At 46.7% G+C, this 144,179-nt stretch overlaps 2 protein-coding genes across 2 annotated transcripts; both read left to right on the forward strand.

Moving 5' to 3' along the window:
- The first annotated feature begins 8,163 nt into the window (after positions 1–8,163).
- On the forward strand, positions 8,164–70,108 carry LOC142312196 (uncharacterized). The gene is made up of 7 exons (XM_075351097.1): positions 8,164–8,308; positions 8,438–8,617; positions 8,700–8,823; positions 8,907–9,004; positions 9,202–9,292; positions 10,516–11,640; positions 69,141–70,108. Exons 1-7 carry the CDS (start codon positions 8,231–8,233, stop codon positions 69,764–69,766), a joined length of 2,322 nt encoding a protein of 773 aa, XP_075207212.1. The 5' UTR covers positions 8,164–8,230; the 3' UTR covers positions 69,767–70,108.
- A 10,609-nt stretch (positions 70,109–80,717) lies between these two features.
- On the forward strand, positions 80,718–132,807 carry LOC142312929 (uncharacterized). Its single transcript, XM_075351917.1, has 13 exons — positions 80,718–80,874; positions 95,522–95,661; positions 96,923–97,102; positions 97,185–97,308; positions 97,392–97,489; positions 97,687–97,777; positions 102,196–103,227; positions 104,079–104,236; positions 123,701–123,919; positions 124,002–124,125; positions 124,209–124,306; positions 124,504–124,594; positions 130,751–132,807. Exons 2-13 carry the CDS (start codon positions 95,584–95,586, stop codon positions 131,920–131,922), a joined length of 3,465 nt encoding a protein of 1,154 aa, XP_075208032.1. The 5' UTR covers positions 80,718–80,874; positions 95,522–95,583; the 3' UTR covers positions 131,923–132,807.
- The last annotated feature ends 11,372 nt before the right edge of the window (positions 132,808–144,179 follow it).

Here is a 144,179-nt window from a genome sequence, read left to right on the forward strand (position 1 = left end):
TCCGGCGGCGGGCAAACTTTAGTGCTGAACTTAGTAATGGTGTTACCACTTCCTTCTTCCCCCTGATGAAGCGGCATGTGACCCCGTAGACTGTGAAACGTGCATTGGGGTACACCACTCTAGACACTGGGCCTCACTCCTACTTAGGTAAATACTTTGATCTGTTTCTTGATATTTTGCACTTTTGCCTCTACTGGGCTGCATGCAGTAATTACTTGTTCACATATAATCTGTATACCTCTTCCTGCATGCAGCTCAGCTTAACCGTTTTTGTGTTTTGCCCAGAGTCCTTTCGTGTGGGGTTTCTCATTGTCCTGCAAATATCATTATTTCACTTTTCTTTTGTACTTATACATTTGTACATGCAGACTGCAGGATGATTTGGGACCTTTTATTTTAATGCCATATCCCTCCTCTTGTTCTTACTTTTCATGTACGATTGCACTTTATTGCAATTTTCAATAAACAATCCTTGATTCAGCATTAACTCTTTGTCCTCTGGTTTCTTCATCGTTATCTGAGTTGCTGGTAATCTGGTTGAGGGGTATCTCTCCATCCCGGTTACAAAATTATTTAATTTGGATGGAAAATAGGTATTTAACTGATGACACGAAGGGCATCAAGCACCTCATTAGTATCTTTGAATAGATCTTTGGAAAAAACAGTGATGGATTTGGACGCTTCATCCTCCTATTGTTCAATAAATAGTATAAGGCCAATAACTATTGCCTTCGACTCCCTCACACGGGAGCATTTTGCTGTACGGTCTCTTTGATAGACCATCAAACTCCACTGTCAAGACTTAGCTCGCCAAGAACAAAAGGATCGTCAGTACGAAATCAGACATCCTGGATCATTCTCTGATCCAACGTCATCTGTTTCGGAGGTCACTCAACCCCCTCCCCCACTCTTAAATTATTATTTTGTTTCTTTCAGAGAGCCAAAACCTTCATTATTTTTGCTGGCTACAATGGTAATAGATGACACAGTGTGATAGTATAGTGAGATGCAATGCTCTGCGTAACCACCTGCATGTGACAGTCGTTATTGACCACAGCAAATGAGGAGTTAAAAATCAAGCTTCCTTTCTCGCCTTTTCATTGGGGACACAGACAGTGGGTTATATGGTGTCTCCAGGGGAGGCTTGACACTAGATTTGCAAAAGTGTTAGCTCCTCCTCCCCCCACAGCATATACCCCAGCTAGGCAGGAAACTAGCTCAGTTCTTTTTAGTGTCAGCAGGGAGGCTGACATGTCTGGACTGAGCTCCACCAGAGGTGCCTCAGCCCAGCTTATTTTTACTTTTTATTTTGTTTTTCTTTTCTTATTCATTCTATTTTTGATAGGGGCAATACCAGGGTGCCTTGCCACTCTCGTTCCCCCCGTGTACGGGCAGAGGAAACCTGGCGTGCAAAAGCCGTCAGTCTTCCCTCGCGCCCAAGTGGTCGGGTCTGTGTAACCCTCCAGGCTCCCTGGAAGTACCTCACAGAGGTAGCTCCAGAGGGCTAGGCAGAACCGAGTACCTGCTAGCCTTGAGCCGAAGATGCGTCCCCGAGATCCCCGCATCCCAGGACCGACGCATCTTCAGACGGAGCAAGAGCAGGTAGGGAGACGACGAGTCAGTCCCCTGCATCCAATTAGTAAGCGAATATGTCTGGCTCACAGTTACGTTAATTAGGTGCCCAGAAAAAGTAGGACTCAATCAAAATAGTAATAATTCTGGCACACTGAAATAATTCATGACATGTGGAACATTTTTTTGAATGCTGAATCCATTTTTTATTAGTGCAAAAGGTGAGGATAATTCATCCAATGTTTCAACCGTATCACTTCGGTCGTTATCAAGGATCAAATTATCTATATCAACAATGCGAAGATATACGCTCAATAGTAAATGGACATCACCATTTGGTGTAATGAGATCAAAAATTGCGATCCTCATGCACTTGTCAGTTGATAATGAGAAAGGTGGCTGAGGCCCTTACTACAGGGCTGGAAGCAACATATATTTATGGTTGTTTCTGGATTGCTGGGCAGTAAACCACAGGTAAAGAAGGAACTAATGGGAGTAATGTAATTCCCTCACTGAGTGATTCTCAGTTACCTCCAAGTAACCAATGCTTTTTGCAGCGCTTTTAGAAAATAGCCGTCAGGCACTATTAACATGGGGAAAGAGAGCACATGTCTCTTTAAGACTCTGGAGAATATGAATAAGAACTCAATGCAGAAACTGCCAGGTAGAGTATGTAGGGAAGAATCTTGTGCTGCTGGTATAGGGTACGGGCCCCTGCTATTAGGCACACTATCCAGGGGCCCGTACCCTATACCAGCAGCACAAGATTCTTCCCTACATACTCTACCTGGCAGTTTCTGCATTGAGTTCTTATTCATATTCTCCAGAGTCTTAAAGAGACATGTGCTCTCTTTCCCCATGTTAATAGTGCCTGACGGCTATTTTCTAAAAGCACTGCAAAAAGCATTGGTTACTTGGAGGTAACTGAGAATCACTCAGTGAGGGAATTACATTACTCCCATTAGTTCCTTCTTTACCTGTGGTTTACTGCCCAGCAATCCAGAAACAACCATAAATATATGTTGCTTCCAGCCCTGTAGTAAGGGCCTCAGCCCCTCAGCCACCTTTCTCATTATCAACTGACAAGTGCATGAGGATCGCAATTTTTGATCTCATTACACCAAATGGCGATGTCCATTTACTATTGAGCGTATATCTTCGCATTGTTGATATAGATAATTTGATCCTTGATAACGACCGAAGTGATACGGTTGAAACGTTGGATGAATTATCCTCACCTTTTGCACTAATAAAAAATTGATTCAGCATTCAAAAAAATGTTCCACATGTCATGAATTATTTCAGTGTGCCAGAATTATTACTATTTTGATTGAGTCCCCTGCATCCAGACCGCCGCATGAGAAGGCGCCGGTGGGGCGATGCAGGCCGTGATCCCGGGGAAGCATTGTTAATTTAGCTCCCGGCGTCGGCCTGCATTCTAGCAACGCCCCCTCCACTGCTCCAGAAGCCGCTCCCTCTAGTGGGCCGTCTCTCCCCTCCATGCTGCCAGAGAACACTGGACACCATTACACGTGGGGAGCAGACTCTGGTGAGATCGCCTCCTTGGCTCTGCAACTCTGCATCACTATATACCGCTCTGTTCAGTGGTATATCGCTGTCTTTCTAGCGGTGTATGCCTGCTGGCTGGCGGTGTATATCAGCTTTTAGCGGTATATACTGACTGTGCCTGCAGGTATATACTGACTGTTTGGCAGTGTATGCCACTTTGCTATTGGTATATACCAGCTCTGTATAGCAGTCCCTTTCTAATACTGCTAGTAGCTCCTCACCCACAGTAGTGTAATACTGCTAAAGGCTCACAGTATAATTATACGTTTGTTGCTGACATGCGTAAAAACCGCAAGGGTGATAAAGCTTCCCAGGCATCCTCTATGGACCTGTACTATGCTTGCACCACCTGTGGAAGCTAGTTTCCCAATGGTCGAAGCTATCCACTTTGCCGAGGCTGCGATGCCCCTACTACAATGTCACAACAGGCGTTGCCGGACCAGGGGGTCGTGCAATTTGTGGGTTCGGCCCCGGCCGCCATTCAGGCAGCACCCCCGTCTGATGAGGCTATCCCTGCATGGGCTCTTCTGATGTCTAAAAGGTTAGATGACCTGGCCACTCAGATATCTCAGCCTTCCACAGACTCCCACAGCCTTCCCCCGGCTCAGCTCCCTCAGAGGAGCCCGCCTGCGTCTGGTGTATCATCCCCAGTACATAAAAAGGCTGTCTCCAAAAGGCGCCATTGCGACCGCTCCGCCTCTTCTTACTCACACGATGGTCAGTCTGACTCAGGCTCCGTGACCTTTAGTAGTCACGATTCCCGAGACTCTGACTCTGATTCGGATGTCCCTTCTGAGTCTAGGCATATGGAAGACACTCTGATAGCGGCTGTCAATCTTCAGCCCTCGGACCCGACTTCTCAGTCGGCAATCAAGCGAGCCAAGAAGCCTCCTAAGTCCTTTGCCCAGGATCCAATTTTTCATCAAATCGTATCTAAATGGTGGGATCACCCTGATAGGAGGTTTAATAAAAATTACTCCTCTTCATTCGCTTATCCCTTTCCCCCGGAAATGGTTAAGCCCTGGTCGGTACCCCCCATTGTGGATCCGCCAGTATCCAGGCTGGCTAAACACACGGTTATGTCTGACTCAGACACCGCGTCTCTCAAGGACTCGTCCGACCGCGCAGTTGATGCTGCGGTCAAATCTATTTTCCATGCTTCAGGCTCCTCTCTGCGCCCCGTTTGCCTTGACATGGGTGGCGACAGTTATGAGTGTGTGGAGTAGGAACTTGCGCAAGTTGCTTTGCTCTTGCAATATTCCTTCAGAGGCTCTTGAGATCCTTGATTTGTTCTCTCTAGCCTCTAATTATCTTCTTCACGGCTCTCTAGATGCAGCCAGCTGGTCAGCCCTAACGGCAGCCAATGCTGTCTTCGCCCGCAGGGTTCTGTGGCTAAAGATCTGGAATGCGGACAGTGCCTCCAAGAAGTCCCTGTCCACACTTCCCTTCCAGGGTCTTCGTCTTTTTGGTGAATCCCTGGACAAGCTCATATCTGAGGCGACGGGTGGTAAAAGCACCATTCTACCACAAAAGCGGCCTGTAGCCAGAAATTTCAAAAAATCTTCCTGGCGCAGGCAGTCCTTTCGGCCTGCTTCCCACCAAGCAGCCGAAATCCAAAGGACCTCGCTCGGTACAGGCCCCCTCAGCATGACGCCAGGTATCCCGCAGATCCGACTCCTGTGGGAGGGCGGCTTCTGCTTTTCTGGGATATCTGGCTAGTACATACTCACGATGCCTGGGTTCGAGAAATCGTCACCTCGGGTTACAAGATCGATTTCCATTCCCTGCCGGCCACCAGGTTTCTGCGTTCTCGTCTCCCAAAGTCCAAGACGCAAAACCAGGCCTTAATTCAGGCCATAGCTTCTTTACAAAAAGCAAACTTTATCTTTCCAGTGCCCCTGGAACAGCGCGGCAAAGGTTTCTATTCAAACCTTTTTGTCGTCCCCAAAAAAGATGGCTCTGTCCGCCCTATCTTGGACCTCAAACGGCTGAACAAATTCGTACGGATTTGAACTTTCCGAATGGAATCATTGAGAGCAGTACTAGCCACCATGGAACCTGGAGAATTCCTAGCTTCCATAGACGTTCAAGATGCTTATTTACACATTCCCATATGTGTCTCTCATCAACGGTTCCTTCGCTTTGCCGTAGGACAACATCATTTCCAATTCAGGGCCCTTCCCTTTGGACTGGCTACTGCGCCTCGGGTCTTCACAAAGGTCATGGCGGCCGTCATGTCCATTTTACACCCCATAGGCATCCTGGTCGTTCCCTATTTGGACGACCTTTTTGTCAAAGGGCAGCTCTCCTCACGTTTGCTCAGAAAGCGTGCAGATTTGCCTGGACACCCTGTCAAGGCTAGGGTGGCTTGTCAACTTCAACAAGTCATCAGCGCATCACCTTCCTAGGTATGCTGATAGACACGGCTCAGTCCCGGGTTTTCCTTCCAGAGGACAAGAGGGCTTCCCTGATTCGGGCTGCCCAATCCCTCCTATCTCGCCGTCACACATCCCTTCGGAACGGAATGAGAGTGTTAGGCAAAATGGTGGCGGTCATAGAAGCCGTGTCCTTTGCCCAATTCCATCTGCGCCCTCTACAACTGGATCTTCTATCCTCCTGGGACAAGAATCCAGCTTCCCTGGACCGGTCAGTCCGCCTGTCTCGGTCTGCGCTCAGCTCCCTCGTCTGATGGACTCAAGTCTCATTCCTGTCTCAAGGGAAGTCCTTCCGCCCGGTCCACTGGCAGGTTGTCACGACGGATGCCAGCCTGATAGGCTGGGGGGCGGTGTTTCTCCACCACACTGTTCAGGGACGCTGGTCTCCTTCCGAGCGTTCTCTGCAGACAATGCCACGGCCGTGGCTTACATCAACTGTCAGGGAGGAACTCGCAGCAAGGCAGCGATGAAGGAGGTATCCAAGATTCTTCGTTGGGCAGAGAAGCACATCCCCATCATCTCAGCTGTCCATATCCCAGGGGTAGACAACTGGGCCGCAGACTTTCTCAGCAGGCAAGGTCTACGGCAGGAGAATGGTCCCTCCACGACGAAGTGTTCCATCAGATCACTCTTCGTTGGGGGCTCCCGGATGTGGACCTCATGGCGTCTCGAATGAATGCCAAGAAACGTCCCTTCATATCGCGGTCGAGAGACCCGCTAGCGCTAGGCTCCGATGCTCTAGTTTTTCCATGGTCGCAGTTCCGCCTTCCCTACATCTTCCCTCCGTTTCCTCTCATTCCGAGAGAAATCAACAAAATCAAAGCGGAGGGAATCCCGGTGATCCTCGTGGCTCCGGACTGGCCCAGGAGAGCCTGGTACCCAGAGCTCCTCCAACTTCTCAGCGACACCCCCTGGCGTCTTCCCGACCGCCCGGATCTTCTGTCGCAAGGTCCAATATTCCACCAGAATACAGCACAGCTGCATTTGACGGCGTGGCGCTTGAATCCCTGATTCTAGCCAGATCGGGTTTTTCTTCCAGGGTAGTTCATACCATGCTTAATGCTCGGAAGCCTTCCTCCGCCAGCATTTACCACAGGACCTGGAAGACCTATCTTTCCTGGTGTGACCGTCATGGTCGGTCACCCCTGAACTTTTCAATCCCTAATGTTCTTGCCTTTCTGCAAGACGGTCTGGACTCGGGTCTTGCTCTCAGTACCCTTAAAGGACAAGTTTCTGCCTTGTCGATTTTTTTTCCAGAAGCAGCTGGCTTCTCGCCCTCAGGTCCGTACCTTTCTTCAAGGGGTAGCGCATTTGGTCCCTCCTTATCGCCACCCCTTAGATCCCTGGGATCTGAATCTGGTTCTAGGAGTTCTTCAACTTCCTCCCTTCGAACCTCTGAGAGGAGAAATCTCTCTTCAACGACTATCTTGGAAAGTTGCCTTTTTAGTCGCTATCACCTCTATCAGGCGAGTGTCCGAACTGGCAGCTCTGTCCTGTCGCTCACCTTACCTGATATTCCATCATGATAAGGTGGTTCTTCGGCCTTCCCCTGCCTTCCTTCCGAAGGTCGTATCCTCTTTCCACCTGAACGAGGACATTGTGTTGCCGTCATTCTGCCCGGCCCCGGTCCACTCCTTTTGAGAAAGCCCTTCACAATCTCGATCTTGTCAGGGCTCTGCGGATCTACATCTCCAGAACAGTGCCGTTGCGCAAGTCCGATGCCCTTTTCATCCTCCCAGTAGGACACAAGAAGGGCAACCCGGCATCTAAATCCACGATTTCTCGATGGATCAGGACTGCCATCTGTGAGGCATACAAAGCACGAGGTGCCGTTCCCCCTCAATCTGTGCGGGCCCACTCTACACGAGCAGTGGGTGCCTCCTGGGCTATCCGCCATCAGGCCTCGGCGGCCCAACTTTGCAAGGCCGCTACCTGGTCCAGTGTGCACACGTTTACAAAATTCTACAGAGTGCATACGCATGCCTCCGCGGATGCTGCTCTTGGAAGACAAGTCCTTCAGGCAGCAGTGGCCCATTTATAAGTGGCCACTGCTCGGTTTCTTGACAGTGTTGATATATGTTCACTGCAGTTGCAGTCGTTAGTCAGCTCTTAGTCTGACGTTATACACTGTTAATAGTTCAGTTCCCACCCAGGGACTGCTTTTGGACGTCCCACTGTCTGTGTCCCCCAATGAAAAGGCGAGAAAGGAAAGGACATTTTTGTGTACTCACCATAAAATGTCTTCCTTGGAGCCTTTCATTGGGGGACACAGCTCCCGCCCTTGTGGTTTTAGTTACCATTCTCCTACTACTTTTATACCAAACTGAGCTAGTTTCCTGCCTAGCTGGGGTATATGCTGTGGGAGGAGGAGCTAACACTTTTGAAAATCTAGTGTCAAGCCTCCCCTGGAGACACCATATAACCCACTGTCTGTGTCCCCCAATGAAAGGCTCCAAGGAAGACATTTTACGTTGAGTACACAAAAATGTCCTTTTTAAGTCCATCAATAGGAAGTAATTATTCATCAAGGAATGCTAACCGACTGAGCATGGGTTTACATCGGCTCATGTTCTTCTTATTCAGGTTCCTACACTATTGGATCCTCTCGGTGGAGATCTTCTATATAAGGGATTTTCCTGATAGCCCCGTGAAGGATGGATAAGGACAAGGAAAAGATGGTGGAGAGGATATTACACCTCACCCTAGAGATCCTCTTCCGCCTTACTGGAGAGGTGAGAGATTCTGATGACGTCACATTACATCATTCTTATCTATGGGAATAACAGATGGACAGAACTGGAGAGGTGAGGACTCTGGAAATGTCTGTAGTGAAATTTATTAATGTGTCTTTCCATAACTAGGATTATACAGTAGTGAAAAAGACCTCTAGTGACCACTGTCAGGCCCCTGTGTCTGAGGGATGGGGAAGACCCTTGAACCCAATCATGGGGCCTCCACCTCACCCCCTGATACATGAGGACATCAATGACCAGAAGATCCTAGAACTCGCCTACAAGATGATTGAGCTGCTGACTGGAGAGGTGACACTGTTGGGAATGCTGCGACATTATACAGTAACGCTATGAAGGGATCGGGGGATGACGGTATCATTGTATGTGTCAGGTTCCTATGAGGTGTCAGGATGTCGCCGTCTATTTCTCCATGGAGGAGTGGGAGTATTTAGAAGGACACAAAGATCTGTACAAGGACATCATGATGGAGGTTCCCCAGCCCCTCACATCATCAGGTAATAGACAGGAATACATACACATGGCCTATAATTATCTGTATATAAAGAATGAATTTAGTCCCTGTATGTGTCTCCTCCAGTTATATCCAGTGAGAAGACAACACTAGAGAGATGTCCCCGTCCTCTTCTTCCACAGGACTGTAAACAAGAAGATCCCAATGTTCCTCAGGATCATCAGGTAGATGGAGAGAAGGTGCCATGAAATCTTCCTATGATGTGTAGGCGGTTGTGAAGGTCTTGTGTTAAGTCTTGTTTTATCCTCCAATATTATATATTTTATACTTGTGTAATGAGAGCGGTGGAGATGGCAGGATTAGAGCTGATCATAGATGGGACTTCTCCATCTGTCTGTGACTTTCGCAATATTTGTTCCAGGGTGAAGAATTGACCCATATTAATACTACAGAGACATATGTGAGGGGTGATGAGCGGAGTAAAGAAGACATTCCCATATATGACTCCCCAGGTGAGTAGTGACCACTAAATGCATAGAGGTCACAGATTTATCCCGGCTGTGGCTGCTTTATCGTTGGTGTAGTGCAGACATATCACAATAAAGTGGTCACCATTCTGCTGTTAATCCATTGCATGCACCTCCCAACCACCCGCCAAACTGCCCCCTTTACTTTGGGCGCTGTCTTGCTCTTGGAGGTTTATTTGTTTATGACAGAATTCATATCCCAAAGGACCCACCCTAGACCCTGAAATGGGGCTCATATCTGTATAATGCAAATCCAAATGACAATGTACCAAGAATGTGCTGTCAACTTAAGGGTGCTTTACACGCTGCGACATCGCTAACGATATATCGTTGGGGTCACGTCGTTAGTGACGCACATCCGGCGCCGTTAGCGACATCGCAGCGTGTGACACCAAGGAGCGACGATCAACGATCGCAAAAGCGTCAAAAATTGTTGATCGTTGACACGTCGCTCCTTTTCATAATATCGTTGGTGGTGCATGCCACTGTTTGTTCGTTGTTCCTGCGGCATCACATATCGCTATGTGTGACACCGCAGGAACGACGAACATCTCCTTACTTGCGTCCACCGGCAATGAGGAAGGAAGGAGGTGGGCGGCATGTTCCGGCCGCTTGTCTCCGCCCCTCCTCTGCTATTAGGCGGCCGCTTAGTGACGCCGCAGTGACGTCGCTATGACGCCGAACACACCTCCCCCTTGAAGGAGGGATTGTTCGGCAGTCACAGCAACGTTGCTGAAAAGGTATGTTCATGTGACGCTGCCGTAGCGATAATCTTTGCTACGGCAGCGATCACCAAATGTTGCACGAATGACGGGGGCGGGTGCTATCGCGCACGACATCGCTAGCTATCGCTAGCGATATCATAGCGTGTAAAGCACCCTTTAGAATATCACTTGAAGAAAAATATTATCCAAATGGAGAAATCCCTAAGGGAAAACGGAGAATAATGGTGTTTTTCTTGGTATCTTTTTGGGTTATGTAACATTTTTTGGTGGCTTTTTATTCCACAAAAAGAACAAAGAGGGTCGCACATCATGCTCTAATGGTTCTTCTCTGTGGTCTACTTTTAGATTGTGAACTGTTTTTGTGTTGGGGTATAATTGAATTTCGCTACATAACTTGCAAATTCCATGGATATTTTATACAGAAACAGTAGAAAAATATTACTTTTAAGGATATTTAAAAATAATCTGTTTTATTCTTGGCAGATGACGGCATCAGGAGATCAGAGGGACAACTGACATCTTCAATTTTTAAATCAGATGAGCTTGATAGCACACAAGTTATAACTGAAATGAATGTCATTATTCCAGATATATCCTTTCACAGCAAATATCTATCATCAGATCCATTTAACCAGGTCCTATATCTTGATTCATCACAGACTATTATGGAAAAGAAAAGTCCCAAAATGGGTGGCATTAAAAATGAAAGCTCTCTTATAGCCAAGAAACCATTTTGTTGTTCAGAATATGGAAAAAGTGATCCCCTCGAAACGTCTTTTTTTACACATCAAAAAATTCCTACAAAGGAGAAAAGATTTTCTTGTTCAGAATGTGGGAAATATTTTAATCAGAAATGCGTCCTTATTAGACATCAGAGAATTCACACTGGGGAGAAGCCATATTTATGTTCAGATTGTGGGAAATGTTTTACAGATAAATCAACTTTCATAAGACACCAGAGGACTCACACAGGGGAGAAGCCATTTTCATGTTCAGAATGTGGGAAATCTTTTATAAAGAAATCAAATCTTGTTACACACAATAGATTTCACACAGGAGAGAAGCCTTATTCATGTTCAGAATGTGGGAAATGTTTTGCAGAAAAATCAGTTCTTGTTCAACATAAGAAATGTCACATAGGGGAAAAGCCTTTTTCATGTTCAGAATGTGGGAAATGTTTTGCAAATAAATTTCATCTTGTTAGACACCAGAGAACTCACACAGGAGAGAAGCCATTTTTATGTTCAGAATGTGGAAATTGTTATGTTGATGAATCAACTCTTGTTAAACACCAGAAAATTCACTCGGGGGAGAACCCCTGTTCAGAATGTGGGAAATGTTTTTCAAGTAAATCATATCTTATTATTCATCAGAGAATTCACACAGGAGAGAACCCTGTTTCATGTTCAGAATGTGGAAGATGTTTTATAGATAAATCACATCTGGTTAGACATCAGAGAATTCACACAGGGGAGAAGCCCTATTCTTGTTCAGAATGTGGGAAATGTTTTACAGAGAAATCAAGTCTTGTTAAACATCAGAGAACTCACACACAAAAAAAGTCATTTTCATGTTTAGAATGTGCAAAATGTTTTGGAGATAAGTCAAGTCTTATTAGACACCAAACATTTCACACAGGGAAGAATCCGTTTTCATGTTCAGAATGTGCAAAATGTTTTGTAAATAAATCAAATCTTGTTAAACACCAGAAAATTCACACAAGGGAGAAGCAATCTTGATATTCAGAATAGGGAAATATTTAAACCAGAAATCATAGCTTATTGGTCACCAGAGAATTCACACAGGGGAGAAGTCTTTTTCATATTCTGAATGTGGGAAATGTTTTACACATAAATCAACTTTTATTAAACATCATAGAACTCATACAGGGGAGAAGCCATATTTATGTTCCGAATGTGGGAAAAGTTGGGCAGATAAATCAAGTCTTGATAAGCACCAGAGAACTCACACAAGAGAGAAGCTTTTTTCATGTTCAGAGTGTGAGAAGTTTTACCCACAAATGACATAGACCTAAACATTAAAGATCTTACACAGGGGTGAAGGTAAAAAATGGTTTAGAAAATTATATGTTGTAGACCATTAAAAACAACTTACATGGGAGGAAACATATATGTACTATGTACTATACTACAATCTCTGCAGCTCTCGAATCAGCTGCCCCCCTCACACACACCAAAACCCGCACAATCAACAGGCAACCCTGGCACACAAGGCAGACTAAAGAACTTAGACGGGCTTCCAGAATTGCTGAGCGCAGATGGAAGAGGTCTCATTCCACTGAGCACTTCATTGCATATAAAGAGTCCCTCACCACTTTCAAGTCCACACTCACTGCTGCAAAACAAACCTACTTCTCATCCCTCATATCTTCTCTCTCTCACAACCCTAAACAGCTATTCAACACTTTCAATTCTCTCCTCCGTCCTCCGGCACCACCTCCCTCTCCTCTCATCTCAGCTGAAGACTTTGCCTCTTTCTTCAAGCGGAAGATTGACAACATCAGAGCAAGCTTTGGCCCACAATCACCACAGCCCCTCATCATAGCTACTCATCCCTCTTCCTCCAAATCCAGCTTCTCCACCATGACAGAAAACAATCTCTCCACTCTACTCTCAAGATCACATCTAACCACCTGTGCACTGGACCCGCTCCCATCGCACCTCATCCCCAACATCACCGCAGTCCTCATCCCAGCCCTAACCCATCTCTTCAACCTATCACTAGCAAGTGGTGTATTCCCTTCATGCTTTAAACATGCCTCTATTACACCCATCCTCAAAAAGCCCTCCCTTGACCCATCCTCTGTGTCAAACTATCGCCCCATATCCCTTCTCCCCTACGCCTCAAAACTACTGGAACAGCATGTCCATCTTGAATTGTCCTCATACCTCTCCTCCTGCTCCCTCTTTGACCGGCTTCAATCTGGCTTCCGACCACATCATTCTACCGAAACTGCCCTAACCAAAGTCACCAATGATCTACTAACCGCCAAAGCCAAGCGACACTACTCTATCCTCCTCCTCCTGGACCTGTCCTCTGCCTTCGACACAGTAGACCATTCCCTCCTACTACAGATTCTCTCATCTCTGGGCATCACAGACTTGGCCCTATCTTGGATCTCCTCATACCTAACCGACCGAACTTTCAGCGTCTCCCATTCTCACACCACTTCCTCAGCTCGCCCCCTATCTGTCGGTGTCCCTCAAGGCTCAGTTCTTGGACCCCTGCTGTTCTCCATCTATACCTTCGGCTTGGGACAGCTCATAGAGTCCCACGGCTTCCAGTATCATCTCTATGCCGATGACACACAGATCTACCTCTCTGGACCTGACATTACCTCTCTACTAACCAAAATACCACAATGTTTGTCTGCTATTTCATCCTTCTTCTCTGCACGATTCCTAAAACTTAACATGGACAAAACAGAGTTTATTGTCTTTCCTCCTCCTCACTCACCTCCTCCAACAAGCCTTTCCATCAAACTTGATGGTTGCTCACTCACCCCAGTCTCACAAGCTCGTTGCCTTGGAGTAACCTTCGACTCTGCTCTATCCTTCAAGCCACACATCCAAGCCCTCTTCAACTCATGCCGATTACAACTCAAAAATATCTCCCGGATCCGTGCTTTTCTTAACCAAGAATCTTCAAAAACATTAGTGCATGCCCTCATCATCTCCCGCCTCGACTACTGCAACCTCCTGCTCTCTGGCCTCCCTTCCAACACTCTTGCACCCCTCCAATCTATCCTAAACTCTGCAGCCCGCTTAATCCACCTCTCCCCTCGCTACTCCCCAGCCTCGCCACTCTGCCAATCCCTTCACTGGCTTCCCATCGCCCAACGACTCCAGTTCAAAACATTAACCATGACATACAAAGCCATGCACAACCTGTCTCCTCCCTACATCTGTGACCTAGTCTCCCAGTACCTACCTGCACGCAACCTTAGATCCTCACAAGATCTCCTTCTCTGCTCCTCTCTTATTTCCTCTTCCCACAATCGTGTACAAGATTTCTCCCGTGCATCCCCCATACTCTGGAACGCTCTACCTCAGCACATCAGACTCTCCCCTACCGTGGAAAGCTTCAAGAGGAACCTCAAGACCCACCTCTTCCAACAAGCCTACAACCTACAATAGCCCTCAGCCCAGTAGACCACTGCGCAACCAGCTCTGTCCTCACCTATTGTACCATCACCCATTCCCTGTAGACTGTGAGCCCTCGCGGGCAGGGTCCTCTCTCCTCCTATACCAGTCTGTCTTGTACTGTTAATGATTTGTTGTACGTATACCCTCTTTCACTTGTAAAGTGCCATGGAATAAATGGCGCTATAATAATAAATAATAATAATAATAATAATAATATATGTGTAGATATATAGATACATACTATATGGATATGCAAACCTCATAAAATAATATATTTTTTTCTTCCCGTCTTCTTTGTATCTCCCATTCTCAGTGATCTACAAGTCATTATAGTATCTTTCCACAGTCTCCATGTCGGAATAGTGTCTTTATCTTTGTTACAATAATAAACATGTTCATATTTCAAATCACTACTTACATCTATAATCAATTCCTTCTTTGTAGAATCGTCTGGTTGGATCCATGTTTTTACATGTCTTTCTGTGCTAAGTATAGTACTTTTTCTCCACCATTGAAAATGGATTTCTTTCTGTATACCCAGTGGACTGGGGTATTTGGGGCCCACAGGGGGAATTGACTCTAGGGGCACACCCTACAGCTATATGTAAATACCTGTTAGCCATTATCCCCGTTATAGTGGAACATTGACTGTAAAACACAGGCGGCTCCTGCACATCTTCTGTGCGCACACAATAACTGATGCACAATTACAGTTGTTTGCAGTAAATAGATTCTTTGGTGAAAACAAGTTATCCCTGATCCACAGGTTAAGTAGGTGATAACTTCTTAATAGGTGGAATCCAGTGGAAACCGCACTGATCGGAAGAATGTGGAACTTTTATACCTGACAGGGCCCTTATATCCCCATTATAAAATGCAGCGTCAGGTCGGATCCTTTTTGGGATGGTCAGAAAAGGCCAAGAACAGCACGTGGCAGCCACTGAGGGAATGAATGGAACAGGAGTTGAGTCATACATGAGCTCCAGTGTAATAGGGATAAAAGTTGCACATTTTGCCGATCAGTGAAGGTCCCAGCAATCGGACCCCCACTGATGAATACGTTATCACTTATCCTTAGGCCACATTCACACTTTCAGTATTTGGTCTTATATCAGTATTTGTAAGCCAAAACTAGGAGTGGGTGACAAATGTAGAAGTGGTGCCATATTTCTATTATACTTATCCTGGTTTTGGCTACAAATACAGCTGTAAAATACTGACCAAATACTCAACATGTGCATGTGGCCTTAGAACAGGTGATTATTTGTGTTGAGCGGAAAACCTCTGTAAGTGCATATTTGTAATAGTCACGGGAAAGGGAGGGGTTAAATGTTCAAATATTTACTCTTTCCTGGAAATAAAGAATCTTCCCCATATTGATATCTGAGAGAAAAAGTGTCCTCCATACACAACCCAATCCACTATACCAAGATCAATAATACCACATACAAGGTAGAAATACCGCCACACTGTGACCAAACAACATATTATCACTACATAGTGACCGAATACACCCACATACAAGGGAAAAATATCACCACACCATCAGGGCTGTGGAGTCGGTAAGCCAAACCTGCGACTCCGACTCCTCAATTTCCCTTGCACCGACACCACGACTCCGACTCCCACATATATTGCTTATATTTAAGTGAAAAATGTATTGTAGTACAATGTGAACATCAGACATTTAATCATTTTTATGATACAATAATCAAGATATTTCGATAGAATATAAAATATATTTATTGGAATACAACTTTAGAACACAAAAAACTGCAATAAATTGTAAATATGTAATACACTATGTAATATAGATTCTATATATATATATATATATATATATATATATATATATATATAAATATATATATATATATTGTGAGGTAGCAACCGCCAATGTGGTAAATGGTCGCTATATGTCGCAGTGGAGAAGGTCGCTGCGATATTAAACTGAAGAGGTTGCTATTGGACTTGTAGTTCCACAAAGGCTTGTTTCTGCATATAAGGGTCAGGTTCCCTTTAATAATGCCTGTGTGCTGTGTGGTCTGGAGAATCCACATACCCTTGCCTATGGGTGTGTCTGACACAGGTCTTAATTAGCTTGTTTGGCACATGGAGTCAGTGTGTGTGTTTTGGAGCAGTGTATTAGAAGCACTGCATGTGGAGCAGCCTCAGGCAGGTAAAGAGGCTGCTATTCTCAGAGAGGTTGGAGCCTCTGGAAGGAACCTGCCTAAGGAAGCGTAGGTTGCCTTCAACCATCTGGAACTGAGTGTATGGAGGCTGAGGGAGCTCCACTCTGACACTCTTCGTGTCCAAACCTGAGTGGGCGGTCCGCTACAAAGACTGACCAGAAATCCGTGTCTCCTGGGGAGACAGCCATACCTTCACTATGGACATTTAAATGGACTTGAAGCCCACGGTATATGAAGGTGTTTAGTTTACCTTTTCCTTTAAGCCAGGAGAGGCTTCATTGTGTTTTGGAAGGGCAGTTTATGTTGGTTACTAATAAACTGCTGCATTTTTGAGAGAGACTGTGTTGCCTGTGTATGCCTAAGCTACCCTGCATCGCTGCAAGCGAGTAAAACCCCCGGGTTGCGGTAAGCAATGTTCACACATGGTGCTAGATTGCGGGCAGCAATCCAGGCAGCACGTCTAGCAACTGCAGAGGTGTTGTTCCTGTGGATCAGCCGGGTCCACGAAGGTTTTTTGTTTTTTTTGTTTCTGCTGTCTACACACTGCAAGGAAGTGTTGCCTGTGAATCGGCGGGTCCACGAAAACAATTTTCGAAGCTGTCTGCAGTGGATCGGCGGGTCCACGAAAATCGTGTTGGTGCACTCAAGCAGCTGGCGGTGGATCGGCGGGTCCACGAACAGGGACAGCGTACTCCAGCTGCTGGCGGTGAATCAGCAGGTCTGCGGGGTTCCGTGCTGCAGTGGCGAGAGACCAGTGACTGGAGGTTCCAGGCCAACCCGGAATTGCGAAACCCTGTTTGGTGAGCAGTGATACACCACAGGCTGGAGATCCTGGTTGTACGGGCGGTACAACCTGGAAAGGTTAGTGGTTTTCTAACCCCCCCCCCCTCTTTAGACCAATGGGTATTACCCATTGGAGCGCCCCTCCTGTTTGTTTTCTTGTTTCAGCATGAAGGGTGCACAAATGGACGCTATGGAGGAGCTGTACCAGTTCCTTGTGCGTGGACAGCAGGAGCCGTCAGTGCGCACCGATGTGGCAGCAGTGGACCAGTTGATGAACTCCCTTCTGGGGCCAGTACGAACACATGGTGCCCAGCGAGATAAAGGGGAACTGTGTGAACTAGGGTCTAAAGACACTGCAAGGAAGCCACAGAAACCCCAAAAGGGGGCGGAGTCCCAGAAAGGGGTGGTTAGCCAAAAGGGGACAGAGGCCCGGAAAGGAGTAGTCGCCCAAAAGGGGGCGGAGTCCCGGAAAGGGGTGGTTACCCAAATGTGGACAGAGGCCCGGAAAGGGGTGATTACCCAAAAGGGGGCGGGGTCCCAGAAACCAGTGGTGACACAAAAAGGTGCGGAGCATCCCAAATCCGAAGGTGTAGTGGCACCAATGGACAGTAGCCAAGGACAATGGTGTTCATGCTATGCGTGTCCGGTCTGCGGTACAGACTGCCCGGCTGACGAGAAGATACGTCTGTGTTCTGTGGAAGTTGATGGCAAATGTGTGACTGGGCTGGTAGACTCGGTGAGCTTGGTGTCCCTGGTGAGGGCCACGCTCGATAACTACCCAATTCTTGGAAGGATGGAAGCCAGCTGCAGACATGGGAACATTGGAGAGTATCCACGGTCCCGAGTGGTTGTTGAGATGGATGGGGTGTTAGGACCCGTTAATGTTGGGGTAGTGCCTGACTTACCGCATCCCATTATAATAGGCCGGGACTTTAATTTTTTTGAGGACTTGTGGTCGATGGCGGAAATGGCCAGCTGCTTGTGTAAAAGCCGGAAAGGCTCAAAGGAAGCCCTATCACAGCGGGAGGCTGAAAGTGTTCCTAGTAGTATAATATTATGTAATAAGGGGAAGACCGTGCCTACTAGAGGTGACAGTACTAAGTTAGGGGTAACCAAAGAAAGAGATGGACGTGCCCCCCTTAGGGATCTGACGTTTACAGTAACAAAGGATAGTGTGACCGTTAAAAACGGCATAGCTCCAGACAGGGAGTTCAACACTTGGTTAAGTGGGGGCTTGTTAGTCCAGAACACCAGGGGGACTGACGATGACTCCAGTAAAGACACTGACTTTACTAAAGTGACAAATGAGTACAGTGACGTACTGATGAGCAAAGAGGGGAAAACCTCCCATCACCGAAGGCGCAAGAGGCGCAGAGGGGCGGAGCAAGCTACAACCTCTGACAATATGGTCCAGATAGACAGTGTCGTGTATTTCTGCCCAAAGTGTGGATTCCCTTCCAGAATCTGAGTGTGCAGAGAAGGTTGAGAAAGGTACGTTGCCGATATCAACCGCTAATGTAGAGTCGGACAGCAAAATCATGCCAAAGAAAGATGAGTCTGAGCTGGAACTGACACATTGTAACAACAGAAATCAGCAGGGTGAAAACGCAGAAAAGGAGCCGACCAAGGAAGTACTGGTGGTGTCCCCTATGATTTCACAGTGTGAAGCTGATGGTCTGTTGAGTGTAAGCACTATAGGATATCAAATCCTGGAAAGTACTGTAAGAGATGACATCCTAGAGAGTGTTGGTGGAAGAAAAATCCACAAAGGTCATGGTGAGCAGACCGATGAACTATCTAGTGCTAGGGTGGATAACAGTGAATACAGCCCCAAAGCTCTAAGAGGAACAGAGTACTGTGGTGAAGGGTGTGACACCCTGGTAGAAGGCGATGTTGTGAACTCCCAAGCGAGGGCAGAGGATGACACTGCAGAGACCCAAGAGGAAGTTGAAGGGAATGCAGTGAAGTCCCAAGACACAGCTGGTGCTGTAAAAGTGTAAGAGCCTCTGAAGAAGAGGTGAGGTCTGGACGTGAGGTCTCATCAGAAGCTGAGAGCCTGACTGACTTGGTGGGTAAGACCAAGACCGCAGACAAGAAGATTGACTCAGCTAAGAGCCTGAAACCCAAAGGCTCTGAGGCTGGGGCTGAGTCCGAGGAGGGTGCAACTCAAAAGGTGAAGCCTTTGGTGAAGAATATAGAAGGAGGCAAGAGACCTCAGGAATAGTGTAGTGTCCTTGAAAGTAAAGGAAGCAGACCAGTCTTCAAGTATCTGATAGATGTGCCGGAAGACTTAAGAGAAGCCTGTGCCAGTGAGAAGGTGCATGAGAGATTTCAGAAGGCAGTAGGAGCCTATAAAGTGTACTTTGCCCCAGAGTCTTGTCGGTTGGTGGTGTGCTCTGTAAGTGATGTCACAAAGAAGCGGGTGGCTATCCTGAGTGGCATGCACCTACAGTGTCTTCGCACGAAGTGGCTCATCTCTACAAAGATGGAAGAAGACACCAGACAATTGGAGCATATGAAGCGGCTCACCGCAGCGTTTCAGGAAGTGGTGGTTGTGAAGAAATCATTAATTGAGCTTGCAATAAGAGCGCTGAGAAGTAACATTCAGCAAGCCAGGAAGGTTCCAGGTATTACAGCTATTGAAGTGGAAAAAAACAGTGGAACATTTCGAATCTATGGGAAAACTGCAGAAGCAGTCAAGACAGCTCGAAGGTTGTTGGAGTTTGTGGAGGAGGTCACACAAGTGCCCAGAGAACTGGTCAAGAAACTGATTGGAAGAAATGGAAGAGTCATGCAGGAGATGGTTGATACGTCCGGTGTGACGAGAGTAAGAATTAATATTCATAATGAAGCCAGGATACTCTGTGAAGTCAGTATGGTTCCCTGTGTCATTGTGGGAACAAAAGAGTGTGTTGAAAATATACGAGTTCTCCTAGAATACCGACTGGGATACCTGGAAGAACTAAAGCAACTGAATCTTGAAAGACAGAAGATTGCTGAGAAACTTTGTCAAGTTAGTGTGAGGTCACGACCGCTTTCGGGCCAGGACCCAAAGAAGTGCGGTCCACCTGGTGACTGTGTTGCTTCAGATGGCAAAGGAAGCAGGTCCTGTAGTAAAAGGAGCCAAGGTTTTAGAGGACCTATTTATACATCGGGCTGTAGCACAGACTCTGAATACTCTAAGCCCTCTAAGACAATGTCCGAAGGAAAGAGTGGCGCTTGGGACATGTCTCTAGCCAAAGATGGCATTGAGAAAGTGAACAATCGGAGCAATGGACGAAGATGTCCTAAAAGAAGAGCCCAATATCGATCTGGACACAGAGAATTCATAGGATCTAGTTATGGCAGAACCTCAGGGCTGATGTACCCAAACAGTAGCCCCTCTTGTGGACTGAATAGCGCAGGGTCGAGCCGCACAGTAGTTACGACTAAGAGAGTGTCTCACTACCACACTGACCATTTGAGACGGTCATGGAGAGATAGGTCTGACCAGGGACCGTGTCTGAGAAGTGGGTTTCCTGTGAAGGGTTTGGTGACAGACGGTATGTCGAGAACTGGAGCTCAAGGTTGTCAAAGTGGGCCCTCTCAACTGGTAGGGCAAGGTGACCCTGATGCCCCGTCTCGAGGCCCCTGTAAGGTATCGAGTGTTCAACCCTACAAGTTTGAACAGAGGGGGGGGATATGTGAGGTAGCGACCACCAATGTGGTAAATGGTCGCTATATGTCGCAGTGGAGAAGGTCGCTGCGATATTAAACTGAAGAGGTTGCTATGGGACTTGTAGTTCCACAAAGGCTTGTTTCTGGATATAAGGGTCAGGTTCCCTTTAATAATGCCTGTGTGCTGTGCGGTCTGGAGAATCCACATACCCTTGCCTATGGGTGTGTCTGACACAGGTCTTAATTAGCTTGTTTGGCACATGGAGTCAGTGTGTGTGTTTTGGAGCAGTGTATTAGAAGCACTGCATGTGGAGCAGTGGAGCACCTCTCAGAGAGGTTGGAGCCTCTGGAAGGAACCTGCCTAAGGAAGCGTAGGTTGCCTTCAACCATCTGGAACTGAGTGTGTGGAGGCTGAGGGAGCTCCACTCTGACACTCTTCGTGTCCAAACCTGAGCGGGCGGTCCGCTACAAAGACTGACCAGAAATCCGTGTCTCCTGGGGAGACAGCCATACCTTCACTATGGACATTTAAATGGACTTGAAGCCCACGGTATGTGAAGGTGTTTAGTTTACCTTTTCCTTTCAGCCAGGAGAGGCTTCATTGTGTTTTGGAAGGGCAGTTTATGTTGGTTACTAATAAACTGCTGCATTTTTGAGAGAGACTGTGTTGCCTGTGTATGCCTAAGCTACCCTGCATCGCAGCAAGCGAGTAAAACCCCCGGGTTGCGGTAAGCAACGTTCACAATATATATATATATATATATATATATATATAATATATACAGTTAGGTCCAGAAATATTTGGACAGTGACACAATTTTCGCGAGTTGGGCTCTGCATGCCACCACATTGGATTTGAAATGAAACCTCTACAACAGAATTCAAGTGCAGATTGTAACGTTTAATTTGAAGGTTTGAACAAAAATATCTGATAGAAATTGTAGGAATTGTACACATTTCTTTACAAACACTCCACATTTTAGGAGGTCAAAAGTAATTGGACAAATAAACCAAACCCAAACAAAATATTTTTATTTTCAATATTTTGTTGCGAATCCTTTGGAGGCAATCACTGCCTTAAGTCTGGAACCCATGGACATCACCAAACGCTGGGTTTCCTCCTTCTTAATGCTTTGCCAGGCCTTTACAGCCGCAGCCTTCAGGTCTTGCTTGTTTGTGGGTCTTTCCGTCTTAAGTCTGGATTTGAGCAAGTGAAATGCATGCTCAATTGGGTTAAGATCTGCTGATTGACTTGGCCATTGCAGAATGTTCCACTTTTTTGCACTCATGAACTCCTGAGTAGCTTTGGCAGTATGCTTGGGGTCATTGTCCATCTGTACTATGAAGCGCCGTCCAATCAACTTTGCGACATTTGGCTGAATCTGGGCTGAAAGTATATCCCGGTACACTTCAGAATTCATCCGGCTACTCTTGTCTGCTGTTATGTCATCAATAAACACAAGTGACCCAGTGCCATTGAAAGCCATGCATGCCCATGCCATCACGTTGCCTCCACCATGTTTTACAGAGGATGTGGTGTGCCTTGGATCATGTGCCGTTCCCTTTCTTCTCCAAACTTTTTTCTTCCCATCATTCTGGTACAGGTTGATCTTTGTCTCATCTGTCCATAGAATACTTTTCCAGAACTGAGCTGGCTTCATGAGGTGTTTTTCAGCAAATTTAACTCTGGCCTGTCTATTTTTGGAATTGATGAATGGTTTGCATCTAGATGTGAACCCTTTGTATTTACTTTCATGGAGTCTTCTCTTTACTGTTGACTTAGAGACAGATACACCTACTTCACTGAGAGTGTTCTGGACTTCAGTTGATGTTGTGAACGGGTTCTTCTTCACCAAAGAAAGTATGCGGCGATCATCCACCACTGTTGTCATCCGTGGACGCCCAGGCCTTTTTGAGTTCCCAAGCTCACCAGTCAATTCCTTTTTTCTCAGAATGTACCCGACTGTTGATTTTGCTACTCCAAGCATGTCTGCTATCTCTCTGATGGATTTTTTCTTTTTTTCAGCCTCAGGATGTTCTGCTTCACCTCAATTGAGAGTTCCTTAGACCGCATGTTGTCTGGTCACAGCAACAGCTTCCAAATGCAAAACCACACACCTGTAATCAACCCCAGACCTTTTAACTACTTCATTGATTACAGGTTAATGAGGGAGACGCCTTCAGAGTTAATTGCAGCCCTTAGAGTCCCTTGTCCAATTACTTTTGGTCCCTTGAAAAAGAGGAGGCTATGCATTACAGAGCTATGATTCCTAAACCCTTTCTCCGATTTGGATGTGAAAACTCTCATATTGCAGCTGGGAGTGTGCACTTTCAGCCCATATTATATATATAATTGTATTTCTGAACATGTTTTTGTAAACAGCTAAAATAACAAAACTTGTGTCACTGTCCAAATATTTCTGGACCTAACTGTATATATATATATATATATATATATATATATATATATATATATATATATATATATATATATATATATTTAACACTATGTAATAAACTATAGAAGTGGCAAAAAAAACAGTTTTCAACAAAAATATACTAAATAACATTTGTGCAGTCTAAATAACATTTGTGCAGTCTATGAATTTGTTCTAAGAAATAGAATTGTCTCCATCAGATCCTCCTTCATAGGTGATCTCAAATCTGACCTAATAATTTTAAGGCTAGAGAACAACCTCTCTACAGTAACTTGGGTTGGAGGCAAAGCCACATGGGCAACATCTCTAACAATTTCCGGGTATAAAGGAATTGCCTCATGCACAGTCAATTTTGATTAACGGTTGAATTTTTCTATTATTTGAGAACAAGTGAAAAAATTTGCTGAAATATGGTCAATCTGCTTGCTATAGGAGATGGAGTGAAATCTTTTTCCTTGCAGCAGTGCTTTGCTGCTCCATGTCATCCAAATACTTGTCAAAGTTAAACTCCTCATCTCATGAGGATGAAGATATGGCAGCAGTAGAACTGTCAGGACCCAAGTCCTCTTGTGCCTGGCAGTCCTGTAGGCCACTCATCCTAACTGTTACCTCAGTCAGAGCTTCTTTTCTTTTAGTAAGCTGTTGATCATCAAGCAGTATACGATAACTTGGGTCCACATAAACAGCTGACAGAAGAATTTTATTTTCCAATAGCTGTGTCTCGCTCTCTGTTTCATTGAAGCAGAAATGCCATCTGCGATTAAACCTCTTTGGGACAGGCAAAATAGCAAGTTCTTCCCCTCCTTTATGAAAATGCCAGGAGTTAAATCCTCACCTTGTAATTTTTAGTCACGGTAAATGGGTGATTAAGCATTTCCTTCAATTCAGCCACCTGTGTCCATTGACCTTCATTTACGGTTACCTGAGGGTACACCATATCTATAAGAAATGGTTTTAGTTCAAGTAATCGCTCAATCATTAAATAAATGCTGCCCCATCGAGTGGCTTGATCGACAATTGCCCCTTTCCCAGCACGTCTCTTCAAGATGGAATCAATTTTAGGGGTTCTGGCGGCAATAACCAATTTCCTCACTTTTCCAATCAGATTTCCAGCATGTCCCTATTGCTATAGACTATCTCTTATGAATATGATGAAAGTGAAGCAGCTTCAACAAGATCATCTAATTCTAAAGTATCATTTTGCTGTTTTTCTGTTGCAATATCTGTTTGTTCCTCAGTTACATGAACAGCACTGTGGCTCCATCTCACACATACTGAATTCTAAATTTACTTCTAGCTGTTGTTCATTACTCTCATTCATAGTTTAATTGTACTTATGTTTGAAGCATTGTTTTGTGAGGATCCGTTTTTTGGGCTCCGAAACGGATCGTCACAAAGAATTAGCATATCAGTTTGTGTGGCATTTTTTTAATCTGCTTTTGCTATTGAAAACATTATCTATGAGCTCAAAAATCTTCCAGGTGATGCGGTTTTTTAAAAAGCTGATCTGCTTTTGCAGCTGAAAAACGTATCCTCAAAAAATGCAGCAAAAATGCTGTGTGTGAATGTAGCCTTACATCAGGAATAAAACAGCCATTTATAGGACATTTCATAACTTTCTCAAATTCATATGAATTCTTATGAAAAAATATTCAGCACATTCTGCATTCAACTACTGTATCCAATTTATTATATATTTTAGGAGTCAGTCAGTCCATTTTATACCGACTCCGACTCCACCAAAATGAACACCGACTCCACGACTCTGACTCCGACTCCACAGCCCTGCACACCGTGACCAAACCACATAGTGACCAAATAATACCACATAAAAGGAAGAATTACTGTAACACTATGACCAGACCACACAGTGACCAAATAATACTACATACAATACCACTATACCATAACCAGACCACAATTTACGACCACATAGTGGCTGAATACAACCACATATAAGGGTCAAATACCAACACCTCGTGATCAGACCACATAGTGTCTGAATAATACTACAATAATGATCATGAATAAAATCCACCATACTAATAACACTAATATTACCATCAGTGCCCTTATACACAGATGCTCTGTATATAGTGTCCGTGTACTAGTAATACAGTGATCACCGGAGACATTGTAGGAGGACGGCGAATAGCGCCCTCTCTTATAAGGTGGTGTAAATATGTATTACAAGTGTACAGATCAAGATAAGGTATAGTCTTATATATTGTAAATGCTGTATATAATATGTACAGGTCCCTGTGCTGTGTTTGGGAGAGGATGTAGTATATGGCCAGATATAGGTGTAAGATTAGGTATAATATTAGTAACAGACAGACTTAGTGGAACTAGGGAATAAGCAGCAGGTGGTGGAAGATGGAGTAGATTAGGCACAGGCAGCTAGATAGTTACTAGGATTTAATAGGAACACAGAGTACAGAAGAGGATTGTCATAAAAAATGGAGCTAAGGTGGGAGGAGTAAGCAAGGGATACAGTATGTGTGAGAAGAGGCTTTAGTCAGAGAACAAACGTGCCAAGCAGGACTCCTGCTAGAAGCCTGTCTGAGGAACTGGAGGGAATCCCTCTACAAAGTGTTAGGCTATGTGCGCACTGGGAAATGGAATTTTCTTGAGAAAATTCCGCATGCTCTCAAAGATTACCGCACCCGCGGTAAAAAACAGCGGCAAACCGCACCCGAAAACCGCATGCGGTTTTCCGCGGTTTGCTGCGGTTTCACCGCGGTATTGCCGCGTGCGGGTTGGGATCTGCTTTATTGCATTCAATGCAATAAAGCACATTGAAAAAAAAAAAAAAAAAGTCTTAATTCTGAGATAGTAGATAGACAGAAGAATAGATAGAGGGATAGATAGACAGATAGATAGAGGACAGATCGCTGCATTTCCCACGGTCGGCAGTGAGTTCACATTACCGGCCGTGGGAAATGATCGGTAATTACCTCTGCTGTCTGCTGCTTTCATTCAGCGCTGTGTCTGTGACAGTTGTGGCTGGATGAAAGCAGCGCAGGACGCCGGAGCTGTAGATTACGCCGGAGCTTTGGTGCGGGAGGGGTTAAAATGGTGAACAAGGCTTGTTTGTTTTATTTAAAATAAAGGATTTTTCGGTGTCTGTGTTTTATTCACTTTACTTACGGGTTGATCATGTCAGCTGTCACATAGACGCTGCCATGATCAAGCCTGGAGTTAATGGCGGTGATCCACCACCATTAACCCCTTGTATTACCCTGCTGCCACTGCTACACGGCGGCAGGAAGAGCCGGGGACACGCCGGTGCTGCCGCATAATGCATGCGACAGTGCCGGGGCAGCTGCGGCTGATATTCTCGGCTGCGGGAGGGAGAGTGAGGCGGGGGACATTAACCCTGCCCCTCTCCCTCCCCAGCCTGAGAATACCGGGCCTCCGCTGTGTGCTTACCTCGGCTGGACGGTAAATATACAGCGGAGCCCACGTTCTTTATTTTCTATATTTCCGTTTTCTTTCTATGTGTGTTCTATGTGTCTGTGATGTGTCTGTGTCTGTGATCTGTGTGTGTTTTTACTCTCTGCATGGCTTCCTCTTCCTGTAATGACATCACTTCCCTGCAAAACCGCAAGCAAGCGATGTACATTACCGGAGGTAAACCGCGAAATACCGCAGGGAATAACGCAGGAAAACGCAGTGAACCGCACAGAATTTTCTGCCTGCGTTATTCCCTGCGAGATTTCACGATTACATTGGAGTCAATGGAGTGAAATCCCGCAGCAACGTGCGGAAAAGAATTGACATGCAATTGTTTTTGCTGCGGGAATCCCGCAGCAAAACATGCAGCTGTCAAATTCCGCCTAGCGCGCACAGGATTTTTTTTGCCCATAGGTTTTGCTGGTGATTCACTGCAGAGATGTTATGAACATTTTCTGCAGCGAAACATGCAGCAAAACCGCAAAAAATCCGCGGCAAAATCCGGTAAGTGCGCACATAGCCTTAAGATCTCACCCGGCTGACCAGCAGCAGATCGACTTCGGAACAGTAGGGCACTGTAGCCATCCAACTTCAGGGGGACCTCTTACTGGTGCCAGGAGAGGTTGCGCGTCCAGGGCGCGGGCAAGAGTGAGACATGGCAGCCGCATAAGAATGGATACCAGGGGAAGATGAAGTTACAGGACTTAGATGCTAGAGGATGCTTCCTAGGGCAAGTCAGCAGAGTTTTCCCCTCAGGATAGAAGGACACAGCACGGGAGTCCTATGGACTAGAAGGACGGATACTGAACGTGCCAGAATAAAGAAGTTCCAGTTATTGTTATTAAGACTCTTGTGTGGTTAGTGTCGTCTTTTCCCCGTCTACGATGAGGATTCCTGCAAGGAAACATTGGGTCACGCAAAGGTAAAGACAGATCTGCACTCTTCCTTATCTACAGAAGTCAGCGGAGGCAAGGTCGGCCATCACACAGCTCCCCTCTTCAACATTAGTGACAGGAATTCTGTATATAGTGTACAGGTAATACAGTGATCACCGGTGACTTTATAGACAGATCTTTATATAGTGTATACATGTAATACAGTGATCACCAGCGACAGATACACGAGCTCTGTATATAGTGTATAGTGTGTGTGTGTGTGTACATGTAATACACTGAATTACTAGTGACCTTTTTAGTTGAAATCATTCATCTTCATTTTCCTCTTCATCCATCACTTCTTCCTGCCCTGATGCGACTCTGCAGAAAATAACACATATTTAACCAGTGCTTAAATGCCATAACTGTCTGCACTCATTGATTGTTTCTTTATTGACCATAATAACTGGGCCATGGTATTTCCCCTTTGCAAACTCCAAACCTTTTTCTATTCCTTAAAACGGGATAATTTTTGGACCACCACTTGTAACAAAGCCATAACTTCTTCCAATTACACCAAAAAGGAGATAATTTTTTGAAATTTTTTTATTTAAAAAAACAAAACAAAAAAACTAAATCTTTGTCAGTGCAGTTTGTAATTACATAGTGTCACGCTCCCCGGATCCTCGGCCATGCTCCCCGGCTCCCCTGCCACGCGTCCCCCGCTCCACAGCCTCCAGGCCCCATCACCTGCGGTCCCCAGGCAGCCCGGTCCCCGCTCCCGGCGCCCGGCGGCAACTCTGATCCAGCCCGGCACTCCTGCCTCCTGTGCACCGCTCCCTGCTCTGGCTTCTGGCACCCGGGCCTTGCGCATGCGCATTAGGGCGCGCGCGCGGTCATTGACCCTCTCTTAAAGGGCCAGTGTCCTCCAACAGGATATTGAAGTATCAGGTACAGGGTATATAGGGGGATCCTTTCCAAGTGGGCGGGGCCTGTTCTTCGTGTTTGCTAAGCTAGGAGTCAGGTCTCCTTGTGTCTTAGGTAAGTATGGCACATCTCTCTCGTAGAGTCGCTCCTGCCACGCCAACCGGTCCTGACAATACCCGAACCCCGAACGGTGACTGTCTGCCATCCAGTCAGTTCCTACCATCTCCGATCCCTGCGGTGACCCACCTTCTCGCTCCGTTGGTTCCGGATTCTGCCTGACATCATCTCGGCCTCCGAACCTGAGCTCCGTCACCCGGACTACCATCAGAGACCCCGTGGTCCCAGGGACTTCTTCACTCCACTCCTCTGCACGGACTGTCCTGCTACCTGTAGTGCTCCGGCTACCGGGCACCTTGCCTTCGGTGAGGTGTTCAGCCCAGTGGATCCACCTCCTGGGTCTGCCCGTCCACCTGGTCCTAACAGTAAGAACAGGCCATGGATCCCGCCGAAGCACTAGCGGCCCAGCTGGGCACCTTGCAGCAAGAACTCGTACGACAGCGCGAGACCCAGTCCCGCATGCTGGCCTTCATGTCCTCGGTGGATACCCGCCTGAACACGCTGCAAGCAACTGCCACATCCCTGGCATCTCAGGCTTCTACTGCACAGTCCACGGCCACGGTTCCCGTGGTGGCTACCTCGGAAGCTTCTAAACTCCGCTTGGCCTCTCCACCCCGTTATGCCGGAGATCCCAAGACCTGCAGAGGATTCTTAAATCAGTGCTCCCTCCATTTCAAGCTGCTTCCACACCTGTTTGCCTCCGACCAAGCCAAGGTGGCGTTTGTGATGTCCCATCTAGAGGGTGAGGCACTGGCCTGGATGAACCCCTTGTGGGAACAGGAGGACCCTTTAACTACTAACATCCAGGACTTCCTGCAGGCGTTTAGAACCACCTTTGACGAACCCGGCCGTGCCGCCGCATCCGCCTCATCACTCCTCAGGCTACGTCAGGGGACCATGACGGTGGGGCAGTATGCCATCCGCTTCCGCACCTTGGCCTCAGAATTGGGGTGGAACAATGAAGCCCTCACCGCCGCCTTCTGGGAAGGACTCTCCGGTCGTATTAAGGACGAGCTGGCGGGCCGCGATGTTCCTTCCACACTGGATGCTCTAATTGCACTAGCTACCCGCGTGGACCTCAGATTCCAGGAACGATCCAAAGAGGTGTCCCGCGAGAGACGTCCAATATGGCATTCCTCTCCTCCGCAGAAGCCCGTCGTACCTCAGTCGGCATAGTCTGGCGTCTCTGTCCACGAACCCATGCAGATTGATCGTCTGAGGCAGTCCGACCAACGCCGAGCAGAACGGCTCGCTAAGGGTCTCTGCTTCTACTGCGGAGAGGGCACACACCTGCTACGTTCCTATCCAGAGAGACCGGGAAACTCCAAAGCCTAGGGTTGGTAGGAGAGGCCACCCTAGGTGCTGGAACTCTCTCAGACCCGGTTACGTGGACTGTTCAAGTGACCACGGGAGAGACGCGGTTCACGGCCGAGGCGTACCTCGATTCCGGGGCAGCAGGCAATTTCATCCAGCAGGCCACGGTGGACAAGTACCAGGTGCCTGTTACTCCACTCGACAAACCCCTCGTGATTGCCTCTGTGGATGGGAGACCCCTCTCTGACACCATCTCGTGGATCACCAAGCCGGTGGAACTACGTATCGGTGCCCTGCACACCGAGAAGATCACTCTCTACGTCCTCCCACACATGTCTCATCAAATCCTGCTGGGACCCCCCTGGTTACGGACACACGAACCGTCAGTCAGCTGGCGTACTGGTGAAGTTACCCGATGGGGCTCCTCTTGCCACGAGAACTGCCTGAAGACCATACAGCCCATCCGACGACCTCCGGTTCCGGAGTCCCTACCAGGACTGCCCTCGGCCTATTGGTCCTTCGCAGACGTCTTTGATAAAAAGGAGTCAGAGGTACTGCCGCCACATCGTCCTTACGACTGTGCCATCGACCTACTCCCGGGAACTACACCACCTCGAGGACGGATATATCCTTTGTCCCCTGCTGAAACAAGGGCCATGTCTGCCTACATCACTGAGAACCTGGCAAGGGGATTCATCCGGAGATCCTCCTCTCCTGCTGGAGCAGGCTTCTTCTTCGTTAAGAAGAAAGAGGGCGACCTGCGCCCATGCATTGACTACCGGGGATTGAACCAAATCACCGTGAAAAATAAATACCCCCTGCCGCTCATCCCTGAATTGTTTGATCGGCTTAGAGGAGCTCGTGTGTTTACCAAGTTGGATCTTCGGGGTGCCTACAACCTGGTCCGCATCCGCTCTGGGGACGAATGGAAGACCGCATTCAATACTCGCGATGGGCACTATGAATACTGTGTGATGCCCTTCGGCCTGTGTAACGCACCAGCAGTCTTTCAGGAATTGGTGAACGACGTGTTCCGGGACCTTCTCTACGTCTGTGTGGTGGTATATCTGGATGACATCCTGGTCTTCTCTCCGGACCTCCAGACCCACAGAGAGAACGTGCAGCTGGTACTACAAAGACTGAGAGAGAATCGTCTGTACGCCAAGTACGAGAAGTGTGTCTTCGAGCAGTCTTCTCTTCCCTTCCTGGGTTACGTAATCTCCGATACCGGTCTGCAGATGGACCCAGAGAAGGTATCTTCCGTTCTCAACTGGCCCCCTCCTTCCGGACTGAAGGCAATCCAACGGTTTCTTGGATTTGCAAACTATTACCGTCAGTTTATCCCTCACTTCTCTGCCCTGACTGCGCCTCTCTCCGCCTTGACCAAGAAGGGGGCTAATCCGAAGGACTGGTCACCTGCGGCAGACGCCGCGTTTGGATCCCTGAAACAGGCATTTGCTTCCTCTCCTGTGCTCCACCGTCCTGAGTTAAACCGACAGTTCACCTTGGAGGTGGATGCCTCCTCCTCTGGAGCCGGAGCAGTGCTCATGCAGAAGTCCTCCTCCGGGAAGATGTTTACTTGCGGTTTCTACTCCAAGAGCTTCTCCGCGCCTGAACGCAACTACACCATCGGTGACCGAGAGCTATTAGCAGTCAAACTGGCTCTGGAGGAGTGGCGCTACCTTCTGGAGGGAGCAGTGTACCCCGTGATCATTTACACGGACCACAAGAACCTGGAATACCTCCGGTCCGCTCAGCGACTGAACCCACGCCAAGCCAGGTGGTCCTTGTTCTTTGCCAGGTTCGATTTTTCAGCTCCATTTTCGGCCCGCGGACAAGAACGTGCGAGCAGATGCCTTGTCCAGGTCATTCATGCCCATGGAACAGGAGGAGTAGACGTCTCAGCCCATCATCTGCCCAAGTAAAATCGTTCCGGTGGCTCCTGTCACCCTGGCCCAGATACCGCCCGGGAAGACCTATGTCTCTGAAACTGACAGACAAAAAGTGTTGCACTGGGGCCATGCCTCGAAAATAGCCGGCCATGCTGGTCAGAAGAGAACATGGAGTACAATTGTACGTCACTACTGGTGGCCAGCCCTTCGCACGGACGTCGTGTCTTTTGTCTCAGCCTGCTCCTCTTGTGCCAGGAACAAGACGCCCAAACACCTGCCATATGGTCGCCTTCTGCCTCTGCCTATTCCCTCTGTTCCGTGGCAACACATTGCAATGGACTTTATTACAGACTTGCCCTTGTCCGCCGGACACACAGTCATATGGGTCGTGGTGGATCGGTTCTCCAAAATGGCTCATTTCGTCCCTATGGCTGGACTCCCCTCTGCCCAGGAACTCGCTGATGCCTACATCCAGCACATCTTCCGGTTGTATGGCTTTCCATCACACATTGTGTCCGACAGAGGAACTCAGTTTACCTCCGGCTTCTGGAGGGCCCTCTGCAAACATCTGGGAGTGGCTCTGGACTTTTCTTCAGCCTACCATCCTCAGTCGAATGGCCAAGTGGAACGAGTCAATCAGATCCTGACCTCCTTCTTACGTCACTATGTTAATACCCATCACGATGACTGGTCCACGCTTCTTCCTTGGGCTGAATTCTCCCATAACCACCACGTCAGTGAGTCCTCCTCCAGCTCTCCCTTCCATGTCGTTTACAGACTTCAGCCTTCCGTCCCATTACCTTTATCTTCTTCCTCGGATGTCCCTGCTGCTGATGCTGTAGTCCGTGACTTTACAACAATTTGGGACTCTGTCAAGACGTCCCTTGGACGTGCTTCCCTGCGGATGAAGAGACACGCAGACAAGAGGCGTCTGGATCCTCCGTGTTTCTCTCCAGGAGATCTGGTCTGGCTTGCTTCCAAGTACGTCCGATTTGAAGCTACCATCATACAAGCTGGGTCCTCGCTACATCGGGCCGTTTAAGGTCATCAGCAAGATTAATGAGGTCTCCTACAAGCTGCAGCTCCCGGCCACGATGAGAATACCCAACTCCTTCCACGTCTCCCTGCTCAAGCCGGTTGTCCTTGGTCCCTTCTCCGCTGCTGCCAGTTCTGCTCCTCCTCCTATTGCTGATGATGACATCTATGCAGTAAGGGATATCGTGGCCATGAAAACCGTGCGGGGCCGACAGTTCTTCCTGGTGGACTGGGCTGGGTATGGTCCTGAGGATAGGTCCTGGGAACCCCGGGAGAATGTGGGTACTCCACGGATACGTGCCTTCCTGTCCCGGTTGCGGGGAGGGGGGCGTGGGGGAGGGGGTACTGTCACGCTCCCCGGATCCTCGGCCATGCTCCCCGGCTCCCCTGCCATGCTCCCCGGCTCCCCTGCCTTGCTCACCGGCTCCCCTGCCTCGCGTCCCCTGCTCCACAGCCTCCTTGCCCCATCACCTGCGGTCCCCGCTCCCGGCGGCAACTCTGATCCAGCCCGGCACTCCTGCCTCCTGTGCACCGCTCCCTGCTCTGGCTTCTGGCACCCGGGCCTCGCACATGTGCATTAGGGCGCGCGCGCGGTCATTGACCCTCTCTTAAAGGGCCAGTGTCCTCCAACAGGATATTGAAGTATCAGGTACAGGGTATATAGGGGGATCCTTTCCAAGTGGGCGGGGCCTGTTCTTTGTGTTTGCTACGCTAGGAGTCAGGTCTCCTTGTGTCTTGTGCCATACTTACCTATCTCTCTCGTAGAGTCGCTCCTGCCACGCCAACCGGTCCTGACAATACCCGAACCCCGAACGGTGACTGTCTGCCATCCCGTCAGTTCCTACCATCTCCGATTCCTGCGGTGACCCACCTTCTCGCTCCGTTGGTTCCGGATTCTGCCTGACGTCAACTCGGCCTCCGAACCTGAGCTCCGTCACCCGGACTACCATCATAGACCCCGTGGTCCCAGGGACTTCTTCACTCCACTCCTCTGCACGGACTGTCCTGCTACCTGTAGTGCTCCGGCTACCGGGCACCTTGCCTTCGGTGAGGTGTTCAGCCCAGTGGATCCACCTCCTGGGTCTGCCCGTCCACCTGGTCCTAACACATAGGCTGGTAGTCACCACCAATTACCATTGTTTTACCCATAAACGTGTGTTGGAATCACTTTACTAAGAATGTGTTTGCGTTAAAGAGGTTGAAAGTGTTCAGACACCGTCTTAGGAGACGTGTCATACACATCTTTTCAGGGCAACCTTTGGAAGCTTTAAGTTGTGGCAAATCGATTAGTTTCTTATCAAATGCCCTGGCAAAATCTGATGAAGCATATTTGAATTTTAAAGATTCGCTGATCACGATTGGAAATTGAAACTGTTTGCCAACTGGCCAGTCATCCCAGTCACCTAATGAAGCCAGATCACTATCAATCATAAAGAGGAGGGGAACCAGTACTGCTTATGAATGGCATGCAACAATGAAGAAATAAAAAGTGTAATATTCACAAATTCATTCCTACTGTTACAATTCAATGAGATTTTTTGCAAATGATTGATCAATGATTTGAGCCCCCCTGCCACATCACGGCAAATCTTACACTTTTTATTTTTTCATTGTTGCATGTCATTCATAAGCAGTGCTGGCTCCCCTCCTCTTTGCACTATCAATAATGCTTAGTGTCTCTGTAACCACATGAGCAAAGAACAAGCATAGAGATAATTGGCGAGGGGCAAGGACAGGTGAGTTTATAATTTATAGTCCTACTATGGGACATCATAAGTAGAATTTACTACCATACTTATGGTTTGCAGTTTATTGTCATTTTAGCGATTTGTCACAAAATAGTATAAACAGGGCAGAGAGTAAAGGGGAAAAAAAGTTTAAAAAAAATATGAAAAAAACAAACAATCACAAGTTCAAATCATCCTCTTTTGCCCCAATGAAATAAATTAATAAATAAAAATATACACATTTGGCATCAATGCATCCAAAAATGTCCACTCTACAGTGTGTCCACCCATATCTTGTCCACCACCATTAACTTGAGAACGGCGCCAGCTATTGGCATAGAAGTGGTGTCTAGGTATAGTAAAGTAGCCATGCGCTATGCAATGAAACTATCTATAGTGCCACCTGGTGGAAAACAACGGAGTTAGCATTTTTATCTCGAAAACGGAACGAGATAGACAGACAAAAAAAGTGAATTAAATTGTAGGGCAAGCACCAGGAAACAAACTGAGATGGAGATCCCCAAAAAAAAACACCAACACAAACAACAGTCAGGGGGGTAATAAGAACACTCAAGCTCCAACAAACAAGAGGGGAAACACACGGGGGTGAACAGGTGTGATGCCCTTGCACTAGTCAGGGTGTCACAGGGAACTGCACTCCTTTTTCTTATGATGCAGAACCCACCCTCCATGGTTCTGGGATCCAAACCTTTGGTGTTGCTTCTATCAGCATTCCAATCCTAGTCACCTTACACCACACCCTGTCAGGCACACCAGTGGCTGGTCTAGCTGGAATAGGGCTACCCGCCTAGGGGTCAGGCAGACTGGTGGGTGGGACTTAGTGGAGTTCAGTGTCAGTTTTCAGTGAGAGAGGAGCTGAAGTGGCAGCTCCTGGGGAGCTGGGAGAGGATATCAGTGGTAACCCTCAGAGAGTGAGGAGCTAGGGGAGTTGGAGCTCCCTGGGAGACATTGGCTAGGTCGCAGATGGTGGTCTGGGACCGGAGGAGTCGGAGACCTAGTCGCAGGGTATTGGAGAAAGGAGCCAGACTTAGTTTTGGAGAACGGTCGGCACCGAAATATCTAGTAACCGGACTGATACTGAGCACAGCAGGGTACTGGACCCTAGATCAGGGAGTAGCTTCACACAACCTGATAATTAACCTGTGGAGTATGGTCTCTTTATGAACTGTCCCCAAGAGCTCAGAGATTGAAGGCACCAACACAACGAGGGGGATATAGCTTTCCAACCCATGCGGCCCACTGGAATCCCAGGTGTCAGCCATCGAGAGCACAGCTCCCCTCTCCGAGAATAGGGAGCGGGACCCCAAAAGCTTCAAGCCAAGGGGTCACTCAGAACATTTACAATTAAGTGCAAGGACTCAGGAGGCAGGTCAGGACCACCAGCAACATCAAAAGGAGTGGATTCCCGGACGAGCTCCCCCCAGAGAGGCAGCGGCACTCAGAGACTTGGTTTACTTATGTGTCAGAGTCTGTTTGATGGTCGCACCAACACCCACACGGCCTGAGTACGCTGCAAGCATTCCCCCCTGTGTCCCGACTGTCGCGCGGCCTGCACCCCGCATCCCTGCACCTCCAACCATCTAGAGTTCCGGACCCTTCCCTATCCGTGGCTGCCCCCCACTCGATTTCCCCATTGGCAGCGGCGGTACTCCCATTTACCGCGAACCATGGGTGGCATCACAAACAATAACCTCCCCTGTAAATAGCCCCCCCTTCTTACTTTCGAGTGTCCGCGAGCCCCTGGGTCCGGAGACCCTCGAACCACAGCAAACCCCGGATCCGAGCGGTTTGACTGCTGCAGGGGCGGCACACAGGTCCCGAGAATGGTAAGGGAAAGTTCCAACATCAGGGATAACGTCCACAGGACTAAACACCAAACAACCATAGCAGCAAGAAATGCGAGTGACCGTCCATCTCCAGGTCAAGTGTGGCGCCCCTGACCTGGTCAGGCACCACTGAGTACTGCACCCATGCTGGGGACAGTACAATACAGGTAATCCAGAAGGCTGACCGGGGTGTGGTACACAGGCGCATAGTGATCAGGTCTCACACATGTACCCATGAGAGGACCCCTGGGGATCCCAGGAGGGGGAAAAGCCTTCACCTTCACTGGAATAGTGGAGGGGGCCAAAAGCCTCCATCTCCTCTCAAGGGGTGTGGTAAGAGAGTCTGGTTGCTAGGTGGCGTAGGCAGGCACAAAAGGGAAAAGAGAAGGAGGAGTAAACAGTCTAGAGTCTGAAGCAGAGTGTGGAGGAGTGAGGAGCAGGAAAGTGAAGCTCAGACAGGAGCAGCAGTGAAGGTCCCAGATGTGAGCCGGTTCAGAGCAGAGTCCAGGGAGCTCTGAGGAGAGATGACCCCTTCCCCTGGGCTGCTGTAGTCTGACAGCGTCCGCGCAGTGGCTACCGACGGGGGAGAACGGTCAACTAGGAGTGCTACCCGAAATCCATCTTCAGCTAAAGAGAGAGCACGGAGTGGGAAGTAAGGAGACTGCTAGAGAGTACCAGGCCCAAACGGGCGGCAGATCCCGAAGCGGAGATAGATCCAGCTTTCTTTTGCTAAACCTGCCGGTGTGGGGCTCTCAAAGCCCACGCCACAACACCACAAAAGCCGCAGCCACGTAGCCACAGTTAGGGCCCATAGGTCACAGAAGGCAAGCAGCTGGAGTGGCCTGGTCCAGGCGACAAGCAAACGGCAAACGAAGGGGAGAGAGGCTGCAGCATCTTCCCTGGGTGACCCCCATAGGGACTCAAAGTCGGGGTTACCCCAAACCACCAAGGGCTAAGGAAGGCGAGTTAGTAGTCACCCTCACAAGTCAGCCTGAAGGACACCTGGTTCCCACTTGGTTCATCCCAGCTACGCCCGGGTTACTCACCCTGCCACCTGAAGTGAGTAAAAACCCTGAAAGACATTCTGCCTGTGTTGAGTCATTCTGCGCCTTGTAGTTCTACACATCTACACAGGGCCCTGGGGCTTGCCTCACTCTCAGGAGGCTATTCCAACTAACTGCACATATCATCAGCCCCAGGCGTCCCTTAATCTGCAGTGGCGGTCCCCACTGACCGCAATTCTGAGAGTGGCGTCACGACAAGAAGAAGATCTCCTACCTGTGACAAGATCCAGCCGAGTGGAGTCCCTGAAGGTAATGCACCGACACTACACCTGTGGGGCTTCACATCTGGCGTCACGAACAGGATAAGGACTAGACCTGTTGAGACAGGTGACCATGTGCCTGGGCGGTCCGCTTGAAAAATTGGAAGCGCCGCCATATTGCCACCATGAAAAGCGCGCTGAAAAACAACAGCAGCCCGCGCTGGAAGAAGTTACCGCCCACGAAGAGGTGTGGCTACCCAGAGATCCCCTGCAGAGTCCTGACCTCGCAAGTGAAGAGAGCGGAGGCGTTCAGAGACGGCGGGAAGGAAAGAGAGCCACAAGCCTGCTGCTGCAGAGAGAAGAAATGGAGTCCGGACGTGGATACCCAGAACCAGGCTCTGCTGCCTGGTGGTGCCGGGAGCTTGCTATCTTCTGCGATCAGCTGGAGGCCAGGATTATACGACAGCTCAGAGAGGAACGCACGGAGCTTCTGGAGATGGCTGCGGCGGTTCGGACCTACGAGGAGGGAGCCGCGCGACGCCTGCCAGATCGAGCGGCGACGACTCAGATCCCGATGGTGCCACCGATGGGTGAGTCCAGAGTTGCCCCGGTCAGCGCAAGTGCTCCGACCCCTGCTGCTACGACCGCGGTCCCAGAAGAGGCGCCCGGCGCGGCGACGCTGAGCGAGGCCGCAGCCACGCTAGGTGCGGCCCGCCAAATCCAGGCCGCCGCAGCGACACCCCGCCTGGCCCGCAAAGGTCCGACTGCCACGGCGATACTCATCCGTGCCGCAGGGGTGACGCTGACCCAGGCTGCCACCCTGCTGAGCCCAGTCCGCCAAGACCCCACCGCAGCAGCGACGCTCGTCCGAGCCGCAAGTGAGATGCTGAACCAGGCCGCAGCCCCGCCAGGTGCGGCCCGTCAAGCCCCGATCACTGCAGCGACGCCCAGCTCCACCTGCACGGACCCCATCGAGGATGCGACGCCAATTCAGACCGCGGCTGCAATGCCCAGTCCGGCCCGCCAAGAACTGGCCGCAACAGCGACGCAGATCCAGGCCGCCGCCACGCCAGGCTCGGCCCGCACAGACCAGGCCGCCGCCATACAGGGCGCGGCCCGCCAAGACCAGGCCGCCGCCATGCCAGGCGCGGCCCGCCAAGAGATTGCATCACCATTTTCCCCGGCCTGCAAGGCCAGAGCAGACATCGCTCCCCAGCCTAAGGAAGTCCCTACTAGGAAATCCCTGATAGGTGAAGACTCCGCATACTGGCAGCTGAAGGCTGACCTGGAGGCCAAGTTCCCACAGGAGATGGTGGACCGATACATGCTCCCTCCGCACACCCCTAAGGCAACCCCTGCAGCAACCACGCTGAAGAGTCCACCGCCTGGGCCAGCTGAGGAACACTCATCCCCAGCGCTGCCACGACCAGAGTGCAGCGAAGAACTAAGGGGGAGAGGAGGGCAAGAAGCTGAGGAGTTGCCCCCGGAGCCAGCAGCAGTGCTAGTCCCAGAGCCGGAGATGCTGCCATATTCCCGCTGGGACGAGGAAGACCTGACACCTCCTGCTGAAGAAGACCTGCCCAACCGCCCCACCTGGGAGCTTGTAAGCTGCACTTCGCAGAATCCAGCCTGCGAGACACAGCGCCGCCGCAGAACTCAGTTTTCCCCTGCACCGCCATCCCCAGAGCAGAGAGATGACATCACGGCCAGAGACCTACAAGAAAAAAGGTTCCTGAGAAGAGCCAAAGCACAGGTCCGAGGACCCCTTTGCAGAGGAGTAGTGGAGGACTTCAGCCTCAAGTCAGGATACGGGTTCATCGTAGCACCTGGTATCAAAGAAGGCATTTTTGTCAATAGGAGAGACGTCAGAGCTAATCTGCCCAGAGGACACCCTGGCAGAAACTTAAAGATGGGAGACTCCGTACAGTTCACCATGCACCAAGGAGAAAGAGGGTGGTATGCGCTAGATGTAGTACCATGTCCCAAAGAAGAAGAAAGAAAAGACAAAGGACCTACTGACGAGACAACTACAGATGAGGAAAAAGGTCAAGAAAGCAACAGGTGCCGCAGCCCTACAGGCCCAAGCCCTGGTGAAGAGGAGTCTGCATAAGTCTAAGTAAAGTACAGCAAGTTTTGACCAGTTTTGAAGTTTGTTTTGCAACGTTTTAAAGTTCAAGAATGTGCCCACAAAAACTATTGTGAGAAATAAACCTTAAGGCTATGAACTGGCTATAGCCACAAACTCTCGCAGTGTAAATAGTTACACCAAAAGGGCACCACCACCACCAGAGTCAGCCTGTTTAGGGGCTTGGCTCGTCTGCAACCAGGAGGAGCCCGTCCGTATATAGGGCCTTGGCTCGCCTGCGACCAGAGAGCATGCCTGTTTATGGGGCCTGGCTCTCCACCACAAAGAGGGTACCTGGTCAGCACCAACTGTGGAGGCCGCCTCTACATCCTGCCAGAAGTGGCTGAAGGCGCGGATCCACCAGGCCAGGTATACCCTGAAGACCACCAGCCCATGAAAGCCGCCTCTACATCCTGCCAGAAGTGGCTGAAGCCGCGGCCAACGTGAGAGGGTTTTGGGTGGGTTAACGGACTTGTGGGTGGAGGGTGGTGATGTATGGTACCTGGTGCTTTTAAAAATGTTTTACATGTTTTAATGTTTTATGCATTTTAAAATGTTGTCTTGCAGCCCGAGGACGTGCTGGTGATAACTAAGGGGGAATGTGGCGCCCCTGACCTGGTCAGGCACCACTGAGTACTGCACCCATGCTGGGGACAGTACAATACAGGTAATCCAGAAGGCTGACCGGGGTGTGGTACACAGGCGCATAGTGATCAGGTCTCACACATGTACCCATGAGAGGACCCCTGGGGATCCCAGGAGGGGGAAAAGCCTTCACCTTCACTGGAATAGTGGAGGGGGCCAAAAGCCTCCATCTCCTCTCAAGGGGTGTGGTAAGAGAGTCTGGTTGCTAGGTGGCGTAGGCAGGCACAAAAGGGAAAAGAGAAGGAGGAGTAAACAGTCTAGAGTCTGAAGCAGAGTGTGGAGGAGTGAGGAGCAGGAAAGTGAAGCTCAGACAGGAGCAGCAGTGAAGGTCCCAGATGTGAGCCGGTTCAGAGCAGAGTCCAGGGAGCTCTGAGGAGAGCTGACCCCTTCCCCTGGGCTGCTGTAGTCTGACAGCGTCCGCGCAGTGGCTACCGACGGGGGAGAACGGTCAACTAGGAGTGCTACCCGAAATCCATCTTCAGCTAAAGAGAGAGCACGGAGTGGGAAGTAAGGAGACTGCTAGAGAGTACCAGGCCCAAACGGGCGGCAGATCCCGAAGCGGAGATAGATCCAGCTTTCTTTTGCTAAACCTGCCGGTGTGGGGCTCTCAAAGCCCACGCCACAACACCACAAAAGCCGCAGCCACGTAGCCACAGTTAGGGCCCATAGGTCACAGGAGGCAAGGAGCTGGAGTGGCCTGGTCCAGGCGACAAGCAAACGGCAAACGAAGGGGAGAGAGGCTGCAGCATCTTCCCTGGGTGACCCCCATAGGGACTCAAAGTCGGGGTTACCCCAAACCACCAAGGGCTAAGGAAGGCGAGTTAGTAGTCACCCTCACAAGTCAGCCTGAAGGACACCTGGTTCCCACTTGGTTCATCCCAGCTACGCCCGGGTTACTCACCCTGCCACCTGAAGTGAGTAAAAACCCTGAAAGACATTCTGCCTGTGTTGAGTCATTCTGCGCCTTGTAGTTCTACACATCTACACAGGGCCCTGGGGCTTGCCTCACTCTCAGGAGGCTATTCCAACTAACTGCACATATCATCAGCCCCAGGCGTCCCTTAATCTGCAGTGGCGGTCCCCACTGACCGCAATTCTGAGAGTGGCGTCACGACAAGAAGAAGATCTCCTACCTGTGACAAGATCCAGCCGAGTGGAGTCCCTGAAGGTAATGCACCGACACTACACCTGTGGGGCTTCACACAAGCTTCAGAATGATCTGAATAACCCACACCCCCTGCTGGAGGAAGAGGGTTTTAAACCAGGCTGGAAGTGAATATCAGAAAGTACAGCTGAGCTGCATTCAGGAATCTGCTGCAGCAGCAGAACTGACACTAAAGGGGGCTTACACGGTAGCGATATCGCTAGCAATTTCTAGCGATAGCGATCTTGTAAGTACCCGCCCCCGTCACGCATGCGATTGTTTGTGATCGCTGCCGTAGCGAACATTATCGCTACGCAGCGTCACACATACTTACCTGGTCGGCGGCGTCGCTGTGACTGCCGAACAGTACTTACTTCAAGGGGGGAGGGACGTTCGGCATCACAGCGACGTCACCGCAATGTCACTAAACGGCCGGCCAATCAAAGCAGAGGGGCGGAGATGAGCAGGACGTAACATCCCGCCCACCTCCTTCCTTCCTCATTGGGGCCGGCGGCAGGTAAGGAGACATTCTTCGCTCATGCGGTGTCACACATAGCGATGTGTGCTGCCGCATGAGCGATGAACCACAACGCTAAACAACCCTTACCGATTTTTGACTTTGGGACGACCTCTCCATGGTGAACGATTTTCACCATTTTTGAGGTCGCCTAAGGTCGCTGGTATTACACCCTGCAATATCGTTAATGACGCCGGATGTGCGTCACTAACAACTTGACCCCGGCGACCAAACATTAACGATATCGTAGCGTGTAAAGCCCCCTTAACCCCTCATGTGCACAAAGAAATAAGCATGGTTAATGTGTGTATGGTCTAGGATGGTATGAGAGGAAAACCAAACCTGAGCCTGCCACAAACACTCTAAAAGAGAAGACCGTGACAATACCTCCCTTTTTAAGGAGAGGCCTCAGGACTCTCAAGAACATACACCAACGCAAATAACAAATGAAAAAACTCCACAAACAACAGGGAAACACACATGGGTGAACAGGTACCGAGAAGGGTAAGGGAAAGTTCCAACACTAGGGAAAATTTCCACACGACCAAACAACCGTAAGCCGTAGCAGCAAGTAATGCGTGCATCCGTCCACCTCCGGGCCAAGCTCCAGAATTATCCTGAATAACTGGCACCTCCCTGCTGGAGGCAGAGGGTTTTTATCCAGGCCGGAAGTGAACATCAGCAAGAACAGCTGACCTGCATTCAGGAGTCTGCTGCTGCAGCAGCAGAACTGACATTAACCCCTTGTGTGCACAAAGAAAAAAACATGTTTAATGTGTGTATGGTCTAGGATAGTATAAGAGGAAAACCAAACCTGAGCCAGTCACAAACACTCAAAAAGAGAAGACCGTGACATGGACCTGTTGTGAATGTCATCCGAGGGGGAGATGGAGCTCCTTTTGGTGGTCAGGACTGGGTGTGAAGCTGACTGTGCCTCAACAGGTGTGGGGTTAATTGGGAGTTTGGGAAGTACAATTGCAGATCAGCCTGGGTTATATATTTTTTGTTTTACTAAAAGTCTGTTTTCTTGCAGGAGAGGAATTGTCTTTCTGTTTTGATGAGCATGGGGGTTCCCCCTCTGCAGGTCCCACTGCAAGAAAAGGGAGATTCTCCCTGTTCTATTTAATTATTTGCACTTTTGTATTTCTTGTGGGTTTTTTTTGGTATTTTGTGTCTCCCATTATTTACAAGAGTACCTGATATAGTGGGGAAGAGTCCATGTAGTCTCAGTATTTTTCTTATCAGGAGATTGGTATTTTTCCGCAGGGTTTTGAACTGACCGCAATCAGTTATCCTTCCTGTCCTGTTCTATCCAGGAAGTCGGGCCTCGCCTTTGCTAATCTCTATTTCCTATCTGTGTATTGTGTTTTTTTACATCACCATTGGCTTTATATGTTGGGGGCTTGCTATTCCTTTGGGGACTACTCTGAGGCAAGATAGGTGTTACGGTTCGGGGTTCTGTTGTGCATCTAACCGGTCTAGACCCGTCATTGACTCCCACATTGGGATCGGTTAACTCTACAGCGCCACCTGGCTGTTGCTTGAGGCATCAGGTGGATAGAGTTTTGTACCATTCTGAGCCTAAGTGCTCATGCAGCCACACTGAGCATGTGCGTGATGTCATTGATGACCACATATACGGTGGGGTGGTGACCACTTCAAAATAAAGGAAAGGGAAGCATTTTGGATTTACACCCTCCAAACTCTGGAACTCCATGGACTAAATTGAGAATATGAGGTTTTCTATCATTCAGTCTGTACCTTCAATGAGGACAATTACTCTGGGTCCAATTTCCTCTTACATTCTACTTCTGTAGTTACCATATTTTTATACATATACAGTCTTTGGTAAATTTATCTTGTTCCAAAACCTGTGATTAATTTGTTCCTATTTTTTCCATACTCTCTGCAGTGAATGCTCCAGGTATGGTAATCGTTCTGTAGGCCTTTTCCTCTTTCATCGCCTTTTATCATTCCTTTCTCTTGGTTTTGGCGTTGGGATCAAGTTTGGGTTCAAGTCGGGTCCCGAACCAGATTTATTTATTTTTTTAAGTCAAGCTGGGACTTATCGAACTCAAACATCTTCGAGTCCGCTCATCTCTACTAGTGACTTTCTATCAACTGCAACAGCGATCTTTCGAGTGAACATTTGCTTGTGTAATAATGAGCTTGTATGCACGATAACGATGTGATAACTATTCGCTTTAGTGCAATATACTGGATAATGTCTTGAGAAATAAAAGTACACAAAGCAAATGGTATACTTTTTTATAAACATTCTGAATATGACCTGTGCATAATAAGTATATGACCTATGGGAATAAGCAAGCTAGAATTAGGAGGAAACCACTATGGCTAAATACAGCTGTACAGACGCAATAAATGACAAAAAGAAAGCATTAAGGGAATTAAAGCAAGAAGGTAGTGAGGAGGTATTAAATACTTATAGAATATTAAATAAATTCTGTACAAAGCAAATTAAGGCAGCAGAAGATTGAGACAGAGAGACTCATTACCAGAAAAAGTAAAAATAATCCAAAAATGTTCTTCACCTATATAAACTGTAAGAAACTCAAAAATGATAGTGTTGGCACCCCAAAAATAGACTGGTTGAAATGGTGGAAAAGGATTTGGGAAAGGCCAATTTGCTAAATGCCTTTTTCGCTTCAGTATTAATAGAAGAAAATCCCATAACAGATGAAATGATCACCACCTCAACCCATAAGGAAGCACTGCACCATCTCAAAATCACTAGTGTAAACAAATCTCCAGGCCTGGATGGCATGCAGGCCAGAGTACTGCTGGAATTAAGTCTCGTGATAGATACACTATTATTTTTGATCTTTACAGATTCCATAATAATAGGGTCTGTGCCATAGTACTGGCGCATAGCAAATGTGGTGCCAGTATTAAAGAAGTGGACAAAATCTGTGCCTGAAAATTATAGGCTGGTAAGTTTAACCTCTACTGTGGGTAAAATCCTTAAGGGTTTCCTAAGAGATGCTTTCCTGGAGTATCTCAAGAAGAATAACCTCATTACCCAGTAACAAGATGGGTTCATGAGGGACTGGTCCTTTCAAACTAATCTGATCAGTTTTTAAGAGGAAGTAAATTCCAGACTGAACCAAGGAAATGCAGTGGATGTTGTCTATATGGACTTTCCAAAGTCAATTGATACAGTGCCACACAAAAGGTTGGTACATAAAATGGGAATAGGGGAAAATATGTGTAACTACTGGGTTAAGAACTGGCTCAGTGAAAGGAAACAAAGGATGTTTATTAATAGAACTCACTTGGACTGGGTCAGTTAACAGTGGGGGTATGACAGGAGTCAGCATTGGGCCCTCTTCTTTTTAACATATTTTTTAAAGACCTTGTAGGGGCATACAGAGTAGAATATCTATTTACAAATGACACTAAAATTGGCAGGGTAGTTAATACAGAGGAGGATCATTTAATATTATAGAAGGATCTATGTAACCGGGAGGCTTTGGCTGAGAAACTATGAATTTAACCATATAGATGCAATGGGTATAAATGATCATAGCATCTAAGGAGTTAAACATTTTTTTTTAATCATTTGCCAAAGTCACTACAGTACAGAGCTCCGTGTAATGTCTGTGAGCAACTTCTGAAGAGACAGTCAGGAAACACTGGGTCACAGGAATCAGGAAACCAAAAACATAAGCAGAATGTCAGGGTAGGGACCAGACCTGAAGAACGTGTTCAGGGACAATGAATCCCAATAGAAAAGACATTCTCCACACAGTGGAAATAACAATTACATATTGTTGACGCCCAGAAGAGTGGAGAACCAGAACATTAAATTTGAGGCCTTAGCAACAGCATAACTTATATCCAGGAAGAAATTTAGCCACAGACTGGAGATGGTGACAGTAGTGAGGATTGGAGCAGCTGTTGTGGTCAAGCAAGTCGAATTTGCTGAGTTATACTCATGAATTATTCTGAACTAAATGTTTTTTTCTCTGTGGTGGAGTAAATAGAGGGCGGTGACGGTTAAGGTATGAGCTAATCTCCGTTCTGGTGAAACATCTAAAACATTAAAGGGGTATCCTGACACTACTCATTTCCACATGGGAGGTGAACGGTGATGATGAGGTGACGATTCCTGCCGACAATGTGCACGATCAGCAAGTTTAATAAATATCTCTTGTTCATTAGACTATAGGGTGCTTTACACGCTGCGACATCGCTAGCGATCTCGTTAGCGATGTAACACGCCAGATCGCATATACGATTTGCCGAGATCGCACATGTGACCAGCGCTACAAAAATGACCTGTGTGCTATCTCGGCAAATCTTATCTGCGATCTGGCGTGTCACATCACTGAGATCGCTAGTGATGTCGCAGCGTGTAAAGCACCCTTATGACACGTTTGATACCGGCCGATCATGCTTCACACTTCCCTTAGTGTCTTTATATACCTTTACTTTCTATTACTCTGTGCTGTTGATAGCTTTTATACCCTTATCAAGTCAAGTGCAAGCAGGTGGCTTGGTATACATGTGGAGAAACTTTGTGGTTGTTGCAGTTCATCTCCCTGAGTCATCTTTAGATAATTTTTTCGTTCACTTTCCCCGTTTGCTATCCCTGTGTCTTCTTTAGATCTTAGTGGCATTGACTAAGCGCTTATCCCATTCATTCCCTACTTAGGGCCTATTTTAGGGTCAGGTACCTGGCTCAGCACATAGATGTGAAACCTATCTAAGGTGATGAGGGAAGCCAGAGCCCAGCGGTAGGCTTAATCAGGGGTCACCATCACTCCCTTCCCTAGACAGAGGGTTTCCCTTCCCTTTTGTTATTCGCTTGATACTAGCGTGACAGCCAGACTCTCGGGATTGAGCTAAAGTCAAAGAAATGGGGCTGCAAGGACAATAACTGGATGTGACAAGGGGGGAAGGGGAACACAATAATATACACATACAAGTCGTACACACATGGCTCTGTTCCATACATGTCATACAAAAATGGTTCTGCTTTATATAAGTCGCACACACGTGGCTCCACTCCGTACACATGATACACACGCAGCTCAGCTCTGTACACGTCATACATATGCGTCTCAGTTCCGTACACCTCGTACACAAACGTCTCAGCTCCGTACATGTTGTACACACACGACTCTGATCCGTACATGTCGTACACACACGGCTCAGCTCCGTACACCTCGTACACACGCAGCTCTGCCACATCCACACTGTAAACCCCTCCTGACCCCACACATAAACTCAGCACAGCAGTCCTGCATACACTGAGGAGCTGACCATGTGACCCCTGACTCCTCCCCTCCATGTGACATCATCACAGGTCCTGTAAGCACAGAGCAGCCATATATCTAGTGTGCGGCTCTGCAGGAGGAGGTATGTGGAGATTCCCCAATACTGGGCGCAGTTGCTCCTGAGGCCTCTTTCCAGCAGCTCCTCACTGGTGAGGGGTAGGTGGAGTTGCTGTAGAGAGGATCTTCCCGTACAGCTCCAGACAGGTCAGTGCTGAGGTGAGTAGATTGGAGTTGCTGGGGCGATGTCCTCACAGGAGCAACTCCGATCTACGACTTCTCATTGAACGCCTAAAATGGAGCTCCTCATAGACTCCATTCTAGTTGCCTCATTAGAGAACGAGCTAAAATGGAGTCACTGCAGGGAGGAGCCGGGGGATAATGGGCCAAGGAATAACTGACATTACAGGAGGTTTTTTTCTATAATATGTCTATCTATCTATCTATCTATCTGTCTGTCTGTCTGTCTGTCTGTCTATATATATCTATCTATCTATCCAGCGGCATGTAAATGTTTGGACACCCCTGGTCAAAATGACTGTTATTATGAACAGTTAATGAAGTTGAAGATGAAATGACCTCTAAAAGGCATAAAATTAAAGATGACACATTTGTATTTTAGGCCCATCTTGCATGCACTGCTCTTTTGAAGTTTAGCCACAGATTTTCAATGATGTTCAGATCAGGGGACTGCGATGGCCATTGTAAAACCTTCAGCTTGCACCTTTTGAGGTCGTCTTTTGTGGATTTTGACGTATGTTTAGGATCACTGTCCATTTGTAGTACACATCCTCTTTTCAACTTCTTCCTTCTTCAGCTTTTTTTTTATAGCTAGTGTTTTGTTTCCATCAAGAATTTGTTGAAATTCCATTGAATACATTCTTTCCTCTACCCTTGAAATGTTTCCCTTGTTATTGGCTGTAACACAACATCAAAGCATGATTGATCCACACCCATGCTTAATGGTTGGCGATATTTTCTTTTCCTGAAATTCTGTGCCCTTTTTCTCCACACAAACCTTTGATCATTGTGGCCAAAGAGTTCTATTTAAACCTCATCGGTCCACAAAACTTGTTTCCAAATTGCATCAGGCTTGTTTAGATGATCTTTTGCATACATCTGATGCTGAATATTGTGGTGAGGACGCAGGAGAGGTTTTCTTCTGATGACTCTTCCATGAAGGCCATATTTGTGCAAGTGTCTCTGAATAGAAGAACAATGTACCACAACTCCTAAATCTTCCTGAAGGTCTTTTGCACTTAATTGGGGGTTCTGATTTGTCTGTCTAACAATTCTACCTTTCATGGGATTAACCCCCTGGTTGAGGAGAGATAATCACATCCCACCCCCAAGCATTTGTAATAATTATAATGGATAAATCAGGAATCTTTTTGCATGGAGCAAAGACAGAACTGAACCCAGTTTATAGGTGATAAAGTCTGTAATGTAACACACGGTGATATACAATAAGTGTAGAGGAAAACAATCAGGTCCATAAACACACAGTGAAAATATCTATGAAGCCTTTAACCCCTTCAGCCCCCAGCCTGTTTTCACCTTAAAGACCTGGCCATTTTTTGCAATTTTGACCAGTGTCACTTTGACAGGTTATAACTCTGGAACACTTCAACGGATCCTGGCGATTCTGAGATTGTTTTTTCGTGACATATTGTACTTCATGTCAGTGGTAAATTTAGGCCGATATGTTTTGCGTTTATTTGTGAAAATTTCAGAAATTTAGCGAAAATTTTGAAAATTTTGCAATTTTCAAAATTTGAAATTTTATGCCCATAAATCTGAGAGATATGTCACACAAAAAAGTTACTAAATAACATTTTCCACATGTCTACTTTACACCAGCGCAATTTTTGAAAAAAAAAAAATTTCCGTTAGGAAGTTAGAAGGGTTCAAAGTTCATCACCAATTTCTCATTTTTCCAACAAAATTTACAAAAAAAAATTGTTTAGGTACCACATCACATTTGGAGTGATTTGAGAAACCTAGGCGACAGAAAATACCCAAAAGTGACCCAATTCTAAAATCTGCACCCCTCACTCTGCTCAAAACCACATCCAAGAAGTTTATTAACCCTTTAGGAGCTTCACAGCAACCAAAGCAATGTAGACGAAAAAATGAAAATTTTACTTTTTTAACACAAAAATGTTACTTTAGCCATAAAAATTAGTATTTTCACAAGGGTATCAGGAAAAATGCATCATAAAATGTATCGTGCATTTTCTCCTGAGTACGCAGATAGCCCATATGTGGTGGTAATCAAATGTTTGGGCACACAGCAGGACTCGGAAGGCAAGGAGCGCCATTTGAATTTTTGAGTGCAAAATTAGCTGCACTCATTAGCGGACGCCATGTCGGGTTTGAAGACCCCCTGAGGTGCCTAAACAATGGAGCTCCCCCACAAATGACCCCATTTTGGAAACTAGAGCCCTCAAATATTTTTTCTAGATGTTTGATGTGCACTTTGAACCCCTGGGGGCTTCACAGAAGTTTATAACGTTGAGCCGTGAAAAGAAAAAAATTTTTTTTTACCACAAAACTGTTGCTTCAACCAGGTAGCTTTTTTTATCACAAGGGTATCAGGAAAAAATGCACCATAAAATTTATGGTGCATTTTTTCCTGAGTACGCAGATACCCCATATGTGGTGGAAATCAAATGTTTGGGCGCACGGCAGGACTCGGAAGGCAAGGAGCGCCATTTCACAGCAAAATTGGTTGGAATTATTAGCGGACGCCATGTTTCATTTGGAGACCCCCCTGAAGTGCCTAAACAATGGAGCTCCCCCACAATTGACCCCATTTTGGAAACTAGACCCCTCATGGAATTTATCTAGCTGTTTAGTGAGCACTTTGAACCCCTGGAGGCTTCACAAACGTTTGTAATGTTCAGCCGTGAAAATATTTTATTCTTTTTTTTACCACAAAATTGTTTTTTCAAACAGGTAGCTTTTTTTTCCACAAGGGTATCAGGAAAAAATGCACCATAAAATGTATTGTGCAATTTCTCCTGAGTACGACGATACCTCATATGTGGTGGAAATCAATTGTTTGGGCGTACGGCGGGGCTCAGAAGAGAAGGAGCGCCATTTCACAGTAAAATTGATTGGAATTATTAGCAGACGCCATGTTTCATTTGGAGACCCCCCTGAGGTGCCTAAACAATGGAGCTACCCCACATGTGATCCCATTTTGGAAACTAGACCCCCCCCCCCATACAAAAAAAATTAGTTTGGCGAAATAAAAAATACAGACATCAGTAAAAAAAAAAAAAAAGGGCGCCTGCCACTAAGACCAGTGCCAAACGTGAGAGCAATGCACGAGTCTCGCATCGCATCATCCACTGCAGTCTGGAAGCGAGCAACTGCGCTGGATAATGCGATGCGAGAGGGCGGGGCGGCAGATGAGAAAGGGCGCAGCGGATGGAAGATGGGAAAGGGCGCAGCGGGTGGAGGAGCGGCAGAGGATGGGAAAGGGCGCAGCGGATGGATGATGGGAAATGGCGCAGCGGATGGATGGGAAATGGCGCAGCGGATGGATGGGAAATGGCGCAGCGGATGGAGAAGCGGCAGAGGATGGGGGGGGGGAAGGCGAGATGGGGATACCTACCTTACAGGATGGATCTAGGCAGCAGGATCACAGCAGACAGAAGAGGCAGCAGATGAAGGAGGCAACAGATCGAGGAGGGTGAGAGGGGGCAGTAGATGGAATATGGAAGAGAGCAGGCAGCAGATCGGGGAGGGGGGCAGAGTCTGATGCGAGAGAGAGATGGCACATGTAGGGGAAGGGAGGGGGGCTTGCAGCACATGTAGGGGGAGGGAGGGGGGCTTGCAGCACATGTAGGGGGAGGGAGGGGGGCTTGCAGCACATGTAGGGGGAGGGAGGGGGGCTTGCAGCACATGTAGGGGGAGGGAGGGGGGCTTGCAGCACATGTAGGGGGAGGGTGGCTGGCTTGCAGCACATGTAGGGGGAGGGTGGCTTGCAGCACATGTGCTGCAAGCCAGCCACCCTCCCCCCACATGTGCTGCAAGCCAGCCACCCTCCCCCCACATGTGCTGCAAGCCAGCCACCCTCCCCCCACATGTGCTGCAAGCCAGCCACCCTCCCCCCACATGTGCTGCAAGCCAGCCACCCTCCCCCCACATGTGCTGCAAGCCAGCCACCCTCCCCCCACGTGGGGGGAGGGTGGCTTGCAGCACATGGAGGGATAGGTGGTGTGGCGATGGAGAAGGGGCAGCCGATGACGGCGGCGGCGGCCGCCGCCGATCGGGGGCAGCAGCGGCTGAAAAAGGTGGGTGTGACGACGGCGGGGACAGTGGCGAGCATGGCGGCGGGGACGGCGGTGGATCGGGAGCGGCGGCGGGGACAGCGGTGGAGCGGGAGCATGGCGGCGGGGACGGCGGTGGATCAGGAGCGGCGGCGGGGACAGCGGTGGAGCGGGAGCATGGCGGCGGAGACAGCGGTGCAGCGGGAGCATGGCGGCGGGGACGGCGGTGGATCGGGAGCGGCGGCGGAGACAGCGGTGCAGCGGGAGCATGGCGGCGGGGACGGCGGTGGATCGGGAGCGGCGGCGGAGACAGCGGTGCAGCGGGAGCATGGCGGCGGGGACGGCGGTGGATCGGGAGCGGCGGCGGGGACAGCGGTGCAGCGGGAGCATGGCGGCGGAGACAGCGGTGCAGCGGGAGCATGGCGGCGGGGACGGCGGTGGATCGGGAGCGGCGGCGGGGACAGCGGTGGAGCGGGAGCATGGCGGCGGAGACAGCGGTGCAGCGGGAGCATGGCGGCGGGGACGGCGGTGGATCGGGAGCGGCGGCGGGGACAGCGGTGCAGCGGGAGCATGGCGGCGGAGACAGCGGTGCAGCGGGAGCATGGCGGCGGGGACGGCGGTGGATCGGGAGCGGCGGCGGGGACAGCGGTGCAGCGGGAGCATGGCGGCGGAGACAGCGGGAGCATGGCGGCGGGGACGGCGGTGGATCGGGAGCGGCGACGGGGACAGCGGTGGAGCGGGAGCATGGCGGCGGAGACAGCGGTGCAGCGGGAGCATGGCGGCGGGGACGGCGGTCGATCGGGAGCGGCGGCGGGGACAGCGGTGCAGCGGGAGCATGGCGGCGGGGACAGCGGTGCATCGGGAGCATGGCGGCGGGGACAGCAGTGAAGCGGCAGCAGCGGCGGGGCGATTGGAGACAGCGGCGGTGAAGCGGGAGCAGCGGCGGGGCGATCGGAGACAGCGGCGGTGAAGCGGGAGCAGCGGCGGGGACAGCGGTGAAGCGGGAGCAGCGGCAGGGCGATCGGGGACGGGGGGCGAGCGGCGGGGCGATCGGGGACAGGGGCGGGCGGCGGGGACAACAACTTACCGCTCTCCTCGGCTTCTAGGGACGATCACAGGCCGCAGATCCACATTGATTGGAGAGAGCGGTCACAAGACCGGTCTCTCCAATCAGAGCTGGGGGCGGGTGAAGCATCGATCACCCAGCTCCAGCCAATGGCCAGTGCTACAGCAGCACTGATCAGGGCTGGATTTCAATGTTCCAGCCATTTTCAATGGCTGGAACATTACAGTGGCTGTAATTGGCTGAGCGGCGTTCGTCAGCCAATCACAGCCTCTGTAGGTTCGGGGAGGAGGCACCACCCCTCCTGACGTCAGCCAGAGGTCCCCTCCTTCCCGAATCCACCGTTTAAGTAAATAAATTTCACTCCCCGGGGCTCCGGGACCGCGATTTCGCCAGGACGTACTGAGTACGTCATGGGTCGTTTAGCACCATGTCACCATGACGTACTCAGTACGTCCAAGGTCGTTAAGGGGTTAAGGATAGTCTCTTGAAAAACCTCACAGGATTATGCTATGTAGCAGTGCAGTCTTTAAAGCTCTGTTGACACTAGCAGATGCTTTAGCAAAATCTCTGAAAGTCCAGAACAGATGCAGAGCAGTTCACTAGAGTGTAGAACAGTCCCGAGCTCTGCTATTGCACCAATACAAACGTGGAAGTGGCAGAGCACTTATTTAAAGGGAACCTGTCACTAGTTGTTTGCCCTATAAGCTGCGGCCACCACCACTGGGCTCTTATATACATCTTATATTGCATTCTAACATGCTGTATATAACAGCCCAGGCCACTGTGTATAACATAAACACTTTATAATACTCACCTAGAAGGTTGCTCCGGTGCACAACGGTTTGATGGGTGGCGCCATTTTCAGGGACCGACGCCTCCCCTTTCGGCCATCTTGGTCTTCCTTATGTCATACACGCGCGCCGGCATTGAGGTCCTGTGTAGGTGCACTTTGATCTGCCCTGCTCAGTCACCTGCCAGTTTGCAGGGTTGTGTATAAGAAAAGCCCCCTGCAGAGGGGAATTAAAGACAACCCCCCCCCCCCCCCACCAGATGTAGAACAATGAATGATAATGTAGGCCTGATTACATTAGACTCCATGGAGGCCAACTAGGATAACATACTATTGCACACCCCCAAATCCACACATACAAGATCACCCTTTCCGCATACAGACCCCAGCACTCACCTCCATGCATGTAACATCAATCATTTCCCCATGCAGCCCCACATGACTAATATTACCTATTTTTCCATGCAACCCTTTGTACCTAAAATCACCCTCCTCCTTGTTCATCCCCCCAATATGCAGCCACATATAAGTATAAGCATATAGACTCAGTGAGGAGCATATACACTCAGCTGTCGGCTCCTTTGTTTTTTGTTAGTTGCTGACGGAATCAACCGATTGCTGTTTATCTGTTAGAGGCAAAAAAATTACTGCACATCTAGTTGGAAGAGTTTTTCAAGTGGGGTAGCACAAGGCTCTGTCTTGGCCCCAGTGTTGTTCAACAACTGTATAAAAGATCTGGATAAGGGAGCTGTAGGTAAACTAATACATTTGCATTTGATGCAAATCTAGTAGGGATATCTAACACTGGAGAAGACTGAGAAAAGATTCAGAATTATCTAGCTTACTTGGAACAATGGGCAGTGGGAGAAATGGAAAATGTAACATCTGTGCATGAAAAACAAAAATAACATCTACAGAATGAGAGGAATAGAACTAAGCAACAGCATGTACGAAAAAGACTTGGGTGTACTAATAGATCACAGACTGTACATCAGTCAACATTGTGATGCAGCAGCAAAAAGGCAAACACAGTTCTGAGATACAGTATATTGAGAGGAGCATAGAATCTAAATCATATGAGTTATTATCCCCCTCTACTCCTCTTTGGTCAGACCTCATCGGGAATACTGTGTCCAGTTCTCGGCACCACATTTTAAAAAAAGACATAGAAAATTTGGTGCAAGTTCACAGAAGAGCTACCAGAATGGTGACCGGTCTCCAAACTATGTCCTACAAGGAATGGTTAAAGGATCTAGGAATGTTTAGCTTCCAAAAAAGAAGGCTAAGAGGAGACTTAAAAGCTGTCTACACATATCTGAAGGGCTGTCACAGTGTAGAGGGATCATCCTTATTCTCATTTGCACATGAAAACATAAAAAGCAATGAAATTAAACTGAAAGGGAGAAGATGCAGATATTAGAAAAAACGTTTTGACACTGAGGGTAAACAATGAATGGAACAGGCTGCCATGAGAGGTTGTGAGTTCTCCTTCAGTGGAAGTCTTCAAACAGAGTCTGGACAGACATCTGCCTGAGATGGTTTAGGCTGCTTTCACACCTCCGGTCTCTGCAATGCGGCACAATACGACACTTTGCAGGAAAATCGCAACCGTTTTTTTTTGCTGCCGGTTGCGTTTTTTCTGCATAGACTTTAATTAGTGCCGCATTGTGCCGCATGGGCTTGCGTTCGGTCCGGTTTTTGCCGTATGCGGCAGATTTAGCCGATGCGGCGGCCAGATGGAACGTTGCCTGGCACGTTTTTTCGTGCGGCAAAAAAAAAAACGCATCGCGCCGCATTCGGCCGATGCGGCGCATTTTTCAATGCATGCCTATGGCGGCCGGATGCGCAGCAATGCGGCAAAAACCGCATCCGGCCGCCGCATGTGGTTTTGCCACTGCGCATGCTCAGTAGCATGCCACAAGCGGCAAAAACCGGACGCGCCGCATGGGAAAAACTTATGCAAAGGATGCGGTGTTTTCACCGCATCCGTTGCATAGCTTGCACAGCCGGATTGAGCAGCACAGCTCAAGCCGGATGTGTGAAAGCAGCCTTAGTGAATCCTGCACTGAGCAGGGGGTTGGACTTAATGGCCTTGGAGGTCTCTTACAATTCAAATATTCTATGCTTCTTTGACTGGAAAATCCAACAGAGTTGAACCTTCTCTCTCTCGACATCATCTCTCGTGGAAAGTAAACAGGTGTACAGTAACAGCAGGCAGTATTATACAGTTTGGTCCAGAAATATTTGTACAGTTACCGTTACTTAATCTTCATTGTTTCAGCTCCGTAGGCCACTATTTTGTATTTAAAATGAAACTACTGAGTTGCAATTGAAGGGTAGACTTTCAGGTAATTATTTAGACGGGTTGAACAAGACTATCGTGTGAAACGTTTAGGTATTGCAACCATTATTCTACAAGCCTCCTCATTTCCTTAATTGCACAAATTAAATTTACCATAAATAAAATGTTAATTTTTAATGAATTATTTGCAGGCAATCACGGTCTGAAGTCTGGAAGCCATAGACATCACCAAACGCCGGGTTTCCTCTTGTGTGAGACTTTATCAGCCTCTACTGCAGCTGACTTCATTTGTTGTTTGTTTGTGAGTATTTATACCTTAAATTTAGTTTTCAGCATGTGAAATGCAGCTCGATGGAGCTGAGATCTTGACTTGGCCATTACAGAATATTCCACGTCTTTACTTTTGTAGTATGTTTCTAATCTACCTTGCTGCATTTAGTTGAATCTGAGCAGAAAGTATCACCATAATCAGAATTCATCCGGCTGCTTCTGTCTTCAGTCACATTATTAATAACCACTAGTGCCCCAGGGCCATTGGAAGCAATGCATGTCCGGCTATCATGTTACGTGCATTGGATCATGAGCTGTTTCAAGCCTTCTCTATACTTTCTTCTTACCATCATTCTGGTACAGGTTGAGCTTAGTTTCATTTTTCCAAAAAATGCTTTTCAGAACTGGGCGGCTTGTTTTAATTTTTTTTGGGCAAAGTCAAATCTGGACTTTCTATTCTTAAGGCTGATTAATGGTTTCCACCTTTGGTGAACTCTCGGTATTTTATCTCATGAAGTCTTCTCTTTTTGCTAGACTTAGATACTGAAACATCTACTTCTTGGTTGATGTTCTTCACTTGGGGGATGTTGTGAGGAGGTTTTTATTCCCCATGGAAAGGATTCTGCCCTCATCCACCCCTGTTGTCTTTGGAAGACGTCCAGACCTTTTTCTCAAGCTCACTAGAGCAGTTTTTTTTTTTTTGCAGAATATATCAAACTGTTGATTTGGTCACTCCTAACACTCCTGCTATCTCTCTGATGGATTTTTTGAGAGCTCCTTTGACCGCCTGTTGTTGTTTCACAGTAACAGCTTCCAATTGCAAATGCCACACCTGGAATCAGTTCCAGACCTTTTACCTACTTAATAACTGATAGATAAATGAGGGAATCTCCCAAGGAGCCTATTAAAGAGAATTTTAAATAACTGTCCAATTACTTTTGGTCTCTTGAAAGGGAGGCAGCTACATATTAAAGAGCTGTAATTTCTAAAGCCTTACGCCAATTATAATGTGAGTACCCTCAAATTAAAGCTGAGACTCTGCACTTTAAGCCCCCTTGATTATATAACTATCTTGAATATGTTTTAGTAAACAGTTAAAATGCCAAAACTTGGCACTATCCAAATATTTCTAAACCCAACTAAGTATGTTTGTGTTGTTCTCAGGCTGATGCTCCGGTGCTTCCTTCATTCTCTAATTACATCACTGTAGCCATGTCATTGGTCACAGCGGTAATGTCACTATGTATGACGCGTGATAGCTGTGGTCCTCGAGTACCTCATGTGAAGGTGACATCACTGTCATCACCTCAATCATGGAGGATCCTTCCTGACCAGATACTGTATTAACCTTATTTCACTCGATGAAAAATCTACCTGTTCTATCTCATCATGTGTTTCCACCTATTAACTCCAGTAATTGTCTTATTACTTGGGATATTTTATGATGTTACATTTTCTCATGTTCTTTCCATTCAGGTCCCTACAATATCGGATCTTCTCAGTGGAGATCTTCTGTATAGCAGAATTTTCCTGATTGACCCATCATTGATGGATAAGGACAGGGACAAGATGGTGGAGAGGATATTACACCTCACCCTAGAGATCCTCTTCCGGCTTACTGGAGAGGTGAGAGATTCTTATGACGTCACATTACATTATTCTTATCTATGGGAATAACAGATGGACAGAACTGGAGAGGTGAGGTCTCTGGAAATGTCTGTAGTGAGATTTATTAATGTGTCTCTCCATAACCAGGATTACACAGTAGTGAAGAAGATCCCTAGTGAGCGCTGTCAGGCCCCTGTGTCTGAGGGATGGGGAAGAGCCGTGAGTCCAGTCATGGGGCCTCCACCTCACCTCCTGATACATGAGGATATCAATGACCAGAAGATCCTAGAACTCACCTACAAGATGATTGAACTGCTGACTGGAGAGGTGACACTGCTGGGAATGCTGGGACATTATACACCAAATTATTATGCAAATTGGATTTAAGTGTCATAGTGATTTTTTTTTTTCTCAATTAAACTCATTAATGGTATTGTATCTCAGGGTTCTTTGGATCACTTAAATCAATCTCAGATACCTGTGATAATTAGTTTGCCAGGTGAGCCCAATAAAAGGAAAACTGGATGTTCCACAATATTAAGCAGGCCACAGTTTTCAAGTAACATGGGAACGTTAGATATTTCACGAAAACTTAAGCGTGATCACCGTACTGTGTAGAGATTTGTGGCTGATTCAGAGCACATACGTGTTCATGCTGATAAAGGCAGAATGAGGAAGGTTTCTGCCAGGCAAGTTCATCAGATTAAGAGAGCAGCTGTCAAAAAGCCATTACTAACCAGCAAACAGATATTTGAAGCTGCTGGTGTCTCTAGAGTCCCTCGAACCTCAAGGTGTAGGATCCTTCAAAGGCTTGTTGTGGTGCATAAACCCACTATTCGACCACCCTCATAAGCAGAAATGGTTGCAGTGGGCCCAGATAATTTTCAAACAGTCTTGTTTACTGATGAGTGTCGAGCAACCCTGGATGGTCAAGATGGATGGAGTAGTGGATGGTTGGTGGATGTCCACCATGTCCCAACAAGCCTGCGACGTCAGCAAGGAGGTGGAGTCATGTTTTGGGCCGGAATCATGGGGAGACATCTGGTAGGCCCCTTTAGAGTTCCTGAAGGTGTGAAAATGACTTCTGCAAAGTATATAGAGTTTCTGACTGACAACTTTCTTCCATGGTACAAAAAGCAGAAACTTGCCTACAGAAGCAAAATCATCTTCATGCATGGCAATGCACCATCTCATGCTGCAAAGAATACCTCTGTGTCATTGGCTGCTATGGGCATAAAAAGACATAAACACATGATGTGGCCACCATCATCCCCTGACCTCAACCCTATAGAGAACATTTAGAGTATGATCAAGCAAACGATCTATGAGGGTGGGAGGCAGTTTACATCAAAACAGCAGCTCTGGGAGGCTATTCTGACATCATGCAAAGAAATTCAAGCAGAAACTCTCCAAAAACTCAAGTTCAATGGATGCAAGAATTGTGTAGGTGATATGAAAGAAGGGTTCCTATGTTAATATGTATCTTGGCATGTTAGGATGTTTTGGATTTAAGTAACTTTGTATTTCATTGAATGTGACCTCCTAATGCTGCAAATTCCATAAATGAGCATTTTCAGTTCTTTAAAATGTTTAGAAACTCTACTGTGACTAATAATTTGGAACAGTGCATTTTGAGCTTTTTTTAATTTTGAAGATTATACTGTTATTGGGAGATTTCTTCAATAAAATTCGATGTATACTCTAACGGGTGATGACTTTTATGAGACTGACTGTCATTTGCACTGACCATTTAGGAAAATCAGAGAAAAATATAATTTGCATAATAATTTGGAACATGGTGTACAGTAACGCTGTGAAGGAATCGAGGGATGATGGTATCATTGTATGTCTCAGGTTCCTATAAGGTGTCAGGATGTCACCGTCTATTTCTCCATGGAGGAGTGGGAGTATTTAGAAGGACACAAAGATCTGTACAAGGATGTCATGGAGGTTCCCCAGCCCCTCACATCACCAGGTAATAGCACCAAATGCACAAGGCCTATAATCATAAGTACGTAAATAGTTCAGTCCCTGTATGTCTTTCCTCCAGTGCTATCCAGTAAGGAGACAACACCAGAGAGATGTCCCCGTCCTCTTCTTCCACAGGACTGTAAACAAGAAGATCCCAATGTTCCTCAGGATCATCAGGTAGATGGAGAGAAGGTGTCATGACATCTCCCTATGATGTGTAGACGGCTGTGAAGGTCTTGTGCTCAGTCTTGTTTTACCCACCAGTATTATATGTTTTATACTTGTGTAATGAGAACGGTGGAGATGGCAGGATTTGAGGTGATCAGAGATGTGACTTCTCCATCTGTCTGTAACTTTTACATTTGTTTCAGTGTGAAGATCTGACCCATATTAATACTACAGACACATATGTGAGGGGTGATGAGTGGTATAAAGAGGAGATTCCTACATATGACGATTCAGGTGAGCAGTTGCCACTGAATGGCTGCTTTAATCGGTGGTGTAGTCCGGTTATGTCAGGTGGTAACTAGTGATGAGTGCGCACTACCATTCTTTCTCTAGACCACCATATTCTCCTCTACTCAAAGCTGTCCCATTACTTTGGGCATTGGAAAAATATTATCTGAATTTGGGCCTCTAAGAGAAAGTGGAGGATAATGATGCTGTTGCCTTCCTAGAATTCTGACATCTTATTGAATGAATCTACCTTCTCTCTCTACTTTGCTGCTGAATTTACTCAAATGGTCACTATAAGGCCAGGTTCAGTTTTTCTGGACAAACTTTGCTTTTAGGACCAAGACACCATTCCATGTGCAGTAAGAGCCAAATGTGAATTTCTTTATAATAACAGCAGAGTATCAGCAGTATAACAAAGCCTAATACGACATATCCTCTTCTTTCTACTGTCTATCATATGAATGGGTGAAAGAGCTGAATTTCCGAACAGATTAAATTATTGTAGAGGACAGGGGACGAATAGTATATCTGAGATAATATTCCAAATATAAAAAAAAAATAATTTCCAAATTATTTCTTTTGTCAGTTATTGCTCCAGTTGGAGTGAACCATCCCTTTATATTGTTTGCATTAGCATAGATCCACCTGCAGATGTTAACCCCTTAGATCGCGCTGTCAAACTCAAAAACACGACAGCGGGGATTGCACTGTTGCCTGCCACCATTGGTGCTCCCTTGGCGCGATCATGGTTTGTCATGGCAGCGTGGGGTCAGATGATGACCTCTGCTGTTGCTTTGATGTGTTTCCTGTGAATGCCGGCAGAGCACACACAGGAGAGCAGCATTTCTCCTGATCAGAGCAATGCTGAAGCATCAATCTGATCAGCAGAACCGATCAGACAGTGCAGGCACTAGTAAAATCAATAAAAAAAAAACCTTTTTAAAAACCTGGAAAAAAACACCCTAAAAGTTCAAATTACCCTTTTTTACCCCATTGAAAATAAAACCATAATTTTTAATGCAAAACACAACACATATTTGGTATCATCACCTTCAGAAATTCCTGATCTATCAAAATATAAAATCTGATCAAAACACCAGAATTAAGTTTTTTATCGCCGCAACATTGCATTAAAATGCAATAACAGGTAATCAAACCTTCATATCTACCCAAAAATCGTATAATTAAAAACAGCAGCTCAAGATGCAAAAAATAAGCCATTACTCAGCCCCAGATCCCGAAAAATGGGAACAATATGGGTCTTGGAAAATGTGCAGCCATTGATTATTACTCATTTTACACGATCATTAAGCTAAGTAATTTTTTCTTGATTCCATACTTGATCATTTTTTCAATGAGGATATTATGTGATACTTTATTGAATGCCTTCCTGAATCAAGGTATACTATATCCACAGCATTCCCCTGGTCCAACCATTCAGTGACTTTGTTGTAGAAGGAAATCAGGTTGGTCTGACAAGACTTCTTGGTTATACAGCCATGCTGGCTCTGGTTAATTAATGCTTTCACATTCAGGTACCTAAGTAACTGTTCTTTGACAATTTCCTCAAACATTTTTTCCTGCTTTGGAGGTCAGGCTTACTGGCCTTTAATTCCATGTATCCTCCTTTTCCCCCTTTCTGTAGATAGGAACCACATTTGCCCTTTTCCAATCTAGGGACACCACTCCTGTTTCCCATGACTTATTGAAGATTATAGCAAGCGGTACCTTTATTTCCTCAGCTATCTCTTTCAGGACTCTAGGGTGTAAATCATCTGGTCCTGGGGACATGGTTTCCTTTAACTTGACTAAAGCGGGCTTTACACACAGCGACATCGCTAGCGATGTCGCTGGTGAAAGCACCCGCCCCCCGCCGGTTGTGCGTCACGGGCAAATCGCTGCCCGTGGTACACAACATCGCTTTCACCCATCACATGTACTTACCTGCCTAGCGATGTCGCTGTGGCCGACGAACCGCCTCTTTTCTAAGGGGGCGGTTAGTTCGGCATTACAGCGGTGTCACTAAGCGGCCGCCCAATAGAAGCGGAGGGGCGGAGATGAGCGGGCGGAACATCCCGCCCACCTCCTTCCTCATTGCGGGCGTCCGCAGGTACGGTAATGTTCCTCGTTCCAGCGGTGTCACACATAGCGATGTATGCTGCCGCAGAAACGACGAACAACCTGCGTCCTGCAACAGCAATGATAATCGGGATAGGAACGACTGGTCAACGATCAACGATTAGATAAGTAATTTTGATCGTTAACGGTCGTTCCTACGTTTCACACGCAACGACATCGCTAACGAGACCGGATGTGCGTCACGAATTTCGTTACCCCAACGACATCTCATTAGCGATGTCGTTGCGTGTAAAGCCCGCTTAAGTGTTCTAATATCAATCCTTTACTTATTGTCAACTTGGACTCCTCCTGACCGTCATTTCTATCATGATTATTGTTGAATCTTGCATTCGTTTTTTGGGAGAAGACAGAAACGAAATACAAATTTAGTATCTTCACCTGCTGTTTGACCTTGTTGACTGTTTCACCTTTTTGATTCTGCAGGACTCCAATGGTCTCCTTCACTTTTCCTTTGCTTTTAACATACCCCAAAAATCCTTTTACATTACTCTTGGCCTCTTTGCAAGTCTCAATTTGTGTTCGGCCTTAGCTCCTTTGACGCTTTTCTTGCAGAGTCTGCAAACTGCCATATATCTTACCTTATATATAATCCCCGTCTTCCACTTATGTTTACTTTTTCTTTTTTAGCAGGTGATATAATTTTTTGGTCATCCATCCTGGTTTCTTTAGGTCTTTACCATACCTGTTAGGTATTATTAGTTCTTGTGCTTTAAGGATTTCCTTATGGAAGATTTCCCATCCTTCATGTGCAGTTTTGTGCTTAAGAATTAGGTGCCATGGAATTCTACCAACCCTTGCCGTTAGGCCCTTGAAGTCCGCTCTGCTAATTAAAGCCTTGAAGTCTGTGTCTTCTCAGGTCTTCCTCCTCTTCCAACTCCAAGTTCAAGTATAGCATGATCATATGAGTCCCAGTGTCCCTACTAACCTTAGTTCCTTACCCATACCTCCCAACCGTCCCGGATACAGCGGGACTATCACGCTTTGCATTGGTTGTCCCGTTGCCACGGGCGGGAGGGCCGTATCCTGGGCTCCGCCCACCCACTCTCTCCCCGCCTCCCTGCTTTTCCCTCCTACCATCCTAACACGTGACATGGCATAACAGAGAGGAGCGCGCTGCCCAAAACTAGTCTCTGTCTGCTCTGTGCTGCTGCTAAGGTATGTAAACTTAATCTCCCCAGCGCTGATTCCCCCCCCCCGCCCCCCGGCCGGAGCGTGAGATCCTCTGTTTCTCTGACTCCCTGTGTCCTTATCTATCGTGTGTGCCTGCCCTGCAGCATTGAGAATCACACAGTGTTTGCTTCTCAATGCTGCAGGCACACCACGGTAGATCAGGACATTGGGGAGAGGACAGTGTACTTACCACTTGTGTCCTCTCCTGCAGGTGCACAGCACTGGCCGGTAATATGCACAGATAGAAGCATTGCCAATGCTTCTATCAGCTACCGACCACTGATCCCCTGCCTGGCAGAGCTGCTGTTCACACATCAGTTTTTTCCCAATCAGGCACAATCTGCTTTGTGCCTGATGCAACGGATCCGTCTCAGATTGTGAAAAAACTGATGCGACGGATCCGTTTTTGTTTTTTTTATGCTGAGAGAGACCCCACACGCACACACGCAGGCACTACCTCGCACGCATCATCACCGCACACGCCAGCACTACCCAGCAGGCATCATAACCGCACACGCCAGCACTACCGCACGCATCATCACCGCACACGCGGCACTACCCAGCACACATCATCACCGCACATGCAGGCACTACCCAGCACGCATCATCACCGCACACGCCGGCACTACCCAGCACGCATCATCACCGCACCTGTAGAGTCCCTGGACTGTTGCATCTAATGGATGCGGCAATTTCGGGCGGCTGCTGGCTGATATTTTTAGGCTGGGGGGCTCCCCATAACGTAGAGCTCCCCATCCTGAGAATACCAGCCTTCAGCCGTGTGGCTTTGTCTTAGCTGGTATCAAAATTGGGGGGGAACCGCACGCCGTTTTTCTTTTAATTATTTATTTATTTTACTGCACAATATAGACCCGCCCACCGGCTGCTGTGATTGGTCGCAGTGAGGCAGCTGTCACTCAGCGTGGGGGCGTGTCTGCTTGCAACTAATCATAGGCGCCGGTGTGCGGGGATAGCAGTGAATACGAGATTGAATAATGAGCGGCCGGCATTTTCAAATCAGGAGAAGCCGCCGGAGCAGTGTGACAGCCGTGCAGCCCTGCGCCGGTGATCGGTGAGTGGGTGAGAGTGAGTGAATAAGTCAGTGAGTCAGTCAGTGAGTGAGAGAGTTTGAGAGTGAGTGATTGATTGATTTTCTGACAAGCAATGAATTTATATCACTTCTGGGCATGCTCAGAAGTAAAAACCGGATACGGTACATGCTTCCGGCGTTTGAAGCATGACACCGAATCCGGCTTGCATAGACTTTCATTATGCGCCATGCCGCACAGCGCCGCACCCGTAGCTATGCATTTTTTTGCCGCTGGAAAAAAAACGTTCCTCTCTGCGTCCTGTGCGGCCGCCGTTTGTGACGTTTTTTGCCGCATCAGGCAAAAACCGGATCAAACGCAAGTACATGCGGCACAATCCGGCGCTAATAAAAGTCTATGAGGAAAAACCACACCCGGCGGCAAAAAAAACCCAGATGCGTTTTTCCCACAAGGCACCGGATTGTGCCGCACAGCAAAAACCTGATGTGTGAACATACCCTTAGCTGCACACCCTGTTCAGCTCTCCTAGGTCCTAGCTGCCTGCACACCCTGTTCAGCCCCCCTCCTGGGTCCTAGCTGCCTGCACACCCTGTTCAGCCCTCCTCCTGGGTCCTAGCTGCCTGCACACCCTGTTCACTCTACTCCTGGGTCCTAGCCGCCTGCACACCCTGTAGTTAACTCCCTGCCTGTTCTGCACATTGCTGATCTGTGGCGGCTCAGAGTGATTACGGACAGCTTCTGCAGTTTCAGTTTGCTGGATGGGTGTAGATGGGGAGTGGATATGGGTGTGGCCGTTTGTAAAATGGGTGTGGTTAGGGGCGTGGCCTAAAAAATTTGCGCGCCGCACACTTTGTCCCTCTTTCCCTTCTTTAAAAGTAGGGAGGTATGCCTTACCTATATCCTCTTTGTTGGTTAAAAATATGGCTGTTCCCCTCGTGGTTTCTTCTTCCAGCTGGGAGATGAAGTTGTCTGCAAGGAAGGATTAAAATTGGATGGAGCCTTTAGGCTATGTGCGCACTGGGAAATGGAATTTTCTTGAGAAAATTCCGCATGCTCTCAAAGATTACCGCACCCGCGGTAAAAAAACGCGGGAAACCGCACCCGAAAACCGCATGCGGTTTGCCGCGGTTTTACCGCGGTATTGCCGCGGTTTTGCCGCGTGCGGGTTGGGATGTGCTTTATTGCATTCAATGCAATAAAGCACATTGAAGAAAAAAAAGAAAAAAAAAAAAGTTATTTAATTCTGAGATAGTAGATAGATAGATAGACACACAGATAGAGGGATAGATAGCTAGATAGAGGACAGATCGCTGCATTTCCCACGGTCGGCAATGAGTTCACATTACCGGCCGTGGGAAATGACCGGTAATTACCTCTGCTGTCTGCTGCTTTCATTCAGCGCTGTGTCTGTGACAGTCGCGGCTGGATGGAAGCAGCGCAGGACCTGTGGATTACGCTGGAGCGGTGGATTACGCCGGAGCTTTGGTGCGGGAGGAGTTAATAAAATGGTGAACGAGGCTTGTTTGTTTTATTTAAAATAAAGGATTTTTCGGTGTCTGTGTTTTATTCACTTTACTTACGGGTTGATCATGTCAGCTGTCACATAGACGCTGCCATGATCAAGCCTGGAGTTAATGGCGGTGGTCCCCCACCATCATTAACCCCTTGTATTACCTTGCTGCCACTGCTACACGGCAGCAAGAGGAGCCGGGGACACGCCGGTGCTGCCGCATAATGCATGCGACAGTCCCGGGGCAGCTGCGGCTGATATTCTCGGCTGCGGGAGGGGGAGTGAGGCAGGGGACATTATCCCTGCCCCTCTCCCTCCCCAGCCTGAGAATACCGGGCCGCCGCTGTGTGCTTACCTCGGCTGGAAGGTAAATATGCAGCGGAGCCCACGTTCTTTGTTTTCTATATTTCCGTTTTCTTTCTATGTGTGTTCTATGTGTCTGTGTTCTATGTGTCTGTGATGTCTATCTGTGTCTGTGATGTGTTTGTGTTTACTCTCTGCATGGCTTCCTCTTCCTGTAATGACATAACTTCCCTTCAAACTGCAGACAAGCGATGTACATTACCGGAGGTAAACCGCGAAATACCGCAGGGAATAACGCAGGAAAACGCAGTGAACCGCACAGAATTTGCTGCCTGCGTTATTCCCTGCGGGATTTCATGATTAACATTGGAGTCAATGGAGTGAAATCCCGCAGCGATGTGCGGAAAAGAAGTGACATAAACTTGTTTTTGCTGCGGGATTCCCGCAGCAAAACATGCAGCTGTCAAATTCCGCCTAGTGCGCACAGGATTTTTTTTCTCCATAGGATTTGCTGGTGATTCACTGCAGAGATGTTATGAACATTTTCTGCAGCGAAACATGCAGCAAATCCGCGGCAAAATCCGGTAAGTGCGCACATAGCCTTACTCTTACCTGTAAGGGTTTCCCAATGAATGTCTGGGTAGTTGAAATCTCCCATGATCACTATAAGAAGATTGTATCCTGAAGTCTATACAGCTTATTGAACATGAAATAAATGTATTCACTGAAACAGCAATACTATTATGAAGATTAATAAAATGGTGGATGTCCTCTTTACCCAGTCTGTGCGGAAAATGAGCTCCTTCTTCCCGTAATGCACCACTATAGAGAGAGGAGATGGGTAGAACAAAGAGACAAAACTAGTGCAGATAAGCAAATTCAGCCACTAGATGGAGCCTATATACTGCAAACTTAGTAATGAAGTGATGAAACTTAACGCTGAAGGCAGGACAGACCTCTTTAAGACAAGGGGGTAATGCAAAAATTACAAATTGTTTATTTCACAAAAATGTTGACATAGTCTCAATTTTGTCATTTTTACAATGGATTCCAGCAGAAAAATGGACCCTGCAATTTATTTTGCATCTGAATCTGAAAATACCCAGTAGATGGTTGTACACTACTGTTTGGGCACATGGCAGAGCTTAAAAAGGAAAAAGTGTCATTTGGCTATAGTAACATAGATTTTACTGGAAAAGGTTTTAATCCTTGTCTGCGGACTGCCTAAAGTTTTAGAATGGCAGAAAACCAGAACCGTAGAAAACCCCACAAAGTGATTTTAGTTTGGAGAGGATTCCTCTCGTTGAATTTTTCTATAGCTGTAGTAACTATTTTGCCTCTCGCCTCCCTCTCATCCAGCCACCTTCCAGAAATTGCAGAGGGAAAATTGCAAATATGCCATTTCAGTGCCTGATATATAGTGATCAGCTTATGCTTCTGGAGACACGCACACCTTAAATTAAGTAGGTTCTTCCTGCTTCAGTAACCTCAAACATGAGCACATCAACTGTGGTTTGAGCTTACTGCAAAAGGGTTGACCGGGAATTTAGCTTTCAGAGCGTAGATTTTGCTTGATCTGATTATGGAAGCCATGTTCCTTTTCAATGGGCTTTAAAGAGGACAAACCACCAGGGCTATATTTAAAATCAGCATGTTAGTGCTATACTGGCACTATCATGCTGATTCTATACATACCTTTTAGTTGGGAAATCAGATGTATCCTTTCTGAAATATAAGCAAGTAAAGTATGTGAAATTCAGTTTCTTGATAGGTGCTGTAGAATATCTAATAGGTGGGTCGGGTTTTGATAGTTATTCCCACCCTGTCTGCCTGCATGTTCTTCCTCCGGTGCCCTGCTCTTATTACAGAGGGAGGAAGGACAGGGGGGACGAAGGACAGACAGGTAGATGGGCGGGAATAACTAGCAAAACCGAACCACCTATTAGATATTCTGCAGCACCTATCAATCAAGTAACAGTGAATTTCACACATTTTCTAGTCTATATTTCAGAAACTATACAACCGATCTCACAACTAAAAATATATTTAGACACAGCATGATAGCGCCAGTATAGCACTGGCATTAGTTTTTATAGGAAAATCCTGGTGGTTGGTTCGGAGGGTTTTTTTTTTGTAGAAAAAGTGTTGCTTGGTATCATTTCTGACTACATAACAGTTTTTGGTGGCTTTTTATTCCAATATTTGGAAGGCAGAATGAACAAAGAAAGTCGAACACCATGCCCTTTTGGTCATTGCTCTGAGGCCTAATGTTAGATCAGAATTGTTTTTCTCTTAGTGACTAATTGAAATTTGCCTATTAATATTCAATTTCTATAGACATTTTATGTAAAAATGTTGTAAAAATATATATTTTATTGAAAAAAATAATAGATTTTACTCTTGGCAGATGACTGCACCAGAAGATCAGAAGGACAACTGACAAATTCAATTTTTATATCAGATGACTTTGAGATCACACAGGATACAAATGAAGGGAATTACATTAATCCAGATTTACCAGCATCCTGTCTCAGCAAAGAACTGTCATCCTATCCTTTCAAGCACGGCCTATCTTCTGATTCGACGCAGGCTATGAAGAAAAGATACAAAAGAGGCATTAAAAATCAAAGTGCCCTTACAGCAAATAAGCCATTTTCATGTTCAGAATATGAAGAAAGCTTCTCCCTCCAAACTGTTGTTACACATCAAAATAACTACACAGAGGAGAAAAGATTTTCTTGTTCAGAGTGTGCAAAATATTTTAAACATAAATCAGATCTTGTTAAACACCTGAGAATTCACACAGGGGAGAAGCCATTTTCATGTTCAGAATGTGAGAGATGTTTTGTACATAAAGTAAGTCTTAGTAAACACCAGAAAACTCACACAGGGAACATTCCTTTTTTATGCTTAGAATGTGGGAGATGTTTTGCAGATAATTCACATCTTGTTAGACACCAAAGAATTCACACAGGGGAAAAACCATATTCATGTTCAGATTGTGGAAAATGTTTTAATCGGAAATCATATCTTGCTGCACACCAGAGAATTCATACAGGGGAGAAGCCATTTTCATGTTCAGAATGTGGAAAATGTTTTAATCAGAAAGCACATCTTGCTGCACACCAGAGAATACACACAGGGGAGAATCCATTTTCATGTTTAGAATGTGGAAAATGCTTTAATCAGAAATCAAATTTCATTACACACCAGAGAATTCACACAGGGGAGAAGCCATTTGCATGTCCAGAATGTGGGAAAAGTTTTATACATAAGTCAAATCTTGTTAAACATCAGAGAAGTCACAAAGGAGAGAAGTCATATTCATGTTCAAAATGTGGGAAATGTTTTATACATAAGTCCAATCTTGTTAAACATCAGAGAAGTCACACACGGGAGTAGCCATATTCACGTATTCATGTTATTAATATCTTATTATCACAAAGCTATAACTATTTTTGTTTCTTTTTCAAAAAATATATCCATTTTTAAAGATAATCTGTTATGTCCCTAAACAACATTAACCTACAGATATTTGGTTAATCAGCAGGTTAATAGTGTTCTGAAGCTCGGCAGCTGTATTGAAAACTTGGTTTCAGGGAGCAAATCAAAAGTTTTCCTCCCAGCAGCCTTTCAGTCATTGATTGATAACTAGCTGTACAGTGCATCACTGCAAAGCTGACTTTCTGTTAAAATTTAGCCAGTTTTACTTTACTTAAAGGGAACCTGTCACCTAGAATATGCCTTCTGACCTATCAGCAGACGCATGTTTGCCCTGATTACACCTCCCTACCCATCCCTGTGTTATAAAATTGTATAATATGAAAGTAATAAAAAACGTTTTATTACCTTCATATTTCGTATGTAAATAGCAGGGAATGTGGTCACAGGGCCGGCGCCTTGCCCTATGGACGTCGCTCATTCTATCCTGCGCGCATTGCGGCAGGCTTCTTTTCCGGGTCTTCAATCGTTGGCTTCAGACGCGCACTGCGCATGCGCAGTACGCATCTGAAACTGACATGGAGAACCCGGAAGAGAAGTCTGCCGCAATGCTCGCAGGATAGAATGAGCAACGGGGACGTCGCTCCATGGTATCACGCCCACAGGGGTGTGATACCACGGAAATATGCAGACGTCCATAGGGCAAGGCGCCACCCCTGTGACCACATTCCCTGCTATTTACATACGAAATATGAAGGTAATAAAACGTTTTTTATTACTTTCATATTATACAATTTTACAGCACAGGGATGGGTAGGGAGGTGTAATTAGGGCACACATGCGTCTGCTGATAGGTCAGAACGCATATTCTAGGTGACAGGTTCCCTTTAAAAGCTCTTCATATGAACAAGGCCAATAAGTCTCATTATATGAGTAGAGAAGCTCCAGGGACAAAGACCCCATCTTGTACTAACATGCTGGAAGCTGGATGTATCCAACCCCAGTGCCCAGATTCTCTCATTGTTTACTTTAGAGTTTCTAAAAATGAGAGAATCTGGGCACTGTTGTTGGATACATTAGTATCCAAAGAATAAATCCCATTCCCATAGAGTCCTGTAGTAAAGACTTTGTTAGTCACGTGTTGTAGGAGGATTCAACTGAATCCATCTAAATGTTATCGATTTACAGTATGTGCAAGAAACAATAACTGTCCTGCCACAGTTTTACCATGTGTGTCTTGTATCAGTTCTATATTCCCTAATAGATAAAAAAAAACCTTGATGTCTCCAACCAAACCTGCTGATTCTGATTTTAAACTAATAATAACAATACTCTAAAAAAAATGTATAACCCTGCAGCATGTGTATAAGATCAGCAGCTTTCGCTAAGCACTTTCGGACCTTTGGCCTCTACGTATGTACAGTAAGAGTAGTGAACAATGGCTATCATGTTCCTACCCATAAAGACACCAATTGCGTCATGTGAATAATGTTTTGCTTCCGTTGTAAATTTTGTGGTATGTGAATTGTAATGTAATGTGGTATATTGTGATATGTTTCTGTGATATGTAGTGTTGATGGTATAATGTATAGTATTTATGTTAGTATGTTTAGTAAGGATATTGCTGGACTATAGGGCCAGAAGTAGTTAAGTGTAAGGACTAGCCCACAATGAGTGGGGTAAGCTGACAGGGAAAGTGACAGTTCATTCTAGGAGAAGTCAGTGAAGGCCTAGTGAGCGAATGTAACAGACGTGTAGTCGGTATGTCATGCAGGTCGCATAGAGAGGGTGGTTTGTGGCAATGGAGGAAAGAAGACAGATGGCAAGATAGCGTGAACCTCGAATGTGGCCAGAGAACAGGGTGTGAACAGAATTGTAACTAGAGACCGAGTCTCGAATGGACTGGCTCCAGATGATAGGAGCTAGAGCAACCAGACCCTTTAAATTGCCAAGGTACTGGATGTCTTCTACTGGTGCAGGACTCTAGTGACTAGGCCCCTTAACCGTCAAGGTACTGGGTTAACCGCAACTTGCGTGTGAACATAGTCAAACAACAGAGCGATTTCCTGCTAGACGTCCGGGAGTGCAAAGTTTTAATCCAGTCTTCATGGGGCCCCTAAGGAGACTGGATGTGGAACTGCAGGAAAGGAAGGTGACCGTCACAATGTGTGCTATAATGCTGAACTAGGTTGCACTTGGACTCACCAGCCCAGTTAGATCAGATGCAGTACAGAGGGAAGTTGAACTATGGCTGATAATGTTGAGTAACTGTAACATGTTGGAAAATATGTGAAAGCTATCTGGATTGTAAAATTGTGCAAGAGAATGAACTGTACAGTAAAGAGTCATTATTTAAAGTGAACTGTTGGTCTCCTTGTGAGTGTGAGTTGTCATCCTGTTTGGTCAGCTAAAGTCAGCAGCAATATGCGTCCTACACGGGTTCCCAGCTCACATGGCGAAAGTCCACACACCCAACCGGGACCAGATATTTCATGTACAATTCCTACAGAGTCTGGAATCAATCCTTCGCCCACCGCTGCACACCACTCTACACTTGGCGTAATCATCAGGATAAAGGTTTGAGATTGGAAGATCCAAGTGTTGTGGGGAAGGCAATGGCAATGTTGAAGATGGTGACCACAGTAAGGTCTAAGAAGGCGCTGATCATAGGCCCTAAGATAGCGAAGCTACAAAAGCAAACTTTGGCCATCTTGGGCGTCGAAAAAGCAGAAACGAACGAAAATCTGCCCAACACTGGAGAAGCTACGTCCATCGAAAAAAGTGCTACGCCTGGAGATGCCAGCCCATGACGAAATGTATTTGCTCCCTTTGGATGAATTGAAAGGAGAACGTCCACCCATTGGAGATTGACTGACTGCACAGAAGTGTCGGTGACCGGGAGAGCCAGTCGAAAGAGACCATACCCTGTCCAAGGGAAAGGTGTACACCTGACCGCCAAAGGATGAGCGGGATGGCTCCATTTTGTAAGGAAAATGAAGGAGTAATGATGCACCGGAGATCCTGGTTGGAATGCACCATGCTCTGGCATAGGACAACCAATAGGGGAGGACCGGGACATAGTGAGTGGCGCAGTTTTATGGCCTTGGTGGAAGTTGGGACACGACCGGGCTGCTTGGCTTAGAAGGTCTTCTGGTCCTCCGAGCCCAAGATGGAAGCAGAGGCCTATATCCCAGTCCGACCTCTAGTTCAGGTGCAGACTGAACAACTTAAAGGCCTGCTGGCCCATCATCCGGTGGCCCTATCGAAGGCCCCACCTCCTGCCTTTACACAACATCCATAGGGGTCACCTATCCCAAAGGATTCCCCCATTTCTGGAGAGAAGTCCCTTGCCATGGAGGCTGAATCAATAGCAGGAATCTTCAGGAATCAGGAGAGGGAGCCGCAGGTATTGGCATAACTGGACCAACCAGGACGGGAAGAGCTTCAGTGGCAGATGACTCGGGGAACTGTGTTACATTCTGACAATGGGTGGAGCTTTGGCTTTGTGATGGAGAAGACCAATCACAAGATTTACATTTAGGTGAACACTTGTTCCCTTCATCGTGGACCAAGCCTAAGTGAAGGAGAGAATGTGTAATTAATCAAAGATAATGGACCGTGGGGCTGTTATGCGGTGGCTGCCACCCAACTGCAGGAAGCCATCAAGGACTTGCTCACACCCCCACCCCAGCAGCAAAGGCTGATGCCGCTGTGACCCTCCACATCCTCGGGGCTTGGTGATTGTGAGAGGTAGAGCAGTGGAGACACTGCCCCAACTCTCCAAGAAGCTTCGAAGAAGGGTGACACCAAGGGGCTGTCTGAACCAGCAGCCCATCCGGCCATAATATACATGGCCCAGGGTGCCTAATCGGCCTTCTATATGAGGATAGAGCAAGCCAATGAGACTTTCATGTGAGCACGGCTGGGCTCTCTAAAAGGAGTAAAGGAAGTGGAGTTGGATTACCGAAAATCCTTGTTGTGCTAGTTGCACCCTCGACTGGAATTCCTCAAGGGAGCTCAAATCCAGGACTTTTTATTGTTAGACTCAGGTGGCTGAAGTTTTTGTGACCCCCTACCTTGTTATGTTGTGCACATTCCCTTGCTGGATTAATGAAAAAAGAAAAAATGCCAGCTTACCAAGTAGATTCAATGAATAGGCTGCTATTACATATAGACGCTCAGCAAAGGATAAATGGCAGGAGCTCTTGCCAGCAATTGATATGAAGGAAGGATAAATCCAGCGAGCCAGGCTTGTGATGAATAAAAAATCTTTTTCTGGATTTCAAATGTAGATTAAAAATCTTTTGAATAGCAGCATAATACATATACAGGCAGAGATGAAAAATTATTGCTGTAGAGCGCACGGCAAGACGCGTTTCGGCTAAACCTTTATCATTGCCATGATACACATTGCTATTTTTCTGGGGTATAAGAAGGAAAAACTCCTAAGGTAGGTGGTGCTATAATTAATTTATACGTAATTGATCACACTTGTGAGCTTCCACCTATAACATTAACTATTTAAAATCAAGTATTAACCCTAAAAAAGGCTGATACGCTAGAAGTAATGTTTCTAAACAGTTTACAATACATGATATAACAGATTTTGTATACAAAAAATTATTTCATCATATTGGCATATGCAAAGAGAAGAAACAATTGACCCTCAATATAACTTAAGCACAGCATTATATTTGTAAACCTAGAAAAAGAAAACAAAAAAAACGGACCATAATTATTAAAGCTAGGATATATTTAGACTATTAGAAAATTCTGATTAGATCTTGTCTATTATTTAAGCCTATTGGCATCCTAGTTTCTAAAGTAAATATCCAAGCTGACTCTCTATTAAGAAGTTTACGTTTTCTATCGCCCCCTCTGGTAGATTGTGTTACCAATTCGGTTGCTTTAAACCTGAAGCTGTCAAAATTGCCAGAATGAAATTGTGATAAATGTCTGGAGACCACTGATGGGTTGAAAGTGGAAGGGTTGATAGCATCAGAAATGAGCCTTCTGATTCTTTTTCTCAATTTTCCCGTTGTACAACCTATGTACTGTTTACAGCATGATGTACAGTCAATCAGATAAACAACGTAGGTGGAATTACAGTTCAAAAAATTGTTGATGGAATATTCCTTGTTATTATGAAATGAAGAGAATTTGTTAGTTTTATGCACATATTGACAACAAGTACATCTCGTTTCCACATTTAAAAAACCCTTTCAAGTTCAACCAAGTATCGGTGGTCTCCAGGGAATAATTCAGATACAGGTTTGGCGATAATTTATCCTGCAAAGTAGGTGCCTTTTTTGCCACATAAGAAATTTGGTTTTCTGCAATAATTTGTTTTAATTTCGGATCTTGGCTTAATACAGGAATGTATTTTTTTATTCTTGAGACTATTTTGTTTTATTGGAGACTATAGTTGCTGGATTAAGGGGTTCCGAGCTGCGAGAGAGTCCTACATCCTTCACCCTGGAATTTGCTCAGCCAGCCATGGACTTTGCCCTAATTGCCGACTACCTCATAGATTATGTCTCAATGCTCTATAAACTCTGCCCCAATGCTCTTGGAATTTGCCCCAATGTCCCCATGGACCTTGTCCCAAAACCCTCTTATAGACTCTGCCCCATCCCATTCTGGATATCGCCCTCATGGACTGTGCCCTCGAGCCATGTCACGTTGGCCTACGGGCCCCCAGTTGAAGGGCTTGGACATAATTCAGGGTCCCACTCTAGTGGGACCATGGTTGTCCTGACCCAAAAAAGATCATCACCCGCGATCTGGAGAAGACACTGCTGTTAAATTGTGATTAAAATTGTAAATTAAATATGATGTGATTGGTGTCTTGCTGGTCGTCAAATGGTTGAGGACAACCACTGTTAAAGAGGAGAGGAATGTAAGAGTGATGTACAATGGCTATCACATTCCTACCCCTGAAGACACCAGTCATGTTATGTATTGTAATGTGAATAATGTCTTGCTTCTTTTGTAAATATTGTGGTGTGTGAATTGTAATATAATGTGATGTATTGTGTGTTGTTCCTGTGATATTTAGTGTTGATGGTATAATGTATAGTATTTATATAAAGATGTTTAGTAAGGAAGTTGGTGGACTACAGGGCCAGAAGTAGTTAAGTGTTGGTATTAGCCCACAATGGTTGGGGTCAGCTGTCAGGAAAACTGACCGTTAATTCTATAAGTAGTCAGTGAAGGTCTAGCGATTGAATGTGGTAGACGTGGAGTCGGTCGGTAGTGAAGGTCACATACAGTGGCAACGGAGGAAAGGAGACAGAAGGCAAGAAAGCGTGAATGTCAAGTGTGGCCAAAGACAGAGTGTGAACCCTAGCAACCAGGCCCCTTGAACTGTCAAGGTACTGGGTGACTTCTACTGGTGCAGGACTCTAGTGGCCAGGCCCCTTAACTGTCAAGGTACTGGGTTAACCACAACTTGCGTGTGAACATAATCAACAAACAGAGTGATTGCTCACTAGACGTCCAGGAGTGCAAAGTTTTACTCCAGTCATCATGGGACCACTAAGGAGACTTGACATGGGACTGCAGGAAAGAAAGGTGACTGTCACAGTGTGTGCTGTAATGCTGAACTGGGTAGAACTTGGACTCACCAGCCCAGTTAGATCAGACGCAGCCCAGAGGGAAGTTGAACTATGTCTGATAATGTTGAAGCATGCTGGAAAATATGTGCCAGCTATCTGGATTGTAAAATTGTGAAAAAGAATGAACCATACAGGAAAGAGTTGTTTAAAGTGAGCTGTTGGTCTCTTTGTGAGTGTGAGTCATCATCCGGTCCCGGCTCACCTACCACATGGTTTCAGAGCACACACGGCAAAAGTCTACACACTTGACAAGGTATTATATGTAGCGTGTTGGGGCACCCAGAGACAATCCCTCTCCCACAACTACCACTTGGTGCCACTCTACACGTATGCCGACCTTATGGAGAAACAGAAGAGTCATATATCCCCTATGGATGGTTTATAGTTATAACAGTGTACAATGTTCCACCACTGATATAAATCTGATAGCCTCAAGGTTGCTTGTCCATTGGTCATCAGTAACAGACCCTAAAGGGTGCTTTACACGCTACGACATCGTTAGCTATAGCTAGCGATGTCGTGCACGATAGCACCCGCCCAGTCGTACGTGCGATGTGTGGTGATCGCTGCCGTAGCGAACATTATCGCTACGGCAGCGTCACATGCACATACCTTGTCAGTGACGTTGCTGTGACCGCCGAACAATCCCTCCTTCAAGGGGGAGGTGCGTTCGGCGTCATAGCGACATCACTGCGGCATCACTAAGCGGCCGGCCAATAGAAGTGGAGGGGCGGAGATGAGCGGGCCAAAAATCCCGCCCACCTCCTTCCTTCCTCATTGCCGGCGGGATGGAGGTAAGGAGATGTTCGTCGCTCCTGCGGTGTCACACACATGTGATGCCGCAGGAACGAGGAACAACATCGCTACTTACCTGACAACGATATTTTGTAATTAAACGACCTCTCCAAAACCAACGATTTTCGTCTTTTTTGCGATCATTTTAGGTCGCCCCAGCCTGTCACACGCTGCGATGTCGCTAACGACGCCGGATGTGCGTCACAAACACCGTGACCCCGACGATATATCGTTAGCGATGTTGCAGCGTGTAAAGCCCCCTTAAGTCCATTTCCCATTTACACATACTAACAAAGGGATATTTTTCCATATATTTAAATAGCGGCATATTCCAAAGTTGCGACATCTTACTAGAAGTTTTCCCTGAATTAGATATTTTGCTCAACATCATGTCTGACTGCAGTTAGAGATTTTTTAATCCTGTTTTGAGTATCTAAATATTTTGGTAAAATCATCCATGATGGAGGTTAAATTTAGACTGTTATTGCTGAAACGTATTGGACACTATGCAACTAAGTCTTGTGATACCTGATGAAATTCAAGTTTTAAGGCCATCTATAATCAATTGGGTTATGGTCAGACTCCGGGATCAAGTTCAGATCAAGTCCAGGTCTCGAATTGACCTTTATCTAAAGTCTGGCTAAACCCGGCAAGACTGAAGTTCCATGGGTCCACTTGAAAACAGAACCCCCATAAGTTTCCACACTTTAGAAACTACACCCCTCAATGACTTCATATAGGGGTGTAGTGAGAGTGTTGACTCCAGAGGTGTGTCACAGAATTATATACCATTGGGCGGTGAAGAAAACAAATACATTTTTACCACAATAATTTTGTTTAATCTCCAGATTTTCACACAAAGAAATGGGTAACTCTGGCACCAAAATTTGTCCCACTATTTCTGCTCATTATGGCATTACCCCACAAGTGGCTGTACAGTACTGCGTTGCCACAGGGCGAGACTTCTAAGGAAAGGAGCGCTATTTGACTTTCGGAGCACAGATTTTCCTAGAACAATTTTCAGACTACATACAGAGGATCCCCCCAAGTGACCCCATTTAGGAAATTACACCCCTTTGGAAATGTATCTACAGGTATCGTGACAATTTTGATTCCATGGGTATCTTCCGGAAACAAGTAGTAATGGATGTTGCTCAGTGAAAAATGCAAATCTGCCATTGTAGTGCCCAGTACATTGTAGTGCCCATACATTGTGCCCAGCTCGTGCTTCTAGAGACATACACCCATAAATTAATTTGGCTCTCATAAAAATATCAATTGTGGATGCTAAATGTGTTTCAGGTACACTATGGGGCTCACAAGGGAGGTGGGCATTTGGAGTTGGGATTTTTCTGGGTTTCCATTTTTTGGGGCTCCAAGGTCTTGCTCTGTACATGTTGTACACACACCCCTCCACTCCGTACATGTCATACATATGCAGCTCCACTCCGTACACATCCTATACACTCAGTTATGCTACATGTAGACCCCTCCTGACCCCGCACATAAATGTCACCTCATCCAGCTGAGGAGCTGATCATGTGACCCCTGACTCCTCCCCTCCATGTGACATCATCACAGGTCCTGGAAGCACAGAGCAGCCATATATCTAGTGTGCGGCTCTGCAGGAGGAGGTATGTGGAGATTCCCCATTACTGGGGGCATTAACCCCTTCAGCTCTGAGGCTATTTGCTTTCTGCCTCCCTTATTTCTCGCTCTGTGACCTTTTTTTCTTTTCCTTCCATATCTCTGTATCATGTTTCGGTTATTATGGGATAAGTTGTACTTTGGCGCCGCTTTCGGGTACATATTACATATAATGATGGACATATCATTTTCATATATGTCTAACTATAATTTAATATTTTTTCTTAGGCTGCTTTCACACATCCGGTTTTTGCCGTGCGGCACAATACGGCGCTCTGCAGAAAAAACGCAACCGTTTTTTTTTTTTTGCTGCCGGTTGCGTTTTTTCCCGCATAGACCGTATTGTCCCGCATGGTTTTGCGTTGCGTCCGGTTTTTGCCGGGTGCGGCATATTTAGCCCATGTGGCAGCCAGATGGAACGTTGCCTGGCACATTTTTTCGTGCGGCGAAAAAAACCGCATCGCTCTGGATCGGCGCGATGCGGTGCGATTCACAATGCAAGCCTATGGATGCCGGATGCGGTGTCCTGCGGCAAAAACCGCATCAGACCGCCGGATGCATTTTTTTGTACTGCGCATGCTCAGTATCAAGCCGCATCCGTCAAAAAACAGATGGGCCGCATGGGAAAAACTTATGCAACGGATCCGATTTTTTTCGCAGCGTCCGTTGCATAGGTTTTTGAGCCGGATTGTGCCGCTCAGCACAAACCAGATGTGTGAAAGCAGCCTTATGATGACAATAAGTTTGAATCTCCCAGCATGCACTGGGTATTCTCAAATGAACTGTCATCAGGAGGTGGCGCTGCTGTCACTCACCCTGCTTCTATCTCCTACCCTTGATCCCGTCTCATTTCAATGAACAAGGTGTTGGGGGGCAGAAGCAGTGAGGACAGTTGATGCGGGATGGTGTGAGAGAAGCTGTAGATACTTCTCCTTCATTCTTGCTGAAACAGAACCTCATCAGTGACCGTGGGAGTGAAAACTGTCCCAGCACCTCGATAACGATTCACTTGAGAATACCCATTGTATACTGGGAGACTAAAAAAAAAAATCATCGGAAGTAAGGAAACTAGGATAAGAGTAAAGAGGAAATGGTAGAGAATTTAAAATTGAAGTACATTAGAAAAATGTTGGATTATTAAATTAAATTAAATTAAATAGACAATAGTATGACATTCACTGTTAGTATTGCACAACCTCTTTAACATTTTTGGGAATGGAAAACTGGTAGCAATTACCGTACTTTTTTTTTTAAGTGTATACCACATACATATAGGCAAACCACTAGAGATGAGTGGGTTAAAATATCCACTACCGAGGATCTAATTATGAGATGGGAGTAAAGCCGTATTTGAGTGCGGTTTTTATTGTCAACGCATTTCGAAGACTATCTTCTTCTTCAGGACCATGTCGTGATGAAGAAGATTCTCTTCGAAACTCATTGAGAACAAAACACCGCGCTCAAATTCTGCTTTACTCCCATTTCATCGTTGGATCCTCGGTAGCGCAGATTTTAACCCACTGATCTCAAATGGTTCCTTTATTTTTACAACCTTCCTCACAAATGTTCTACACTAGGGCTGTGATTTTCACAACCTGATCAGGTGAGTACCATTACTCATTGTCTCCCTGCATGTAACTTGGAGTAAAGACAAAATCCCTTTCGGCGCTTCCGGAGGATAAATGGATTATCAGTGCAAGTTTGCAACAACTTCAAGAACAAGGGTTTATAAAGGGTTCAATAAAAAACGGACAATTACGTAATTGTCCGTTTTTTATTGAACCCTTAATAAACCCTTGTTCTTGAAGTTGTTGCAAACTTGCACTGATAATCCATTTATCCTCCGGAAGCGCCGAAAGGGATTTTGTCTTTACTCCATTACCCACGTGGGAGCACCTGTTCAGTACTCTCATTGTTTTTCCCGAGGATTCGTGCTGCATACTGGAGGATTAATAAGAGAGTTGATCCACTACACGGATCATACTAGCGAAAACAGAAGAAATCTGCACGGTGAGTGTAAAATTCGTATGATCATACAATCTGTGTTTACATACATCTACACTTAGATTTGGCGCCCCGTTGTTCTCTTCTTTTTTTCTTTCCTTTATTCTGTGCATGTAACTTGGGTAAGACCCTGTTACGCTTCTTGTATTTCCAACCCTGTTTGCACCAAATTCATATAGGGGGCTTTTCATTTTATGATTTTTCGACAATGATAGCACATTTCCTGAAAAAATAGCTTATATTTCATCCCTTACAAAATGCAAATAGACGGTGTGAAGGGTCAATATGCCGCGCTGCCGTATTGAAGAAACTGTCAGATTTATATGTCAGTGATTTTTCCTGAGTAAGGAGAAAGTCTTTCCGAAGCGCGTAGAAAATAAAATCACTGAATATAAAGCTGACAGTTTCTTCAATATGTCAGCATAGTGTACCCTTCTTACCATCTATCTGCATCTCCACGTGGGTCCGCAGCAGCTGTGGCTTTTGCTCATACAGTGGTTGTGACTTACAGAACCCATCAAAGTGAGCCTTGACAGTTATACCTATAATAAACCCCCGTATAAGACCCGATTTGAGCTTTCCCTTGTTTTCCAGATCTCGCTTTCAAAATAGCATTATATTTTTAAGGTGCCTTGGCAACAATGAACATACTATCATTCTATAATCACATAGTGAGATAATGATGTATTGCTTAAAGGGAACCTGTCAGGTCAAAAAAAGAGTTATAACCTACAAGCAGGAGCATGTGTGCGCTACTAACCCCTTCCTACCCCATCCCTGTGTTGTAATATTGTGTAATATGAAAGTAATAAAATACGTTTTATTACTTACATATTCCCTATGTAAATGAGCAGGTCTCTAGCCCCATGGGCGACACATCACCCCGTGGGCATTTGCATGCTTTCCATGGTATCAAGCTCTTGTGGGCGTGATACCATGGATTTACATGAGCGACGTCACCGTCAGATCCTTCAGAATGTTGCGCGTGCGCACTTACCATTCTCGCCGCCTTCTCATCTTGGTGTTTACTTGCCGGGTTCAGACATGCACTGCGCATGACCGGAACTGCAGGAGTCTTGTGAGCATGCGCAGTGCGCGTCTGAAGCCTACAAGCAAACACCAGGATGAGAAGGCGGCGAGAATGGAAAGCGCGCACGCGTGGGATTCTGAAGGAGCAGACGTGACATCGCTCATGTAAATCCATGGTATCACGCTCCTGTGGGCGTGATACCATAGAAAGCATGCAAACACCCACGGGCCGATGCGACATCCATGGGGCTAGAGACCTGCTCATTTACATAGGGAATATGTAAGTAATAAAACGTATTTTATTACTTTCATATTACACAATATTACAACACATGGGTGGGTAGGAAGGGGTTACTAGCGCACACATGCTCCTGCTGGTAGGTTATAACGCTTTTTTGACCTGACAGGTTCCCTTTAACTACCTGGATGAGAGTGTCGCTATTAACCACAGCAAAACAGCCACTTCAACTAGGGTAATGTAAAAGCTAACCTCCCAACCAATCAAAATCCAGCAGGATAGTATCAAATTGGGGAAAATGTCCCACTGGCCCAGTAGGTCAAGGCTATGTCCCAACATAAAGAGATTCTCACCAGGATTTCACATGCCAAGTTATTTACTTGAAGTCACACAGCATAGAGGCTGTCAGTCAATGCCAGTGTTTCCTGTTCTGCAAAAATTCAGTTTGGCGCCCGCAGATACACAGCTTAAGCAATTCAAATAGTCATTATTTTACCTTTAATATGCAATACACACACTTGCAGTGACATGCAGACTAGCTACTCTACCTGTTTCTCTCAATATTTAGTGATAAGCTGCATCCTCTGCTTTACTGAGAGAAACAGTAAAAGTAACTTGTCAGCACCTCGCATATGAGTGGTCATATGATGACTGCTGTCAATGGCCAGCAGAACCGAATCATGACAATGAGTTTATTAATGGCATTCTAGAGTGCTAAATTTTATCATTATTGCTCCTAATGTAAACACAGATGTAGTAATCCTGAACTTATCAGATGGCACAAGTACAGGAATACATCACCAGAACCACCGATATGACATAAATTCATCATCAAAACTCCCATCAGTACAGAAATACATAAACTGAACTAACATTACAGAAATACATCACCAGAAACACCATCAAAACAAAAATACATCACTAGAACCACTGACATTACAGAAGTACATCACCAGAACCTCCATTAGTACAGGAATACATCACCAGAACCTCTGATATCACAGACATTCATAACCGGAACCACCATCAGTACAGAAATACATCACCTGAACCAACGACATTAAAAGAATACATCACCAGAACCACCTTCAGTACAGCGATTCATCACAAGAATAATCAACAGTACAGTAATACAACTCCAGAACCACCAACACTACAGAAATAAATCACCAGAATTATCAACAGTATAGAAATACAGCATCACAAGTAGCACCAGTACAGAAATACAATACCAAAACCACCAGCAGTACAGAAATACATCACAAGAGCCGTGATCAATACAGGAATAGATCACAAGAACTACTATCAGCACACGAATAAAAGACCAGAATCACCATTAGTACATGATTACATTAGCAGAACCACCATCATTACAAAAACACAGCATCAGAGCCAACATCACTACAGGAAGATATCACCAGGACTATCCTCATTACAGAAATACAGCATGACAATCACCATCAATACAGAACTACATCACCAAAATTACCAACAGCACACAAATACATAACCAGAACCATCATCAGTACAAGAATACAGAACCATCTTCCCCTCCATACTGTGACCTCAAACAGTTATCTCCTGCCCTCTATACTGTCCCCACACTACCCAGTCTCTATACTGTACCTCCGCACACTTGTCATCATACTGTCCCCTCCTACATTTCCTCCCACTCTCTTCCCTCACATCTCTTCCTACCTATTCTTTCTTCTCACACATTTCCCTTCCCTCTGTCCATCAGAAAAGAGACAATCTTCTTCATACATTTTCCGCCCCACCCATAATGTCACCTCTCACATACCCAGTCCATATCACATTCCCTGTGCTCATAATGTCTCTTCACAAATTCCACTCCAATCTTGCCTGTACTGTATCCTCACCCGTTCTCAGCCCCTGTCTATACTGTCCCTTAACACATTGCCTCCTGTCCATACTATTGCCTCACACATTTCCTTATGCCCGTACTGTGTCCTTACACATTAATAGCATCCCAGTTCATACTGTCTCTTCACACATTTCCAGCCCACCTTCCGATATTGTCTTCTCACATATTCCACTTTTCCCCCTCCTATCCATCCTGTTTCTTGGCACACTTAAGTTGCTGTCAAACACATCCTCTGCAGGAAAGTACTGAAGTCAGCAGTATGATTAGCTGAACTGATCAGGCTACTGACATCGCCCTGATCCTGAAGTGCCATCAGTCAGGGCTTCAATTTTACTCACGCTTAAAGGACATGGGTATAATTGAATGATGTCAGCATTTTACACCTACTCTGAGCTGACTGTCAGAGGGGGCGGAAAATGCCGACAAGTGGGAGACACCTCGGACAGTTGGCTGCATCTGAGAAAATGCATGCATGAGTAGGCAGGACTGGGCGAGAAAGGAGCTGGAGTGATAGAGGTTTTAGATTTACAAATAGCTCTTCATCCTCATTTGCATATCAATCAGGGCAGGCATCAGCACGTGGGGCCCTGGACAGCCAGGGGGCCCACTCGCCGGTATCAGGGGCGGTGATCAGTTATGCGATCCCTGGACCGCGTTTCGGGGAACGCAGTTCTCAGGCTGGCAGCTGCACTTTCCTGGCTGCTGGACCTTTAAACCCGGAACTTGCACCCAGTGTTCACTGCTGAACACTCCATGCATATGTACAAAAGTTCATCTGTGGGTGGAGATACTGCGCGATGTGGTGCACTCCCATCCCACAGATGAAAGGAGCCGCAGCACCACCCTGGCCCAGAGCGGTATGTGCCTTCCCGAGAGCTGTTTGTGCACCGTAGAGCTGTATGCCTCCTACCCCAGTAACGTCCATGCCCCCCAGTAAAATGTATGCCCTCCCAGTAACGTGTTTGCCCCACCCCCCACTAATGTGTATGCCCCTCCAGTAACGTGTATGCTCCCTCCAGTAACGTGTATGTGCCCTCCAGTAACATGTATTCCCCCCCAGTAACGTGTATGCCCCCCCAGTAACGTGTATGCCCCCCAGTAACGTTTATGCCACCCCAGTAATGTCTATGCCCCCAGTAATGTGTATGCCAACCCAGTAATGTGCATGCCCCCAGTAATGTGTGTGCCCCCCAGTAATGTGTATACTGGGGGCAGCGCGGTGGCTCAGTGGTTAGCACTGCAGCCTTGCAGCGCTGGGGTCCTGCGTTCAAGTCCCACAAAGGACAACATCTGCAAGGAGTTTGTATGTGCTCCCCGTGTTTGTGTGGGTTTCCTCCGGGTACTCCAGTTTCCTCCCACACTCCAAAAAGACATACCGATAGGGAATTTAGATTGTGAGCCGCAATGGGACAATGTTGCCGAATATATGTGAGCCGCTCCGAGTCTCAGGAAAAGGGCGGCATACAAATCTGAAAAATAAATACCCCCCAGTAATGTGTATGCCCCCCAAGTAATGTGTATGCTGCCCCCAAGTAATGTCTATGCCACCCAGTAATGTCTATGCCCCAGCCTCTCATGTGTTGTATATATTCTAGCCCGATGCCCCTCCTGTGTTGTATATACTGTAGCCCCCAGCCCCTCCTGTGATGTATATACTGTAGCTCCCAGCCTCTCCTGTGATGTACAGTCATATGAAAAAGTTTGGCCACCCCTATTAATGTTAACCTTTTTTCTTTTTAACAATTTGGGTTTTTGCAACAGCTATTTCAGTTTCATATATCTAATAACTGATGGACTGAGTAATATTTCTGGATTGAAATGAGGTTTATTGTACTAACAGAAAATGTGCAATCCGCATTTAAACAAAATTTGACCGGTGCAAAAGTATGGGCACCTCAACATAAACGTGACATTAATATTTTGTAGATCCTCCTTTTGCAAAAATAACAGCCTCTAGTCACTTCCTGTAGCTTTTAATGAGTTCCTGGATCCTGGATGAAGATATTTTTGACCATTCCTGTTTACAAAACAATTCCAGTTCAGTTAAGTTTGATGGTCGCCGAGCATGTACAGCTCGCTTCAAATCATCCCACAGATTTTCAATGATATTCAGGTCTGGGGACTGGGATGGCCATTCCAGAACATTGTAATTGTTCCTCTGCATGAATGCCTGAGTAGATTTGGAGCGGTGTTTTGGATCATTGTCTTGCTGAAATATCCATCCCCTGCGTAACTTCAACTTCGTCACTGATTCTTGCACATTATTGTCAAGAATCTGCTGATACTGAGTTGAATCCATGCGACCCTCAACTTTAACAAGATTCCCTGTGCCGGCATTGGCCACACAGCCCCAAAGCATGATGGAACCTCCACCAAATTTTACTGTGGGTAGCAAGTGCTTTTCTTGGAATACTGTGTTTTTTTGCCTCCATGCATAACGCCTTTTTGTATGACCAAACAACTCAATCTTTGTTTCATCAGTCCACAAGACCTTCTTCCAAAATGTAACTGGCTTGTCCAAATGTGCTTTTGCATACCTCAGGCGACTCTGTTTGTGGCGTGCTTGCATAAACGGCTTCTTTCGCATCACTCTCCCATACAGCTTCTCCTTGTGCAGCGTGCGCTGTATTGTTGACCGATGCACATTGACACCATCTGCAGCAAGATGATGCTGCAAGTCTTTGGAGGTGGTCTGTGGATTGTCCTTGACTGTTCTCACCATTCTTCTTCTCTGCCTTTCTGATATTTTTCTTGGCCTCCCACTTCTGGACTTAACAAGAACTGTACCTGTGTTCTTCCATTTCCTTACTATGTTCCTCACAGTGGAAACTGACAGTTTAAATCTCTGAGACAACTTTTTGTATCCTTCCCCTGAACATCGATGTTGAATAAACTTTGTTTTCATATCATTTGAGAGTTGTTTTGAGGAGCCCATGATGCCACTCTTCATAGGAGATTCAAATAGGAGAATAACTTGCAAGTGGCCACCTTAAATACCTTTTTTCATGATTGGATACACCTGCCTATGAAGTTCAAAGCTCAATGAGGATACAAAACCAATTTAGTGGTTTAGTAAGTCAGTTAAAAGTAGTTAGGAGTGTTCAAATCAAGAAATTGATAAGGGTGCCCATACTTTTGCACCTGTCAAATTTTGTTAAAATGCGGATTGCACATTTTCTGTTAGTACAATAAACCTCATTTCAATCCAGAAATATTACTCAGTCCATCAGTTATTAGATATATGAAACTGAAATAGCTGTTGCAAAAACCGAAATTGTTAAAAAGAAAAAAGGTTAACATTAATAGGGGTGCCCAAACTTTTTCATATGACTGTATATACTGTATGTATATGACATATGTACGTATGCCTGTATGTGTATGTCTCTGGGTATGCAAACGACACAGAGCAACACTTTGTAGTCCATAAATGTGTATTGGTATGGCTGACACTTGTGGTATCGTTCAGTCATAAAGTCTGTTGTCTGTAACTGCAAAGCAGCTAATCGACAGTTGTAATTAGCTCTCTGCTGTGAGTTTTAGGCTTAAAGGGAACCTGTCATCAGAAATTTTGCACTAAACCTAAAAGATTCCCCCTCTGGAGCTCCTGGGCTGCATTCTAGCAATGTTCCTGTTGTTTATGTGCCCCCTTTCTGACCAAAATAAAGACTTTGTAAAGTGGTACCTTTTTGTATTCAGATCTTGATAATGGTACATGGGGGCGGGCTCTCTGGTGTCCATTAATCTGCCTCCCTGTCGCTTTAGGCCGTCCCTCATCGCGCAATTTCAAAGAGGTGACGTGAGGTAAGCTGGCCAGTGCTTGCGCAGAACGGTGGAGGCGGCGGTGAAAGCGCGAGCACGAGATTATGGGCGGGTACTTGCTGATAAAAATCACTGCGCCGCCCATAATCTTGCGCATGCCCAAAACACGTCACCAGCGGTCACACTGCACATTGCAGTCCCGCGAGAGTGGCACGGCGCATGCACGAGATTATGGCCGCCCATAATCTTGCGCATGCGCCGTGCCACTCTCGCGGGACTGTGCAATGTGCACAGTGTGACCGCTGGTGACATGTTGCGCATGCGCGAGATTATGGGCGGCGCTGTGACTTTCATCAGCAACTACCCGCCCATAATCTCGTGCTCGCGCTTTCACCGCCGCCTCCACCGCCGCCTCCACCGTTCTGCGCAAGCGCTGGCCAGCTTACCTCACGTCACCTCTTTGAAATTGCGCGATGGGGGACGGCCTAAAGCGACAGGGAGGCAGACTAATGGACACCAGAGAGCCCGCCCCCATGTACCATTATCAAGATCAGAATACAAAAAGGTACCACTTTACAAAGTCTTTATTTTGGTCAGAAAGGGGGCACATAAACAACAGGAACATTGCTAGAATGCAGCCCAGGAGCTGCAGAGGGGGAATCTTTTAGGTTTAGTGCAAAATTTCTGATGACAGGTTCCCTTTAACCACATGCTATTTAATCTCCCAGCAGTTTACTGAAGTTACCATTTACAAATATTTACAGATACTAGTCTGTCTTTCTATGATTCCCTGCTATCTGACCCAATACTAGAATAATGCTCTGTTAGTCTGCCACTTCTGCCTCTATAGGGTACTTTACACGCTGCGATATCTGTACCGATATCGCTAGCGAGTGTACCCGCCCCCGTCGGTTGTGCGACACGGGCAAATTGCTGCCCGTGGTGCACAACATCGCTAACACCCATCACACGGACTTACCTTCTTTGCGACGTCGCTCTGGCCGGCAAACCGCCTCCTTTCTAAGGGGGCGGTTCGTGCGGCGTCACAGTGACGTCACATGGCAGCCGTCCAATAGCAGAGGAGGGGCGGAGATGAGCGGCCGGAACATGCCGCCCACCTCCTTCCTTCCTCATTGCCGATGGACGCAGTTAAGGAGATGTTCGTCGTTCCTGCGGTGTCACACACAGCGATGTGTGCTGCCGCAGGAACGACGAACAACATCGTACCTGCAGCAGCAACAATATTAAGGAAATGAACGACGTGTCAACGAGCAACGATTTTTAACGTTTTTGCGCTCATTGATCGTCGCTCATTGGTGTCACATGCTGCGATGTCGCTAACAGCGCCGGATGTGCGTCACTAACGACGTGACCCCGATGATATATCGTTAGCGATGTCGCAGCATGTAAAGCACCCTTTAGTTCTGCTACTCCTGACCCTGGCTATTTCTTGTCCTTGCTTAACTTCAGTCTTTGTTCTGCATCCCTCCTCTCTGGTTTTGACCAGGCTTGTCAGCTTTCTTTGCTAGGTCACTCCACTGGCCAGCAGTCACTTATGGACGTAACCCAGAAAACCCTGTAGTTAGTATAGATCTCTGTACAGGTATTAAAGGGTGAAGGCCAGTGTTCCTATGGGACCTACTAACTATAGTGACTTAACGGGAACCTGTCACCTAGAATATGCGTTCTGAGCTATCAGCAGACGCATGTGTGCCCTAATTACACCTCCCTACCCATCCTTGTGTTGTAAAATTGTGTAATATGAAAGTAATAAAAAACATTTTATTACCTTCATATTTCCTATGTAAATAGCAGTCACAGGGACACTGTTACGGGGGGGCCGGCAGATTAGGACCAGGGGGTATATATCCTAATCGCCAGTCGGGGCCCACCATGCTCCAGATGACAAAGGAGCTGCTGGCACCTGAGGGTTAGGCGGAGACTATAGAGCTGGATGGCTCTGAGATAACCCAGGAACTCTGGGAACCGGTCACGTGTGTTGGGACACGTCAGACCGGACGACAACCCGATTAGCGTTTTGGTGCACCTAGCGCTACACCAACCACGTGTGCAGGAAACACATCAGGCCGGGTGGTAACCAGGTAGCGTTGACCGGAAGACCGCCACGAAAGCGCCCTGTTGGCCACGTGTGTAGGACACGTCAGGCCGAGCGGTCCTCCGATTAGCGTTTCTGGCCACCTCTCGACTGGCCACGTGTGTGTAGGACACGTCAGGCCAGATGGGTACACCAGTAGCGTTGACCGGGAAGCCGAGGAGAATAAGGAACACCTTGTTAACTCCACAGGGGTCCTGAGGTACGCTGTCCGTGCGCGTAGGGGGCACAACCGGACAGGTGGCGCAGCAGGTGCGTTGTCCGTGTGCGTAGGGGGCACAATCGGACAGGTGGCGCAGCAGGTGCGTTGTCCGTGTGCGTAAGGGGCACAATCGGACAGGAAGCACAGCAGCCGCAGCCCAGTTAACGCCACTGGGCTGCTATAGCAAGACTGGAACGGCAGGAGGGAAGCACGGCGCCTGACCCTGATGTGCTGAGCCACGAATCTTGGCGTGACAGGCACCGTTCGCCTAACCCTACCTACCGCTTCCCAACATAGGCTTATGCCGCAATGAGGCTCTAACATGGAGGTGTGCTCTGACTGAGCAAAAGTGAAGACTGCGCACCTCCATGTTGTCTCCAGCCCCTTTTATAACCTGGGTCTGCCCCAAACCCAGGGTGGAACCACCAAGGTCCAATAGCAGAGTGCCATGTCATCAGTGACGTCACATGCGACCTATCCGAAACCGCCACGTCATTGATGACCTCATGGCAGCCACGCCCCAAACACTTCACCAGTCATCGTCTGACGACCAATACTGAGGTGCCAGATCATAGGGGCGGGCCTCTGCGAGCCAGTCCGGAGTTGCCACATCATCAGGACACCTGACACCCTCTGCCCTATCAGGGCCTGCCACCTCACGGACATGCTCAGTGAGGACCTTACCTGACCTAGCCTCTGGTGCACTAAGTGCCTGAGCATGCCCAGTAGCCTGAGCAACAGGCTCAGAAAGGAGACTATCAATTTGAGCATGCTCAGTAGGCACATCCCAGAACTTAGACACAGCACGAAGTCCAAGTACCTGTGCAAAGAGGCTGTTAGGGTTAATTGTGGGAGCATGCTCAGTAGCCTAAACTGAGGACTTAGTCTCAGACATAACACAATCAGGCTGAGCATGCTCACTAGGCAAAACACCGGGCTTAAACTCTGGCTGGGGTAAATCGGCGTACGCATGCGCACTAGCCGCCTCTCCACACTTAGACGTGGTGGAAGGAACAGCCAACTGGACGACCCGAGGCACGGCCAAGAACGGCAGCCGGCGCCTGGGCGCAACAGGAACCGCAGCAGGCTGCTTGCGGCTATGGCGGCGCCGGTTCGTAACAGTACCCCCCCCTCTAGCGGCCCTCCCACTCGAATGGTCTATAGTTGCCACAGATACCACTGAGCGACGGGCGGAAGATGGAGACATGCAGTGGGAGCTACAAGACTCGCTCCACCGCGTAATCACCCCAGACGACCAGTCGATATGTGGGGAATGTTGCTTCAACCAAGGAATACCCAGCAGAATATCATCTGCACCCTTAGGGAGAACCAGAAATGAAATGGTCTCCCTATGTCCAGATGACATGGCAAGGGTAATGGGCACTGTCCGCTGGTGAATTACCTTGGGCAACAAGGACCCATCCAATACACGGACTCTCACTGGCTTTGGCATTTGCACCAGTGGGATGGCATGCCGCCGGGCAAAAGAGGAGGAGATGAAACTATCCCCAGCACCTGTGTCCACACTTGCCCTTGTGGACCATGTTGACCCCTTAAACGAAATGGACGCGGGAAACGTCAGCCTAATGGATGATGCAGAGTCCAGTCTACCTTCAGCTATGGTCACCAATCGCGGTCGCTTACCCTGACACTTTGGGCAACGGTTGGCATAATGACCATACTGCCCACAAGCGAAACAGGAAATGCCCTTGTGACTCGAAGACCTAGCAACACCAACCCTAGCGATGTCCATAGGGACAGAGATGTCCTCTAAGGAAGGTGCAGTAGGAGAGACCATTACAGTGGCTGAACGACCCTCTGACCTGCGCTCCAGCTGACGTTCGGAGGTCCGCAGGTCAATGCGGGTAGCCAGAGTCATGAGGCCCTCAAGGGTAGTTGGTACCTCACGCGACGCTAATGCGTCCTTCACGTGCGAGGCTAATTTCCTCCAGAACAGTGGAATGAGAGTCCTCTCTGACCACCCCAGTTCTGCAGCAAGTGTCCTGAAACTCACAGCATATTGACTTGAGGAGGTACGCCCCTGCTCCAAAGTCAGTAGCTGTAGGGCCGAGTCGTGAGCGACCTGAGGCCCCAGGAACACTTGTCGCAAGGACTCCAAAAACTCCTTAGAGTCCTGTACTACGGGGTCATTCCTCTCCCACAATGGTGTAGCCCACTCCAGTGCTCTATCAGAGAGCAAGGAGATGATAAACCCCACCTTCGACCTCTCTGTAGGAAACCGTGCAGCCAACAGCTCTAGATGGACTGAGCACTGGTTCACGAATCCCCTACATGCCTTGCTGTTCCCCGTAAACTTGTTGGGCAGCGAGAGGTGAGGGAGGGTTGGAGTAGGCTTGGTGACTGACACCATTGCAGCCGCTTGAGCCACCACATCATCCATATCAGCAGCAAGAGCAGACTTCTCCAGAGACCTCACTCTGGCATCAAGCTGCAGCATGAACTGACGTAGCTGCTCCATCTCCGCCATGCCAGCCAGACCCTGGCGCAGTCTTACTGTTACGGGGGGGCCGGCAGATTAGGACCAGGGGGTATATATCCTAATCGCCAGTCGGGGCCCACCGTGCTCCAGATGACAAAGGAGCTGCTGGCACCTGAGGGTTAGGCGGAGACTATAGAGCTGGATGGCTCTGAGATAACCCAGGAACTCTGGGAACCGGTCACGTGTGTTGGGACACGTCAGACCGGACGACAACCCAATTAGCGTTTTGGTGCACCTAGCGCTACACCAACCACGTGTGCAGGAAACACGTCAGGCCGGGTGGTAACCAGGTAGCGTTGACCGGAAGACAGCCACGAAAGCGCCCTGTCGGCCACGTGTGAAGGACACGTCAGGCCGAGCGGTCCTCCGATTAACGTTTCTGGCCACCTCTTGACTGGCCACGTGTGTGTAGGACACGTCAGGCCAGATGGGTACACCAGTAGCGTTGACCGGGAAGCCGAGGAGGATAAGGAACACCCTGTTAACTCCACAGGGGTCCTGAGGTACTCTGTCCGTGCGCGTAGGGGGCACAACCGGACAGGTGGCGCAGCAGGTGCGTTGTCCGTGTGCGTAGGGGGCACAATCGGACAGGTGGCACAGCAGGTGCGTTGTCCGTGTGCGTAGGGGGCACAATCGGACAGGAGCACAGCAGCCGCAGCCCAGTTAACGCCACTGGGCTGCTATAGCAAGACTGGAACGGCAGGAGGGAAGCACGGCGCCTGACCCTGATGTGCTGAGCCACGAATCTTGGCGTGACAGGCACCGTTCGCCTAACCCTACCTACCGCTTCCCAACATAGGCTTATGCCGCAATGAGGCTCTAACATGGAGGTGTGCTCTGACTGAGCAAAAGTGAAGACTGCGCACCTCCATGTTGTCTCCAGCCCCTTTTATAACCTGGGTCCGCCCCAAACCCAGGGTGGAACCACCAAGGTCCAATAGCAGAGTGCCATGTCATCAGTGACGTCACATACGACCTATCCGGAACCGCCACGTCATTGATGACCTCATGGCAGCCACGCCCCAAACACTTCACCAGTCATCGTCTGACGACCAATACTGAGGTGCCAGATCATAGGGGCGGGCCTCTGCGAGCCAGTCCGGAGTTGCCACGTCATCAGGACACCTGACACCCTCTGCCCTATCAGGGCCTGCCACCTCACGGACATGCTCAGTGAGGTCCTTACCGGACCTAGCCTCTGGTGCACTAAGTGCCTGAGCATGCCCAGTAGCCTGAGCAACAGGCTCAGAAAGCAGACTAACAGTTTGAGCATGCTCAGTAGGCACATCCCAGAACTTAGACACAGCACGAAGTCCAAGTACCTGTGCAAAGAGGCTGTTAGGGTTAATTGTGGGAGCATGCTCAGTAGCCTGAACTGAGGACTTAGTCTCAGACATAACACAATCAGGCTGAGCATGCTCACTAGGCAAAACACCGGGCTTAAACTCTGGCTGGGGTAAATCGGCGCACGCATGCGCACTAGCCGCCTCTCCACACTTAGACGTGGTGGAAGGAACAGCCAACTGGACGACCCGAGGCACGGCCAAGAACGGCAGCCGGCGCCTGGGCGCAACAGGAACCGCAGCAGGCTGCTTGCGGCTATGGCGGCGCCGGTTCGTAACAGGCGGCGCCTTGCCCCTGCATACTTTCCGTGGTATCACGTCCCTGTGGGCGTGATATCATGGAGTCACATGAGCGACGTTCCCGTCTCTCATTCTATCCATCGCGCATTGTGGCAGGCTTCTTTTCCGGGTGTTCATGCGCCGGCTTCAGACGCGCACTGCACAAGGAGAACCAAGAAGAGAAGCCTGCCGCAATAGTGAGTGTAAACGCGCGCAGGATAGAATGAGCGACGGTGACGTCACTCATGTGACTCCATGGTATCATGCCCACAGAGACGTGATACAACAGAAAGTATGCAGGGGCAAGGCGCCGCCCCTGTGACCAAATACCCTGCTATTTACATAGGAAATATGAAGGTAATAAAACATTTTTTATTACTTTCATATTATACAATTTTATAACACAGGGATGGGTAGGGAGGTGTAATTAGGGCACACATGCATCTGCTGATAGGTCACAACACATATTCTAGGGACAGGTTCCCTTTAAGCAAAATTTGTCCTTGAAGCATTACTAGGAGCTACCAGGCCTTATTGTACAGCTTTCCTTAAGCCTGCTTTACACCTTTCAATTAAGCATACGATATTGTATGCGATGTGACAAGCACCCATTGTATGTGCGGCACGTTCAATTTGTTGACCGTGTCGCACAATTGATTAAAAGCTGTCACACGTACTTACCTCCCCATACGACCTCGATGTGGGCGGCAAGCATCCACTTCCTGGAGTGGGAGGGACGTTCGGCGTCACACCGACGTCACACGGCAGCCGGCCAATAGAAGCGGAGGGGCGGAGATGAGCGGGACGTAAACATCCCGCCCACCTCCTTCCGCATAGCCGGCGGGACGCAGGTAAGATCTGTTCATCGTGTCCGGGGTGTCACACACTGCGATGTGTGCTGTCTCGGGAACATTGAACAACCCAACGTGCAATTCTTAGGAAATGAACGACGTGTATGCGATGAACGGTTTTACGTTCAATCACAGTCGCACGTAGCTGTCACACGCTACAACACCACTAATGATGCCGGATGTGCGTCACTTATGACGTGACCCCGCCGACACATTGTTAGATATGTTGCAGAGTATAAAACCCGCTTTACACAAGTGCATGTGACTGATGGGAAAAGGCTGTACTCGGCTAGCTCCATCCAATAACCAAACTAGAACAAACATTCTATACAAAGTGAGAATACTATGGCTACATGTTATATTGCCTTACATCATCCCTTCATTATCTACAGTAATTATTTTATTACACAGGATTTTTTATAATGTTACATTGGCTCATCTTCTCCCCATTCAGGTTCCTACAATATCAGATCCTCGTTAGAGAGCTTAAATATTCTTCAGCTTGACCCACCCAGGATGGATAATGACAAGGTCAAGATGGCAGAGAGGATATTACATTTCACCCTAGAGATCCTCTTCCAGCTTACTGGAGAGGTGAGAGATTCTGATGACCTCACATTACATCATTCTTATCTATGGGAATAACAGATGTGTGCCGCCCCCACAGCAGTAGCAGCCGGGCTGCTCGGATCCGGATCCGCAGTGTGGCTCGAGGGATCCTCTGGACCCGGGGGTCACGTGGACACTCCAAATGAAAGGGGACGTATTTGTACGGAGTTTGCTGTAGTCAGTCTGTGACGCCACCCAAGGTGTGTGGTGAAGTGTGGCACCACCGCTGCTGTTGTGGGGCACCCGGTGGCGATGGGATGGCAGCTGGTTGTTAACCCCTCCGAGGGTAGGGATGGTTGCCCCGGGGCTGGTGACTCGGTGCGGGGGACGGTGATGGTCAGACAAGGGAGTCTTAGTTTACTCACGATAAAATAAATCAGGCAAGTCCAATGGTTAACCAAGGTGCTGGTGGCCGGCCGCCGCGGCCGAGTGTACTCTGGTCCCTCACCTGGGGTGATGGTCTGTGTCACTTTCCTCTGCACTGTATTGTGATGTGGTGGACTTTCTGGTGTGGAACACGGGAGTCTTCTCCCGGTACTTCTGTTGGGAGCCGTGCCTGCTGACGCTGACCCGTGGGATCTACTGGGCCCTGGAGGATGCCTCTCTGTGGGTGGTTGTCTGCTTTTGGGACTTTGGTTGGGCCAGGACCTGTAATCCTGCCCTCAATTGGTTAATTAGCTAGGCCGTTGGTTCCGGTCCTGGCTTCAGGGTCCAAGTACCTCCTCTGTGCACGGTTTCCGGGTCGGGTCTCCGGTGTCGGTACCGGCAGGCTCCAACCCTGCCCCGGTCCACCTCGGATCTCCGGCTGCCGTCTTCCCATCTCCTGACAGACATGCACCACCGTCTGCCACCTAGCCAATACACCGGGGCTCCAACCCCGGCGCCTCTCCTTCCTGAACTTGAGCTTCACCTCCTCACTACTCCGCTCCACCTGAACTACAACTTAGACTCCGACTTAACTCAACTCAACTGACTCTTTTCCCACCCCGGGTTCTCTAGACCCCCAGGTGGGCATTATCCATCCGCCTGGTCCCGCCCACTGGGGTGCCTTTCCTACCCTGGGTGGGGTGGGGGTGACTAGGATTTGGTTGGCAAGGTTTAACCCTGTGAGGGAAGGTGTTGTGCGAGGGCCTATTTTGTGTGACCACCTGGCGGTGCCAGGGCGTCACAGATAGACAGAACTGGAGAGGTGAGGACTCTGGAAATGTCTGTAGTGAGATTTATTAATGTGTTTCTCCATAATCAGGATTACAGAGTAGTGAAGAAGACCTCTAGTGAGCGCTGTCAGGACTATATGACTGAGGGACGGGGAAGACCCCTAAGCCCAATCATGGGGCCTTCACCACACCCCCTGAAACATGAGGACATCAATTACCAGAAGATCCTAGAACTCACCTACAAGATGATTGAGCTGCTGACTGGAGAGGTGACACTGCTGGGAATGCTGGGATATTATACAGTAACGCTATGAAGGGATCGGGGGATGACGGTATTATTATATGTGTCAGGTTCCTATAAGGTGTCAGGACATCACCGTCTATTTTTCCATGGAGGAGTGGGAGTATTTAGAAGAACACAAAGATCTGTACAAGGACGTCATGATGGAGGTTCCCCAGTCCCTCACATCACCAGGTAATAGACAGGACTAAATACACACAGCCTATAATTATCTATATGTAAATAATGAATACAGTCCCTGTATGTGTTTCCTCCAGTTCTATCCAGTAAGAGGACAACACCAGAGAGATGTCCCCGTCCTCTTCTCCCACAGGACTGTAAACAAGAAAATTGCAGTGTTCCTCAGGATCATCAGGTAGATGGAGAGAAGGTGCCATGAAATCTCCCTATGATGTGTAGACGGCTGTGAAGGTCTTGTGCTCAGTCTTGTTTTATCCTCCAGTATTATATGTTTTATACTTGTGTAATGAGAGCGGTGGAGATGGGAGGATTAGAGCTGATCATAGATATGACTTCTCCATCTGTCTGTGACTTTTACAATAATTGTTTCAGGCTGAAGATCTGACCCTTATTAATACCACAGAGACATATGTGAGGGGTGATGAGTGGTGTAAAGAGGAGATTCCTACATATGACTATGCAGGTGAGTAGTGACCACTAAATGCAGTGAATTCACAGATTCATCTCAGTCACCGGCTGCTACAATTCTGTTTTGATAATTTATGCTCTGAGGACTCACGGTAAACTTGTTCACTTAACTTTAACTTCCAGTGGTGAAAGGACCATTGTGTCTAATGAAATAGTCAGTATATACCCAAATAACAGATTGTTAAGCTCAATCATTGAGTTTGGTTGCTCTTAATGTCTACATTGGCAGATCCTCTGAGCTATGGGATTGGCTGCACCAGTGGGGATACAATGTATTGCAGGGAGGGTATGTTTCGGCCAAATTTTTTAAATCTAAGGCTACTTTCATACTTGCGTTGGACGGCTTCCGTAGCATTGCGTTGTGTGACGGATGCAACGGATGCGTTGCATATAGTGGCACAACGCAATGCTACGGATCGTACAAAATAACGGAAAGCGTTATTTATTTATTTATTTTCTTCTTTACAGTACTGGCAGCCGACTATTGTGAACGATCAGCTGATCGCTCTTAATAGCCGGCGGCCGAGCGCTCTCACATGCCGGCGGCCGAACGCTCAGCTGAGCGCTATAACATGCCGGCGGCCGGGCGATCAGCTGAGTGCCCTGACATGCTGGCGGCCGAGAGCTCAGCTGAGTGCACTGACATGCCGGCGACCGAGCGCTCAGCTGAGTGCCCTGACATGCCGGTGGCTGAGCGCTCAGCTGAGTGCACTGACATGCCGGCGGCCGAGCGCTCAGCTGAGTGCCCTGACATGCCGGCGGCCGAGCGCTCAGCTGAGTGCCCTGACATGCCGGTGGCCGAGCGCTCAGCTGAGTGCACTGACATGCCGGCGGCCGGGCGATCAGCTGAGTGCACTGACATGCCGGCGGCCGGGCGATCAGCTGAGTGCACTGACATGCCGGCGGCCAGGCGATCAGCTGAGTGCCCTGACATGCCAGCGGCCGAGCACTCAGCTGAGTGCACTGACATGCCGGCGGCCGGGCGATCAGCTGAGTGCACTGACATGCCGGCGGCCAGGCGATCAGCTGAGTGCCCTGACATGCCGGCGGCCAGGCGATCAGCTGAGTGCACTGACATGCCGGCGGCCAGGCGATCAGCTGAGTGCCCTGACATGTTGGCGGCCGAGCACTCAGCTGAGTGCACTGACATGCCGGCGGCCGGGCGATCAGCTGAGTGCCCTGACATGCCGGCGGTCGAGCACTCAGCTGAGTGCACTGACATGCCGGCGGCCGGGCGATCAGCTGAGTGCCCTGACATGCCGGCGGTCGAGCGCTCAGCTGAGTGCCCTGACATGCCGGCGGCCGAGCGCTCAGCTGAACGTTCGGCCACCGAGAAATAAAATAAAGTTTGTGATAAAAAAAAAAGAGCATGCGCAGTGAAAAATAAAGGTTTCCGCTGCTCAAAAAAAGTATAAAAATAACGACGCTGCGTCGTCCAGCGGATGCAATGCTGACACTTGCGTTACAGTGCGTCGTCCATACAAGTCTATGCAGTGCGTTAATGGACTGCGCTATTCTCCACAGTGACGGACTCCGCTGAACGCAAGTGTGAAAGTACCCTGAGCTGTCACTTTATGTGGTAATAACTCTGAAATGCTTCAAAATATCCCAGTGATTCTTAGATTTTGGGGTTTTTTAGTTTTTTGTGACACATTGCACTTTGTTATGTACTTTATGTATATGGTAAATTTAGGTTAATATGTTTTTTGTTCATTTGTGAAAATATCAGAATTTTGTCAAAAATGTTGAAAAATTTTGCAATTTTCAAACTTTAAATTTTTATATTCTTACATGCTGATATGATCCGGTGCCACCGATGCCGGAAACGGCCTGCTGCGGTTTCTAATCTGCTTGGGACTCTGATTCTGTCATTCTCATGTTGTTCAGCTGGCTTCTCTGGCCTCTGCGTCTAAGTGTGGAGTCTCGTCTACTGAGCATGCGCGGTGTGAACTCCCACGGCCAGAGGGAGTTTCATGAGTACCCCACGGCATGTGTGCAGGCTGAATTGCCAGCACTGATTTCTAAGTCCCGTAAATCCTCTATGGAGCACACTCAGGCTGTCAGTGGTCAACCAAAGACTTAAGGGTGCTTTACACGCTGCAACATCGCTATCAATTGTTAGCGATGTCGTGCGCGATAGCACCCGCCCTCCGTCGTTGGTGCGATATGTGGTGATTGCTGCCTTAGCAAACATTATCGCTACGGCAGCGTCACACGCACATACCTTTGCAGTGACGTCGCTGTGACCGCCGAACAATCCCTCCTTCAAGGGGGAGGTGCGTTCGGCGTCATAGTGACGTCACTGCGGCGTCACTAAGCGGCCGTCCAATAGCAGAGGAGGGGTGGAGATGAGCGGCCGGAACATGCTGCCCACCTTCTTCCTTCCTCATTGCCGGTGGACGCAGGTAAGGAGATGTTTGTCATTCCTGCGGTGTCACTCATAGCGATGTGTGATGCCGCAGGAACGACGAACAACATCGTACCTGCAGCAGCAACGATATTATGGAAATGAACGACGTGTCAATGAGCAACAATTTTTCACGTTTTTGCGCTCGTTGATCGTCGCTCATTGGTGTCACACGCAGCAATGTCGCTAATGGCGCTGGATATGCGTCACTAACGACGTGACCCCGACGATATATCGTTAGCAATGTCGCAGCGTATAAAGCACCCTTAAGTCTGGAAATCTGCTCACTGAGCATATGCGAGCAGTTTCCACTCTCTCTGTGGCTAAGTCCGGAAAGGACTCTACTGAGCATGTCCGTGACATGGCAGGTCCTGTTTTGCTCTCCTTTGTCAGCTGTCCTGCTGAGGTGTCTTTTGCTGATTTGCCGTCGGACGCCTACCCTGATGACTATGCCTTTCAGGATTGGTCATCTGATGACTACTGACGCTTTCGTTTGGGGTGGAGCTGAGGTTATTTAAGGCTCCCACCGTCGCACATGGGTGCGTACTTATCCCATATGTGGTTGTATACCATTATTTGCACATACGGCAGCGATGAGATGGGTAGGAGCGCTACTTGACTTTTAGAACACATATTTCATTATCTATTGTGAGCTTCATTTGCCAAGCTCCTAAGGTGTCAGATCAGCAGAAAGCCCCACAAGTGACCCCATATCAAAAAATTCACTGCTTAAAGAACTCATCTAGGGGTGTGGCGAGTATTTTCATAGCCCCCGTTCGTTATCCAATTTTATAACATTGGTAATTGGGAAATGGAAACATAACATTTTAGTGGAAAAATTTAATTTTTTTTTTTTAGCTGGAAATTTGTCAGTTACATAAGGTAGGTGAAACTGGACCCCACTATTTATTGTTCAATTTCTCCCGAACACGGTGATGCCCTATATGTCATCATAAACTACTGTTTACCACATGGCAGTGCTGAGCAGAAAGGAGCGATATTTGGATTTTGGAGAACAGATTTTGCTAGCATAGTTTGCGGGTGACATTTACAGAGCCCCTAAGGTGCCACAACAGCAGAAACAAAAACAAAAGTAAACCTATTGTAGAAATTGCACCTTTCTATGAATTCATCTTTGGCTGTAGTGACTATTTTCTAACATCCACTCCATGATTACTAAAGAATTGCAAATATGGCAGACTAGTCCCAATACATTGTGCCAAACTTGTGCTTTTGGCAATATGCACCCCGTAAATTGTTAATTGGGCTTCCCCACTACAACAATAATGCCACATATAGAACTGCTGGATATGCTTTTGTAGTTATGTTGGTTTTTCGGTTGCAGCCTGTTCACATTTGTGGAAGCTGGTGGTCAGATTTCTGTTGTAGTTGTAGTGCATTTGTTCTGACCTAGCACTCCGCGCCATAGCCAGGGTGTGTCCACCATCTTATTTATCCAGGGACCTATCTGTCCAGCCACGCAGATTGTTAATCGCACATAGAGGCATTTACAGTTAGGTTCCTGATGTGAGATTACCTTGTTGAGGTTATCGGAATCACATGGATTGGCCAATACATAAGCTAAAACTCTCTTTTGTCAATATTTCCAAAGCAGTAATGCAATGACTATGTCTTTTTACTCATTTTTCACATTGGCTATGTATTTTTCTCCTTTCTCTAATATTCTTATAGCAGTAATGCAATGCCAATGTATCCTTACATTATTGAGTGCAATGCTTTTGTAGTTATGTTGTTCTTTCAGTTTCCGTCTGTTCACATTTGTGGAAGCTGCTGGTCAGTTTTCTGATATACTTGTATAGCCTCTAAAATGGCAGAACGGCCATAGTCTACGGTTAGATTGTGGACTATTTTTTTTTTATCTTAGTTGACAACTTGAATTTTGCTACATAATTTGTCATATTTATGGATATTTTATATCAAAATATTGTAAATATATAATTTTAAGATTTTTTTTGTTAAAAAATTATTTGTTTTATTCTTGGCAGATGACTGTACCAGGGGATCAAAGGGACTTCTGACATCTTTAATGTTTAAATCAGATGACATTGATAATTCAACGGATAGAAATGAATGGCATGCCACTATCAGAGATATTTCACCGTTTCTTCAAAGGAAAGATCCGTTATCTGATTCATTTAAACCGGTCCAACCTTCTGATTTATCACAGACTGTTATGAAAAACAAAAATTATACAATGGATATTAAATATCAAAGTACTCTAACGGGAAATAAGCCATTTTCGTGTTCAGAATGTGGCAAATGTTTCTCTCTTAAAACTTCTTTTGTTATACATCAACAAATTCACACACTGGAGAAAAAAAAATCATCTTCAGACTATGGGAAATACTTTAATCAAGAATATGATTTTATTAAGCATCAGAGAAGTCACACAGGGGAGAAAACATTTTTATGTTCGGAATGTGGGAAATATTTTACAAGTAAATCAAATCTTGTTATTCATAAGAGAATTCACACGGGGGTGAAGCCTTTTTCATGCCCAGAATGTGGTAAATGTTTTACTCAGATACCACATCTTCTTCAACATCACAAAATTCATACAGGGGAAAAGCCATTTTCCTGTTTAGAATGTGGGAAATGCTTTACAAAAAAATCAAATGTTGTTAAACACCAGCGAATTCACACAGGCGAGAAGCCTTTTTCATGTCTAGAATGTGGGAGAAGGTTTTCAGATAAATCAAATCTTCTTACGCATAAGAGAAGTCACACAGGGGAGAAGCCATATGCATGTTCAGAATGTAGGAAATGTTTTACAGAAAAGGCAAATCTTGTTACTCATCAGAGAAGTCACACAGGGGAGAAGCCATATGTATGTCCAGAATGTGGGAAATCTTTTACACACAAATCACATCTTCTTAGACATCTAAGAATTCACACAGGGGTGAAGCCATATTCATGTTCAGAATGTGGGAAGTCTTTTACCCACAAATCCCATCTTGTTAGACATCAAAGAACTCACACAAGAAAGAAGCTAATATCATACCTAGAAGGTGAGAAATGTCTTACTTGAAAATCATACTTTGTTGTTAATGAAAAATCTCATATGGAAGGAAACCATATATTTTATTGACAAACCATACAAGAAAACCATATAATAGAGACAGTCAACGCAAAGTCAAATAAATAAACAATAAAAGGGAAAGCAATTTGCATTTTACATTGTAATTAAAATATATGCCGGTACTAATTGACATCTGTTATCCAAAAAGCAGATAAAAAGCAATATTTAATGTGCATTGAATATTTCACAGTTATACAAGGGGCTGCTGATAAGTCTTTGGCTTTGTGATTTTTTTTGTTTCTACGGTAACGAATGTCACAACACATAAAAGCCTTGTGTCTAATATATGTTTTCAAAATTTTGTTTTTGTTGCTTATGGCAACAGTGTTCTACACACACGGGAAAACAAAATAGCAGAGTCTAATGCAATATTCACAGCAACTGAAAGCAGTGATAAAATTCTTGTTTCTGCAAGGAAAGTCAACGAAGGATATTTATAGTGATATGTCGCAGACATTGGGGGATCAATGTCCTTCATATTCAACAGTTAAGAACTGGGTTGCCAAATTTAAAACAAGCCACTTCAGCACCAATGATGAGGAATGTCCTGGACGACCAAGAGTGGTTGTTGTTCCAAAGATCGTCAATGCTGTGCACAACCTCATACTGGAGAATCAATGAATTTCAGCTAAAGCAATAACAGACATCATGGGGATTTCCCATGAACCTGTTTGTGTCATTATCCATGAACATTTGGACATGAGGAAGCTATCTGCAAAGTGGGTCCCCAAATGTTTGACAACAGATCAGAGAAGCATGTGAGTGAAAACTTCCCGGAACATTTATCAGCATTCCGGACTGATAAGGACTTCCTGGATCAACTAGTCACTAATAATGAGACCTGGATTTCTTTGTATGACCCTGAAAACAAGGATCAGTCAAAAGAGTGGAGGAACTGTGGTTCTCCTAGTCCAAAGACGTTCCGGGTGCAGAAATCAGCCACTAAGGTGATGGTGTCTGTGTTCTGGGATAAGGAGGGCGTGCTGCTAGTGGACTACCTTCAAAAGGGTTCCACCATCAATGCAAGGTATTATATTGAACTTTTGGACCAATTGAAGGCAGCTCTGAAGTCCAAAAGGCGCGGCAAGCTGTCCAAAGGAATCTTGTCCTTGCAGGACAACACCTCCGCTCACACTGCACAAGCGACAACGGCAATACTGGCAGAGCTGGGCTTCCAGCTGGTTGACCACCCCCCTTTTCACCAGATCTAGCTCCCTCCGACTATCATATGTTTCCAAACCTGAATAGACATCACAAGAGTACCAAATTTCACACCATTTCTGATGCCATGTCTGCTATGGATGCCTGGTTGAGGCAAAACCTAAATCCTTCTTTTTGCTAGGCTTACACAACTTGGAATACCGATGTAAGAAGTGTGTTGACATCAGTGGAGAGTATGTGGAATAAATGTAACGTTTCATCATCCTATCTCGTTTCTTTCTGGGTAAAGCCAAAGACTTTTCAGCAGCCCCTCGTGTATATATATATATATATATCTATATATATATATATATTTATATATACGCTATGGCCCTGATTCATCAAGGTCAGCGATGTTAACACCTGTCTTGATGACTGGATTTGTTGGAGTCAGGCGCTACTGATTCCATGCCTCTTAATGAATCAAGAATGTCTGAAAATTGGCATGCATCTCTGTGCACCTTGCCACAAATCTTACTCTAGTCAGGGACTGGAGTAAAAACTTCTGACGTAAGGAATGTGATAGCTCATCTAATTCTTGTCACATCCCCTTCTGATCTCCATCCATTTTGGCAGAGCTGGGCAAAATTAAAAAAATCGATTTGGTAGGTTGCAATATGTTTCCGCAAAGTGGAGAATTTTGTGACTTTTCAAAGCAATTTATGCCAGAATTCTGGTGTAATCACTCCGATGAATCAGGGACTATATGTGCAAGAATATTGAGACACATCTTTTAATCCATTCACGACCTTGGACGTACTGGTACATATCAAAAGTATACCACAAAAGTAGTAGAAGGAAAGAATCCAGCAATCAACAAACCATGAAATAAACCCTTTTTTAAAATATCATTTCTTTATTAGTCAACTCACTAAAATAACTGTCAGTGCAGTCACATAAAAATAGCCACTAAAAGGTGGATGAATGGTGAGCGGGACAAGTGCGCCAAATATCGGTATTAGAGATATTGGTTGGGCGGGGGTGGGGGTAGGCTGATGCTCGTCCTATGGATTCCCCCTACCTACCAGCGGAGTGTAAACACCGTAACACTCGGTGTCCCCGCTCCTCGGCGGCTGTCCCTCACTGACCCTCCACTCCACAATACACTACCACCATCACCATAAATCGTGTACGTGAGAAGTGCAGGTCATGTTGTCGGGTAACTACTCTCTAAAGTCAATAAATATCATTCAAGTTAGTTACACCAACTGGAAAGTTCAGATAGAATAACTCCCTTCAGGAGAAAATCATATACTTACATCCCATAAATGCTAATGCACATCTATTCAGAGGCCTACAATACCTCAATGCCTGCACACGTACTGGTACATCAAAGGTTGTGTCCGTCCCATTAATGCGGGATCTGACCAGCCAACATGTGTAGCTAACAGGCGCGAGTGGATTGGAGATACACCGCTCCTGTTCACCAGTTAAATCCCACTGGCTATCAATCTCAAACAGTATTATTTAAAGCACGTTGGCAGAGATCTCGTCATTCCCTGCCTCCATAAGCAGCCCCAAGACGTGATCACAGGGTGCCGATGGGTTGTCATGATAGCGAGGGGGGGGGGGAGGGGAGTCAGCTCATGACCTCCATCACTGTCATCACCTAGTTCCTGTGAACGCAAGTGCTCAGATCAGCATTTCTGCTGTTCAGAGTAGTGCTGAAGCATCGCTCCGAACAGCAGAAGCAATTGAAGTGTATGAGCTTCAAGTCACATAAGGGACTAGTGAAAAAAATATGTGTAAAATAAAATTTAAAAAAAAAATATTAACAAAAAACCCCAAATCACTCCCCTTTTGTCCCATTGAAATTAAAACAATAAATAAAAAAAATACACATATTTAGTATTGCGGCGTGTGTGTGACAGAATGGTTTTGTCATAGCATGTCCATGTCGTAGCAAGTCAGATCATGAAATTCTTCTCAAAATATTCCAAAATGAACTGTAAAGCATTTGTGGAGGAAGGAGAATACTATGGACTCCTAATGCTGCTGTAGTCCAAGACATTTTAGAGATTTGTATGTGATTTGTTAACGAGTGACAGGGAATACTAGGTCGATCTTTGTGCGAATGCCTATAAAAGGTACATGAAGAATGTAAATATAATGCTTCCTTACAGTGTCTGTTGATTTAATGTTTGTGCAAAGTGTGTTGGAATGAAGAAATTTGTAAAATTGGTTTAAAATAAAATTATCATCTGTGTACACAGAAATGAAGCCCCCGACTTATGTTATGTTACATTACTGGAGCATAATGGTATCATTTGTAATATATAGTAGAAACAGTGTGAATATTGTACATACAGTATTTTCATGTTTCTTTTATGTTTCCATTTCATTTTTATTTGGTTTTGAAAAGTGTTAAGGTAACATACAAACAAAACGAAAAAATAAAAGTCAAATGCTTGTTCGAGGTTACAAAATATTGGAATATTAAAGGGAACCTGTCACCAGATTTTTCCCTATGCAACTAAAACCACCACCTTCTACAGCTCCTCGGCTGCATTCTATGAAGGTGTGCCTTGTATCTGGCCCCCTTTTCAGACCGCAAAAACAACTTTATAAATATTACCTTTTCGTATGTAAAGTTTTGTGCGTGACCTCACCAGAGTCATGCTAGTACCCGCCCATAATCTCGTGCCTGAGCAAATACATCCCGGGCGCGCACGAGGGATAGTTTGCGCAGAGGCCCGTGCTAGTGGCCTACGATAACGGCGCATGCGCGAGAATTCGGCACAGCGTGGAGGATGACGGGGCCGTCGTCATCAATTCAAATCAACACAGGGGATGGCGTACAGCGGCAGGAGGTGGGAACAAAGGAGAAAGAGAGCCCGTCCTATAGGCCCTACTAAAAAATGTACATACGAAAAGGTAATATTTATAAAGTTGTTTTTGCGGTCTGAAAAGGGGGCCAGATACAAGGCACAACTTCATAGAATGCAGCTGAGGAGCCGTAGAAGGTGGTAGTTTTAGTTGCATAGGGAAACATCTGGTGACAGGTTCCCTTTAAAGAAAATTGCACAAATTAAAGGAATTGGACTCTTAGAAACCAATTATGTCATATGACATACAGTGCCTACAAGTAGTATTCAACCCCCTGCAGATTTAGCAGGTTTGATAAGATGCAAATAAGTTAGAGCCTGCAAACTTCAAACAAAAGCAGGATTTATTAACAGATGCATAAATCTTACAAACCAACAAGTTATGTTGCTCAGTTAATTTTTAATAAATTTTCAACATAAAAGTGTGGGTCAATTATTATTCAACCCCTAGGTTTAATATTTTGTGGAATAACCCTTGTTTGCAATTACAGCTAATAATCGTCTTTTATAAGACCTGATCAGGCCGGCACAGGACTCTGGAGTTATCTTGACCCACTCCTCCATGCAGATCTTCTCCAAGTTATCTAGGTTCTTTGGGTGTCTCATGTGGACTTTAATCTTGAGCTCCTTCCACAAGTTTTCAATTGGGTTAAGGTCAGGAGACTGACTAGACCACTGCAACACCTTGATTTTTTCCCTCTTGAACCAAGCCTTTGTTTTCTTGTCTGTGTGCTTTGGGTCATTGTCTTGTTGGAAGATGAAATGCCGACCCATCTTAAGATCCTTGATGGAGGAGCGGAGGTTCTTGGCCAAAATCTCCAGGTAGGCCGTGCTATCCATCTTCCCATGGATGCGGACCAGATGGCCAGGCTCCTTGGCTGAGAAACAGCCCCACAGCATGATGCTGCCACCACCATGCTTGACTGTAGGGATGGTATTCTTGGGGTCGTATGCAGTGCCATCCAGTCTCCAAACGTCACGTGTGTGGTTGGCACCAAAGATCTCGATCTTGGTCTCATCAGACTAGAGAACCTTGAACCAGTCTGTCTCAGAGTCTTCCAAGTGATCATGAGCAAACTGTAGACGAGCCTTGACATGACGCTTTGAAAGTAAAGGTACCTTATGGGCTCGTCTGGAACGGAGACCATTGCGGTGGAGTACGTTACTTATGGTATTGCCTCAAACCAATGTACCCACTGCCATGAGATCTTCCCGGAGCTCCTTCCTTGTTGTCCTTGGGTAAGCCTTGACACTTCGAACAAGCCTGGCCTCGGCACGGGAGGAAACTTTCAAAGGCTGTCCAGGCCGTGGAAGGCTAACAGTAGTTCCATAAGCCTTCCACTTCCGGATGATTCTCCCAACAGTGGAGACAGGTAGGCCCAACTCCTTGGAAAGGGTTTTGTACCCCTTGCCAGCTTTGTGACCCTCCACGATCTTGTCTCTGATGGCCTTGGAATGCTCCTTTGTCTTTCCCATGTTGACCATGTATGAGTGCTGTTCACAAGATTGGGGAGGGTCTTAATTAGTCCGAAAAGGCTGGAAAAAGAGATAATTAATCCAAACATGTGAAGCTCATTATTCTTTGTGCCTGAAATACTTCTTAATACTTTAGGGGAACCAAACAGAATTCTGGTGGTCTGAGGGGTTGAATAATAAATGACACTCTGAATAAACTTTTCACAATTTAAAAAAAAAAAAAAAAAAAGAAATAACATTCTTTTTTGCTGCAGTGCATTTCACACATCCAGGATGATCTACAGTCCAAATGTCACAATGCCAAGTTAATTCCGAATGTGTAAACCTGCTAAATCTGCAGGGGGTTGAATACTACTTGTAGGCACTGTATATGAGGATTGCTCGAGTATATCATCCCCAGACAATAAGATATACTGTGCTTCCTCTAAAATAAAACAGGTTCTTATATTCTTTTCCACTAGTGCTTATTTTCAGGGGGTGTGTAATATTTGCCTCCTGTATTAGTGCCCGAGGATCGCACCACAATCCATGGTATCTCTCCTGAGTTGAGAGTGACAGCTGCATAGACATACACTCTTAGATTAGGAGTGCCACCGATGATTGCGGTGAGCAAGAGCATGGCTAATTAAGAGAATTATTATTATAGCGCCATTTGTTCTATGGCGCTTTACAATCTATACAATGTACAGTAGAACCTTGGATTACGACCATAATTCATTCCGGGAGTGTGATCTTAAACCAAGTTACTCCTATATCAAAGCAAATTTTCCCACAGGAAATAATTGAAACGCAGACAATTTGTTCCACAACCCAAAAATATTTACTGTATTTATACAAATTTATTAAAGCAATACAAAATAATGTACTGTATTCATATACAATTATTACAGTACACTAATACAAAATACTGTACAGTAAAAACATAAAACAAATTAAACTGCACGTTAGCTTTGCGGGAGATACACTAGAGAGAGAAAAAAAGATGTATAAATATGACAACCTTTATTCTAGTTAAACACATATGAAACACACCCCAAATCTATTCTCCCCAAAATAACGCCAGAGCAAAGCCAAATGTGGAGTATTAATACTGCACAGGCAATTAGATTACAGTACAAGTAATGTGCTGTACTGGTTAGCAGAAAGAAATATTGCATCCACAAATGCAAATTGATAGACATGCTATATAGTTTATACTGTACTGTACAATAGTATATTGTATATAGTGTACAGTGCATATGTACAGAAAGTTACCTCCAGAGCAGGTCAGAGCGTGGTGAAAGGACAGAACGGGAAGAGTGCAGTGAGTATTTGCTCTTCTTGCAAAGCATTGCTCTTAAACCAAGTTACACATTTTTAAAAAGCTTGGCTTGTCTTGCAAAACTGTCTCAAACCAAGTTACTCTAAAGGGGGCTTTACACGGTAGCGATATCGCTAGAAATTTATTGCGATAGCGAGCGTGTAAGTACCCTCCCCCGTCGCGCATGCGATTGTTTGTGATCGCTGCCGTAGCGAACATTATCGCTACGGTAGCGTCACACGTACTTACCTGGTCGGCGGCGTCGCTGTGACTGCCGAACAATCCCTCCTTCAAGGGGGAGGGACGTTCGGCATCACAGCGACGTCACCGCAGCGGCCGGCCAATCAAAGCGGAGGGGCGGAGCTGAGCGTGATGTAAACATCCCGCCCACCTCTTCCTTCCGCATTGGGGCCGGCGGCAGGTAAGGAGACGTTCCTCGCTCATGCGGTGTCACACATAGCGATGTGTGCTGCCGCATGAGCGATGAATCACAACGCTAAACAACCCTTACCGATTTTTGAGTTTGGGACGACCTCTCCATGGTGAACGATTTTCACCATTTTTGAGGTCGCTTAAGGTCGCTGGTAAGTATCACACACTGCGATATCGTTAATGACGCCGGATGTGCGTCACTAACAATGTGACTCCGACGATCAAACATTAACGATATCGTAGCGTGTAAAGCCCCCTTTAGTCCAAGGTTCCACTGTATATGTAATCTATATAAGATGTGAGAAGTTCAACGGCTACATTATTAATGGCCGGTATGTACCACGTAAGTGGTGTGATCCTGAGGAGTGCTTGTACTTTTAGTGCCACAAATGTTTGTTGTAGTATTCACAGGGTCAGGATCACAGGTGGCTGGAGAGATGAATGGGTATGGCCACCTACATACCCCACCAATGGGTGTGTTTGACATGTGTCTGACAAGTCACATGAGAGATTTAATGGAGTCTGTTATTTGGCACATGGATAGACTGCAGCCAGCAGGGATAGTGCTGGGCTGAAGAAAGCAGCCTCTGGTAGAGGTCCTGTGTAGAGACTGACAGGAGTCATTATATCGAGGGCTGCAATGTCCTGGAGAGAAACCTGTGGTCAAGGTAAACATCTTGGAAGCAGTGTGTGAATACTGGACAGGATCGGTGGGATGCCACAGTTAAACGGACTTTAATACCATGTATGTTCCTTTAAGCCGGATGAGGCTTAATGTTTATCTTGGAAGAGCGGTTTATGTGCCTGTTTAAATAAACTTGCTGGTCTTCTTAAAGAGACAGTATTCCTGAGTCTACCTTGCATCACAGCAAAGTGATTAAAAACCCCATTATACAGAGTGTGAACTGTGCGCAACCTTTTGGATGAAATTTCTTGCCAGGTTCTCCTTCACATAATCAGACATGGCTGGATTCTACCAGTTACATGGTCTAGATACGGCCTCGAGGAAGAGAGGACCCTGGAAGCAAGTCAATTGGGAAGTCATACAGCCTATGTGGAGGCAACATCTCCACCTCCGTTTTGTTGAAGACATCAGCGTAAGACAAGTAGCAGAGGAGGCAAGCCTGGAAGGCTAGATGGTTTCACAGGAGGCCGAACTGATCGTACTCGTACTGAGTTGAGACACCCTTCATGACAAGATTGACCGCAGTCCAGAACAGGTTCATAAGTACGGAGCCAAGGCAGTCCCAGAAGGAGAGGGTGTGGCAGGTTTGGATGCACCAGAAAGGTGATTTTCTCTTTCTGTAACATCCTGCCCCGTAGTTTCAATTGTTAGGTAGCAAGGGGTATGGACTTGGATAGATCCCTTCCATCGACAGATAAGGAAGTACTTTGCAGTCATTGAACTGGAATCTGATACTTCTCCACGAAATCCTGCTGAACTGGAGTCCAAGTGAGGCAAGAGGGAATTGGATATCTCCACACGACACGGGCACAGGCAGAGTCAGTGGAAGGGCAAAGTTAACCTCACCTAGGCAGCCTCCCCAACAGACTCTAGATTTAAAGGTTTCCTGGCCTCATGGACAAGAATGAAGGAGATATTCCTCGCTTCTGCAGTAAAGCACAGTTAATGTGATGACTGTCACAAGGTGTGGTGCTAGACACACTTGTATACAGTAAATGGAGAGGTAGTCAGATAGGCCGAGATCATAAACCAGGAGGGCATGACAGTACATGGGGCAGAGAGAGATGAGGTTAAGATACAAGCAGAAGATCAGGATTCAAGCAGAGCACGTACAAAATACAGGGAGCAGGCGGGGAAATGGTCAGGAGGAAGTCCGAGGTCAGAAGCCAGGAAGTCACAACAGAAACAGAGGAGGACAGGCAGAGACAGGTAAACAACAGACTAGAGTCGAGAGACCAAGACCAGAACACTGAGCACCACGGGAGCCAACAGCACAACCGTAAATATGAAGTACGACTGAGCTAACATGTTCCCTAATGAAGCAAAGCAATCACTGGGAATTAGGCTGGGGCCACACGGGCACTACTGCGATCCACTTGCGTGACACTCGGCTCGTGCTGGCAGTACAGCAGAGCCGAGTGTCATGCATGTGTCCTTGCAACTGAGGTCCGTTCGTGCGAGCAGACCTCAGCTGCGGGGGGCGGGCCAGCACTCAGGAGGGGAGGGAGGGATTTATCTCCCCCTCTCCTGCGTAGCCGGCTATTGCCATTCTCGCACTGCACTAGCGGTACACCGGTGTACCGCGAGTGCAGTGCGATTTTTCTCTCGCCCCATTCACTTGAATGGGTGCGAGAGAAATAGTCTCGGATTACAATCGCAGCATGCTGCGATTGTTTTCTCAGTCCGATTAGGGCTGAGAAAGTAATCGCTCATGTGTGCTGACACACAGGCTAGAATTGGTCCGAGTGGAATGCGATGTTTTATCGCACTCCACTCGCACTGTTTTTCTCGCCGTGTGGCTTAGCCCTTAGAAGCATCTGTGAGAGCACCTCCCAGGACCAGCATGAAACCTAGTGCTGTGAAACAACCATAAAAATAGCAACAATAAAAGGAATAAATATCCTCCAAAAATTAAGCATTACTTACAGCAAAGAAGGGCAGTAGGTGTACATTGCCCAGGCCAAAAACTAGTACTCTAGTAGGATGCAGCTAAGCCCCCCACTAAGTGGAGGCATCACAGGTGCAAGAGGAGCAAATCAGACACACACTTCCAAAAAATGGATAGGGGCGGTCGCTGGATGATAAAACTGCACACTGATGACTTGCATAGAGCGCTGTTCACACACGGAGATGCACAGTCACAAGCCCGCAGCCTATTAGGCGATGCCCATACTATTAGATCAGGCGGGCTGCCAAGCCGCACTCCATCTGTACACCATACAGGGGCAGGAACTCTATTATGCAAGGCCTAACAGAAAGGGGCCTGGCTGCATCCTGTACAAAAAAAATGAGGTTTTAGTTGATATTATGGCCAGAATACAGAAGCCTACAATCCTCGTCACGAGAATCTCATGCTTATAGGTCACTACACAAAATCTAAAAATAGCAACAAAAAGAGGAATAAATATCCTCTACAAATTAAGCATTACTTACAGCAAAGAAGAGCAGTAGTTGTACATCGCTCAGGCCAAAAACTAGTACTCTAGCAGGATGCAGCTAAGCCCCCACTGAGTGGAGACACCACAGGTGTAGGAGGAGCAAATCACACGCACACAAATGGAGGGGGCGATTGCTAGATGATAAAACTGCACACTGATGGCTTGCATAGGGCGCTATTCACACACGTAGATGCACAGTCACAAGCCCGCAGCCTACTAGGTGACGCGCATACTATTAGATCAGGTGGGATGCCAAGCCGTACTCCATCTGTGCACCATACAGGGTCAGGAACTCTAATATGCAAGGACTAACAGAAAGGGGCCTGGCTGTATCTTGTACAAAAAAAAATGAGTTTTTTTGTTGGTATTATGGCCAGAATACAGAAGCCTACAACCCTCGTCACGGAAACCTCATGCTTGTAGGTCCCTACACTAAATATAAAAATGATAAACTCTGATGAACCCGTGAAGTCAGTCACCATGGTGACACCCGCTGTAGTGCACACACACTGCTTGCTGAATACTCACCTGTCTCGGCGAGGCAGTCCTCGGCAATGCTGTACCCAGCGCTGTCCCCTCAATGCTCCGGTTTGCAGTGATTATTCTAAAATGAGTAAAATGAGCGGGGGTCAGGTGCGGGAGGCGGCAGAGCCAAAGAAAGCAGCGCTGGATACAGGTAAATATAGAAAATCTTTTTATTTAAAAGACCCGTGTTTTCTCCAGTATGTGTGATACGTATGCAAACACAGATGTCACACGTGTGACATACGCGTGACACACAGATGACCGTAACCATGCTTGTGACTTGTACCTGATTAAACACGGACGTCTGAAACCGGCCTAAGACAGACAGGGGAGATTTAAAACTCAGACGCACTGCAAGCTCACAGTATCAAACAAGGAGAGCCTAAGGAAAAAATCAAGAGCATGAAGGTAGCAACAAAACGACAACAAGGGTTAACACCACAACCGTTCACAGCAACAACCATCAGTAAAACTGGATCACAACACCTCACCACACCAGTATAAGTAAACTATAGCTGGCATTAATTAAATAGTCTATCAAATATAGGAGGGGATCAAAGCTGACTGGCTGCCTCACAGCATGTGATCAAAGAGACTAGCAAGCAGCCCAGCACATATTAACTGTTGCTAACCTGCCTAAACCTGTGGGTCGACGCCCACAGCTTCTTGCGCGAATCACAGACCTCAGAGAAGTTAGCAATCAGAATGCCAGAATCTATAGCTTCCATAAATTTTGACTTTTTTAAAAGTAAGAAAGGTTAGAGACCACTATATCTATGCTTTTGCTGCCATCGTACACACAAGGTGACATGCGGATTCCCTCTGTAAATATGGTGCACACATGGCTCCGGTCCGCACACTGTGTGTCATGATCCAGGACCGGTATTCCCCGCTACAGTTTCCCAGACCTGACCTGGTCATGTCAGGGGTTAACTCCCATCATCCTCGTTCCGGTTTCAGGAGACACTATATCTGGTCGCTGCACTTGCATTCCAGTGCTGGTTATAGTTTTGCTCTGCAGCCTGTGACTTGCTCTGGTGAGATTTCCTGTTTGATATGACTCCTTGTTACCGTGCCCTGACCCGAACCCTCCCCCGTTCATCCATCTGTTCCAGTACCTGACTTCCCTCTCCTGTCATTTGTTTACCCATTGTGGTTCATCCTCCTTCCCATGTTTGTGCCTCCTCACCCTCCGGTCTTGTCTTCTGTTCCCTGTGCCCTTTGTGCTCCCCTCTGAATACCTGATCTCCTGGCATCCAACCTCGGTTCTGTTTTCTGACCTGATCTTGATCCTCCCTCTGCACTAACTTAACTTCCCGGCTAGACCCTGACTGCTTGACCACTCTATTGCCCCCTGGTGGTTCGCCTGTTAGCTGCCTGCTGGAGTTACTCTGCTGAACTTCAGCCTCCTTTCTGCTACTGTTACCTTGACTATCCTTCACTACTCTGCTGCCACCTAGTGGGGAATACACTGTACTACTTCTCACCAGCCCTTTGTACCACGTGACGCCTCATAGGCACTCAGCTTCACTCCATACACATTGTACACAGTCTGCTTCATTGTTTACATGTTGTACACACATGGTTCCGCTCCGCACACCTCGTACACGCGCGGCTTCGCTCCGCACACCTCGTACACACACGGCTCCGCTCCGCACACCTCGTACACACGCGGCTCCGCTCCGCACACCTCGTACACACTCTGCTCCGCGCACATTATACATACACAGCTCCGCTCCATATACCTCGTACACATATGGCTCTGCTCCGCACACCTCGTACACACGCGGCTCCGCTCCGCACACCTCGTACACACGCGGCTCCGCTCCCCACACCTCGTACACATGCGGCTCCGCTCCGCACACCTCGTACACACGCGGCACCGCTCCGCACGCCTCGTACACACGCGGCTCCGCTCCGCACACCTCGTACACACGCGGCTCCGCTCCGCACACCTCGTACACACTCTGCTCCGCGCACATTATACATACACAGCTCCGCTCCATACACCTCGTACACATATGGCTCTGCTCCGCACACCTCGTACACGCGCGGCTCTGCTCCGCACACCTCGTACACGCGCGGCTCCGCTCCGCACACCTCGTACACGCGCGGCTCCGCTCCGCACACCTCGTACACGCGCGGCTCCGCTCCGCACACCTCGTACACGCGCGGCTCCGCTCCGCACACCTCGTACACGCGCGGCTCCGCTCCGCACACCTCGTACACGCGCGGCTCCGCTCCGCACACCTCGTACACACGCGGCTCCGCTCCGCACACCTCGTACACACACGGCTCCGATCCGCACACCTCGTACACACACGGCTCTGCTCCGCACACCTCGTACACACACGGCTCTGCTCCGCACACCTCGTACACACACGGCTCTGATCCGCACACCTCGTACACACACGGCTCTGCTCCGCACACCTCGTACACACACGGCTCTGCTCCGCACACCTCGTACACACACGGCTCTGCTCCGCACACCTCGTACACACACGGCTCTGCTCCGTACACCTCGTACACACACGGCTCTGCTCCGCACACCTCGTACACATACGGCTCTGATCCGCACACCTCGTACACACACGGCTCTGATCCGCACACCTCGTACACACACGGCTCCGCTCCGCACACCTCGTACACACACGGCTCCGCTCCGCACACCTCGTACACACACGGCTCTGATCCGCACACCTCGTACACACACGGCTCTGCTCCGCACACCTCGTACACATACGGCTCTGATCCGCACACCTCGTACACACACGGCTCTGCTCCGCACACCTCGTACACACACGGCTCTGCTCCGCACACCTCGTACACACACGGCTCTGCTCCGTACACCTCGTACACACACGGCTCTGCTCCGCACACCTCGTACACATACGGCTCTGATCCGCACACCTCGTACACACACGGCTCTGCTCCGCACACCTCGTACACACACGGCTCTGCTCCGCACACCTCGTACACACACGGCTCCGCTTCGTACACACACGGCTCCGCTCCGTACACCTCGTACACACACGCCTCCGCTCCATACACCTCGTACACACACGGCTCTGCTCCGTACACCTCGTACACACACGCCTCCGCTCCATACACCTCGTACACACACGCGGCTCTGCTACATCCACACTGGAAACCCCACACATAACCTTCCCCTCATCCAGCACCATGACACCCAGCACAGCAGAGTCCTGCATACACTGAGGAGCTGACCATGTGACCCCTGACTCCTCCCCTCCATGTGACATCATCACAGGTCCTGGAAGCACAGAGCAGCCATATATCTAGTGTGCGGCTCTGCAGGAGGAGGTATGTGGAGATTCCCCATTACTGGGTGCAGGGGGCATTAACTCCTTCAGCTCTGAGGCTATTTGCTTTCTGCCTCCCTTATTTCTCGCTCTGTGACCTTTCCTTTTTCCTTCCATATCTCTGTATCAGGTTTGGTTATTATTGGACAAGTTGTATTTTGTTGCCATTCATACAATGTAACTGATAGAATTCTATTGATATTTTTGGGGAATGGAAAAAGGACAGAAATTCCGTCAGCACTTTTCCTCTAATAGGCTGATGCTGCATTCATGTACTGATGGTGGTTCTGGTGCTGCACTCATGTAGTGACTGCTGTTCTGATCTTCTACACATGTAAAATTAGCTGGGACCGGCTGATCCCGGTGATCTGATTTCTAAACTCCGGTACTGAAAATCCGATACTGGGCCGGATTCTGGTCCCCATATAAGTCTATGCGCACTAGAATCTGGAAATTAAAAATGGTGGTAGAAGCGATAGGGGCATGGGAGCAAGCGCACTATACTTACCGAGACATCGGCATGGCTGTACACTGCTTCCAGGCTGCGCAGTGACTTCCTGGGCCGCTAATTACTGCTCATCCATATGCACTGCTTTCCCCACCCACCGACACCTCTGATTGGTTGCAGTCAGATGCGCCCCACCCTGAGTGGCAGCGTTTCAACTGACTGTAACCAATCACAGGTGCCAGGATGGCCGGTGAGCCGGGAAAGCACTTACCACAACTGTCTTTGGGTCAGTATCATGGAATAAAAATAAATAAATAAAAACATTTGGTTTAGGGCCCTCCGTATCATGATACCCAGCACAGATAGAGCCCACTGCTTTTTTTCCTCTTCAATTATTTAAGTAAATAATTTTAAAAAATCAGCGTGCGGTCCCCCCCAATTTTGATACCCAGCCATGATGAAGCCCAACAACTGGGGATTGGTATTCTCTGCCTGGGGAGCCCTATGGTTATTAGGTCCCCCCAGGTGAAGAATAGCAGCCCACAGCCGCCCGTGAATTGTCACATCCATTAGATATGACAAGCCCGGTGCTGTACCCGACTCTTCCCGATTGCCCTGGTGCAGTGGCAATCGAGGTAATATAAAAGGTTAATAATAGCCCACAGCTATCACTAAGCTCTAGATTAGTAAACGTCTATGAGACACCATCACTAATCTGTAAGTGAATGTAAATAAACATAAACACTGAAAAAATCCTTTATTTGGAATAATAGACAAAAAAACCACCCTCTTTCACCACTTTATTAACCCCCCCAAACACCCCTGCAGGTCCGATGTAATCCACAGGAGGTCCCATGACAATTCAGCTCTGCTACATCTGAACCTCCCCATGCGCAGCCATAGAACAATGACTGCCCGCTGTGAGCTCCAGAGAATGAATGAGCAGTAGCAATCAGCAGTGACATCAATCAGGTTATTTGCAGACACAGCTGGAGTCCTCCTCCTGTGTCCACACTCCCTGATTCCCGGCCAGCACTGTCAGTGTTAAAGGACTGGCAAGGTGGGGAGCACGGATCACACTTTCACAGTGACAGTGTTGGTCAGGGAGGGGGGTGCGGGGCAGTCCCACACTCTCCGGCCGGCACTGTCAGTGTTAAAAGGGTGCGCGGCACGGCCCAGGATTTTAAGCCAGCGTGCTTTAGGTCACAAGAGGTCATACCATGAAAATACCCCCTTGTCAGTGTTTCCCGGAGCCTGGAGAGATCGGACATGTTTTCGGTCTCTCCATGCTTGGATGTAGCAGAACCAGGACCATCATGGGATGTCGTTTGGATTACGGCGGTCTTTTTTGGGTTAACAAAAAGGGGAAAGAGGGGCTGTATTTTATTTTAAATAAAGGATTTTTCTCGGTGTTTGTGTTTTATTTCTTTTTACTTATAGGATTAGTTATAGGGGGTCTCATAAACCCCTACCCATCACTAATTCTGGGCTTGATGACAGTTGCACACGGTCATTAACCCCTATCACCCCAATTGCCACCACACCAGGGAAATCGTGAAGAGCCGGGTAAAGCGCCCAACTTGTCGCATTTGATGGATGCGACAATTCCGAGGCGGCTGTAGGCTGCTATTCTTAGACTGGGGGGTCCCAATAACCATGGGACTCCCCAGGCTGAGAATACCAGCTCTAATCTTTTGGGCTTTATCATGGCTGGGTATCAAAATTGGAGTCAGGGGGACTGCACGTCTTTTCAAATTATTTGTTTAACCCCTTCACGACCAGCCGATTTTGCACTTTGTTTTTTTGGTTTTTTTTTCGCAATTCTACTTCCAAGAGACGTAACTTATTTTATTTTTCAGTCAATATAGTCAAGGGAGGGCTGTTTTTTTGTAGAATGAGCTGTACTTTTAAATGAAACCATGAGTTTCACCATATAGTGTACTGGACAGCGCCAAAAATTCCCAAATGCGAGAAAATTGCAAAAAAAAGTGCGATTGCACATTTGTTTTTGAGATACTTTATTCACTGTGTTCACTATATGGGAAAACTGATGAGTCAGTGTGATGACTGAGGTCGGTGTGAGTTCGTAGACACCAAACATGAATAGGTTTACTTTTATTTGAGGGGTTAAAAAAAAATCAGAAGTTTGTCCAAAAAAAGTAGCGTACATTTCGCACCATTTTCTGTGACTCGTAGAGTTCTCATTTTTCGGGATCTATGCCTCAGTGATGGCTTATTTTTTGCGTCTCGAGCTGATGTTTGTAATGGTACCATTTTTGCGCAGATGCTACATTTTGATCGCCTGTTATTGCATTTTGCGCAAAAAATTTGTGGCGACCAAAAAACTTAATTTTGGCATTTGGAATTTTTTTGTCACTATGCCGTTTACTGATCAGATAAATTGATTCTATATTTTGATAGATCGGGAATTTCTGATCGCGGCAATGTGTGTATATTTTTACTTTTTTAACCCTTTAATTTTCAATGGGGCGAAAGGGGGGTGATTTAAACTTTCAGATTTTTTTTTTTTTTCAATTTTTCAAAAAAAATTTTTTTTAATCTTATTTTATTTTACTAGTACCTCTAGGGGACCATAAGGATCAGCAGTCTGATCGCTCATTCATTTCTCCCGATCAGAGCAGCACTACTCAGACCGGGAAAAATGCTCATCTCTTGTAACTTGCAGTACACTGCTGTTTCTTACATGACCGGAGTCATGTGAGCTATAGGAGTCATCACATGATCCTGTGCTACCATGACAACTACCGGATCCACGTGATCACGTCCCGTGACTTCCGGTATCGGCCTGTAAGTAAAGTTTTAGCGTGATCACGATTATATTGGCGCTGTCACATATTGAGAGCGCCATTTAAGGGGTTAAAAGGCACGGGCAGAACGCGATTCTATTCGTGTCTGGCAGGCACACATGTCAGCTGTACAAATCAGCTGACATGTGGGCTGATCGTCACAGGCTGCTTGCAGAAGCCCACAGGGATTAACACTATGACCGCTAGGACATAATATTACTGCCCGCGGTCATTAAGGGGTTAAATAATAAAAAAAAAAACTGCTTGCTTTTCCTCTTATTTTGATACAGAGCCAAGATAGGTGGACAGCTGGGGGCTGCAGCCTGTAGCTGTATGCTTTATTTGTGCTGGATATCATAATATGGGGGGCCCTGCACTAAATATTTTATTTTTGCACCGCGATACTGACCCACAGATAGCGCATGTGATTAGTTGAATCCATGCTACTTCCATCAGTACCACAGACAATGAATGGGCTGTGTGTTGTGGTTTCAATAAAATCAATGTTTTATCAGCAGGAGATTATCACTAATTGTCAACTGCTCTGTTACCCTGCACCCACCATTGATTAGCAGCTTTCTCACAGTGTACATGAATGCCACTGTGACTGCAGACAGAGACTGAGCCGCGATGAGCGATCACGTCACTCAGGTTATTTGCAGTCACTGGTGGGAACCTCCAGCTGTGACCGCAAATCACCTGAGTAATGTAGTCGCGGCTCAGTCTCTGTCTGCAGTCACAGCAGGCAGTCATGCTCTATAGCCGCTCGCTGTGACTGAGATGTAGCAGAGCCAGGATCATCGTGGGACCTAGTGTGGATTACGTCGGACCTGCAGGGGTGTTTTGGGGTTAATAAAGTGGTGAAAGAGGGTGTTTTTTGTATTTTATTCCAAATAAAGGATTTTTTTCTGTGTTTGTGTTTATTTCTTTTTACTGATAGGATTAGTGATGGGAGGGTCACATAGACCCCTACCCATCATTAATTTTGGGCTTGATGACAGTTCTGCGCCGTTATTAACCCCTCATAAACCCGATTGTCACCGCACACGGGGAATTTTAAAGAACTGGATAAAGTGCCAAGCTTGTCGCATCTAATGTATGCGACAATCCTGAGCAGCTGCAGGTTGCTACTTTTAGGCTGGGAGCAGGCTAATAACCAGTCTTAGAATACCAGCCCCCAGCTGTCTGGCTTTATCATGGCTGGGTATCAAAACTGGGGGGACCACACTCCAGTTTTTTAATTATATAATTAAATAATAAAAAAAGCCACATGCGGTTCCTCTTATTTTGATACACAGCCAAGATAAGCGCTGTGTGTCCCTCCACTCCTGGCGGCGGGGGCTTCTTCTCTGGTCCGCTTAGTAACGCAAGGCCCCAGTTTTAGGCTTTTGCTTGGCCATGCCCCCTTTTTTGGTGCGGGCACGCCCCTTTTCCCAGGATTTCCTCAGCGCAGACATAATCCCAGCTCAAGCAGAGCCAAAAATATAGGTTCGCCTGCAATAACCGGCGAGTTCACTGCTCTGGCGCAATATTTTGCCCTGCGATGTGGATGACGTCACCCGCTTCATCCACATCGCAGGGCAAAATCTCACGCCTGAGAACTCGCCGGTTTGTGCAGGCTGAGTCTTTGTTTGTTATTCCAGTTGATCCGAGCAAGGGTCTTCCCATGGTTTTGTGTCCCCCCCAATGAGACGAGAGAGAAAAAAAGATTTTTGTGTACTCAGTAAAATCTCTTTCTCGGAGCCCTCATGGGAGAACACAGCTTCCTCCCTAGGTTTGTGCCTTTTCTATTAAACTACTGCTAGTCCACTAATCTTAATTGCGTTCCTGTCAGCGGGTGGATATACATTGCTGGTGGGAGCTAACCTTTTTGTTTGCCTAGTGTCAGCCTCCTAGACCCAGAAGCATATACCCATGGTCCTGTCTCCCACAATGAGGGCTCTGAGACAGAGATTGGTGAGTACACAAAAATCTTCTTTTTGCCCCATTGAAAATAAAACAATAATAATGAAAAAAAATACACACATTTGGTTTCGCCACTTTCAGAAATGCATGATCTATCAAAATATAAAATCAATTAATCCGATCAGTATACGGCTTAGGGAGAAAAAAAAATTCCAAATGCCAAAATTACTGTTTATTGGTCACTGCAACATTGCATTACAATGTAATAACAACGGGTTTTGGAACATAGCAACAAAAGATCTATTTTTTTTTTAACAAACTTCTGAATTTTTTTTTACCACCTAGATATAAGTAAAATTAAACATGCTTGGTATCTACAATTTAATACTGATTTGGGGAATCATAATACTAGATCAGTTTTTCAAAATAGTGAACACGGTAAATGAAAAAAAAAAAACATTTGTGCAATTGCACTTTTTTTTTAGCAATTTCACCACACTTGGCCTTTTTTTCCCTGTTATTCAGTACAGTATGGGGCAGAATGAATGGTTTCTTTCGAAAGTACAACTCATCCTGCAAAAATCAAGCCCTAATATGGCTATATTGACTGAAAAATAAATAAGACTGGGAGGAAAATACAAAAACTGCAAAATTGCCCGGGGTGAAGGGGTTAATGTGCTTATAGTGGTTCTGATGATGTTATCATGTAGTTACCCTTTTAGATTATTTTTTGTGGCCCTTGTGATTAGTTCAGTATGGCAATGTCACCCTTGGACCAAAAAATGTTGTGCACCCCTGATCTACATGATTACTCTTATCTGCAGTAATTGTCTTATTACATGGGATTCCATTGACTGATTCCTGGTTGACCCATTAAGGATGGATATGGACAGGGACAAGATGGTGGAGAGGATAATACACCTCACCCTAGAGATCCTCTTCCGGCTTACTGGAGAGGTGAGAGATTCTGATGACGTCACATTACATCATTCTTATCTATGGGAATAACAGATGGACAGGACTGGAGAGGTGAGGACTCTGGAAATGTCTGTAGTGAGATTTATTACTGTGTCTCTCCATAACCAGGATTACACAGTAGTGAAGAAGACCTCTAGTGAGCGCTGTCAGGCCCCTGTGTCTGAGGGATGGGGAAGACCCCTGAGCCGAATCACGGGGCATCCACCTCACCCCCCGATACATGAGGACATCAATGGCCAGAAGATCCTAGAACTCACCTACAAGATGATTGAGCTGCTGACTGGAGAGGTGACACTGCTGGGAATGCTGGGACATTATACAGTAACGCTATGAAGGGATCGGGGGATGACGGTATCATTGTATGTGTCAGGTTCCTATAAGGTGTCAGGACGTCACCGTCTATTTCTCCATGGAAGAGTGGGAGTATTTAGAAGGACACAAAGATCTGTACAAGGACGTCATGATGGAGGATCCCCAGCCCCTCACATCACCAGGTAATAGACAGGACTAAATACACATGGCCTATAATTATCTGTATGTAAGGAATGAATTCAGTTCCTGTATGTGTTTCCTCCAGTTTTATCCAGTAAGAGGACAACACCAGAGAGATGTCCCCGTCCTCTTTTTCCACAGGACTGTAAACAAGAAGATCTCGATGTTCCTCAGGATCATCAGGTAGATGGAGAGAAGGTGTCATGAAATCTCCCTATGATGTGTAGACGGCTGTGAAGGTCTTGTGCTCAGTCTTGTTTTATCCACCAGTATTACATGTGTTATACTTGTGTAATGAGAGCGGTGGAGATGGCAGGATTAGAGCTGATCATAGATGTGACTTCTCCATCTGTCTGTGACTTTTACAATATTTGTTTCAGGGTGAAGATCTGACCCATATTAATACTGCAGGGACATATGTGAGGGGTGATGAGTGGTGTAAAGAGGAGATTCCTACATATGGCTACCCAGGTGAGTAGTAACCACTAAATGCAGAGAATAAACAACTTAATTTTATTCACGGACTGCTATAATTTTACTTTAGTTGTATACAGTTGTTTGCCAATTTTTTTTTTGTGTATCTTTCCACTTCAAACAAAATACTATTCATAAATAGATGTAATTATGATGCTACTATAGCTCATAATTAGTGATGAGGGATCACTACCATGCATGAGTGCTCGGTACTCGTAAAAAAGCAGTTGGATGCTCAGATGGGCGCGACTTCAGTACCCGAGTATAATGGAAGTCGATGGGGAATTTGAGCGCTTTTCCTGGAAATCTTCAGGAAAAATGCTTGAGTTCCCTATTTTGTGCACAAAAGAGATAGTCAAAGGCACTTTTATGCACTACTTAAAGGTGGACACTACTGGATCATAGGCCAAGGAAAATCCAAAATTCCTCCCTCTGTCTCATTATAGTGACTGTTCCATCGCAGTTTCTAGCTGAATCACATATTTCAGAGATTTACATGGAAACCCTGGTGTAAGCACTTAGCGTAGAGTGCAGGATAAATGTGAGCTGAGCCTCACAGAGATCTTTGGGAACTAAAATCTACAGCAGGTCAAGACTTTCTTTTATTCATTTTTTATGCCATTCACCATGCAGTGTAAGTGATTAGACACGTTTATGCTTCGGGTTGGTGCGATTGCAGCAATACTAGATTTACAGGTAGTACAGAAAGTATTCAGACCCCTTTTTCACTCTTTGTTTCATTGCAGCCATTTGGAAAATTCAAAAAAGTTCATTTTTTCTCATTAACCCCTTAACGACCGCGGGCCGTAAAATTACGTCCTAAATGACATAATCTTACTGCCCGCGGTCCTCCGGCGGCAGCATGCCGCGATCGGCACACATCTCAGCTGATTTTCACAGCTGAGATGTGTGCCTGCTAGGCACGAGCAGAATCGTTATCTGCTCGTGCCGATTAACCCCTTATAATGGCGCTGTCAATACATGACAGCGCCATTATAAGCGCAATCGCGGTAAAGTTTTACTTACCGCCGAAACCGGAAGTCACGTGACGCGATCACGTGACTCCCGATAGTTGTCATGGTAGTACAGGGTCATGTGATGACTCCTGTACTACACATGAATTGGTTTCACTTTCGCTGTGCCCGGGGCACAGCAAAAGAGAAAGACAGCGTATCTGCTGTTTACAGCCTTCCAGCTGTGATCAGCAGATACTGCAGAGCGATCGGAATGCTGATCGCAATAGCCCCCTAGGGGGACTAGTAAAATAAAAAAAAAAAGTAAAAAAATAAGTTTTAAAAAATTAAAAAAAAACAAAAAAACCTAAAAGTTCAAATCACCCCCCATTCGCCCCATTAAAAATTAAAGGGTTAAAAAAATAAAAAATATACACACATTTGGTATCGCCGCGTTCAGAAACGCCCGATCTATCAAAATATAAAATCAATTAATCTGATCAGTAAACGGCGTAGCGGCAAAAAAATTCCAAACGCCAAAACGACGTTTTTTTGTCGCCACAACTTTTGCGCAAAATGCAATAAGAGGCGATCAAAACGTAGCATCAGCGCAAAAATGGTACCGTTAAAAACGTCAGCTCGAGACGCAAAAAATAAGCCGTCATTGAGCCTAAGATCCCGAAAAATGAGAACGCTACGGGTCACGGAATATGGCGTAAAACGTGCGCCACTTTTTTCGGACAAACTTCCGATTTTTTTTTAACCCCTTATATAAAAGTAAACCTATACATGTTTGGTGTCTACGAACTCGCACTGACCTGAGGCATCACACCCACACATCAGTTTTACCATATAGTGAACACAGTGAATAAAATATCTCAAAAACCATAGTGCTATCGCACTTTTTTTGCAATTTTTCAGCATTTGGAATTTTTTTGCCATTTTCTAGTACACAATATGGTAAAACTGATGGTTTCATTTAAAAGTACAGCTCGTTCCGCAAAAAATGAGCCCTCACATGACCATATTGACTGAAAAATAAAAAAGTTACGTCTCTCAGAAAAAGAATGGCGAAAAAAAAAAACGGAAAGCGAAAAATCGGCCGGTCGTGAAAGGGTTAATGTACACTCTGCACCCCATCTTGACAGAAAAAAACAAATGTAGAACTTTTTACAAATTTATTAAACAGGAAAGACTGAAATATAACATGGTCATAAGTAGTCATACCCTTTGCTCAGACACTCATATTTAATTCATATGCTGTCTATTTCCTTGTGATCCTCCTTGAGATGGTTCTACTCCTTCATTGGAGTCCAGCTGTGTTTAATTAAATTGATAGGACATGATTTGAAAAGGCACACACCTGTCTATATAAGGCGTCATAATGCATGAACTTAAGTTCTGCCTGAACGTAAACCCATTCCTAATTCAGTGTTGTCTTTACCTGAACCAGCTTCTACCCTGCCAGTTATCCAGATCCTGTTCCGGCTTAGGCTCCACTCTACATAGCTGATCTCCGTTAAGTGTTAGCTTCTAGGAATCCGATGATTGCCCTGGATTGGTATCTGGCAGCTATCTACAGCACAACCTAACCTCACCGCTCAGCTGTTCATCCAGCGTCTGCTGGCTTCTAGGGCCCACACACCACGTGGGTTTCCTGGTTGCTTGCTTAGTTTGTGCACGCATGTGTTTCCTGCTTCTTGAAAGGGCAGCGCACGCATTTATGATGTGTTCCCAGGCTATCACTGGGAATTACCAGCTAAGTTCCTGATGTGTTCCCAGCCTATCGCTGTGGAGTACTAAGTGATACCTCGTTCCTGTAACCTGACCCTCTCCGAGTGCCTGGACCTGCTCCAGTGTCCCTGAAAAGGAGCGATGTGTCAACGATCAACAATTTTTGACGTTTTTGCGATCGTTGATCACCGCTCCGAGCTGTCACACGCTGCGATGTCGCTAACGACGCCGGATGTGCATCACAAACACCGTGACCCCGACAATATCATAGTATCATAGTTTTTAAGGTTGAAGGGAGACTCTAAGTCCATCTAGTTCAACCCGTAGCCTAACATGTTGATCCAGAGGAAGGCAAAAAAAAAAACAAAAAAAAACCCAATGTGACAAACAAGTTCCAATGGGGAAAAAATTTCCTTCCTGACTCCACATCCGGCAATCAGACTAGTTCCCTGGATCAACACCCTGTCATAAAATCTAATATACATAACTGGTAATATTACATTTTTCAAGAAAGGCGTCCAGGCTCTGCTTAAATGTTAGCAGTGAAACACTCATTACAACATCATGCGGCAGAGAGTTCCATAATCTCACTGCTCGTACAGTAAAGAATCCTCGTCTGTGATTATGATTAAACCTTCTTTCCTCAAGACGTAGCGGATGCCCCCGTGTTCCAGTCGCAGGCCACCTAATATATCGTTAGCGATGTCGCAGCGTGAAAAGCACCCTTAAGTCTAACAGGCCACCATACCTAGCACACCAGCAGGTCATTGTTTGACTTCCGAGGTGCTATGACAACCATCAGTTACCCATGATTTGGTTGAGGGGGTGCTGATGAAGGTGAGAGAGGGAGCCCCATCCCTCCCATAACCTTCAAAGGGTAGAGTCACACTGGCGTATTACTCACACAAATGCAGTGCGAGAAAATCTCGCATTGCACTCGGCCCCATGTAAAACAATGCTGCAGCTCACATTTGTGAGTTTTTACTTAGCCCTAATTGGACTGAGGAAAAAATCGCAGCATGCTGCGATTGTCTGCAAGTCTCTCATCACTCGCACCCATACAAGTCTATGGGTGGGAGTGAAACATCGGACTGCACTAGGATGACATCCAAGTGCAATGCGATATACACAAAGGCTGACAATGGAGGAGATGGCGAGATTACTCTCTCCCTCTCTTCCACAATTGTAGGACACTCTACTCACGCTTGCAGCAGAGCGGGAGTCGGGGGTCATTAGCATATCGCATTGGATGCCACACACTAGTGTGACTCCAGTCTAAAAGGCCCAGTCACACACAACGACTTACCAGCGATCCCGAAAACGATGCGACCTGATAGGGATCGCAGGTAAAGGCCCTGTCACACACAGAGATAAATCTGCGGCAGATCTGTGGTTGCAGTGAAATTGTGGACAATCAGTGCCAGGCTTCTGGCTGTGTACAATTGGAACAATATGTCCATGATTTCACTGCAACCACAGATCTGCTAAAGATTTATCTCTGTGTGTGAAGGGGCCTTTAGTCGCTGGGAGGTCGCAGGTGAGATGTCACACAGTCAGATCTTACCAGCGATGCAGGAACAATACAGGTCACAGTAGCGACCTGTATAACAATCTCAGCAGTCACTGTGACCCTGTCACACAGTGTCAAACACAGCGATGTGTCCTGCCCAGCAGGACATCGCATTTGAAGAAAATGGCCTAGACCATTCTGCAACGACTAGATATCTCACAGCAGGGGCCTGATCACTGGTAGATGTCACACATAACAAGATCACTAACGGGATCGCTACTGCGTCACAGAAACCGTGACTCAGCTGCGATCTCGCTAGCGATCTCGTTATTTGTGACGGTACCTTTAATGCCATAATTGCTGTCGATCATCGCATCTAGAGGATTGATCAGCCAGGAGTGTCGCACAGCAGCTCTGGGTGTTACTGCAGGAGCTTGGCTGTCAGCTGAGCCGAGCTCTGGCAGTGATCATGCAAAGAAGTGCTGATGTTTGTATGACCGACTACAGCAATAACAGAGTGGGGACTGCTGAAATGGGTCCCCGCATTTCTGGCTGTGCCAGTCAGCTGTTAGTGACCACTGTTATTTTCCCACAATGATCGTTTTAACACATGATAAATATAGCATGTCCTGATGCGGGAACTGACACCTGTCTGTCCTTAATCGTTAAACGGTTAACACAATTTTTCGCAATTTAAATTTATCATTAACATAACGTACAATGTGTCTCCGAAGATCTGGGATATGAAGAAGCATTCCGAAGTCCTAATATTTTAATATGTAATTGCAAATTATATCGATCCAAATTTACCACTAAAATAAAATACAATGTGTTCCAAAAAAATACTCGGAATCATTGAGATATGTAGAAACATTCCAAACGTATTACCACATTAAATCAAATTTAAAAAATTTGGTCTGCTCAGAACTGTGAACACTTAGTTCTATGGGGAGGGGTTAAGGAAAATAATTGCTAACCCAGTCTTAGGGGTACTTTGCACGCTGCGACATCGCAAGCCGATGCTGCGATGTCGAGCGCGATAGTCCCCGCCCCCATTGCAGCAGCGATATGTTGTGATTGCTGGCGTAGCGAACATTATTGCTACGCCAGCTTCACATGCACATACCTGCCCTGCGACGTCGCTCTGGCCGGCGACCCGCCTCCTTCCTAAAGGGGCGGGTCATGCAGCGTCACAGCGATGGCAGGTGGCCAATAGCAGCGGAGGGGCAGAGATGAGCAGGATGTAAACATCCTGCCACCTCCTTCCTTCCGCATTGCAGCCGGGACGCAGGTAGGAGATGTTCCTCGCTCCTTCGGCTTCACACACAGCGATGTGTGCTGCCGCAGGAACGAGGAACTACATCATACCTGTCGCTGCACCGGCATTATGGAAATGTCGGACCCTACATCGATCATACTATAACGACGCTTTTGCGCTCGTTAATCGTATCAAAAAGGATTTGCACACTACAATATCGACTGCGACGCCGGAAGTGCGTCACTTTCGATTTGACCCCACCGACATCGCACCTGCGATGTCGTAGTGTGCAAAGCCCGCCTTACACTTTCTGAAAAATCATGGCTTCTTTGGACGTAGTCCTCTCTTTTGCACTGAAGGACTTGTAACTGTCACTGAGATTGTCAGACATACATCACATAATAGCACTTATGAGTCCCTTTGTGATTCTTTAATTTTAATTTCAATACAAATTACTGTGACAAATACAGTTAAGCATGAACTTCTGAAGATGCTGGCTTCAATATAAAATGGGAAAATTGTAGTGGCCTAACATCAGGATCTAGTGGTTCTCAATCTCCGGTATATTGTCAGATTGAAAAATGTAATTTTGGTAAACAGCTTCTAATTTCTCTGGACATTAAATATAGAAATGTTGTAAAATTATGTATTTTAAGGTTATTTTATTTGAAAATAATAATTGGCTTTACTCTTGGCAGATGGTGACAGGAGATCACAGGGACCTCTGATATCAAGGTCATTGGATTTAAAAATTGAAGATATCACGCAAGATACAATAGAAGTCTATTCCATTATTCCAGATATATCATCATCCTTTCACAGCAAAGATCTATCATCTGATCCTGTTAAACAGGTCCAATCGTCTTATTCATCGCAGACTAGTACGAAAATGAAGCATCACAAAAGAAGTGTTCAAAACCAAAATGATCTCGCAGAAAATAAGCCACTTTCATGTTCAGAATATGGAAAAAGCTTTTCTTTAAAGTATGAAAAAATTGACACAAAGGAAAAAAGATATTTATGTTCAAAGTGTGGGAAAAAGTTTAGTCAGAAATCAAAGCTTGTAGAACATGAGAGACTGCATACAAGGGAAAAGCCATATTCGTGTCCAGAATGTGGGAAACATTTTAAACACAGTTCAGTTTATTGTGTCCATAAGAGAATTCACACAGAGGAGAAGCCATATTCATGTTCTGAATGTGGAAAATGTTTTAAACACAGATCAGTTTGTTTTATCCATAAAAGAATTCACACAGGGGAGAAGCCATATTCATGTTCTGAATGTGGAAAATGTTTTAGAATTAAAGCACATCTTGATAGACATCACAAAAGTCACACAGGGGAGAAGCTGTATTCATGTTCAGAATGTGGGAAATGTTTTCCCTTAAAAGAAACTCTTGTGAATCATCAAAGAACACACACAGGGGAAGAGCCATATTTATGTTCCGAATGCGGGAAAAGTTTTAAACAGAAATCAAATCTTGTTTTGCATATGAAAATTCACACAGGGGAGAAGCCACATGCATGTTCAGAATGTGGAAAATGTTTTACAAGGAAATCAAGTCTTGTTGTGCATAAGAGAACTCACACAAGTGAGAAGCCACATGCATGTTCAGAATGTGGGAAATGTTTTACAAGGAAATCAGGTCTTGTTAAACATCAACAAACTCACAAAGGGATGAAACTATATTCATGTTTAGAATGTGGAAATTGTTTTACAAATATACCAAATCTTGTTAGACATAAAATTACTCACACAACTCTTCCACCTGGTTCAGCAGTGGGCCCTGGACAGCGCTCTGATGTCACTACATTGAGCTCTCGGACGTCCAATGCATGCATCGTAGTTACCCATAGAGTAGGGAGATGATTATAACCCCTCTGCTCCTGTCCAGTCGGCGCTGAGTGTAGGGAAGGAGCGACTGCCGCAGGGTTCAGGCAGGGGTTAGCGGTGTCAGTGACTGACACTGCTCCCCTTAGTGCCTGCAGCCATCACTGTGCTGAATGCCTGAGGCGGGAAGAAGGTGATGGGCGGCTGCAGGCATTCAGCAATGTCAGGCAGGGTTTTGTTTTTTTTCACCAGAAATGCACCCCTTCAGGAAGGCAGGAGGTAAGGCTTAAGGCAGGGGTCTACCCTGCCTACCCCTCGTCCTGATTGCAGACTTGAGTGTCATTACTGACACCTTTTAAACGTTCATTTCCTGACAGTCCTTTTAAGAAAGGGAAGCACAGCTGAGTTTAGCTGTGTCATATTACAAACCCTTCTATCCATTCTCCTTTTAAAGTTTTGCCAGCTTAACTGTACTGCCCATCCTCCATACTTATTGTTCAGAGATGAGAGCTCAAAAGTTTCTGTTGTGCTCATGACAACTTGCAATCGCTGTGCAGTGAGATCAAGTTGTCATTACATCTTACATAGGAGACAGCCTGTAGCAAAGGTATGGTGGGGGTGGGCGTGTTCTTCTTCCCTTGAGTGTTGCTGCCTTCTTACAACTGTCAACTTCATACATGTGGAAGAAATACCCACCCCCAGTGAAAACTCTCTAATATCACCCACTTGGACTTAAGAATAATTGAGTTTTTAGGTACTAAATAGTTTGATTACTTACATCTCTACAACAGACAAAAAAAAAAAGTTTTATTCTGCTTTGCAGCCATTTATACACTGTGTGTACAGTTGGCTTTGAAAATTTGTTCAAAGACCCTTTCTAAATGAGAATAACAACAGTATGGAGTTACTAAAAGATAACATCAAAAAGGCAAATAAAAAGTAATCATCAATGTGCATTTTGTATTTTATTCCCAGCTCTGCTCAGTTTAGTATGTTACGATCTCTGCGCTCTCTCTGTTAAAAACTGTCTCCCAGCTCAGGATGCCCCGACTTGCCACACATATAGAAATCTATGTGCCATCAATACCCAGTGCTAATGAACCATCTACAGTCATCTTTAGCTTAAATCTCCCTCTTCTGTCCAGACTCCTCATTGTCACATTATAATAAGATATGATTGCAAAGAGCCCTGGATGTAGAAGCACTTGCTACACGCAGAACATCCCAACAACACAGACAACCACAACCCTGGCACACCCTGCAATCTCGTTTTCTTCAGCCTTGCTTAAGGTGTGGGGAGCATCAGTGGACAAAATCACTTTTAGCAGAAGACTTCCACTATAAGTTCATGCTCCTAACTGTAACGCCCATACTGGCGTCCCTGTGCTGTCCTCCTCCCCTTCCCTCTGGACATTGGTTCTCTCACCTGCTTGGCTGTCCTGTAATGGCTACCTCATCCCCAGGTAATGCTACTGCCTCCCGGGGTCTGCACACACCTCACAGGCCTCCTGAGAATGTCCGTAGGGCATGTTCCACCACACCTCTTTTCCTAAAGAGCCAGTGCACCCTGAGCTGGAAGTTCCTCTCAGGTCAGCTCAGAGGTTTCAAGTATTTAAGGCACCTTCCTCTTAAGTGAGGTATCTGGACAACAAGTTAGTTACTATGCTAGTTCTCAGATCCCTAGTGCTGCTGTTGTTCCTGCTACTATTGTGCTACATTCTGCTGCTGATTTGTGCGTTTGTTTCAGTGCACTCCTAATCTGCTGCTGCTACGACCATCTACGTTAGCTGTCTGCTACGATACCAGATGCCGCAAGTATCCTCACCGGCGGCTGACATCCGTCGTCCATCCATACATACCAGACAAATTCACGACTCGCTACAACCGAAGTCTGTGTTGTATCCGTCGCGCCAGCTGCCGAGGTACTGCAGATTCCCTGGGGCTGCACTCTGCTGGCTGCTTGTCAGCGTTTGTATCTGCTGCCACCTCTGGTGGCAGTAGTGAAGACTCGGCGGCCTGTCCAGTTCGCTCCCCCAGGCAAGTAAATACTACATTAGGTCCAGTGGACCCACTAATACAGTGCTCGCCCCATGAGCATAACACTAACTTTTAGTTGCTCTCCATCTGACCAAACAAATTTACTTCATCACCCTCATCACATGACTAGAGGAGAATCCAAAATGACTCTTCGAAACTTTCCATTCCCTCCTGTGTCCTGTAATTCAGGCCCTAGTCACCAACCTCAGTGCTGAAGATCTGGCCATTTATTTTTTAGAAAATATCATCTATAGCTGTCCGTACAATCCCCTCAGAGCTTCTATCTCCCTCCCTCCCCCACCTCAAGCCCACTTTCTACCTTTAAACCTGTTTTTTGAAGACGTTACTACGCGCCTCACTTCCTCTTGCCCTCATACCTGCTCCAATGACCCTATAACCTCACCTCTCCTTCAGTCTATCTCCCCGGCTGTCACTGCCCACCAAACTAAAATATTTACAATTTAAGATTTTATTGATTTTTCAAAGGAATACAATATTAGTACACACATCCATGCTGTATCAAATGATGCAAATCAAAAGTCAATGCGACACCAAGCCTTCGCAGGCTTCGTAATATTCTATGGATGGCAGAAATGGTACATAGATAATCATTTAAAACCTTAGATAATGATAAAACAAGAAGAAGAGGTTAAGGCAAGTGAAAGTCATAGAATCCAGAGAAGGAGGGGTAATTCATAAGAAGGAGAGGAGAGATAGAAAGCAGAATGAGAGCAGAATGAAGCGACCGGGACTGATACAATGTCTGTTGTGCTAAGATTTGTCGAAAGAGTGGCGTAAGCTGTCTGAAAGAGAAAAAGCCAGAGTGCCCCCATTCCGGAGATTAAATTAGTTCAAGAAATTTTTTACTAGATAGGAAAGATTCCCACTGGAACCATTTAGTGGCTGTCTCCACCGGCTGCCCTCGTGACTGGGCCATCACCATTTCCATGCGGTGAATCACATTTACCTCAGTTACCCACTCATCCAATGTCGGAGGGTTAGATTCTTTCCAGCGCCGAGGGATCACTGTCTTGGCGGCCTGAAGAAGGTGGCCCAAGATAGATTTCCCTTTCCGATACGTTAAAGATATACAGTAAAACTGCCTCCGGGCGACTGGGGACTACGATCCCTGTGGCCCCCTGTATGGCTGCCAGTACTTTGTTCCAAAAGACCGACAGGCTCGGGCAGTGCCACCAGATGTGAGAAATGGTGCCTCCTTGGGCTCCACATCGCCAGCAAGTGTCAGGTATTTCGGGGCACCATGCATGAAGGGACACCGGGACCCTGTACCACCTGGAAAGTATTTTATAGCTGGTTTCTTGCATCCTAGTGGCAACCACAGACCTGTGGGTCAGGCGGAAACAACGCTCCCATTGATTCTCGGGAATCGTTTGATTAAGCTCTGACTCCCATGCTTTACAGAAGCGAGGAGGCGACACCTCTACTGCACTCATCATAATCTTGTACACCCTTGATATTGCGTGGCGCTTATCAGAGGACCCAGTGCAAAGGTTTTCAAAGGGAGTTTGGGGCGAGGGGTGGGCCACGACAGAGTCTTGTGAGGTCAAGAAGTGTTTGAGTTGGGCATATTCAAAATGGAATCGTAGTTTGAAATTACGGCTCTCTACCATCTCCCGTAGTGGGAGGAGGGACCCCCCCGGGGCCACCCAATTTAGTCTCAAAGGATTCAATTTCGTGCTTCCCAGAAAATTGTTGGATGACGCTCCCGGTAAAAACTCCGGGTTATCAGTTAGTGGCATAAAGGGCCCTCTAGGCTGGATCATGAGATTGCACGATGACACAGAGTGAACCATTTTCAATGTTTGTTTAGTGCTATAGGACATCTCAATCTTATGTTTGGTGAGGAGCGGCCAGGTCCAAGGCAGGGTCGGTAATGATAAGGGGCACATATCTTGTGCCAGGCAAACCCAAAGCTTAGAACTAGAATTATGCAAAAGGTCCAGGACCCTGGCGTGAGCGGCTGCCAGGTAGTACCTTCTACAGTCAGGCAGTCCCGTTCCTCCCGCACCCTTAGTCCTAGTTAAGACGCTACTCCCTATACGGGCACGCCTTCCAGACCAAACAAGTCGACCGAATATGCGCCATCATCCTGAGTGCGCTGATCCTGCCAAACCATGAAAGAGTGCCCCTATGCCACAGAGCCACATCCCCCTCGAGCCGTGACAGAAAGCTTTGGTAGTTTAATTGAAAGAGCCTGGACAGGTCAGAAGGGATCTTGATGCCCAAATATCCAATATTACCATGGGGTGGCCACCTGAAGGGGAAGTTTGGTTTTATTACATTCACAGTTGCTTGGGGTAAAAAGATATTTAGGGCCTCTGATTTATCGAAATTAATTTTAAAATTGGACCACTTGCTAAAATGGTTTAGCACCATCATTAAGGACGGGAGGGATGTGATGGGATTACACAGATACACAAGGAGATCGTCGGCGAAGGCAGCGCACTTATGCTCCCGATTGGCGATCCTGATTCCCTGTATGTCTGAGTTAGCCCGGATGGCCGACAACAAGTGTTCCATAACTAAGACATACAGTAACGGTGACAAGGGGCATCCCTGCCGGGTCCCGTTTTGGATGGAGAAGGATCTCGACAGAGTGCCATTAATCTTAAGGTGAGCAGTCGGGGAATGATATAAAGCCATAATTTTAGATGAGAAAACCGGTCCCAGGCCTATATGGTCCAGGGTCTGAGAGAGCGACTGCCATGAGACTCTGTCGAAAGCCTTCTCAGCATCCAAAGACAGCAACATCAAGGGGAGTTTCTTAGAATGTGCGTGTTGGATTAAAAATATAAAAATATTTTAGTGTAGGACTGCCTCAAATGAGATTTGCCGTGACGTGGCAAGGCAGCTCAAGAAATTGCAATTTTTTGCCAAAAATCTCAAAATTTTTATAATAAGTACAGTTTGGAATGTTTAGTGCTGAAGTGCACATTTGGTGCTGGCTTTTTGTTTTTTCTATATGGTCCAGGGTCTGAGAGAGCGACTGCCAGGAGACTCTGTCGAAAGCCTTCTCAGCATCCAAAGACAGCAACATCAAGGGGAGTTTCTTAGAATGTGCGTGTTGGATTAAATCCAGGGTTTTTATGGTGTTGTCCCTTGCCTCTCTACCTGGGACAAACCCGATCTGATCGAAGTGGATCAAGTCGGGGAGCAAAGGGCCAAGTCTATTTGCCAAAAGCTTGGCATAAATTTTTAAATCTACATTAAGAAGCGATATCGGTCTAAAACTGCTACATGCCGTGGGGTCTTCTCCGGCCTTCCGGAGTAGTGAGATATGAGCCTTGGTAGAATGGGGCGGAAAGGGGACAGATTCCGAAATTGAATTAAAGGAAAGGAGCATTAGAGGCGCTAATTGTTCTGAAAAGGATTTATAAAATTTGTCGGGGAACCCATCAGGGCCAGGACTCTTATTGCCAGGACTGTCGCAAATCACTGCCAATAAATCCTCCAGTAGAAATGGGCTTTCCAGGTTATTAATTACTTTCGAGACATCTAAAAGGTGAGGGCATTGAAGGACACCCATCACTCGACCTGAGGGGCTCGACAGGTAAATGATACAACTTGGAATAATAGTCGTGAAAGGTGTTTGAGATGTCCGGGGTGGCATAAAGTAATTCCTCGCGTGAGTTCTTGATGCAGGGAATGAGGGTATGGGCTCTCTCCTCCCTCAGCGCATTTGCCAGCAGTCTGCTGGGTTTATCCCCAAACTCATAAAACCTCCCCTTTCCCACCTGTATTAGACGCTGATATGAGGAATCAAGCAGTTTTTTAACCTCGAACCTAGCTTGTAAGAGGGCTTGTAAATTTGTGGCCGATAAGGCTCGCTTGTGCATGAGCTCCAGTTCAGAAACCCTATGGAGAGCTTTTACTATGTCTTGGGCCTTTTCTTTCTTGATTCGGGACCCGTGCTTAATAAAAATACCTCGTAGGACACATTTCAATGCTTCCCACTTATAAGTGGGAGCTGTGTTTTCTACTGAGTGGTCCTCCATGAACCTTGCAATAGAGGTCTGGATATCAGAAACACAAAGCTCATCCAGTAGCAACGACTCATTCAGCCGCCACGACCCTCTAGGAGCCGAAAGAGAGGGGATCTCAATCGTGCAATAAACCGGCGCTTGATCTGACCATAGTATGTTATCCATTCCCGTGTGTTGGATCCAAGGGAGCGCGCTATGTTGTATTAGTATGTAATCAAGATGACTATAGGAATCCTGAGTGTGGGACTAGAAACTATAGTCTCTGTCCCACGGGTGTTGTATTCTCCAGGTGTCGAACAATTGAATGCGCAGTAAAGCTTTTTTAATACGTTTAATGGTAGTGTATGCAATGCTAGATTTCCCATTGGAGTTGTCTAAAGTAAGGTCCAGGGTGACATTAAGGTCACCACATAAAATCACCGTACCCTGTATCAGGGGGATCGCGGCGTCGATCAAACGGGAAATAAAACTGTCCTGTTTTTGATTTGTGGCGTATGCATTAATTATTGTGAAGACATGGGTCCCCACCCTCAGCGAGAGAATAATATATCTTCCAAGACTATCTGTCGTGCACTTTAGGATTTGATTTAGGAGGGATTTATGGATGGCTATCGCCACCCCTTTAGAGCGGGAGTCAGGATTATCCGAGGACACCCATGTCAGATAATATTTATTTTTAAGAATAGGGGCATGTCCTTGTTTGAAGTGTGTCTCCTGGAGACACGCTATTCTCACCTTCCTTTTATGAAGATGATACAGTATCTGTGACCTTTTCTCCGGAACATTGAGGCCCCTGGTGTTGAAAGAAGCGATGGTTAGGTCCGCCATCTATAAAAGAATAGGACATTAGAGATATATAAGAGAAGGGATCGAACACGATCAGCCCGGCCGCCGAAGATAGAAAGAAGAGAAGACTTGAGGAAGGCAGAATTTAGCGGGAAAAAAAGGAAGAGAGAAAAGAAAACAAGAAGAACAACAGGCAAAAAAATCCTAGCACAACAGACTAAATCCGAACAAACGTTCCTAGGGAACATGTCCGCCTCATCTAGGCAAGACAGGGGATCCCAACCTATTTGGGGAAAAAGGATGTCAGACATAACTGAGCAGAGCTCTGTATAAACTAAAAAACATTAAGGATAACCATAGACACCGGTAAAAGTGACAAATGCTTATGTAATACGGGCTATGAATAGACTGGAAGGCAACGTGTGGAAGCCAAGTAACTCAAAATACTGTAAAAGGTATAAGTCATACAGGCGTATTCAGCTATTAATTTCCTCTATATCGGTTACCGCGGACAGCCCGCCCTGCGGCCCCGTTCTCCTCTTGGAGGTAACCCCCTGCTGGACTCAGAAGGTGGAGTTGGTCTAGAAGAGGTAGGCCGTCCCCTGGGTACCCAGGGCTGGAGTAGAGTAGTCGGCCAGGCTGCAATAGAGATTGTAGGCAGATTCAGACTCTCAGTAAAAGCCGGGAGGTCCTCTGGGGAACGTAGGACCATCCATCGGGAGTCCTTCTGTACCGATAGGGAAAATGGAAATCCCCACCGGAACGGTAGACCCCTCTCTTTTAGGACATCAAGAAGGGGCTTAAGAGTCGCACGTTGGGCCAGAGTGTGCCGTGAGAGATCTGGCATTATGCGAATGGTAGAGCCATTATATGACAAGTTCTGTTTCCTCCTGGCTGTTTTTACAGCGAAAAAATGCACTCTGCATACGATATCTCTTGGGCGGGAGTCATCTGGATCCGGAGGGCGTAGAGCCCTATGGGCTCTATCAAGTTCAAGGGTAGCTCCAGGTGGCCTCTTTAGCAAATTATTAAAAATGGAACGGAGAGCAGCAGGAATATCAGGAGCAGCAATAGATTCCGGGAGACCTCTAACACGTAGATTGTTCCATCTGTTTCTGTTTTCTAAATCATCTACATGTTGTTGAAGGGCAAATAGTTGCTTGGATTGGTTTTCTACAGTCTCTTGGATAGATTGAATGGACACCTGGGAATCTGATTGCTGCTCTGCCATTGTGTCAACCCTGTGAGTAAGTGAGGAGAGATCCTGCCGCAGTTGGATAAATTCTTATTTACACTCCGCCACCACTTGATTAGCCAATGCTGCAATGTCGTTCTTGGTGGGGATCGCTTGTAACAGTGACCGCAGGTCTGCCAGGGATGCCGGACGATCCTCGGCCATCGAGGCGGTAGCATGAGACATAGTGGGGTATGCATAGAAAGAGTCCTGTAAGGCTGGACCATATATTAGCGTCTGTGTGCTTTGGGGGCTTTTTATGTCGTCCCATACTTGTGGCACAGATACATGACGAATTGGGGGTGACCCCAGTACCCTGGGTCCCCCATTCATGGGGATCAATGGGCCCCTTTCCAGGTCCCCACCTCCGGCTGTCGGGCTCTCAGCCCAGGAGGATCCAGTGGACCACCGATCTGGGGAGGGAGGGGGTACTTCCCTCAGAGGTATCCCCCAGGACTCATTGGCAGCCACCCAAAATTCAGGGGGCCCTCCTCTATTTCCAGCTCCCCCTGGGGATCGTGTGGCCCCTGATAAATGGCTGATGATGCTGCCCCCCCCCCCTCTGGCTTGGGCCCTGCTCCCCAGGTCTTCCTGTGGGCCCTGTACCTGGGTCTTGTAGTCCACCAGACCATCAGGGTTAGCTGCCGCTCTCTCCTCACCTCTGATCGCTGTGCTTGTGAGTGTAGACAGGGGCGCTGGTGCCTGTAGTGCAGCCTCTCCGTGCAGCGCCTGCTTCTTCAGTGCTCGGGCCCGCAGCGGTGAGCCATCTCCTGAGCCCGAGCACATGTGCGCCCCGCGCCCGCACTTCCCCCAGCTCCACTGGTGCCGGCCGCAGGTAAGTTAGCAGGGCTCCCCGGCTCCATCAGAGACACAGCGGAGGGCGAGGCGGGCAGAGCTGCAGTCGCGGCCGGCCTTCCCTCCAGCCCTGGTCCGCCTGTCAGCATCTCTGGATCGCGGCCGCCATCTTGGAATGGCGCCGCTGGTGGTACCGCTTCCTCCATTGCGGGGGATGCGCCAGCTCCCGCCGCCACCGTGGGTCTTTTGGAGGGTCCTCCTGGATTGCGGGGGGTCCCTGCTGCCTCACATCCTCCTTGGGTCTCCAGACTTGTCGCCCCCTCGGGCACCAGGATGGTGCTCCCTTCAGGCCCTGCAGGCCGCAGTTCTCTTCCTGGCTGTGGTAGGGTCCCAGGCTCCCGAGAACGGGTGAGGTAAGCCCCGATTGTGCCCTGGGATGCAGGGGGTTGCCCTGAGTTATTGGGCTTATTTTTTTTTGGTGCAGATTTGCCCATTGTAGATAATAAACCAGCTCTATAGGGGATTATTTAGAGGAGCTCCAGAAAGCAGCGTCCTCACTCGGCCATGTCCGGCTCTGCCCCCCCCAAACTAAAATATTTAATCTCTCTCTATCTTCTGGTAAATTTTGCTTTTCATTCAAATATTGTATCAACGGCTTTATAGATAACACCCTTCTTGACCTTTTTCGGTCTGGTTTCCGCTCCTTACACTCTACTGAAATTGCCCTTTCTAAAGTCTGTAATGATTTACTAACAGCTAAATCTCCTTGCTGATTCTCCTGGATCTCTCTGCTGCATTCGATACTGTGGATCACCAGATCGTCCTCAGTGTGCTCTATTCTATTGGCCTCTAGGACACCGTACTCTCTTGATTCTCCTCCTACCTCTCTGACCACTCCTTCACTGTATCTTTTTCTGTCTCCCATTCCTGTAATCTTGTCTGCTTTCGGGGTTCTTCAAGGTTCAATCCTAGGTCCCCTCATGTTCTTTCTACACATCGCACCTACCATCAGCAGGTTTGGTTTCCAGTATCATCTCTATGCTAAATACACTCAACATTTTTTAGTCCAAGGGCCATATTGCCATACTGAATTAATCCCAAAGGCCGCAAAAAAAAACCCTACATGGGTAATTAAATGAATATATCACCAGAACCACCATAAGTACATCCTTTCACCCCTGGGCGATTTTCCATTTTTTGTATTTTCCTCCCGTTCTTCTAAGAGCCATAACTTATTTATGTTTCGTCAGTATAGCCATAGTAGGGCTTATTTTTTTGCTGGATGAATTGTATTTTTGAAAGAATCCATTTTTTCTGCCCCATATTGTACAGGAAAACGGGAAAAAAATCCAAGGGCAAAGTGATTCCTCAGGTTAGTACGAGTTCGTGGATATGAAACATGTATAGTTTTACTTTTATAGAAGTAGTGAAAAAAAATTTGGAAGTTTGTAAAAAAAAAAATATTGCTTTTGTCGCCATTTTCAGAGACCTGTAGCGTTCTCATATTTCAGGATCTGGGGCTCAGTGATGGCTTAGTTTGTTACATTTTGAGCTGACGTTTTTACTTATACCATTTATTCGTATATGCAATGTTTTGATCGCCTGTTATTGCATTTTAATGCAATGCTGCGGTGACCAATAAACCGTAATTTTGGCTTTTGGATTCTTTTTCTCACTACACCATGTACCGATCAGATTAATTGATTTTTTATTTGCCTGATTTCTTAACTCGGCGATACCAAATATGTGCAATTTTTTTATGTTATTGTTTTATTTTCAATGGGGTAAAAGGGGGGTGATTTGAACTTTAGGTTTTTTTATTTTTAATTTTTTTTTTTACTGATTTACTAGTTTCCCTAGATGACTTTATGATTACAATGTCCGATCGCTTCTATTGATCAGATCGATGCTTCAGCACACAAGATGTTTCGCTGTTCTGTGCTTACAGGACCTGTGGGGTCAGGAGGAATTTACAGTGTGGATGTAGCAGAGCCGTGTGTGTACGAGGTGTACGGAGTCATGTGTGTATGGAGTGAAGCTGTGTGTGTACGACATGTACGGAGCGGAACCTCGGGTAAAGAGCAGAGCTGTTTGTGTATGACATGTGCGGAGCAGAGAACACTATTGTAGTTATCAACTTTATTTTTCCCAAATCCGACAAATGGCTTCTAATGCAGGCTTGTAAAGTGCATTATGAGCTGTATACAGGGGGCGTGATGTGCTGTATACAGGGGGCATGATGTGCTGTATACAGGGGGCACGATGCGCTGCATACAGGGGACACGATGCGCTGCATACAGGGGGCACGATGCGCTGCATACAGGGGGCACGATGCGCTGCATACAGGGGGCGTGATGTGCTGCATACAGGGGGCATGATGTGCTGCATACAGGGGGCATGATGTGCTGTATAAAGGGGACCTTTGCAGATTCTCTATTCTGATCATACTGTTCATTTTTGCAGCTTTAATTTCTTGACCACAGTCCCCTGAGGATTAAGCAAATTAAGAAACGCGTCGGGAGGTCTAAGAAAGTATCAGGTCAGATTGTTGCCAGCTAAGGGGTATTGTGAGGCTGACTTGGTGCCCCCTCTCTATTGGACAACTTTTTTGCTTCATACATCACAGTGAGACCTATGTTATGGTTATTTATTGCTGTGGATTACTGCTTGTGTGTATTATACATGAGACCATTTCACACTACTGTCTCGATTACTGTTACTACGGTGGGGGTTTTTCCTACCGGGTACATAGTGTCCTAACTTGGTAATAGGAGGAGCTCAACATTAGCTCCAATTATCTCGGTTGGTTTTACAACCATTTATGTTGTGTGGTGTATTTTTAACTTGGATATTAAAAGTTATATTTTAATTGTGACCACAAATTTATATCACCAATTTTTGCTTTGCTGTTTATTGATTATTGGTAAGCAACGACACATTTATATATTGATAAAGGGGGCCGCGGTCTGATAAATTACACATTGTGTGTTGCAGCTGATATGATGTTACTTTATTATTGTTTATGGGAATCTACAATGTGGCCGTGTAGATCCCCATTATCTCTTTGATTTGTCATCAGTTTTTCTCCTGTGGCCACGTCCAGAGAGGTTGGCTACAGTCCCATGGATCTTAAATTTCTGAATAATATGTACAACTGTAGTCACAGGAACATCAAGCTGCTTGGAGATGGTCTTATAACATTACCCTTTAACATGCTTGTCTATAATTTTCTTTCTAATCTCCTGAGACAACTCTTTCCTTCGCTTCCTCTGGTCCATGTTGAGTGTGGTACACGCCATGTCACCAAATAGCACAGCGTGTATCTGTAGCACTACAGTATATATAGGTCCACTGACTCATTACAAGATTGTGATGCTAATTAGTGGACATACCTTGATTTAACATGTCCCTTTTGTCACATTGTTTTCAGGGGTACCATC

The sequence above is a fragment of the Anomaloglossus baeobatrachus genome, chromosome 5 (genome assembly GCF_048569485.1).
Source record: "Anomaloglossus baeobatrachus isolate aAnoBae1 chromosome 5, aAnoBae1.hap1, whole genome shotgun sequence".
Classification (NCBI taxonomy): Eukaryota; Metazoa; Chordata; class Amphibia; order Anura; family Aromobatidae; genus Anomaloglossus; species Anomaloglossus baeobatrachus.

Bases quoted from the DNA above. Each gene is read 5' to 3' on its own strand.
- LOC142312196 (XM_075351097.1), top strand. From the start codon at position 8,231: ATGGATAAGGACAAGGAAAAGATGGTGGAGAGGATATTACACCTCACC. The intron at 8,309-8,437 runs GTGAGAGATTCT...TTCCATAACTAG, and splicing joins TCTTCCGCCTTACTGGAGAG to GATTATACAGTAGTGAAAAA. The intron at 9,293-10,515 runs GTGAGTAGTGAC...TATTCTTGGCAG, and splicing joins TCCCATATATGACTCCCCAG to ATGACGGCATCAGGAGATCA.
- LOC142312929 (XM_075351917.1), top strand. From the start codon at position 95,584: ATGGATAATGACAAGGTCAAGATGGCAGAGAGGATATTACATTTCACC. The intron at 103,228-104,078 runs GTCTTACTTGAA...AACATTTATCAG, and splicing joins ATACCTAGAAGGTGAGAAAT to CATTCCGGACTGATAAGGAC. The intron at 124,307-124,503 runs GTAGATGGAGAG...TATTTGTTTCAG, and splicing joins ATGTTCCTCAGGATCATCAG to GGTGAAGATCTGACCCATAT.